Source organism: Anabas testudineus, chromosome 12 (assembly GCF_900324465.2).
Source record: "Anabas testudineus chromosome 12, fAnaTes1.2, whole genome shotgun sequence".
Lineage (NCBI taxonomy): Eukaryota > Metazoa > Chordata > Actinopteri > Anabantiformes > Anabantidae > Anabas > Anabas testudineus.
In genome coordinates, this window is record NC_046621.1 from 10,046,456 (window position 1) to 10,185,936 (window position 139,481).

Genomic DNA, 139,481 nt, shown 5'->3' on the forward strand with positions numbered 1-139,481 from the left:
AAGTTTGGTTCTTCGTCAGCTGGTGTTGTTCTGTCATCCTCCTGTTGATGGCGACACAATACAGCTAATGTAGGTTAAAAGCTTGATGAATACAGAATTACAGCATAGATCAAGGCACAGAAGCTTTTCTTATACATTTATAATCAAATATAAGAATATAACCGCATGTGACTCCTAAATCAAGCTATACATTGTTGATGCTCATCAGCAGTTAAGTAGTTCTAGCAGTTAATTTTGTTTGTATAGATGCAAGAATGATCAAATTTTTAAATAACCTTTAAATCAATGATTCTCAGCTCATAACTGAGTTACCTAAAATGAGCTAAAATGATAGTTAGTTTATTTATTAGTTTATTCTTTAAAATAAAAAACGCATCATATCTTTTTTTTTCTTCTTTTACCAATGCCACAGTTTTTGTCCTTCACCAATGTGCAACAAACCGTTGGAACACTACCTGTTTTGGCATTTACCCACTATTTCTATTTCCAACAGAAGAGTTTTGCACGTTTCAGTAATGAGTCCCTGCAGTTATAGAAAGTTGCTCCTTCATACTTAATATTGTGTGAGTAATAATAATTATTTGTCTTTTCAGAATAAGTCTTGGTCTCTCATACGTGCATTTTAAAAGCAATGTTTACTAGAAATGTTGACTCAGCTGGTTGTTTTGATCAATCTGATTTCCCAGTCTTCAGTTAAAAACTGCTCCAGAGAGTTTATTAAAACAGAACACTGCTTTTTTTACTTGTTGTTTGCGATTCTTTTAACTTCAGGGGACAAAACTTTCCTGCCTTCATGAGATCTTGATCAGCATGTTTACATGAGTGTCCTTGGCCCATGGAAGTAACTCCTCCCAGGAACAGTGTTGGGAATTAGATTAAAGTAGTGACTATCTGTTAGTATCTCACAGGATGTGAGGAATTCCAGAGAAACTTTTCTTTAATGCAGAGGAAAGTGACTGCATGAGAAGAAGGATGTCCTCTGCTTTTAGGAGACCCGCACTGTCCATGATGATGAAAGCCATTCAGCAAAATCACAGGTCAACCATCTACAGCAAACCTCCAAAGGAAAAGATCGGGCCAGTGGTAGGAATGTGTTTCTTTGTTAGTAATTGGAATGCACAGACAACATTGTGCAACCCTATTAAATCTTGAGATTAATTCACCTATGCTTAGCAAAAAGGTGCTAAATTACAACTTGTTTTAAAGATTAGACAGATAAACACAGTGCAGCAGAGTCAGTGTTGAGAAGTGTGTGCCGGCGATATTTGACTTAAACTCAAATGTGAGAGATTCAGGCAAAATGTTTGCCCTAGCCTGTGGGATGTTTTATTCATTTTCTTATCCATAAGTCAACGTGAAGGACTGGCCTTTGCAAAGGGATCCTATGGAACTGCAACATTGCAGCCATTGTTTATTACATTAAATCTGCTGGTCTGTTCTCAGAGACCTGCACAAGGACGTTCACAAACTCTGACTCAGGTTGGGAAGACGAGAGTGGACAGAGGGACAAAGGGAATATCGTGGCACTGATAGGAAGATATGATTGGTAGCAGCCATTTACTGTATATCACCCAATTAGTCAGTAAGATCAGGAGTCTCTATTGTGGACCAGGGGGTTTGTCTCTGATAGCAGAAGATATTTGGGATCCATACATCCATCCATCAATACAGTACTTTACAATACATATAAAATATAATTGTTTTTGCATTTGTTTTATTCTATTTCAAAGAACAAAACCTGATTTGTCTTTATGTTTTCATGCAGCAATCTCTCTTTGCCCTTTCTGTGTTTTCTGTGGCTCTCCTGGGCCCGGCTGGATGGATCATGTATCGCCTACCGTACTATCGAGAGAGATCACCTCCACAGCTCTAACTCCTGCAAGACATCTTCGTTTACACAGGCGTCCATGAAAAGTTCCCGCATGTGACACTGTTTAATTTGCAAAATACCAGAATGTAAAGTAAAACATTTGTTGGGTTTGAAGCATGATGAAGACTTTTATAAGATGTTTTATTTCCAAATAAAATTTTAATAATAAAATGTAATTGTAAGAAAAAAAAAAAGTCTTAAAATGTTCTTTGAACTTTGGGGAATGGTGTAAACAGTGTGAAAGAGGGGTCATTCAAGGAGGAGACTGCTGTGAGAGGTTCTCATCATCTGGAGATGTGATGGAAAACCTCCAATAGTTGTGTGAATCTGTTGATGCTCCAGATCCATAACTCTATTTATGTTTTAGAAGTCAAGGGACTGAATGTAAAAAAGGTTGCCTTTAAGCACAGTCTGAAAGAATGGTAAATAAGCATATTTATTTAAAAGGTGATTTAAAGATACTTTAATTTATAGCAGGTAACAGGGATTAATATTAAACCAACCACACTATACAAAATAGGAAGCACACACGTTTTATTGTCTTCGCGTTACAACCATCTGTTGCATGTTTAACCTTTAATATTTCGCAGACAGACAAAAAACACCAAGAAATATGGAGTTAAATGCACCTTATGTCCTTCCTCTAACCAGCTCAGAGAGGACTGAAAGGGTTGTTTGAATTCTTGAATGACAATTTGTCAAAGCCGGATCAGACCATTTGGAAAGGTGCGCTGTGGCAGAGGCAGTCTAAGTCAATATTCCTCTCCGCCATGACAGAACAAAAACCTTAAAATTAAAAAAACACACACACACAATATGTCCTCTGTTTAATTCTGTTAAAAGATCACGCACAAAAAAAACAAACAAAAAACAAAAAAAAAAGCAAATCCTCACAGGGAATAAATCCATCGAGCAGAGTGGTACAATCAAGCCGAGCCTGGGCTGTAAGAGGGGTATGTTCACTTTTTCACGACTGAGGGAAACACATCGCCGGGGAGGAGAAAAAAAAAAACACTAAAACAACTGACAGTGTTGGTTTTATGTTTCCCCGAGTGTCTGCGAAATGTCTACGAAGGCAGAGCAATGTAAGTACGGCTGCGTGTGTCTTCTGTCTTGTCATTGGGGTTGCTTTTTTTTTTTTTTATTATTATTATTTTTGGTTTGAACCGACAAAGCGAATCGAGGGAGCTGTCCTTGGTGATGAAACCGCGGTTACCAAGGCAGGTTGCAACACGTCCTCCTCACTGCGGAGGATGGCTGGAGGGCTCCGTGCACACGGGGAGCCGCTGCGCCTCCGTGGATTTCTCTGCGTGCTACAGAGGGGGGAAACATTTCCATTGCTAGATCGCACAGTCCTTGTGCTGTTTATTTATTAATTTATCTCATTATTAGTTAGTGTTATCTGTTTGATTGACGTGAGGTGCGTGCAAAAAAAAAAAAAAAAAAAGCGAGACGTAGCCCTGGTCTCAAGGTCGACCTGGCTGATTCTTTACTGAACAACATGGTGGCATCAGATTGATCATCTCTCCTTTCATCCGTGTGATTGCGTTTGAACAGGTGGAAATCAGTCTCCTCCTCCGTGGTACTGGACCATCTTCCAGTCAGCCACTGCTCGTTTTAAGTCTATAATGAACACACTGGCTGAAACTTGGGTATTGCTGATATTGCTTACTAGTCAACATATTTAATAATTCATTAAGCTAAGATGGTGAGTTAGAGTGTTGAAGAACACACTGACAGCTATCAAATCTCTGTCTTACAATTAAATAAAATGACATTGCTTAGTGCTTAGGTGCCAAAATGTTTGAAAAACAGAACAAATGTCCCTCAAACGAATACAGTAGCTTTGCTTTGCAGCCATTCGTACACTCAAAGGCTGCAGCTGTTAGTTTTATTTTGGGGTTTGTCATTTACAGGTCAGAGAGGAAGCTAAACACTACAGCCCAAAGTCACAGAAAATGGGTCAGCGATCATCCACTTCAACTTATTTTAACTCTTATTTAGCCAGGCAGAAAACAACCAATAGCACATCTACGTCCAAAACAGTGACCAAAGGGAGTAGTTCAACACCCTAGGCAGCGAGCACATGTCCCTCGGTGACATTTGTTAAAGGAAGAGTAAGCTCTCTCTCACAGTTTCCCAGCATGTCGTGGGACTTGAACTGCCAACCTTTTGTACATGAGCTTGTTTCTGTAAGCAATAGGTTACCGCCCCCTCTAGGGCTTTTTGTGACCTAGCTGCGATACCAAAAAGGTCACCTGGTGAAGGCCAGAGAGCCATGGGAACACAGATTCTTTGTTTAACTTGGAGCATCTGTGTTAAGTGTTTTGAAGTGTCTTATAGAGAGTTTGGCCATAAACAACAATGAAAACTTACTATATATGAGATTCATACATGTATTTACCCTTTTGCCTTATATGTGTGCTCAGATTATTGATTTGAATTCTTACTCTCTATGATAATCTCACTAGTGTTGACTTGCTTGTTACTCTGCTCTCTGTTTTGTCTAGTTGCCTCTAAGATACGATACTTGCAAGAGTATCACAACCGTGTGCAACACAATATTTACCCTGTGCCCTCCGGAACAGACATTGCAAACACACTGAAATACTTTTCCCAAACCCTGCTCAGGTAAGTACCCCGCTCTGGAGCCAACAGGTGAAGTAACAGACTGTAGTATGTTTGCTATTTAGCTGACTTCATGATCAGACAAGTTTACTTACAGTAGACACAATACTGAAAGAGATGACACTGGAGAGACTAAATGGCTTTTAGTGAATTTGCTGTGCCAAAAAGAAGTAAGGGAAGGTCCCAGAGTTAGTCCTGCTTTGCATATGGAGTTATGGTGTTGTGTTGAAGAAGCAGCAGGGACAGACCGCTCATTGATGTTTATTGATTCAGTGATCGGCAGCTTTCTTGGGGCAGCCTGTTGTGTCCTTTTTTGAGAGGCCAGCGGAGGGCAGCTCCTCTGGCTCTGCGGTTGCAGGGTCAGTCTGCTCCCCTGGGTGCTGTGAAAGCCAGAGGAAAGAACAGCATGCTATTTTCCTCCTCCAACACAGGTCAAGCAGGCAGCCATTTTAGACATGTCTAATTTCACTCTGTGTCATTTCTCCTTTATCCAGCTCAAAATACACTGAAGTGAAAGGACTTTTTTATGTCATCTTGTTGGCTCAGTCTTGCTGCCTGCTGGGTTCACAGAAAATAGAACTGTCTCAACTTATTAGCTAATTTATAAACATGTTGGGATTACCGGGGGCTGAACTTGAATGCCCCACTTTTATCATTATTATCAGCTTAGGGTGCAATCTATTTGAGATTGGCAGCTGGCCTCAATTCTACACGTACTATCTCCCAGCCCCATAAGGATTATTTCTCCACTAAGTGATGCTCAAAAAGTATCCTGGATACTTTTGCTTTGCTGAAGGGCTGTCCTGCACCAGCAGCTACCCTGCTTGATGTTTTAAACATGGCCTCCCATATGTGTTGAGCACAGAAGGAGCGTGACAGGGGCTGCAACTGTGGGGATCAGTGTTAATGCAAGTGACAATTTTGTCTCTGAGGGGCAATGTCGTCTGAGTGTGAATACAATCACCCGCTATGATGCCACTGTTAGCAGCAGTTTGATATTTTCCTGAAGCACAGCCTCTCAGCCTCTGATATGCTGAACAATTCATTGTACCCACTGTTAGAAAGGGACTGGTTTCCTCAGTGGGGACTCCAGGATGATCTATACACCTGTGTTTTCTGAAGCCTGAGGTGATTAAAAAACAGAAAAATAAAAATGTAAAAGGAGAGAGAGAGAGAGAGAGAACGTGGGAGTAATGAGCCTTGAAAAGTGGAGCAGGGATGTGTCATGTTCCTAGAAAGGAAAAGTAAAATGGCCCAAGGAGGTGTTTGCTGATTCACTGTTGGTTCAGCACAGGTCAGATGCAGGATAGAACACAGAGAAGGGTTAAGTTTGCAGTTTATTGAAAATTGTTTGTGGTTCTTAATAGATGACACATAGCTTTGTCATATTTCTCCAAGTCAGACTAAGCCCTCTTCATCAGTGAGCCATGCTGACTTCATGCCAGAGTGTATCATAGGAAAGACTACAGGGACTCAGTCAGTTTGTGTGTTTAGACAATACTTCAGATTTATTTTTTCTTTGCACACATGAAAACATGTTAGTTTGCTAGATCTTTTTCTTTCTAATTATCAATAATTATTAACACACACACACACACACACAGACAGTCGATGATTTAGTTTGACAGTGCAGGGTTTGACAGTCAATGTCTGTCATGTGTCTGTATCAGTGCATTTCTACATGTGTTTTATGTGTCGTATATGTTTGTAAATTTTGTGTCGTCTGTATATGTAGTATGTATGTGTGTGTGCACATATGAGTGTGTCCTTCTGCGTACACGTTCAACGTGTGTGTGTGTGTGTGTGTGTGTGAGCGTGTCTGATTATGTCTAAGTTCATTGTTCAAATTAATAACGATGTTTTCTATATGAGAAATGGGCAGTGAAAAAGTCATACTCTGAGATACAGTCTGTTTTTGTGCATCAGTCCTCGAGTTGAGTTCATGCTGTACGATGACACAGCTTTATGAATTAATCTACACTGACTAAAATCTTACAGAGTATTACTTTGAGGGGATAAGTCAGAAAATGTTAAACGCTACTGCTGATAAATTCAACATTACGTATCTGATGGTATGTTAAAAAAATCATAACGAAATCCCCTTTCTCACTTGCCCAGAATGCTGTAACTCTACCTTTTCAGCGACCTTTCAAAATAATTAATATAATAATAAAAAAAAACAATACATAAGCATTTCTAATCTGGGCTCTCATGATTAATCCCAATCATTTGTCTGATAGACCAGCTTAGCTCTTTAAAAATGTGCAGTGAAAAGAGCAATGCTCTCTGGCCACTCCTTCCCCCTCCTCCACCCTAGATGCTCCACACTCAACCCAACTAGTTTTTCCCTTTTGTTTTTCCTCTCCTAAAATTGAATATGTCCACCACCTTACCCAGGGGACAGCAAACACAATTGTCCATCCTGCATTAGCTCACAAACATAATGCTACCAGTCATCTCCCCCTGATACAACCTATTGCTTTGTCATTATAGTTTCTCCTCTACCGTAGATTAGTTCTTACATTTATTTTAGAAACCTGAATCCATATGCCTGTTGGATCTCATTATTTCTCCTGATGATACTGGTACAGTATCATAACCTATGCATACGGACATTATTTCTCTGGTGCAATAAACATGTGCTGTGACCTAGGAGCACTTGATCTAACCTCACACACATGTTTATTACTGGCTGAAGCATGTTTCAAAAGTGTCACCTCTGTATTTTCCTGAACCAATTTGGTGTCACTCCCATCCTTGACAGCCCCACTAAAGACAAGGAAATTTCATTTTAAAAATAAAAATTCACAGCTCATTGACCTTTTTGCATGGTAGCCACTGACCTTTCTGATTGGAAGATGGCAGCCATAGAGGGACAGTCATTTTCACTGTCCCTTTTTGGAGAAGTATGGGGTTGCCACTGAAAACATGCCATTTTTTATATTTTTGCTCCTTGTCACCAGATACGCATGAGATGCAGTGATCATTTGCAGTTTGTGCTCATGTTTTCTTTTTGTTTCCAAGTGCAAAGATAGACAAAATGAGATTAATTGAATTTAAATCACTCTGAAGATACAAAGCAGGGAAAAATTGCCCATGCCTTCAGTAATACAGTCAAATAGTGAGACACTGCATCCTATGTGGGGTTTATCTGGGTTTGTTTTTTTCTATTTACGCTGTCTCTGTAGTGCCATTTCAATGTAATGTGCTGTTTTTTTGTGTCTTTGTTGTCTCTTTTTTTCCCTTGTTCCCCTTCCCTACCCTCCCTCCCCTACCCTCCCGCCCCGGAGCAGCATTCTGTCCCGCACAGGCAGGAAGGAGAACCAGGAAGCTTCCAATTTGGCCGTGCCCATGACCATGTGTCTTTTTCCTGTGCCATTCCCACTCACCCCATCTCTAAGACCACAAGTCAGTTCCATCAACCCTACAGTTACTCGCTCCCTCCTTTACAGCGTTCTGCGCGATGCCCCATCAGACCGCGGGGGGCAGGGGCAGCAGAGTCGGGACGCTCAGCTCTCAGAGTACCCCTCTCTGGACTATCAGGGCCTCTATGTGACCCTCGTGACCCTGCTTGACCTGGTGCCCCTGCTGCAGCACGGTCAGCATGGTGAGTCAAGGCCCAGTGCACCACTGTTTATCATCATCATCCCTGAGCCGTCTGGCCTGCATGAAGCCACTGCTGCTTTTTTGGCCTCTTTTGTAACGGGAAGAGAGAAGTCCTGCTGAGGATCTTGAGGGATGCATGGGGTGATTGGGAGCACGCTGGATCCTGTCAACTTAATCGTTCATAAGCCATTGGATACACCAGACATAGGCCTTCTCTTCTGTGTATCATACTTGACTGCATGTTTGTTATGTAAAGTGGGAGAAATGTTTACTTATGTTGTCATGTGCAAATCTATGAGTTAAATGGAAAACTCACACAGGCAAATGCAATGTTTATGTATTATAATTTTTTTACATACTTAGAATGCATCTGAGAATGACTTTCCACACTGTTTTTCATGGGCTCAAGGCTGCATCACAGTCAGTGCTCTTACTTTTCATGAATATTTTACCACTGTTAAAAAAAGCTCAAAAGCATGAAAACCCATCTCCTTGACTTGATGTCTCTACTTTTCCTGAGTGCAAACTTTACTTCAGTGGCTTTTAAAGAAAGCTCACTGCCCTCAACAGTTCATATGTTCTCTTTTTCTCTGTTATATTGTTAAATGGCTGAAATTTCATGTAACTTTCACATCTGTGGCTGCATACAGTATGTGAATACTGTATGCACAGTTAATTGAATGAGTGTCTGTGTATCTCTCTTTTGTCTGTTTTGCCTTTTTCCTCTCTCATCAGATCTGGGACAGTCCATATTTTATACAACAACCTGCCTCCTGCCCTTTCTCAGTGATGATATTCTCAGCACTTTGCCCTATACTATGATCTCCACCTTAGCCACATTTCCCCCTTTCCTCCATAAAGACATCATTGAGTACCTGAGCACGTCTTTTCTTCCCATGGCTATACGTAAGTATGATCTATCACAACATTTCAGTATAAAACTCAACCTATTCTATAACTAAATCTATATTAAGTATAAAAAATAGCTTCTCTGAATTTAAGCTTTGACAATAACACAACACATTAAACAAAGCAATGCTTCAATCCCCACTATCACCTTTAAGAGAAGGAGAAATGATCTGTCAAGTTATTATTCTTAATTTTTGTCTTCCTTGCTAATTGTAGTGGGGTCCACTCGGAGGGAGGCAGGAGTCCCAGCCTATGTCAATCTGTCTGCCTCCTCTATGCTAATGATTGCAATGCAGTACACCTCAAATCCAGGTAAACCACAGTGCATGCATGAAAATATAGTGTAATTTACACTAAAATGTTATGAATCTGTGCTTATGCTGGTCTGTACTTCTTTCAGTGTATCACTGTCAGTTGTTGGAGTGTCTAATGAAGCACAAACAGGAAGTGTGGAAGGTATTTCTCCTCCTCCTTTTACATATATTATAGTAATATAATATGCTCTTGAACAATTTAAACACATATTTTGGGAAAGTGCACTTATTCACCTTTGTGTTATATAGAGTATAGAGTTATATATAGTCCTATATAATATAGATAGATTAAGTTAATAGTCTGTTAGTATTAGCTTCATATTTAGCACATAGAATTGATACTTCCAAATATGCCAAATACAGTGTCACTGCACGTGCCTTACTGTTCCTATTGTTATACTGTATACAGGACCTTCTTTATGTTATATCCTACGGCCCATCACAAGTAAAGCCTCCAGCTGTGCAGATGCTGTTTCATTACTGGCCCAACCTGAAGCCACCAGGAGCGATCAGTGAATATAGAGGGCTGCAGTACACAGGTCAGATGCAGTTAATGCCACATCTGCTACTTAACTTTACTTGAACACAAAAGGTCTAACCTCCCCCCACTTTTTAAAATGTCTTCTCCTTGTCTCTCTTCTGTGTCTTGTGTTTTCTGGATCAGCCTGGAACCCCATCCACTGTCAACATATAGAGTGCCACAACGCCATCAATAAACCTGCTGTCAAGGTCATTTCAGCCTTAAAAAAACTCTTAAACCTCTAGTCTTACATCAGCAGTACAGCTTTGATTGATGGATGCATAAAAACTCCCCTGATCACTTCATGTCTATGCTTTGTTACTTTAAGAGGATACATTAGCTGTGTACTATGTATTCAAAAGCTTCTTCCCCTGAGAACTTCATAGGGGATGCATGGTGTATGTGCCAGACTGCTTTTCCGAGTTCAACCATGCATGTCGGCTTGTTTGCTTTTGCGAGCCCCTCGGTAAATAAATCAGTGCATGCCCAGGCAGCTGTGCGAGTTGGGTAATGATATCAGCTCCTCTGCTCCTTTACACCAGCCTCTGCTGCTGCTGTTGCTCTGCTTTATCTGCGCTGCCTGCTTTTACTCAACTGTGCTCATAACTGACAAATAGAGTAGGAACAGGGCCACGGACAGGGGCCAGATTTCAATTATGAGCAGCATGGGGGGGTGTGTATGGAGGAAGACGGGGGCTTAATTGGAAGCTGTGACCCTTCGCAGCCCTTGAGGAAAGGGTGGCATCAAGTGAGCACAGTAAATTACAGTGCACCATCTGAACATTGAGGCCATGAGCATTGGGGTTTAACACAGGGCCAGGCACAGGTTGCAAGAGAGTGGAGAGCAGCATATGCACGCAGCCATCCACACAGAGACATGGGGAGACAGATATGCAAAGGTGTGATGTGATTTCTTAGGTAAGGCCATAATATATTAGCCCTAGAAAATGCAGTGTGAGAAAGACACATAGACAATGTATTACTTTATTCTGAAGGACTCAATAAAGGTGATTAAAGGCAAGACTCCAGTAGAAGGGTTTGATTAGTCATTTTACTTTGTCCTGAATAGAGAGTAGTTTAATTTGTTAGAGAGAGGAAGAGTGTTTAGTAAATACACTTTATCTCTCCAAACAGAGCATTATGCTGCTGCAGCTCTCACCTTGACTTCTTCCTCTGCATCTACACAGAACTGAAAACTGCAGTAAAGTCAAAAAGGCAAATGGATTATTTAAATTGATGGGGAGATATTTGTGCACTTTTGGTGATGCAAGGCAAAATGAATGTATGCATGTTTGTACATTACTTGTCTTGTATAAAAGTGAATCATATTGTTCACCTCCCCCTCGCACCCTGATCAGTTTTATACCTAAACGAACAGAAATGATTGCTTTGCCTTTTATTTCATGATGATACAAAGTCAAACTATTTATAGTCATGTTTGAGATAACATGTCAGTATCATGATCCTGCCTGTGTCATATTTGCAGATGTGTATAGATCCAACTCTTTCTGTTGCCCTGGGAGACAAGCCACCTCCTCTTTACATATGTGAAGAGTGCAGCCAGAGGATAGCAGGGTATGTGTTGTTTTGCTTCTTTTCTCAATCCCCTGTTCTCCTCGCTCCTTCAATAAGATGCCAGTCCACCTACTTCCTGTCTCATTATTCCTCCCCTTAACTCAGGGGGAAATCACATCGCCATGGTTACATAATTCCCTTGTGCTAATAATGAGATCATCATCACATAATCATGCAGCCACTTGTTTCTCTTTTCTCTAGTGTGTAGTATAAAATAACTATATGGTGGAGTTTTTTTAATATTGAGAGACGAGGGAAGTTGAAATTGCTGTGCATATGCAAAGTGGAGGTAAGCCCTCAACAATAAATCACATATTGTTCATATCTTTTTTTGACCTTTCAGAGACCATGCTGAATGGCTTGTTGATGTACTTCTTCCCCAAGGTGAGTGCTTGTAAACAAAAAGGTGTATGAGTTCGATCATACCTGTAATTCAGTTTATTGTTCTTTTCACAGATAAAGACATGCACACTAAATAGAGTCTTCAGATATTAAACTGATACTGAAATACTAAACATACTGTAAAGAAAATGTTTTGTATTGTAATATGCAGCAAAAGTCATAGAATTCAAACTATTTACCATTTTGCAAAATGGTTTGTGCTTTTTAACAGAAAAAAGGAAAAGTGTAGGTAGTGTGCTGTTTTTTAATATTATAAATTAATATCTTTATAAATAATAATTATGTTGTTACTGTTATGAATTGTATGTCATTTGTAAAAATGGCCTTTATCTTAAGTAGATTTTTTTTTTTAATTTTAAATGGCAATGTTATCTAATTTAAGATATTTGTTAAATGTCTTTGCAGCAGAAATATCTGCGATTTGTCAAAAGAAGGTAAGAAATTTGGCGTGCACGTGAGTACTGATGTCGTTGTCTACTTCCTCATTTAGCTCATAATATGCATACATTTTCATGACGCTGTTGGGGCGTGATGTTTGTTAACTTTTGTTGAATACACCGCCAAGGACGCAAGGCGTCCCTGCTGGTTTCCAGGGAGACACTGGAAACACTGAGTGTGCAATGATCTCAAGTGTTCCCATCAGGATGGCCAGCTGCCCGGTGTTGTCAGGGGAAACAGCTGGTCCCCATCCTTTGTCCAGCAGTTTATAATCTACACACCTCCTTTCCTGATCAGCCTTTGCCACGCCTTTTCCAGAAAGCTCTTGAAACTCCCACCTGAATTTACACCAGATCTGTCACTGTTAGCTAAGACAATACTTCTCATCTGAGAACAGTTATAAATATATCAGGATTCCCAAGATAGAACTGAAACAACAACATCAATACCATGATTCTTTTGCTGTTTAAAACTGGACAAGTGAATCAGAGAACTCACCATCAGAGAACAGATATGTTAATTCTTATGCTTCTCTGCTGCTATGATTTCTATTTTTAGACACCACGTGGACATAAAAAGACTTATTCTATCACAGCAAATGACAAATGCACATCAGAGATTGTGAGACTAGTTGCTTTGAGGCCTGGAGATATGTCTTATTTTTAGAGACTTGTCATAGGAGATCATTGGCTGATTTTCAGTGATTGTTGCACGTGTTTGTCATTTTGATGCCTGCTGCCAAGAATAGAAATCAGATGATTGCTCCTCCTCCTCCTCTTCTTCCTCTTTTCCCTTGTTTCTTTTTCTGGTCTCGTGTTGTACTGTAGAACTGTAGCTCTCATGTGAGGAGGGCTGTGGTCACCTGCTTCTCAGCCGGCTGCTGCGGGCGCCATGGCAACCGGCCTGTCCGCTACTGCAAGCGTTGCCATGTCAACCAGCACAGCAGTGAGGTGGGGGCTGCAGCGGAGACCCATCTTTACCAGACCTCGCCCCCTCCCATCAACACGCGGGAGTGTGGCGCCGAGGAGCTCGTGTGCACTGTGGAAGCTGTCATAAGGTAGATTCACAGTGCACAGTATCTTTAAAGCACAGCAGATTTGAAACACTCTCTAAATGATTAGTGATTGTGTGTTTTTTTAAGCTACTTTTAAATTGCCCCTTGGGGACAAATGATTTGAATTAAATTCAATATAACAGCCTATTATTCTGTGAAACATGTTTTCACATCAACATACTGCATGAAATTAGAGTTTATAATATATACATTTCTTATTTCTCTCCTCTGTCACTGTCAGTATATCTATCTAATGTCTCCTCTTTGCCTCTGTGCATCTTCTCATTGTCTTCTTGTCCGTCTAGCCTTCTCAAAGAGGCAGAAATTCATGCAGAGCAACGTGAGTTTGAGCTTAACAGGCGTCGTCAGATGGGCCTGTCCGCCTCCCACCATTCTTTGGACAACATTGAGTTTGATAACAAAGAGGATGACCAGCATGACCAGCGGCTCCTCAGCCAGTTTGGCATCTGGTTCTTGGTGGGTAATCACAAGCTGCTTTTGTGTCTGTGAATAACATGGGAGGGAGGGAGATAACAATGTGTGCAGTACATGGTGTGTTAACACTGTTTAGTTAGTGGTCACCTGACTGGTTTGTTTGTCTCTCCTACTTTTATTCACGTCTACAGGTGAGCCTGTGCACACCCAATGAGAACACACCCACAGAGAGTCTGGCTCGGCTGGTCAGCATGGTCTTCCAGTGGTTTCACTCCACCGCTTATATGATGGATGATGAGGTTGGAAGCCTGGTGGAGAAGCTAAAGCCTCAGTTTGTCACCAAATGGCTGAAGACAGTGTGCGAAGTGCGATTTGACGTCATGGTTATGTGTCTGCTGCCTAAACCTGTTGAATTTGCCAGGGTAAGGTCACGTCCCAGGCTAACAAAGCTGGTTGGTTAGGGAATGATGGAGGGTGTACAGGGTGAAAATGAAATTGAACATTATAACTCCAGCTAATGCACATCTAGAGTCCTGAAGCATGTTGCGCTGTGCAACAGGAAGATTATTCAATTATTCGGGCAGATCCCCAACTGACCTAACCAGTCGCATTTATCTTTTTCTAAGGTGGGAGGTTACTGGGACAAGTCATGTAGCACAGTGACCCAGCTGAAGGAGGGCCTGAACCGCATCCTGTGTCTGATACCTTACAATGTCATCAGTCAGCCACTGTGGGAGTGCTTTATGCCAGAATGGTTGGAGGCCATCCGCACTGAGGTGCCAGACAACCAGCTCAAAGAGTTTCGGGAAGTGCTCAGGTACATTCACCTCCCTAAAGTGTTTTTTAATTTTATTATTTATTGTTCATTTTGGGGCAGGAGAGAGGTATAGTAGTGACTGCTGTCGCCTCAAAGTTAGAAGGACCTGGGTTTGAATCTATCAGCATGTTGGTGGCTTATACTATACTGTAAACTCCACAGTGGACAAAGTAATGCATATCTGGATAATGAAGGCATAAACAAAACCATCAAAGGAGAAATGACAGACGTAGAAATAGAGCAGAGACAGTTTGACAATAATAAAACTCCAGAAATCATGTATCATGACATTAGAAGTAACAACAAGTATTTGAAGGACTCCTTTTTGCATTTGCCTGTCTGCATAACTGCATTTACATAAACATATGATTCTTTTCTGCCTTCTCCCTACAGCAAGATGTTTGATATTGAGCTGTGCCCGCTGCCTTTCTCCATGGAGGAAATGTTTGGCTTTATAAGCTGCAGATTCTCTGGCTACCCTGCTTCTGTGCAAGAGCAGGCTTTGCTGTGGCTACATGTAAGCATGAATGCTCACACACAGACAAACACGCTGTCTTGTGTCCACAACCTGCGGTTCTGTCCACAGTGAGTGTGAATTGAACAGGTTGTCACAGAGTGTGAGACTCTGGGCAGGAGCCCTGCTGAATATGGATCTGGGTCACAGAACAAGACTGAGAGAGATTGGGGGGATTTTGCCTTTTATCCCATATGAACTCACAGATTGCAGCCCTGCATGCGTGGATTAATTTCAAGTTTTCTGTCACAACCGTGATCAAGAGATTGTATTAATTTACCTTCAGTGAATAAGTCTCATCCAAATCAACAGACAGAGAAGTGCTAAGTTTGACTCTCTGCATGTTGTCCCTATGTGGTGTGTTTCATATGGTAGCATTTTCAGAATAGTTTAGAATCTATTTACCCAGATCACATACACATACACAGAAAACAACAACTGCACTGGTAGTTAAATTATCTATAGAATATTTGGCATTATATTGTCATACCTATGAAAATGCAAGCAAAACAATGTGCATTATAGGAAAAGTGATTCATGATTTTTGATTTTTGGTGAACTGACATTGTGTGTTATGTTTTGTAGGTGCTGTCAGAGCTGGACATTGTAGTTCCTCTTCAGCTGCTGATTGGGATGTTCTCTGATGGAGTAAACTCTTTGAAAGAACTGGCCAATCAGAAAAAGGCACGCGCCTCAGATCTGACTGGCAACACTGGGGCCCGCAGGGTAAGGAGGACCGCAGTGCCAGAAATTCTCCCGAAAATAAGCTATGTGACAGTTCAGTGCTTGTTTTCCTCCCTTCATTGCAGTGCAGTTGTCATGTTAACAAGACAGGTTTCATTGAAATCCTCGCCTGACAAGGTGTTAGCACACCTTTCTGATGCCTGTTTAGCATCAAGACGCACACGTTTCTGCACTGCTTGGCTCCTATTTCTACCATTCATTAGGGTGTGCTGTATGTTGTCATGGTAACTGCCAGTGTCTAAATTTAGCTCTCATAAAGGGTTTAATTGAGATTAACTGTAATGTTGATTTATCGTTGAGATTTATAGCCGAGCATCTTTGTACTCATGTCAGGTGGCAGTGACAGAAGAACAGTGGAGGCTTAGAAACTAGGGCATAGTGAGTTTGATTTGACTTCATATAGTGATGTGCTCTCTGCTCATAGGTGAGTGTGGTGTCTGATCCAGGACGCCGTGGGCAACACAACACGCTAAGCCCGTTCCCCAGCCCCTTCAGGAGCCCGTTCCGCAGCCCCCTGCGCTGCAGCCCTTTTAAAAACCTGGGTCACGCCACTGGGCACTGTGCCCTGGATCTCGACTGTGATGATGATGATATGAATCTTGGCTGCTTCATCCTCATGTTTGACCTCATCCTAAAGCAGGTGACCTTAATGCACCAAGCTGTGATAACATCTTTTTAAATAAAATATGGAAATATATATTTGTAAAAGGGACTAGTCTCTGATGTGCAGGGTTTTTTTCTAGGAATTTGGGAGCAGCAGAAAAATCTTAATACAATATGGATTACTAAAATTAAATGTGAACAACACTAATGCACCATCTTGCTCAGATGTGTTACTCAATATGCAACATAGTTTAAAGCTAATTATTTTTTGCTCATTTATTTAGAGAAAAGTACAAAATGCAGAGACAACAATGCCCACAGGTGGGATCTTGAGATTTGTATGCTGTGCTCCGGTTTTTGTTCTCTTGTTTTTACGGTCGTCTCCCCCACTGTCCCAGATGGAGCTCCAGGATGATGGTGTGATGCTGGGGTTAGACAGCAGCCTGGGGAAGGATATTGTGGGCATCGTCAACAATGTCTTCCAGGCCCCATGGGGTGGCTCACATACCTGCCAGAAGGATGAGAAGGCCCTAGAGTGCAGTTTGTGCCAATCCAGCATCCTGTGCTACCAGCTGGGCTGTGAGCTCCTGGAGAGGCTCACCCCCCGGGAAGAGATACGCCTGGTGGTGAGACATACACCATGAATTTGTGTGCACCAAATCTGAATAAACCCTGAGAATTAAGCAGATAAATCTTTGAAACAGATACCAAGCAGTAATCCAAAACATCACCTGCTGATGATGACATAAAGCAGGCTCATAAAAATATACTGTTAGCTGTAATACGACCTCTAATACGTTATCAAGTTCAGCTGAATAAGTGATAATGTTAAACACATGAAGGAGACAATTTGACAGTGTCTTGTTTCCCTTTGCAGGAACCAACAGATAGTTTGGAGGAAACTTTGCTCATGCCTCAACCAGATACCTCACTCGGTGTGGAGAATGGAAGTGAGGAAGGAGACAACCCAACTGGCACACACACTGACAATCCCAGCAACCACTCGCCCGATAATCCACGTGTGTATCACTTCAAATAAATATTGCACATACAAATCATTGACACTGTATGGTATGTACAAGTAACAACGTACACTTCCTTCTAGCCATGAAGAACAGCTCTGATAAGAAGTTCTCCTACCAGCAGCTTCCTGTGTCTTTGAAGCTCATATACACGATCCTGCAGGTACTTGTTTTGAATAACTGAGGCACAAACAGACAAACAAATTACAGAGGCAAATGTCTATTGTAATTTATTTGAGTATACATTGGGCTCACTGTGAATGACAAATAATTCTTACATTCAGGAAATGTCAAAGTTTGAGGAGCCTGACATCTTGTTCAACATGCTCAACTGCCTGAAGATCCTGTGTCTCCATGGAGAGTGTTTGTACTTTGCACGCAAGGATCACCCCCAGTTTCTGGCCTACATCCAGGAGAAGATGCTCATCCCATGGTGTGTGATGATGACTTAGAACACAGTAAAAAAATCATGCTATTGTAGAAATTATTTGTTTGCAATTAATTATTTTAATGTAGTCCATAACGTGATAGTAATTTATTTGCGTTTCAGTCTGTGGTCCATGTTGAAGTCAGAGTTTTGCCAGTTAGCCTCGCTGGCTGTACCTCAGCTCCTTCATGCCCTCTCTATGTCCCATGGAGCCGACATTTTCTGGAATCTAATCAACACAAATTTCAACCACAAAGACTGGAAAATACGTTTTGAAGCAGGTGAGAGATGGATGATTTGCTGCGATGTATAACCGTGATGCATCTGAATTAGCTCCTGTAAAAGGATTACACAGTATGATTATGGTCACATATACAGCTGTCATATAAACACCAGATGATCACAATCATCCTACGCAGTGTTTCACTTGAATGAATGAAACATTAACAAGTTTTTCCCAGTTTTCCCTATATATTACAGTTCCTAAACCACTGCCTGCCCACATCTCCTCCTATTGTTGCCATGGTTAAAGATTTTTCCTGCCTGGTGATTGGCAGAGAGAAGCTGTATGACCTTGAGACAAAGGCAGAGGGCAGGTCCCTTTGATTCGATGTATGGATGTAGGGACACAAGAGGGAAAATTAATTCATGGCATCCAAAACAATACAGTTAATATTTCTTAAAAGGTGTCAAACTACTTGTCCATTGTATTGGTCTATTTAAACAATTATAATCTGTAAAATAACTTACAGATCGTTATACTGATGGACTTTGTCATGATCATAAGTTCTAATAATGTTATCATATGCTCTGTGTAGTACTATTGAAACAGACAATTGTATGAATGTGGCTGTAAATCAAACAAAAAGTATTTCTTAAAGTCTAAATCTAACCAGCAGGTTCTCACTGGTGTCTTTACCTCTACACTGACACCTAGTGCCGAACATTAGACACTGTTCATCATATCATATTAGGTCAGACCTTAAGGATTTCTGCATAAAGCATCTATTTTAAGAGTAAAACCTAATTCATAATAATGTTACCTGTAGAAACAGAATGTGTTTTTTGTCATTCAACAAAGTGAACATGACAAAAACTTAAGTCCTATGAACCCATACACACTAATAAATAAGCTGTGAGATCATTTATGTACCCCTTAAAATTTTAATCATAACCATAACAAAAGTGATATATTATAACATATTTTTAAACACACTTTACATTATTTGGATTAAAAAAAAAATCACATTGACTCATATTAAAAAAAATATGTTGACAGCTAATTAAGTTGGTCTAATTACTTCATAGCTGGGTCTGTTTATGATATTGTGGTAATTATAGCAGGACATCTGACAGCTCAGTTGTGTCTCGTTAGTATTGTGCATTCTGTGTGTGTTGCTAATGTTTCTTTTTCACTCTGTATTCTTGTGAAAACCCTCAGTCGAGAAGGTGGCAGTGCTGTGTCGTTTCCTGGACATTGGCGCGGTGACAAAAAACCACTTGCTGAAGTATTCGCTGGCTCATGCGTTCTGCTGTTTCCTGGCCTCTGTGGAGGACGTCAATCCAGCTGTGGCCACCCGGGCCAGACTCCTGCTGGACACCATCAAGAGGCCGGCCCTGCAGGTGACGCGCTTGCACACAGTCGTCCCTTTTCTGAGAGCAAAAATTTGTTTGGCACATTTAGGAAATATAGATGCAGACAATGGGTCCAAGTATTCAAAAAGTTACCGTCAACATTAGTTTATTTACTAATTCTTATTTATCTGTAATTATGTCTGTGTTATTTTACGAACCTGTAGCTCAACACATGAACACAGGAAATAGTGATGGTTGCAAGATGATAAATACAAGAATTAACACAGTTTATGAGAATAAAAACATGCGTGTACCTGCATCTTCCACCATTGTTTATTTACACGCATGTGTTGTTTATCACACAGGGGTTGTGCCTGTGCATGGATTTCCAGTTTGACACTGTGGTGAGGGATCGACCAGTCATTCTCAGCAAACTGCTGCTGCTGCACTTCCTGAAGAAAGACATCCCTGCCCTTAGCTGGGAGTTTTTTGTCAACCGTTTTGAAACATTGTCTCTGGAGGCTCAGCTACACCTGGACTGCAACAAAGAGTTCCCTTTCCCTACTAGTATGTTTGCTCTATGTCCACATTCAGATTTTTAACAAATTTGTTGTAACAGTAACATCACAGCCTAATTTGGAGCATACCAGCTGCTCCACATTTAGTCTGTGACGTTTCTTTTTGACAGCCATCACAGCCGTACGAACCAACGTAGCCAACCTCAGCGACGCAGCAATGTGGAAGATCAGACGGGCTCGATTTGCCAGGAATCGGCAGAAGAGTGTGCGCTCCCTCCGTGACAGTGTGAGGGGAGGCCAGTCAGAGTCTAAACGGGCATTTTCACTCCCCGAGTCACTCAGCAACCGACTTCGTAAGTCGCACAGATCAATGTGAGCCCATGTTTGTGGTCAGACAGTGTTTGGAAATAGCTTTGTTTTAGTGTCTCATCAGATGCTCAACATGATAACACAGAGACAGAATCCATGAATGTATCTATATCACTCTAATTCCCATTTCTATTAAAAGAACAACCGGACATGTTCGGCATTACAGCGTAATGACCACTGACCATTTTTCTTTCTTGAGGGTGAAACCAGATGCTTCTCTCTTTGCAAATAGTGTTTGACCACAGTCTGGCCCCATTTCCTAATGTTTCTCTCCTCACTTGTTTGTTCCCAACATTCGTTTCACTCCAATGTCTGAGTAACACTGTGTTTAATAAATGAGGAACTCCCCTCTCATTCCCCACATGTCTCTGATTCTGCACAGAATGCTGTCTGAGTTTCTGGGAAATGTTACTTAATGACTTACTTAACTTTAATTCTTGATAACACTTGAATTTCACTGAATTTCCGAGCTATACAGTGTGGTTTGTGTGTGTGTGTGCATTTGTTTGTGCATGTGTTGAATGATGCTGAAGCTCAGACATGTGTCCTGTGCTACCTCCCCTCTATGTTCTCCTAAATTGTGTTCTCCATATGTGGTTTTTAGCTCTAAGGCTTACGAGGCAAGAGCACTCTGCCCCGACACTGGGAGATATGATAGAGAAAGTCCTGCCAGGTAAATAACAAACCAAATTTGAAATGTACAGTATTGTCTTAACGGTCCAATCATTTTGAAGGAGAAGTGCTACTATTACTTACTATCAATGCTTACATGTGTAAATATGAAACTGAATATGAAAAAGCAATGTTTGCTCTATGGTGACGCTCATTGTTTTTTCATATGACTAAAACAGAAAGCACTCGCTAACAGCAAGCAGGTCATTTTTTGTGTTTACCACTTGTACATGTATCCCATGAACATGCAGTGATCTACTGCATGATGATGTATCCAGCTCTCTTGACAGAGAAGTGGACAGGATGAGTTGACCCCCCCCACCTCTGTGTTGTTATACCCTCCGCTCCTCCTGCTTTTGCACCCTTCCCTCTCCTTGTCTTCTGCCCCGCCTGCAGCACGTTTCCTCCCGCACTTTAACCCTGACGCTTCAGCCCCTCTTGTAGGCCAGACCCCGTCTCCCGAGGACGACACCGTCATCAGAGACCTTCTCCCCGAGGACGCTGGGATAGATCACCAGACGGTTCACCAGCTGATCATGGTGCTCATGAAATTTATGGCCAAAGACCAAAGCAGCGCTGAGGCTGACATTGGTAGTGCCAAGGCTTTCAACACTGTTAAACGTCACCTGTATGTGCTGCTGGGCTACGACCAACAGGAGGGCTGCTTCATGATCGCACCTCAGAAGATGCGCACGTCCACTTGCTTCAACGCCTTCATCGCTGGCATTGCACAAGTAAATGACAAATATTCTTATTTGATATTGTTGATATTGTGATACTGTATGTTTGAGCTTAACTTTTAATATACCTGTATAACATACATGCTAATAATCTGCTGTGTCTTACAGGTGATGGACTACAATATTAGTTTGGGGAAGCAGCTGCTCCCTCTGGTGGTCCAGGTGCTGAAGTACTGCACATGTCCTCAGCTTAGACATTACTTCCAACAGCCCCCTCGATGCTCTCTCTGGGCCCTGAAGCCACACATCAGACAGATGTGGCTCAAAGCCCTGCTAGTTATTCTCTATAAGGTACTTGATGTATTAAAGCATGTGAGAAGAAATTCACCAGAAGTGTTTATTTGTTTGAATCACAAGAATATGCATTACACAGGTACATCCTAAACTTTTTCATAAATCATAAATCATTTTATATGATCCACAGTACCCGTATAGAGACATGGATGGCAGTAAAGTGGTCCTCCATCTGATCCACATTACCATCAACACACTGAATGCCCAGTATCACAGCTGTCGACCACACGCCACAGCAGGACCCCTCTACAGTGACAACTCCAATATGAGCCGCTATAGCGAGAAGGAAAAAGGTAAATGCTGATTGAAAATGAAAGGGTTTCAATCCTCTACACACTACTAAAAAGTCAGTGCTGATGTCCATTTTCTACATTTTTCTCCATTTCAGAAGAGGACAGTGTATTTGATGAGTCAGATGTTCATGACACACCGACTGGTGCTGCTAACAAGGAGTCACAGACCTTCTTTGCCCGCCTGAAGAGGATTGGTGGCAGCAAATCTGTGAAGTACCAGCCGGTAGAGCTGAATGCCAAGAAAAGTAAGAAACAGAGGCTTTTAGAGTTAAGTGTAGTATCACAGCATATCGATTGACTCCTTTTCAGCTCAACGCTTTTTTTTTTGTGGTTTCAGGACACTTGTTGTTTCCTGTAATTAAAGTGAGATTTTTCCTCTGTGCATTAGGTGAAATCGAGCTGTCGGAGTACCGTGAGGCCAGTGCACTCCAGGACAGCATTCTGCACTGTGTGAGGGAGGAAAGCACCCGCAAGAAGCGTCTGCAGGCCATGCACAAGCAGAAGTCTCTGGACATTTCAAACACAGACTCCATACTCTTCAATCTAGATGAACACAGACGCAAATCCTGCATTGATCGCTGTGACCTGCAGGCACCCCCGGTGATCTTGCCCCCGTCTTTGGCCACATCCCATGGTAGGCATCACGGTAAAGGATCCTCCGATGGCTCTTCAGTTCGGGTAGAGGGCGGCGATCCTGTGGACAGGCGAGGCTCCCGAGGTGGCCAGTCTGACATCTGCAAACCTGTCATCCCCGAGGTCCGATTAAGCTGCATGGAGACCTTTGAGGACAAGATGGACCAGGGCTCCCTTGTGGGATCAATTCAGGAAAAGGAAGACCAAGACCTTATTGACCTCTCCTCTGACTGCACGTCCATCCCAGAAAAACACTCCCTGCTATCCATGTCTGACAGCGACTCCTTGGTGTTTGAACCATTACCTCCTTTGAGGATTGTGGAGAGCGACGAGGAATTTGACCTTAACACCATCATAACCTCCAAGCTAAATGGGAGTCCAAAGGTCTCTGCTTCTCCTGCCAGCAGCAACACCCTAAGACTGTCTCCGGTGGTCCAGGTCAGTGTAGAGGACTGCTCGAGTGACAAAAACAACCAGTATGTTTTGGTGGAAGAGGGGCGGTCGAAGCAACACTTTGTGGAAAAGAGGCCAAACCGTGTGACTCCCAGCGCCTCTCTGGACCTTCCGGACCGGCAGGAAACTGTCTGCCATGAAAGCCCCATGACCCTAAAGCAGAAGAGAGACCTGCTGAGGAAAACCCCACATGTCCCTGATACCTCATTAGATGACACATCTGTGGCCCCAGAAGAGGTGAGAACTGGGATGGGACTTGGGATGAGTCCCTCCGATAGGACCATCTTCCTGAACATCCCGGAAGACAAAGCAGAGCCTCTTTCCTCACCAGAGAAAAGCAAGAGTAACAGCAATGATGAAGAAGAGGATGGTGATGACGAAGAGGATGATGACATGGGTGATGACGCAGACAGCGATCCCAAAGCTGACAACGCAGATGACAACGACGAGGCAGAGTTTAAAATCCAGATTGTTCCTCGACAGCGGAAACAGAGGAAGATCGCTGTCAGTGCGATCCAGAGGGAATACCTGGATATCTCGTTCAACACGTTTGACAAGCTGGGTGGGGAGCAGAGCACAGAAACCGGTAAGAGGGGCAGACAGATAAACGTGATTTAGCTGAATTTAAAGTAATCTTACAACATTTGTGAGGTTAATTTGATTTTGAAAGTTTGCAGCGTCTAGATTTGTATTGTCACACTGTGTACCAGGTAGATGTAGGCTTGACTACATCTGTTGGAATAATATGAAAATACACAGAATGTATTAAATCGTCGACAGCACACAATTAAAGTGTCCATTATTTGTAACCAGGAGTTAAAGTTGCTCTAATTGCTTTGAGCTAAAAATGCTTTCTGCAACACGTGTGACTAACTCGTGCTACACAGTCATTAGGTGTCCTGTATTTATCTTTGTGTTCACGTTTCCTCTTATGCAAAACACTCTCAAGTATCCTCAAGTAATTTAAGTACTTTAAATGTGAAATTTAGGTTAAAAAAAAAAACAAAACTGAAGAGCGAGGCAGAACTAGATTTTGTAAAATTTGTCTAATCGGCAAATTGTGAATCTCTCTCTGTGAACCATGAACTGGTGGAGAAGTTATGTTAATTATTAAGAAATCACAAAACTACATATAAAATTGAAATAAATTATGAATAAATACACTATAACTTTTAAAAACTACGTCTGATCGTAGACTTACTGAAGCATGATGTCATATAGTCTGACGCCAACTCCCTGACTTACTGAAGCATGATGTCATATAGTCTGACGCCAACTCCCTGACTTACTGAAGCATGATGTCATATAGTCTGACGCCAACTCCCTGACTTACTGAAGCATGATGTCATATAGTCTGACGCCAACTCCCTGTCAATTATTGACCCATATTGCCTTGCAGATCACAAAGCTCTGTCTACACTCGAAAAACCACGAGAATCTGCCTCAGCCCCGACCCTTGAAGCTGCTATGCCCGAAACTAGCCACCGCTCTTCAGTATCAAGTAAGAGCCAAATACATAGATTATCCATAATCTCATAATAAAACAAACTGCTGTGGTTGATATAAGAACAAGCACAGAGAAAATATCCATGCAGCGGTTAATGGATTTGTTTTCTAATTCATTTCACAGTAAAGAATTCACATGTTGATTTTTTTTTTAATGTAGATGTTGTTTTCTGTGTCTCACCTGTTTAGCTCAATATCGCCAAGTGAAGCGAGGCTCCCTCGGAGCTCTGACAATGAGCCAGCTAATGAAGAGACAGCTGGAGCATCAATCCAGCGCGCCGCACAACATCAGCACCTGGGAGACGGGTCAGTCATTTTAGACCTTCTTTTATTCCCTAATGAGCCTTTGAGGAGGTAAATTGACATAGCTATACGTGTACGGTAAGTGACACCTATTGACCATGGAAATCAAACTGGAAAAAAACACTAACTGACAAACTAATGCTGCTTTATTAAACTAAAATATAATACGTACTTTAATGTTTCCTCTCATCTTTCAAACCAGCGCAAACCCATGTATAACGAATGATATGTAGCCAAATCACTAATATCTGTCTTTTGTAGGTCCTACAAAAACCAGTCTGCTCTCTGCACCAAGCACAGTCAGCATGTTCGTCCCTGCCCCTGAGGAGTTTATAGATGAGCAGCCTACTACAATGTCTGACAGGTGAATCAAGCCACCATCAGCTACCAGTCCTGAAACATTTATTTTTCTGATTACAGCTGTGTAATCCGCTGTCATTTTGTGGGATTTTCCAGATGCCGGGACTGTGCAGCTGTGCTGGAGGAATACGACGAGGAGACTCTCAGTCTTGCGGTGGTGGTTCTTTCCATGTTCATCCACCTCAGCCCTGACTTGGCAGCACCGATGCTTCTTGACATCATGCAGTCTGTGGGCAGGTACGGCCTCTCTGCAATCCACATCCACACAGCACTTCACCGTTAAATGAAGTTTCGTAACTCACTCTCCAAACTCATGCATAATTCATCCCTGAGTCCTAATCCAGTGCTTTAACTTCTTTCAGGTTGGCATCAAGTGCCAATTTTTCTGGACAAGCTGAGAGGTATGAAACATTAAAGCCATCACAGCAATGAGCTCATATTCATCGTGTCTGTAGATGAGTTTAATAAGAGATGTGAAGTGTGACCACCTGTCCACATTCTTCCTCTGGTGTATTGCAGTATGTTGATCCCAGGGAATGTGGCAGGGGTAGCCAAGCAGTTCCTGCGCTGTATGTTTCACCAGCTGGCCCCTAATGGCATCTTTCCGCAGCTCTTCCAGAGTAACATCAAAGGTCTGCCCATACTGTACCACTCAATACAAAATTCAAACATCTATCTAAAGGGATTTGCTGCATGTCTAAGCTGCTCACATATTTATTTTCTTAACAGGTCCTCACTAGAAATACTATCACTTTCATTGTTTTTATGTTTTTCTTTATTTTCTTCCTATTTTTTTTTTTTTTTGCAGATGGAAGTTTCTTGCGAACACTAGCCTCTTCACTGATAGATTTCAATGAATTGAGTTCTGTTGCTGCCCTCAACATGCTGCTCGAGGTGGGTGTTTTTGGATCTGCGTTTTCGATCACTTAGCCAGCAGGAGGAGCTCTTGCCTAAGCTTTTGTGCATCCAGCTACATGTAGAGCACAAGCTTATCTAAATCTGTGTGTGATGTGGGCATTCATTCAAACCTCTTATTCCGCACCACTTATCCTGCACAGTGTCTTGTTGTTGTAAAGCAAAAGAAACACCAATAAAAAATGTACATATGTATGCACAAGTTCATTTGAGCTCCTGTAGCCCTAAAACCTGCAGTACGCTGTCACCATGAGCATTGGGATTGATCTGGACTGAATGATCAGCTAAAGTGAAATACCTTTGCTTGTAGAATTTCTTTATTTAAGCCAGTCGTGGTTTATATCTCTGTGCGCTCCAGGGCCTGAACAACAAGAAAAGTCTGCCAGCAGGGGGCACGATGCTGCACTGCCTGGACAACATTGCTACCTTCATGGAGGCTCTCCCCATGGACTCTCCCAGCAACCTGTGGACAACCATCTGCAACCAGTTCCAGACCTTCCTTACAAAACTGCCCTCTGTGCTTCCTCTGAAGGTAGATATCGACTCTTCCGTTCATTTAGTCATGGACTGATATGGTTTGATGCGATTATGGCGTGAGGAAAAAGCATCTAGCAGTGCCCTTGTCGGCCTCAATAGGACAGAGTATTAAAACTGTAATTGATTTGATGCTTTTGACCTTGGAGGTCAGTTTAACTATTTGACCATTAACCATCTATTACTGCAGACCACATTTAGAAACAAAGTCCGACCAGGGTAATGCACCATATAATATTTTCCAGTGTTTGGTTCTTGTAACACATCCAGACTTTCATATTTCACTGTTTTTGCAATGTGTGTTTTTTTAGTGCCCCCTGGATTCAAGCTTAAGGATTATAATTTGTCTATTAAAAATACCAACAACAAATGCTACCCGGGTAAGCTCAGAGAAAACCTTTTTTTTCACATACTTCTCTGAATTTTAGCCCTTAATATTTGACTTTTCTACTTCTTCCTCCATCCTGCAGAGCCTCCTTGAGCCTTTCTCCAAGCTGCTGAGTTTTGTGATCCAGTATGGCATGTTCAGTCTCTCCTACCTTGTAGAACTATGTGGACTGTGTTACAAAGCCTTCAATAAGGTATGCATGAGTATGTGAGTGCACAACATCTCTTTGTTTAAAAGGCATAGAGTGTCATGTAGGAATGAACATGCTCACATGCAGTATTTATACAGTGTTAAAAGAGTTTAACCTTTTAAACTAATATGCAGTGTTAAACATTTTTAGCTGCCGTTCAAAGGCCTCTCACACATCTCTCTTTCGGTGCTATACCTACTTCCCTGACACTCCAGTCAGCCAGAATTATGGCCATGTGTCACAGATGATTAAGTAGGCAATCAGCCAGTATTGATTAACATGATTAGTTGGTGTGCTGCGGCTGAGGATGTATGGTGTGTTTCTGAGTGGCTGTCTCAGACAGAGATGGAGCCAGGGCTGTCTGCACTGTTCGGACAGATGGATCCTCAGTCCTCCACCACTGTCAGCGCCGCATGCTTTATGTCTCCTGCAGTATTGATTTTCTACACCCCCTTTAACTCCTAACCGTATAATATCCGGTTTGTCTAAACCAAGAAGCACAATGAGCAATTGGTTTTGGAACCTGTCCTGTGCAGTTGTTTTATGGCGAGGTGAGTCTCCTGGGAAGCACAGGGAAGGTTTTTCAGCCAGTTTGGAAGTTAGCTTTTAAGGACACAAAGTCAGGCCTTCTAGACCTACTGAAGTTTGTCACACCATGCACCATTTGTCACAGCTCCTCTGCACTAAATGCCAAATGCGACTGGGCCCTCTAGCTTAAGAACAATCTATGATTAGCTATTTACCGAACGGACATGCTCCATTAAGTTTTAATTAAGAGTGCCGCGCACAGGTATGCACATTAACAAGCCGCACGGTAAGAAATGTCAGAGCAGCTCTGCATTTTGTGGGAGGGGGGGGAGCATGTGCTTGTGCCTAACATAAGAAAACATGACTGCATAACGAACAAGAGAGGCAAAGTGGAAGCCAGAAGATGACAGCGTGGTTTGTAAACAGGCAGCTGGGCTTTGTGTGGAAGGGATGAACAAAGAGAGCAGCCTGTCCTCAGGGAGGGAGAAGGCAGCCTGACAGCCTCATCTGAGCTGCATGGGACTCTGGGAGGAGAGATCTGGACTGGCCTAAATCTACTCCTCAGCTTCACTATTTTGTGTCTATTCTCTGTATTCCTGCTTCCCCTCCCCTGCGTGTCCTTCCCCCTCTATTCAGGCTAGAGAGTTTATGCTCTCCTCGCAGCATGAGTAAGGGAGAGTGGTAATAGAAAAAGGCAGTCTTGCTGCATCAGTACATTTATTTCACTCTCTATCTCCTCACATACAGGAGAGAGATAAGTTCTACATGTCCCGCATTGTGGTGTTAGAGCTCCTGCAGGCTCTCAAGTTCAAGTCTTCTCTGCCAGACACAAACTTGTTACTACTGGTCCAGGTAAAATACTGTCTTTTTTACCTTTAAGTCTACATAGATCAAATACATTTTATGCAAAATCTTGTACTAAAACCTGTGTTGTGGAATTTTTCAGTTTGTTTGTGCAGACATCGGTACACGGCTAGCAGAATCCACCATCATCCAAAAACACATGATCTCAACACTGCCAGGGGTAAGACTTTAGTCACTGAGTGTTTGGATCTTATTAAAATCAGCCTCGTAAAACAGCGGGAAATAAAGATAGACCCCAGTGTGATTGCTCTTAAAGGATGCACTGTTTTTGTTCTCAACAGTGCACGACAGCGGCTATGGAGTGCATGAGGCAATATATAAGTGAGCTCCTGGACTTCATTGCAGACATGCACACACTAACCAAACTTAAAGTAAGTCCTGTTCTGCAGTTCTGCCTCAACATTCATATCATCAGCATGACTTTACTCTTACTACAAATCTATTCTACAGAGCCATATGAAGGCTTGCTGTCAGCCGCTGCATGAAGACACTTTTGGAGGAAACCTTAAAGTGGGTTTGGCACAAGTCGCCGCCATGGAAATCAGCAAAGGAAATCACCGTGATAACAAAGCTGTGGTCCGGTATCTTCCCTGGCTTTATCATCCACCATCTACTATGCAACAAGGGTAAGAATGACAAACCAATGGAGAAGCTTCGTAGTAATGATTTAAAGCAGCGGCTCACCTGAATTACATGCTGTGAAACATATTGACTCACATATTACTGGATATCTGAGTGGATGGAATACAATATATGCCAGTAATAGAAAATATATTGTAGGCTGATGTGTAAATTTCAGTTTTTTTCTCTGCAGACCAAAGGAATTCATTGAATGTGTGTCCCACATACGTCAGCTGTCGTGGCTTCTTCTGGGATCCCTGACACACTGTGCCCTGCACCAGGGCTCCACCTCCTGCATGCCCATCCCTCTTGATGCTGGCTCCCACATTGCAGATCATCTTATTGTCATCCTCATTGGCTTCCCAGAACAGTCCAAGGTCTGGCAGAAAAGAAATCTAATAAATCCACGTAAGATGTGTAATGTCCGTAATTATCTCACAGTGGTTTTCTGTTTTGGTCTTCACGTGTGTTGCCAGACTTCTGTGCTGCACATGTGCTCTCTGTTCCACGCCTTCATGTTTGCCCAGCTGTGGACCATCTACTGTGAGCAGGCGGCTGCTGCTCCATCTCTGCAAAACCAGAACCAGACAGAGTTTTCTTCCAGTGCCATCCTCACTGGTCTGGAGTTTTGGAGTCGGGTTACACCCAGCATCCTGCAGCTCATGGCACACAATAAAGTGGTGAGTGTCCTGCATTGTCTTTTTCCAGCAGAGATCTGTCTTAGCTGGCTAAGGTGGGAATAAGGGTCAAGAAATATTAAGAGCGAAGTTTCATTTCTAGCCGTTACATCAATACATGCTTTACTTTTGGTGAGAAGCAATAACTGCAGTAGAGGAAATCAGAGGTTTGATATTGATTTCTTTCGCAGATGGTAGAGATGGTATGTCTTCATGTCATTAGTTTGATGGAGGCCTTGCAGGAGTGCAACTCAACCATCTTTGTCAAGGTTTGCTATAGCTGTAGTATTTATTCTATTTGAATAATGCATGATAACTGTAAGAAGCAGGCTAACACCACTTATCAATCTTTTAAATTCTCTTTAGCTAATTCCTATGTGGCTACCAATGATTCAGTCAAACCTTAAGGTAAGAATTTGAAAGGTTTTTATGCCATAATTATTACAAGCTAACCATAATAATAAAGTAAATAATAACTATCAACATAATGTTAAGCTTAAATCTTTCCTTCGTTAGCATCTGTCTGCAGGGTTGCAGCTGCGTCTCCAGGCCATCCAGAACAGGGTGAACCACCAGAGTCTGCAGGGCCAGACATCTGGAGCTCCTCCGTTTGCTTTGCGCAAATGGCTGCAGTGCACCCAGTTTAAGATGGCTCAGGTGGAAATTCAGTCATCTGAGGCCGCCTCACAGTTCTACCCCATGTGACCTGCGCGGTGATCACCTCGGGATCATCTGCGTCCTCAGACCTGCATGCATCTGCTCTAGCCGAAAAAAAGACGGGACTCCTATTTAAACTGATGGTGTGTGGGATTCATTTGGACTGAGTCATTTTTAGCATCTTTAGTATAAAACCTTTATATGTACAGTAAATCTATGCTATTTTAAAGTACTGGCAATGGATGTGATAATTAAAGGTTTGGTAGGCTTGTGTGGCATAATTAAATCAGGTGCCTGACTGTTGCATTCAACAGATTCAGAGTCACTAGACTAAGAGAATATCTATAGAGCCACGTAAGTGAGGGTCTGAAAGCAAATGCTTGTTGAATTGAAATATGCTCACTCATATTCATATTACTTTTTAAGTTGCTTGGTTACAAGCTGAATAATAAAAGTACGAGTTTTGCTAAATGTTGAGACACTCTTTGAATTTCAACCTCTTTAAAATTCAAATGTGACATTTACTGCCCTTTGATGTCCCGGCCGATGTGGAAAATGTCCAGTTTACCATAATGCAGGTGGCAGAGTGATAAAATCAGCTCTGTTGTTTACCCTGTTGGACGATAAACCTCAGGTGTCTCCGGGAAAATAACATGACATGCATTACCCAGCTCCCGTCTGAGATCCTTGTCAGGCTGTCAGTCATGGTGCCTTTCGCCATCAGAGCTCAGATCAATCAGAGGCCAATCTGACTTGCAGCAGCAGCTTCGTAACTCGATAAGGTGGAGCCAGACATTGGAAGTAAACAAGACTATTTCGGTTGTGCCCCCCTCCCCACCCCAAAGTGAAAAGCCCCCACCCTACCCCCTCCATCCCCCACTTCATTGGCAGTGGCGAAACAGATAGGCCCCCGTGTATACCAAGCAAACACAATTACCTTAGGCCTAATGTGGTTTGTTGTGATTAAGCATTGTTGTGAGGTCTAACTGCATTATCACGAAGCTCTTGTCTGAGAATAACAGATGACATGACAGCAGGGCTAGAAAGCCGAACAGCACATTAATCTTTGTTTTGATCTTCACTGCTGCAAGGGTTTTATTATCAAGCTTTAAGGTGAATTCAATCTGATGATGTAAATGCATTCTGCAAGAAGAAATTGGTTTATTGGGCAAAAATAAGCCAAATTTGATTTACATACATTTTTCAAACAATGTCCTTTTGGTCACTGCATGTGTAAGAGGACCCTAACTGAGAGGAGTGTGGCAGGTGAGTCACTAGTATAGTGAACACACACACACACACACACACACACACACACACACACATAGAGACAACTCTCACTTTACTTGTGAGGATGCCCATTGACAAAATGCTGTCCCCAGTCCCTTACCCTAAACCTAAAACCTACTATTAACCCTGACAATGCCCTTTGAGCACCAGCTAAAATGTCCTCACAAGAATAGTATTTAAACAAAATTTGTCCACACAAGAAAAAAAAAACAAAATACAAACTCACACACGCAAACACTCCCTGGCGACCCCCCAGCTAGCTGAATCAGGCTGCAGTGCCCCTTCTCATCAACCTCTAGCCTTGGCTCATCAAAGAGCCCTTTGCCTGCTGTGTGCGCCTCTGCGTATGAGTGTGTATTAAAGTGATGGTGTGTGCAGGTGTGTATGTGCATGTGTCCCCGCATGTGTGTGTGTGTGTGTGTGCATGTTTAATCAAGTCCTCCTTGCTCTGGGGTTGCATCTGTCAGCCACTGCCACCGTTGTGATCGTTTGAACTCGCAGCCCTTTTTGAAAGAACCCCTCATTAGCAGCAGCTTATGTAATCAGTGTCCCACAGGTATCCAGAACTTTCCCCGCCCCTGCCTGCCTGCTACCTCCTGGAGGACCATATGGGAGTGCTGACCTGATGAGCAGGCAGCTGGAGGTACTGAGGGTAATTAACACTGACCAAAGGCCTCTCAAAGCAGAGAGGGTGTGAGTGGGTCCTCAAAGATTGTGAAGGTCATCTTTGAAGGGACTGTGCGAGCTCTCATACTCACACATACACAGTGATGCACCAGCATATTGTACACCACAACTGTGTGTGTAAATAAGAGATATCGCTTGATTAAATAACAATAGAGAGGTACTCTAACACAGGCTGCAACAAATCCCACTAACCAGTTTTGTATGGAAGCAATTTAAAGCACCAACATTTTAAAGAATATGTGATCAGCGTTCTTCTTTACTCTATGAAAATACCTTGTGAGAGCCTCGTAAAGCTTGTTGAGACAGTGACAATCCCTGTTCCCCGCCTAGTGCTGTCACATTGCTTTTATGACAGTGAAATCCACAGCGCCCTGCCTGGACAATGCATAAATGTTTAAATTGCTCACAGTGTCCATTGGCATTACCATCAAGTGGCACATCTAAAGTAGAGAAGGAGAAGCACTCTGTGGTCCCTCATTCACATCATTATTCATTGGCATCCCTCTTCACTTGTTCTCCAGCAGCTTCAACAGTGCAAGTTTACTCACCTGGTGGCTTCACACTTCAAGTCTAATCTGCAAATTAAATACAAATATCTATGATTTAATGTGACAATGTCACCTAACAGACGTGTTTGTGACAATATATCCACCCGTGTACTTGCTTTAGCAACGGGAAACCCATCACACTCACACCAGTGTTTTCTGTGAGGTTGTTATTAATTGAGCCCAGACGCAGCACAATATGTGAGCTATGAGTTTTCTTGTTTGCGTCATTAAGCCCCATGGAGTGAGATACGCTTGATGATCGCTGTTCATTAAAGATGCACGGTGTGAGACAGACTGAGAGCATGTCCTCCAATCCAGAGGGAGGGCAAGGAGGCACGACCAGCACAGCTCTGTCCAAGACATGAATGGCACAGCGCAGACAGGACGGGCACAGGCTAAAAATAACAGTCTCATTTTTATCACCTTCACCTCAGATGGGCCAGTTTGTCTGCCACAACACAACAGATTTATATCTGTGCATATATCTCCTTAAACACAATAGTCTGTAGGTCTGTTGTTATGTACAGTTTTATTTACAACTGAAAAACTCAGCAATGAAATCAGCTTATGCACATCTTTCTATCTGTTTGGTATGATGCATAAATTGTGTATGTACTATTATTTGCCATATATACATTAATGGCTTGCTCCATCAACATGACAACATTGACATAATTCTAAATGGTAGCACATTGTTGAATTTTACTATGTATAAACATATGTTGTGTTACACTGTACATGAATTAACAGTCCAGAAGGCAGATATTTAAATATCAATATTTACATTCATGCATCCATCATTTCTCTCATATAGGTACATGGGGAGTATACTGTTAGCTAATACCTGTGCATGTTTAGATGCAAGCATGTTTTTTTTTTCTTCCAAATTTCCACAGTTTAGCCAATATCTATACTTAACTGAGAGTCACAGAGTACATCCCACTCTCACTGAGTACACTCATCTGCATGCACACTCACAGACAAACACGCACTCTAACACACACACACATGCGCGCATAGACACACGCAGATTTGATGTAAAAAAAAAAAAAGCAGAGCAGCGTTGAGTGATGCTCCAGTTCAGCTCAGTTGTGTTCTTCCAGGGGGGATGTGGAGGTTGCCTGTGACAGCAATGAGTCACACACATCCCTGCTCAGGCCATCCTCTGTGCAACCTGATATCTGGTTATTGGCTAAGTCTCCCGTCTCTCGCCAGTCACAAGGTCAGCCCTGGGCTCATGTCCCCTGTTTCTATAGTGATGGGCTAAGCCCTTTTTGACAGATAGAAAACGAAGATTGTCAAATTCAAACAAAACATGGCTGAAGGCATCTAACTGACCCCAAAACTCAAGAAGATTGGACCAGATGACCTGCGATAGCACGTTTAACTTGTTGGGGGGGCTCGCATTGAGTTACCAAATCAAAAATGGGGACTGGCATATGATGCAGCACAGACATAATGTTCAGAGAACACACATTCACATATCACATCTTAGAGACCCCTGACTTTTTAGCTGAGGACTCGAGGAAACGGAGAAACGCATAGCAAACACCCAGAGACAAAACGACGGATACCAAGCCTCTTTGCAGAGCAAGCACATTTTCTGCATCAGTGTCTCAACAAACTGACAGCAGGCTTAAAGCATCGGAACATCACAAATGAACTATATGATTTATAAATGATTGACTTAAAAAACAGAGCTATCAAGAAATAAAATGGATTCGTCAAGATGTCCAAAATGTATCAAGATGTGAGTAACTTACAAGACATTTTTTTTTCTTTTAAGTAGAAAAATAAATTCAAAAGTAGATAAGTAAATAAATAGAGAAAAATAAATACATGAATGACTGAAGTATCTTACATGTCTTCATTGGCATTTTTGGCATGGTAAAATAACCACAATGTCCCATGTTGATGTCATTGCTCCTCATTTTCTATGGATTTCTTTAAATTGCATAGTCAGATGAATCCACATCTTAGAGCCAGGAGCGACAGTAACATTATGCCTCTCACAAAGCATTTGTCTCAAAAATGGAGAACAAAAGATGGACAATGTGAGTATTGGATTATAAAAAAACGTTTGCATTCTCTGTAAAAACTGCATGCACGTTATTTATTGTGTGTGATGGGCTATCTTGTTTGGCCGCCCACGGGACTGCAGGGCTGCCGTATTGTCTCTTGTTCCTTTGCAGATGTCAACAGTGCGTGAGGTCTGGATCTGCGACAGACTGGCAGACAGTCCCTCTCCAGCCAGTAGCCAACCAGCCTGTCAGCAACACTTGCTGTTACTAAGAGAATGATGTTCAGCATGCTGTGCCACTTTTGACACCATGGGGTTTTGTGGATCTTTCTTTCCCTCCTTTCTGCTTTGATTTTTTTTTTCCTTCCATCTTTTACAGCTCCTTTTGAACTCAGCAGTGTCTTCAGTCTGGGCAATGTGCCAAGCAAAGAGGGAATGTTTACCTATTTGAAAACCTTGGGTAAAACCCTGTTGCATTTTGGGTGAGAAGGAATTGTTGTATTTGGGGGAAGGTGAGTTGGTAATAGTGACGTCTCTTCCTGCGTTAACCAGGAGACAGTCTATACCACAGTGTTGTTCGTACCGATGGACTTCTTGTTACGGATGCTCATGGCATATTCTCCACGACTCGTCCCGTTCTCTTCTTTTCTTAGTGGTTTCCTGCAAATAAACAATTTCACACAATGAGGATAAATTCCTTGACGAGAGAGATTTGAGGTTACATTTTCTCTCAGCTAAAGGCCACGTCATTAAACAGAGTTTCTAGACTGTTAACCTTTAAGCTGATTTGATTTCTTGGGCTGCTCTGGGTGGATACGCTGGTCTCACTGAATCTTTCTAATAAGCTCAGTGTTCAAAGGTCATTTTTACAAGAGAGAAAAATACGTTGCAACACAGGGGATAAGGTAATTACCTACCCTGACTGGTAGATCCAATCTTACCCCTAAGTAATGAGTATGTGTGTGGCTGTCAAAACAACTTGGGAATAACATCAATACATAATCCCCTGCTAAATTCATTCTCAAAACTGGTTGTGCTACACTGGGGCAAAATAAAGCTACAACACACAATCCCCTGTTTGCTACTGGTCTGTGAAGAGCAGGATCATTCAGTGTAGCCCTTTTCATGCACTCTTCATTGCCTCTGTGGTTATTATATTTGTCCAGTGTACTGTGGCTTTTGCAACAATCCCCCCCCCCCCCTCAGCTGCTCTTCCTTGCTTGGGGGTTATGTAACTCAGAGACAGATCTGAATACAGTTAGTACAGTCATTGTCTCACTCAACACTGTACAGTGCCTTCCCTGGCACAGAGGACCCTTGAGCGACATCTTAGCTCAGTGTCCCCTCTCCTCTGAAAGCCACAGCTGACCAGTCCAACTCTGACAAACAGTCATTCTCAGTCCAGTCCAGCACAACTCATTCCCTCTTCCCAGGCGTGGTGCTGAGAGGAAATCCTTACAGGGTGAAATGAGCTCAACCAGGACACAATACAATTCAATACAACAACCTAAAAAAAAAAAACTAAAAAAAAAAACCTACACTTCAGACTAAATATAAATAATTTCCTCAAATTAGTGCACGTGCATAACATTAGCCAACTCTGGACACATGTTCATGTCTAATGTAAAAACTTTAGGAGTCGTTGTGCTGCTGTACTAACATTTGAGCATATTTCAGGTACATTAAGTTACCGGTAATCAAAAAATGCACTGGTTAGTTTTATCTCAAGCAAGATCTTAAGCACTAAGACTAAACACTATGAGAGTTATAGCATTTATTGTATGTCAAACACACTGAATTACATTATTCACCTCTTGAATCATAATCACTTTACAACTGTAAAATATGTAAGATATAAATATGTCTTGCTGGTGTGTAGTAAATTTTCTATCAACACATTTCATTTTCATGCACATTTATTGTCAATTTATCATATTTATAGTGTCAGCTCAATTTGCCAGCTGTCTATTTTGCTTGCGCTTTAGCCAAACCTGAACACCGGTTTAACAAGCATGTTGTTGCTGTCAGGTTCCTATCTCGGCTGCTTTCAGTTGTCATTTGAGTGCTCTAACCCTCCACCTCCTGTGTTCATCAGAGATCCTCAGAAATCCCACTCAGCTTGACTCCATCCAATCTTTCAGTTGCAAAAAAACAAGAAAGAACTTTCATCTGTCACCAAAGTCACTCCTGGGATCTTTGCCAAGCTTTAAAAAGTTTTGCCTGAATGAAAACAGGCAAAACAATAAACAACCTCTATGGATTGCCATGAATTTTGAACGGTATTAAACTTCCCCCTGTCTTTCCTATATTACAGCTTTCAGCTGACAATAGAGACACACAACATGTCAACATCATCCTACTGTCATTATGAGTTGAGGATATTTTAATATGAGGAAGAAAAAGGGATAATTAATTCATGTACATGACAGATAACGAACACGGTGAATGTTACTAATCTGTTTTGCATCAGCGTGTTTGCATCGTCTTCGTGAGCATGTTAGCATGCTGACGTTAGTATTTATCTGAAAGCAACACTGTGTCTGAGAACAGCCTCACAGTGCTGCTAATACGGCTACAGACTCTTGTTACAACCATGCATCAATTATGTGAAAATGGGCACCTGGGCAGACAGAGGCTAATCCTCCTCCTAAGACCTTGAATTAAACCCAATTCCTTGTTGTCATGTCTTTTAAAATGTATTTTGCCCGTATTTCTGACGGTCATGTTTTTATTTATTTGTGGTCACAGAACAACTTTGAAATATTATGCCTATAGATGTCCCCTGACCTCTCCAAGCCTGTGACTGGTGGGCCTGCTCAATAATTTATAAAAATAAAAGTCATATAAAGATCTAATAATTAAGTTTCTTAATATATTGTAGCTGTCTTTGACATTGTATAATCTCAGATTGCAGGTGTTGTATGTGATATTTAGAAAAAAGTTAAAAGCAAAATATGAGGCTAAGATCTCCTATGGGACACTGTCAGCTGGAGGGGTCCTCTTAGGACACCAGGGATACACACTGGCCATGTAGGACAGATGCTGCTTGCTGTGTCCCTGTGGGACCCAGGGAAAGCCGGAGAAAGAAAACTGTCCAGCCCTGGAGTGGAAACACATTATGCTGCAGGGGAAGTGACTGGCTGATGCATCTGCAGCTAGGGGAGTTGGGATATTCCGAAGGTTTTCTCCCAGGGACTAATGGGATTGTTTACAGCCAGTCAGGGAATTCTTCTACTTTGAATAGAGAGTTGGATGAGGTCAGCACTCGTTCAGTGTTTTGCAACGGCCTTGCAACTCACTAAAAAAAATGTCTATATTTTTTACAGGTCCATTTTTTAATCTATTATCTAGAGAGTGCTTCAGCCCTCTCAGACTGACCACAATGCTTTGGGCCACCACATAGGGCAGAGCAATAGGGCCTCAAATCGACCTCAACCCAGGTCTTCAATAATAAATGCCATGCTGTTGACACATGGCAGGTGGCAACACAACACTTCACAGGTTAGATGAATATTTCATATCAAAGCTGTGCAATCACAGCGCGTAGTCCTGTTTGAAGTTTGGGGAATGGATCATGGTGAAATTGGGACATGTGTTGAGCTGTTTACAATTAATACAGCCATCTGGAAATTAGAGTAACATGATATGGTTTGAAGAGAAAATATTAAAAAAACAGACTGTAAAAATCTGTCATGGCTTTGGATAGTGGTGGAATCCTAAATTAGAAAATATAACAGAGGAGATTAATAATGAAAATCATTTAGAACTATTTGGCCTGACAAGTATTTGTGTCTGGTTGAGTATTTTGGATATACTCGCCCTTGGACAGGGCCAGCTGTGATGTATTATCAGTCCGTAACAAAGCTCCCAAAGCACTTTAAGTGAATGCAAAATGCATCTCGCGTCATTAGTCAGTTGGTCTGAGTTTTGTTTGTTTTAGCTTCTTGGATGGCTGACAGCCTGGACTGCAGCATCATGTCTTTGGCTTCAGATGGCACAGCAACACTGAAACGCAGCATGTGTCTCGTCTGAATCCTCTTCTCTATGCTTGCACACACCAGCCTCCCCAGTGCTGTGGACTCTGAATAGAATTGTTTGGAAGTGTTTTTTTCTTCCCAGCCCCCTTTGCTCCTGACAGATGACTGGCAGACAAAGATTATAAAACATAACAAAGGGCCAAGAGGGCTGGGACTCGCAGAGCTCGCGCCTCTGCTGCCTGCTGGAAATGAAAATCAGCTGGCCCTCGGCCCTTGGCCAGCTGATTTTCATTGGGAAAGCCCGAGCTCTGAGGGGCTGGAAGGGCTATATATAACTGACTGTGTTTTTCTCACTGAAAAACACTCGCTCACATTGTTATTGACTAAGCCGCTCAATTACTGGCTTTGCTTGCTTGGGTAGACAACATTTTATCTGTCCTTTTTTGCTGCGTTGTGTCCTTACCATCCCTCTCAGGAACGATGGATGATTAGAGCATCCATGACAAATGTTAAAGGAATCACATTTTTCCCTGACTGCTGTGCTATTGGCTGGTGACTAATGAATGTCTAATGAGGGCGGTCTGTCTGGACCTGTGTATTTTCCCCTTCTCATTCAGAATGGAGGGCAGCTCGGCGTGGCACAAAGTCTGCAGTCTAGAGCCCGCAAAGCTTGAGGACACGACCCGTTTGCATGTATAAAAGATGTGGTCTGTGACTGAATGACTGCGCAAATTAATTCATAAATAATGACTTGAGTTTGGGGCTGGAGCCCAACTTTCCTACCACTGCTGCATTAAAAAGGTGCCCCTTGGCTACACAGGGGGCTGGAGAATTGCCATAATGAATTCCTAAGCCAACCACCCATTACTTCCGCTGCCTGACTTTGCCTATTTGTTGTTTAAAGAAAGAAGAAATAGAGTTCTGCTGAGGAAAGCCATAATAAACCCAAAACATAATAAAGTATGATAGTAAATCTATTTACATACACATCAAAAACATTGAAGCGGCTCCTTTAGCATACACCTCGGTGGCTTTTCTCATATGGATGTATAAATATGTAAATATACCATGCATATGTAGAGATATGTATTGCTTTGTGTATGTGTATCTATGGGTGGGTGCTCACAAGTATTCTCTGCGTGCCTCTCTTTTGCATGTGCAGTCCTCTGCATGATTTGGACGTGTGTGTATGTGTTTGTTGAATGTCTGCCAACATTAAGTGGATGTCAGAGTGCATGTGTGACACCGTGCTCCATGAATGTCAGAGAGAGAACTGGGTCTGGGTTGTGCTGCAGGCTAAAACCTCACGCAGCCTTTTCTCTAATAAGCCAAATGGGGAAACAGTAGCAGTGCAAGAGTAGCCTCTTGGGATTCCTCTGCTTACCTCTTGCTTTCTCTTTCATGAATCTAGCTGCCAGCCTGAGATACTTTAGACACGTATTGAAATTAAAATCAACACAGAATAGTTCAGGTCATCATGCACCTCAACAAATTAATTTAGAGTATAGAATATTTCTGTTTAACTCAGTGTAGTGATCTTCTTCAGTGACAACCCATTCTATTATCTAACCTCTGACCTCAGTGTGACCCAGCAGGGTGATGACAGGGTCAACGCAGCCTCCTGTGTCACTCTAACATAAAGCTAGTCTCCCATGGGAGACTGTACTGCACATGATATGTGCACATGAAATTTTGAGTAGCCTGTCTGTGATAATTCCTATTTGATTTAGTCTGTTTGATAAAATATTGCTTTAGAGGAAGCTTTAACTGAGATAATACAGGAACTAGACAGAGAAGAAGAATGAGAAAAGTGGCTCCCAACCTCTTGATGGCTTTGTAGCAGATGATGATGGCTGAGAGGAGGAAGACAACTGAGGCACAGCCCACTGTTCCAAGCACTATAATGTCCATCTCCATCCACCATGGCCTCAACAAGGGCACTATGGGCTCTGCCACTTAGAAAGAGAGAGAGGAGGGGGCAAGAGGGGAGCAGTGTGGACATGCACATGTAATAGAGTTAACAAAATAAAATCAATCAGAAAACTCCACAACACACATAGTCATACAACACAATAACATGGAGGTGGTTTTTCTTTCTTGCTCTGAGTTGCGAATTAGGTACGTCCTTGCTCTATTGTAGGTCTTAGGTTCAATGTTCAAAGATATCCAACCCGACACCATGAATCATTTAAGGTCCCGTCAGCCTTTCTTACACCAGCACTCTTGTCTGCGCCAATTACTGTTGCAAAAACCTCCTGCTCTTTCTCCATTAGATCTGCAGAGTAAGACCACTCACCAGGAATGTTGTATAACATTATATGCATCAGCAACTTTGTATGTGTAATGCAAAACCTCTCTCCACTCTATGTGCAGTGTTTGATGCTCTCCAACCGTCTATAAATCAGTTTAGTCATGTCTATCTACGATATACACTGCCCTTCCAAAAAAAAAAAAAGTCACCACCTGTAAATAACTAAGCAAAGAGGTAAGAACCTCCCATTAGATACTTACTGCATGGATGATTATGTTTCAGATGGCAACAAGTTATTTAACCCTAACTGATGCAGTGAATAGCTTTTTTCTTGACCTGGTTTCTTAAACAACCAGGTCTGTCGTCGTGGAACAGAAGTTAATCTGTTTCAGAAGGGTCAACTTATTGGCATGAATCAAGTAAAGAAAACATCTAAGGAGTTTGATGAAACTACTAAAACTTATGGTGGAAGAAGGTCATGTTGTCTGATGAGTCCAGATTTACCCTGTTCCAGAGTGATGGGCGTTTCACGGTAAGAAGAGAGGCAGGTGAAGTGATGCACCCATCATGCATAGTGTCTACTGTACAAGCCTGTGGGGGCAGTGTTATGATCTGGGGTTGCTGCAGTTGGTCAGGTCCAGCAACGTTATGTTAAGAAAGAGGTCAGCTGACTACCTAAAATAAATGGGAATAAATGTTGTGACATTGCAGAAGCTTATGGAAAAGATGCAATGATGAATGAGCGCTGTAATAAAAGCTAAAGATGGTCTAACAAAATGTTAGAGCATGTGACTTTTTTTTGGATGGGCAGTGTATATACATGACATTGTTCCAATATCACGCTGCTGAGATAGTATACAGTACTACATATATTATAGCAAAGTAATAACTCCTGCATGAAGTGTTTTGTTGTGAATGAGAATAAAGGTTTGCACCATAGCAACCATTACGCCTTAGTAATGCTGAAGATTGTTTGGCAATACAGCACATTTCTGTGAAGCAAATAACAAGACCCAGCTCTTCTCGGTACAGCACAGTACGTCATAAGTCACTATAAATTTAAAAGCTTCTCTCAGCCAAACTTCCATTTTAATCCTGCGTTTTGTCAACGGCTGTGGGATTTAATTCAGTCAGTGGTTGGGATCTACTTCATTGTGATAAAGCACACTCCTTTGATGGGACTTTGGAAACCAGTTTTAGCACCCAGGCACTTCCTTACACTGCCAAATTCTTTAGACTTTTAGCAGATAGATAAGGTCTCAGTCATTGTCCTAGTTTTTATGCATACTCATTGCATTTTTAAAGACTAAAGTTTAAAGCAAAATTTCAGCTCTAACTGTTCTGCAAATTGGGCTGCTGAAGAAATATCACGATAATTATGCGCCTGTACAGATTAAATTGACAACTGAGGAAATAAACTCCCTTTAAGTGAATTATTCATGTCTCCACCCTCTGCAAACATTTCTGTGTAAAAGTTAAAAAGGAATAAAAAATTGGCCTGCTCATCATCAGATTTCTGCTTATGGAGGCACAAAATACTGTGGATGCAGAGCTTCATTTATGTGCAGGCTGTAATTGGGCATTCAAATCGCCACCTTAGCTGACAGTCAGATGGCCATGGCAGCATTTATGCAGTGACCTTGACAGTCAGACAGCAGTCAAGATAAGGTGAGTCAGGGGAAAAAGGAGATCCAGCTAACCTGACCAGACTGAAGACTGGAACCTTTCCACTGCTGTCTGCTAAGACTTTGAAGATTAAGTATTCCTTCAAGCTCGCATTATTAAGGGCTGAGGGTGAGTGATTCTAAAGAGGCACAGTAATGGCTCAGAATGGCTGCATCATCCGCAACACCTTTCCAAAATTTCAGCGCACTGTTCATTTTAATGTGTGAGACAACATACAAATCATATCAACGTTCAGCGAGCAGGCGGGTGATCAATGTTTGCCTATCTGTCTACGGTAAAGAGGGAGCGTTGAGGGAAAACCACTGCAACAGGCTCTAGATACACGTTTGTTGTATACAAGCTGTAGCACACACACCCTTATTGCCGCCAGCTCAACTTCAAAATGAAGCTGGAACTCCTGGGCTGCTTCATCAGCCCCTTATCTCTATCAAATTAAAGCTAATTTAATTAACTCATCTATGTTTTAATCAGGGGTCCTCCGGGGGAAACCCTACCACTGAACCACTGAGTTTGGCAGCCCAGCAGGCATGGATTTCACAGGCAGCTGGGTACTCCCCAAGGTCTGACCTGGTATAAATTAGTCCTGTGTTCAGTTGTCAACATCCTGCTGGCTCTATCACTTGCACAGACACACATGCAAAACTGCACACACTAATCTCAGGGGGCTGATGGCAAATGTTTCCTTTGTGCATAAAGGGAAACTCTTCACATCAAAACTGTTACTGCACACTACTCAGTTGCTTGACACCTGCGTCTGGCTAGGAATGAGATCCAACTGCGGAGTGAGAGCAGACAGAGTGAGACAGACAGACTTGGAGCAAGACAGGTGTGAAACCTGGGAGTGTGATCAGGGAGTTTTACCTGTGTTGCCCAGTAGCCGCGGGGGAGGTGGTGGGGGTGGTGGTGGAGGAAGGGGAGGGTACCTTCTACAGTGGCATGCCAGCTGGCACTGTTCACTAACTTTCTCCGCCACACTCCGTGAGCATGACCTCTGGAGTTCTCCCTTATGGTGAGCGAGAGAGAAAGAGAGATACATTGAAATGACTGAGGTGCTGTCCTTCAGTGCATTACTCACAAGTACCATCAGCAAAAACACTGTGCTGCACAAATGGAGATGCGTGAACACTCAGCAGCCTCTTAGTTAGTAGCACTGTGGATATCCTCTCAGCATTCTTTTCATATCAAAGCCCCAGTGTTGTTGTCACCGGGGCTGCTGTGTATGTAGTACATGCAGAATGGTATCACGTCTATGGCTGCAGCCTGCTCCCTGTAAGAAACCACCCACCAACAGAGTGGGCAGCAGGCTGCCCCGAGGAGTGTGTGTGGGTGGACTTGGAAACTCAAGCAGATCACATTACACATGAACCCTGGCAACACAGCCTGTGTGTGAACAACAGCTCACCACTATCTGTAGGCAGCAGCACGGGGCAGAGGTTAGAATACTCATCACTAGCATATGCCTGGTGCAGGGATCCTGGTGGGATAACTGAATATTGTTATAAAAACACAGTTGGCTACTCCATGTTCCCACTACAAGAGAGCTGAGTGTCTGTGCGTGGTTGTATGTGTACTTGTGCATAGCTATATTTCTCATGCCTTACTGGAAATTCTCCACATACATGTCTATCAGGTATGCCCTGGACTTATGACATCTCGTGTAAACACACAAACAATGCACTGCACTCAAGTTACTTGAAAAAATAATCACTTCCCCAGTTGTTTATCCATTAGTAAATCAAACTCCGGTTACATTAGTGTAACCTCTTCTCATGCGTAAACGGACAAGTGGCGCGCCCGAGCAGGATCCTTACCTGACACGAGAATAAAAACAGTGAGAAAAGGCAATGACCAAAGAAAAAAGGCCAAAAACTTAAAGTAAATGGCATTAGATCTTGGACCAGCATTCCTCTTGAGCTGTTCTCGAAGACACTAGGCAACGTTTCCAACAAATGAATGCAGTATGCATAGGCTTGAACTGTTTGGGAAATAACCATCCACCCTGTCCAGCTCGGCGGCGATATCTGTGACAGACGTCTCCAGAAATAGTTTATGCCACAATCATTTTCCTCTTGAAATCCCGTTGACGGTAGCATAGGACAGGCGAGCCGGTGGAATGAGTAGCAAATCTCGATAATTCACATTTCGAAAGTAGTTTTTGTCTTATTGGCACTCAGATAGCGACCTGAATCACGCCGCTACTCCGCGCAATGTGAGGGCGGTGGATGGCCCGTACCTTACATCCCTCCTCGGCTGCGAGCATGAGTGCAAATGGGCCACTCAAGCCATGGAAGTTGAAGAAAAAACGAGCAGAGAGTGATCCTCAGGAATATCGCGCGGCAGGACTCCTCATAACACGATCACATATCCCCTTAAACTTATCTAGGCTAAATAGTGGATGGGCGAGTCCGGAGGGCAGAGCTGAGGGTTAAACTGATGCATCCCTCTCTGTGCCAAAAGACAGCGGGCTGTTTTATACGGGAGCATCACCGCCGCGCACTTGATGCAGCGCTCACATCAGTTCATCCAACAGCAACGTGTGCTCAAACAAATTCCCCATCCGCTTCTCAAAAAGTCCCCCAAAAGGCACAGGGGTGAGGGAGATGTGTTTATGAAGGCGTGGGCAGTGTCAGCTGGGATCTGTTTCTTTTCTTTTGTGTTTTTTTTGCTTGTTTATGTTTATTTATTTTTTTTATTATAGTGGTCCAGGTGGAAAGTAGCCCACAATGCGTGGAGGCGAGTCCGTAAGGATGACGCGTACTAGACCGAATTAAAGTCAAGTGGAGAGAGAGGGAGAGAGAGTGCAAGACGCCTACCGACTGAAAACATTGCCATACCCATGTTTGATGTGCTGTGTGCTGCTAGAACACTCTGTGGTCCAATGTCCCGAAGTAGGCTGAGATAAACAATACTGATGTAACCTGGCATACCCTGCTGATGCTTAACGACAGAGACATTTGTCAAATATTCATAAGATATTTCTTTTTATATCTTGATTTATTCTTTTTGCTACCACATGAATGTAGTTTATAATAGATAAGATCTGCTTTAGGCCAGATTAGAAAGAATGAGTAGTTTTTAAGAGCAGAGTTGCATAATGTTGTTGGTGGTATTTACTCTGCACAGTTATGAAATTACCCCACTGCCCACAGTCAACGTGACATCCACGGTTTATTGGGATTAACTAAAACACTTGACTGACAGTGGGAAGAAAACCTTACTGCTTGAGTTGGTGGCATTAACAGCTCCCGGGGAATTGGAGCTAATACACACAAATCCATTTTTCAGTCTGAATGAAATGATGATTTGACACTAAACACATTATTTGATATAATTACAACTATAGAAACATATCAAGGAGCCCCAGTGCTGAAAGTATTAAAGGTGGGTAACTTAATTGATCAGATTCAATAACTGGCTGATTAATAGATGAGTCAGTCCACAGTAGATTGATTATCTTAGCAATTTTATTAGAAACAAACACAAGCAATGGTAAGTCCCATCAGTTGTGAGGGTGTTCAGGTTTCACTGCTTCATAGCATTGTGATCATTTTTCCACTATTATCTAAAATGTCATTGACCAAACTTTTAACCGTTTAACCAAGAAAGCAATTTACAAATTAATTATAAAGCACAATATGATCTGAATGATTCTGCCTCCTGTAACATCTTTCTACCTTTGTATTTGCATGTATCTTTGTTACGAGACACCATAACACCATCTCTGAAACTGTAAAGGGACCAGTTGTCAGGACAGTTTCTCCGCTCAGTGCACAAAGCTGCAGCACAACGTGTATGTCATTTTTACTGCTTATTGATGATTCATAAATCCACCATCGTAATTACTGCACCCACTACTTTGTCCCGAAGGTACTACTTGTGGTTTAAATAACTGAGATACACATATCCAAATAACACTATTAGCATCTGTTCCAACTATTCAAACTAACATGGATTAAGATCAGTGGATTCAGCTTCCATCTCTACAGCCTTTTGCTGCAGCTGAGCATTTATCCATCTTTTGCCTATTAAAAAGCTCTTCACAGACAGTAATGGGGTGAGCTCATGCACAAGAGCTGTGGATGACTTTTGGAGTGGAAAGTCCATAGTTGCTGTTAAGCTGCATTTGCACAGTACAATGCAGAGATTTGTCTGAGTTTTCAAGTATACAACAAGGCTGGATTTTGCATACAGTGTGCCCAGTGCTTCAGTCCATCCATCCTCTCCAACAGTCCCAGTATCGATTATCTGACGAGAGAAAAGCACTACATCCTCCTGGTTCCTTCCTGCTGCCTCACCTCATTCCAACAACCAGTAATCTCTCAGAACATACATCACAGCCATTTTAAACCCAGATAAGAGAAGCTCCTAATACAATTACCCTGGTCTTTCAGTGTTATTATTGTTGCCAAAAATCTTAATCAGCATCTCTGCAAGCAAACAGAGCCCCAAAATATTGTTTGCATCAAAAAGGAAAAAAAAAAAAAAAAAAAGATTGTAGAAGTAAATGAACTCAGCTTCCTCTACACTCTCTTTATCTCTACGTTAATGTAACTGTTCAGCTGGGCTGCATCACAGTGGAGGTAGATTGCCATCTAGAGGACAAGTCTGGAACAAAGCAGCATTATTATACACAATTAGTTAAAGTTGGGCTTTGCACATTAAACATATTTATATACACTGAGTCAGGGTATTGTATAACTTTCGTTATTATCTATTTGCTGTATGCTCATGTTATTATGTATCTGTATATAGCATTTTTGTTACATATTATCCATTAGACAACATCAACACAGGAGGATTAGACAGTTAATACATTCATCCCATTGTTGTCCATGTCCATATTGTCCTTAAATGTATCTAGATCCATGTAAAAGTGATTCATTTCTCTGAGTTGCTGTTGTATGTCTTAGGAAAAACAAAACGAAAGATTTCCATCACATACAACAGCAGACATTACTGATACATACGCACATTTGGTCCTGATTCCCATTTCATCTTTACTGTTTTGTAAACCCTAATGTGTTCTAATAGCCGCTCATTTTGATATACGGGTATGGGTCTGTGTGTCTGTTGGTGCTATTTGTACTGATGGTGCAGGCATTAAGTTCATAAATCTGGATTATAGAGGATTATAGAGTGGAAATGTAAATATAACAGAAGTTCCTCACACTGGCTAAATCTACTAAACATCTGAACTGATCAATAGGCGTCCCATCCACCTGTCTTGGCACGAGGACAGTGGTGCATTGTGGGATTTGTGGGTGCCACTATGCTTCCTCTCTCTCATTCTCCCTCTCTTCAAAAGCACATGAGTGGGGGTGGCAGGCCAGGGGAGGGGGCCCTATTGTTAACTGGCCTTTTCAGCTGGACAGAGAGGTGAAGGGAAGGAGAAGAGAGGGGGGACAATAGGGTCCCATTGGCTCCACAGAACAAGAGGGATGCACTGCTTAGAAAGATTGACCAGCCAGAGCATATATAGACCTGTGGGGCTCTCCAGACAATCACAAACGGAGTGAATGAGGCAATCAATCATGAAGAAATGCTCTGTAACCTTGATATAGATAGAACATGAAAAAAAAAAAGAGTGCAAGAGTGATTCAGGGTGCATGGCAGCCTACTGTATCTGAGGGCAGCAGAGTATACAAGCCTGAGGTGTTACTTACCAAACAGTTTCCTCGCATCTCATTCCACCGCTGCTGCAGTTCAATTGAACGATAGGTACTCTTTTCCACTTCAATAAGGGGATGAAGCTCAATTAGCATTTCACAAGTCCCCCTTTTCCTCTTCTATTGCAACCTTCCCCGCGGAGCCCATGCTTTCTCTCGGGATTGTCCTGTTTCGGGCCCTTGTTACCGTTGGCAGGGTGACAGTATTCGAGTGTGCAAACTTGTGCTATTGTCCGCGGGCCAGAGGGAGCCATGGAGACCCCATAATATGACACAGGAAAATGTTTGCTGATGGCAATTCTATGGGCTTTGTCCGACTCTTTCTCCTTCATGACGACTCGATTTAAGTCTCTAAATGTTTGACTACAAATGCAGGAGTGCTATCCAGCTCCTTTCCCTTTGTCCCGCGAGGTTTGAATGAGTAATTCAGCCTTTGTGTTGCTCGATTGAGGGGGCAAACAGAAAGACAAGATTCTTGAGCGTTCAAGCCCCTTTCCATGGTTATGCACTCTTTAGATCCCCCCCCCCCCCACACTCTCCAAATCCTACAGCTGACATCACTCTTGGGGAGGGCATGTTAAAAACTCAACTTTAACAGCCCCTGCAAAAAAAAGTTACAATGCATGCACATATCAGCACAATTTACACATTTTTGAAATTACAGGATGCAGACTGTGGGTTTTAGGAGATGTTTGGCCAATCATCATCTTGAAGGAGAAATATCGTATCCCCTCAGCGGCTTTTTCCAGATCTCCATGACAACAATTTGCAATGGTGAAGAATTCGATACCAGGGCGCTTGGAGGCTGATTGAGGCGCATTGTGAGGGGCCTGGGGTCGCTGATTGGTTCAAGAAAAGCACCATAACTACAAGGAGTTTATATTCATTCAACTTGTGTGCTCCTTCTGCAGCCTGGAGAGAAATCTGTGGTTGGACGGTAGCGTCGAAAGGGTCAGGACTCATCCAGCAGCGGTGGTTAAAATTTGTTTTCTTATTTCTCTTGAAGATGGACTACAAGTTCTAATATGGACTGATTTGATGAAGGTTCTGGCAAACATGGCGAATGCAGACAGTGAGGTCAAAACTCTGTTGAATTTTGTAAATTTGGCATCAAGCGACATAAAGGCTGCCTTGGATAAGTCAGCACCGTGCAGACGCTCTGTGGATCACAGGAAATATCTGCAGAAACAACTCAAGCGGTTCTCTCAGAAGTACTCCAGAGTCCCAAGATGCCACACGCACAGGTCAACAGAGTATGGATGTACCAAACCGGGGACGACTGCTCACCAAAGACTGAAGGGCGCAGAAAAGGTCAGTTCTGGTGCGCAAGATGTGGAGAATGCGGGGTGCGCAGTGGAGCAGGTGCCCATGAGGAAGCGCCAACTGCCAGCCTCATTTTGGGAGGAACCCAAGTTGACCCAAACTAAGAGGGAACACTCGCATTTTGGGTTCAAAAAGAGCCCGGCAGGCACATCTGAAGGTGACGGAATTGAAAAGAGGAGAAGGAGTTATGATGAAGATGCAAAAGTTACGCTCTCTGCGTCCGGTCGGCGCAGCTCTGCGGAAAAGGAGACGCTGAAATTGGACCTGACGTCTCACCACTGTGTGAGTGTGTGCGGCTGCTGTCCCTTCCAGTATCACGGACACCAACTCCTGCACAGTCACATTGTTGCCCCGCATCCTCCCTTGGGACTGTGGAGCAAAGCATCGGTAACTGAGACAGAGAGACCCGAGCATCCTTATGGACAGAAAATTCATGCACATGTTGTGGTCAAGCCCATACCGACTAAACCCACGGTCCAGTCACCCATCTTCAGTGTCTTTGGATTCATTTAATTACCCTGCTAATGAACCCGTCATACAGAGGAATGTAAATAGGACTAATTATTTTCATTTGCTTCACAGTCTCTTACTCTTTCAGTGTGTGAACATGAGACACTTCCTCAAGCACTTATTGAAATGGTTCATCTATTCTTGTCGTTTAAACCTAAGGGACTAAGTTGCACTCGGAGAATAACTTCATCAGCTTCAGTTTAAAACCAGTCTGATTCCATCAAGTATCTGAAATAGACAGTAAATTAAAAGGCTTTTCACTTTAAGAATAACTGTTCTTTTTTAAGTAACAGAAGTCATGCAAATGAATGAAAGCATCCTGTTATAGTTTCCCCTTTCAACTATGAGAATAGAATGTGGGACATAGTCTTTGTTAAAGTAATGTTTGATAGGCACATTTGAAGCAATGACTTTTATTTTTAAATAAATGGCTCAACTTCCCTCAAGAAATCCTTTGGGCATTAGATCATTTTTGTATTCACTCAAGGTTTCTATGAAAAATCTAAAAGATAGATAAAAAACCAAAAACGTACTGTCACATTACACATGTTATAAATAGACATTTTATACAGAAGAGAATCGCTTTGAGAAGACCATTTACAGACTCAAGGTACCAGGCACAACTAAAAAAGAACAAAAAATTATATTTTTAGCCACATCTCTGATGTATATATTGCTTAAAGTTCATCTAAAGTCAGTCAGTCAGGCTCAGGTATCTGATCAGTCTGTCTGGCAGAGGTAAGCTTATAAGAGATTTCAGTCTGTGTCTTCCCACTTCGCCACGGATCCTTAATCTGCAAAGGTGCAGCAGTGAACGAGGTGATGCTGTAGAAAGAAAAAGACAGAGACGATTGTCACTTGTTATTTCATGGCAGTGAATGCACGTGCAAGGAAGTGAAAGAGAATGAAAGAGTCATTTGCATCTAAAAAAATGTAAAGGATGTAACCGAGTGATAAGATTTTGTCTGTGTACTTACATGACTTCCTCTTGACAGCGATCCATTCTTCTCGATGGTCCAGTAGTTCAGTGAGCTTGCTGCACAGTTGAACATGACCAACATGTTCCAGCAGCAGGTCTATGATCGGTCCTGCCCATTTGCACATAACTGGTGTCGAGATCCACTCACAGAACTGAAGAAGAAAATCAGGAAGAAGCTAAATTACAGAGAAATGTCATACAAACTTGAGTTATTGAGTTGAGAGTATCGGTATGGTATTCATTTTCTGATTCTTCACACCTGTATTGGCCTTTCTGTTGGCTCACTGCAGTTTGAAGGAAGCATGCTGTCATTCTGTAAGATGTATCTATTGCTGCCAACAGTTCTTATGTGGGATCCCCCCGAAGCTGGGTGAGGGGCACTGCCGTACGTACAGTTAAAGCAGGAGAGGGCATCACAGCCATTGTCCAAGAGGCATTTAAGTAGAGGGAGATTGTTCATGCACAGCGCAATAACGGCAGGGAACGTAGAAGAGTATGATGGTATTCTAGTGTTGACATCGGCTCCTTTATCCAGCATTAAAGACACAGTGCTGACACAGCCTCGATGTACAGCCATCAGCAGAGGGCTGACCGGGTCCAGGGTTAAACTAGCACCAGCATTCAGTAACACCTCTGCTGTTTCGGTGCTTCCACTGGCAACAGCAAAGTAGAGGGCTGTTGCTCGTCCATCAGCGTGCTGGATGGTGTGACTGTGGGCGAGTGTGGCATTTACATCTGCACCTGTCTTGAGTAGCACAGCTGCCACAGTGTGTCTGTTGTGCTCAGCTGCCAGGTGGAGGGGGCTGATCCCACTGTGGCGGAGTCTGGCCCGACTCGTCACTGAGACAAGTAAGGACACAATCCTGAACACAGATTAGAGTTAGTAAGTTAGTTTAGTTTTTTAAAATCTGAATTTAAATCCTACAACTTTACCAGTGTTTTCTATTATAACAACACCTACTGACCTGATTATAGCATATTAACTTACTCATGGTGTCCATACTGAGCAGCAAAGTGCAGAGGCAGCAGTCCCGAATTAGTGGGTTTGTTGGCATCTGCGTGTTTAGCCAACAGTAAGGCCACAATTTGTTTATACCCATTTTTACTGGCCTCATGCAGGGCTGTGACTCCTTCACACGTCTGTATGTTCACATCTGCACCTAAAGAAAAATATTCCTCTATAAACAAACTCTTTGAATTTGACATCTGAAACATGAAAAATATTCTTTGCAGTGAAGTACCTTTGTCAACGAGGTAACACAGTGCCCTCATCTGTCCTTGCTGAGCAGCTACTGTGAGGGGTGTGATGCTGTAGGTGTTGGGTGGATTGATTGTGGCCCCGGCTCTTATTAGTATCTCACAGATCTCTGTGTTGTCCCTTGATACGGCCTCATGGAGGGCTGTCCAGCCCTGACCACACCGCTGATTCACAGTGGCACCGTAGGAAAGAATGAGGCTCAACATGTCCACGTTCTCCAACTCACAGGCTGCAGAAACAGACAAGAACCATTTCAACCCAATACCAGACCAACATACAGTTAGAACTATTATTTCTCCACAGTTCTGTTATACACAACTGATTTCACAGCTGTACCTTTATACAAAGGCGTTTCTTTGTTCTTGCTGCTGATGTCAGGGTCAGCGCCAGCCTCCAGAAGGCACCGCACGCATGACAAGTGTTTGCAAGACGCAGCAAGTAGCAAGGCCGTCTGCTCCTGCAATGTGCGCTTGTCCACTGAACCTGGATGGGCTGAAGCAGAGGATGTAAATATACACATTTAATATTTTTTAAAATGTTCAAACAATGCACCAAAACGTCTCTCCTGTCTAGTGTCACACTGAACTAAGAAAGTGAGCAAATGCCTTGCCGTGTCATACCCTTCAGTAGGGCTTTTAAGCATTCAGTCTGTCCACAGTAGGCAGCGTAATGCAAAGGTATCCATCCATCTTTGTTCTCCTTCAGCAGACTCTGAGGAGCAGATGTTGTCAGATCAATAACAACATCCACATCCCCTCTGCTGATGGCAAGGACCACTGGGCCAACACCCCTTGAAAAAAGAAAAAAATCTATTTAGTTGACTTACTCCTTGAAATGAAGTGTTAAATTTAAACAGACAGTGTTTGATATATTTAGTACTGATGAACCATATGTGTTAACTCTGGATGTATTTGGCTTTAATTAACCCTGATAAGCATCTTTACATTCAATCATATGTTACTGATTAAACCTGTCTGGCTCGTATTCGTCTGTATTCACACAGATGGATCAGATGGATCCTCACAACCACACACACACTGTAAACACATGCAGCCTCCGTGTCACACAGCGCACAACAATAGACTCACTCCGGCTCTGACGCTGCGTCGCTCTGTCCGTCTCCTCGCCTCCTATCTCCTCGCAGTCTCGACTGAACATTATTGCATTTAGCTCCAGCACTACGGAACTGAGATAAGTATTCGGAGTAGCTGAATTTCGTCATTACTGATGGTCAGATTTCACGGCAGCGTCTCTTACTGAGCGCGGCGGAGGCGGCGGAGCTGCGCGCGGCGCCGAGCTCAGCTGTGCTCGCTCTCAGATTATTTTGGGAGCGTGTTGTCAGGCGGCGGGGTGACGGCTTTATCCATATATGTCAAGAGACTCGGACATCCGCAGATAAGCCGCCCAGCACTGCAGATAATGCAGTCGAAGCCGAGACGTCTGTCTTTGCATGTAGCAGTTATGTCATTGGCCTCTTTCCAAATTAAACAATCAGGTAAGAAGCGCTGACCATGAAGTGTGTATACAGGAATATGCTTAGTGGTCCTGTATTGGATATGTCAGGGACTAATCAAATGGATAAAGTATTCAGAAGCAAAGATGTTAGAAAATAAATGCCAATTCACAGACCATCATAGATGTTCAGGTTAACCTATAACACTCATTTTTGGTTCGGCTGCCTATTCTGTGTACTACAACATGATTCCTGTCTCTTTAAGGCAAATCACCCAAAGGCTGGTTTGTTCCTGTAGAATCATAATCATCTAACTCACACAAATATTCATGTCCATGACTTCTGAGACTTCTGTTTTTTTAGATTCAAAGTGCCTCACATTGGTTTGTAACTTACTTGCAAACTCAGTAATTTATGTTTAACTACAGTTTTAGTTAGTGATCAGGTTAAGAAGAGAGGCAGGTGAAGTGATGCACCCATCGTGCCTAGTGTCTACTGTACAAGCCTGTGGGGGCAGTGCTATGATCTGGGGCTGCTGCAGTTGGTCAGGTCTAGGTTCAGCAATGTTATGTGCCCAAAGAATGAGGTCAGCTGACTACCTAAATATAGCCTACTGAATGAACAGGTTATTACATCGTTTTTGTTTTTTTCTCCCTGATGACACGGGTATATTCCAAGATGACAATACCAGGATTCATTGAGCTCAACTTGTGAAAGAGTGGCTCAGGGAGCATGGCACATTTCACACATGGACTGTCCACCACAGAGTCCAAACCTTAACCCTATTGAGAATCTTTGGGATGTGCTGGAGAAGACTTTAAGCAGCGGTCCGACTCTCCCATCATCAAAACAAGATCTTGGTGAAAAATGAATGCAATTCTAGACGTGAATAAATGTCGAGACATTGCACGCTTATTGAAACAATGCCACAGTGAATGCGTGCTGTAATTAATGCTAAAGCCAAGAGGAGCTGCTGCACAATAACCCTAACAAACAACATGCAATACATTTTAGGGCAAAGGCACATTTCCTTAGTAGTAGTTACTGCTTTCATTATGTGTGGGTTTTGGAGGTTTAGGTATAAAATTAGCATATTAGAGTAAAATAACAAACGATAAAGGCATACTCTACATTTCAATTCAATTCAATTCATTTTTTCACCTCCTAAGTGATTCATATGTGGTGACACTTTTTCTTACCTGAGCAAGTTTTCTGCTGTGTGGGTTGAAGTGTGGAGACTCAAAGAGTAGAGAGCCAGCCTGTCTTTGATATCATTGTTTAGCCTCTGGTAAAGAGACCTGGGTCTGCTGACTGCAAGCATCACAGGAGATTTGTTGTCAACTCAGAGGACCTGGACATCCAACAGTGTGCTGTAGTCTTCCTTACAGAAGCAGGATGAAGCTGTTGATCCAGATCATAAGAATAAAAATCAGTAGTAAAAACATTTCAGCAACTATAAAAACTGATTTGCAAACTACATTAAACAAAGGACAGAACATCAGCAAAACTACAGCAGTACAAACACAAAATGTTAAGTCATACTGCATGAATTAAAGTCAAAGCCAATTTGAGAACTGAAATCTGCACGGGAGAGCAGCAGTTCAGGCAAGGAGGATAGATGCCTTTTAAGGGCATGTTCAACTGTGTTTGGGTCCATTCTGCTGCTGTAGAGGCAACACTGAGGTTATGTGCAGTGTTACTGTGAGTAACTGTGAAGGAATTAGATTAACACATGTAACTGCCGTTATTCTTTATTTGCTCAACTTTGATTAAATACACACAAAACAGAGTTCTCTAAAGCTTCAGACATAATTAAAATACTTTGACTCACCATGCGACAGTGTTTCTCATCCTCACTCACAGGAGGTGTTTTACGAATGGTTTCATCCAAGGTGGATTCTGTTGCTGTGACATGATTACGTGTGAAAGCACGCTTTAAGAGCACAAAACAATGACAGGAGGTTTTAGTTTCGCAATCAGTTCTTCGGAAGTGTTTGTGCAAAATGCTTCCTGCATTTAAACTCAAAGTGGCCTCTGGTTTTACGTGGTAAAGAATTGGTACTGCAGGAACTACGCTAGTTATGAGGATGTTTCAAAATATCTGTGAAATATGCATCATTCTTTTATTGCAGGTAAAAGACTAGTAATCACCTACAACACATAAAACTGTTTGCTATCAACTTACCAACTGTTTTCTTATCTGTTTAACCCAGCAGCCCTTTCTTATCTGTTTAACACAGCAGTGCTGTTTGACTTATTCACAGTGTGAGGATCAAATGCTATATTATGGGCAGAATGTAACACTAGAAGGCTGTTTTCACATTAATCTCCACAATGAGAAACATTTTGCTGTGCTTACATCAAATCTGATTTTAAGAGCCATACGTAAGAACACATTTTTTGTGACATCACAAACAGCTGGAAAACCAGTTGTGGTTGAACTTACACAAGTGTGATGTGGAAACTTAGAACTTCCACATACCAAAAATGAACCCAACTCGTCTCCGTAACAGGAAACATCCTCACAGAATAATTTTAAGCTTTTTCCTCCAAGGCAATTGAATTTATTTTGTCCAACATTGTCCAACAGTATGTGACTAAAGATTAAAGGAGCCAGAATGTAATACATTTAATGTGAGATTAAAATTGTGATTTGCTATTTGAACTTTTTAAATAATAAATAAAGAACTCACTTTACTGAAAATTACCAGCACATTTAAAAATACTTTTCAGTGCAGGCTAATGATTTTCATTTTTAATATCATTGCATGCCAGTGGGGAAGAATCTTGTCATGCAACATTGCGTTCATTAAAAAAATATTTAAATGATGTTATCAGTTTTATCTGTGACATCACCAAGTGTTAAGATTTGCTAAACACACAACAATCAGCATACAGCAGATATTTGTTTCACAATCACTTCTTTAGAAGTGTTTATAAAAAGCTCTTCCTGCATTTATCTGTATTTATATATGTCAATATAAGAAAGCAAGTCTCTTATCTCTTTATCTGTTACATGGTCAACTGAGTTTTTTTGGTTATTCTAAGCTGATTTAAAATGTATCCAGAGTAGTTGTCATATCAACAAGTCATTAACCCAAAGCTGCAAAAGGCCAGACTTACTGAGAATTAGGTGGAACATTTTAGGGTTGGCAAAAGTGACCCACTCCTTAAATTATAAAAATATTATCATCAAAAGTTATCATTGCCATTTAATACTATCATACATTCACATCTTAAACAAAATAACAAAAACAAATAAACAAACAAACAAACAACAACAAAAACAATCCAGATGATGTCAGCAAAAAGACAAAAGCCTAACTCAACTAAAGGATTGGGTCTATAAAATGACCAATGTGACATTAAAATGGGAATGTTATTTGAATAATAAAACTCAACTTGCTTTAAATCGCATATACACATAAAGATACTTTAAGCTTAGGATACAATTTGCAAGCCTATGGTGAGAAAGATCACCAATCGTGTACCAACATCATTTGTGATTTAAACACATCTAGGTCTACGAGAAATATTTAATTGAACATTAATAAAAGTGTCAACGGGAAACAAAATAATCCTCCTTCCGTGCTCCGTTCAACTTGGACCACGGTTCCCAGGATTTTGGTCTGAGTGGGTGCTCTCTCTCGGACTTCTAACGATCTAATGTCTTGCGGAAGTGCTTTACCGACAGTTGCCATGACAACGGCAGAAACGATAACTGCGCATTCTCCGTTGTCTTCCCGTCGGTTTCCAGGCAACAGCTACACAAATCCAGGAAAACACCCGGAAAAGACCCTCGATCGTGGAAAAACTGCAGAGAGGACTCGAATATATTCACAAAAAGATGACTTCTTCTGTTCCTTTCTTGGAGAACACCGACTCTCTGAAACTCAAGGTGGAAAACAGAATAAGAAACATTTTTGTAACACAGTCGGAACACACCAGGTAGGTCGAGGCAGCATGTCAACTTCCCCTCTCTCTACACCATCTCAGAAGTGTTTTGATTAAATGGTACTGATACTGTCTGAAATTTCTTCTTAGACACAAGGAGGAGCAAAATGTCAATCACATTCCCGTTATAACAGAGGTAACTTAACACTGAATAATCTGTAAGCATGTGATATATAATAATTCAACTATTTTTGAACCTGTGCACTATATTGCTGCTTGTAAATATTGACTTGAGTTATTAAGCTTAAAAAATAAACATTTCCCATTTGGTTTCTCTTTCTCGTAACTTTTGAGTTCAATTTAAGTTATGTCTGCTTGATTATTTCAGCATGGTTGAATAGCTTTAGTGTTTATTCGCCTGAATGCTTTCGTTACTTATTGACAGACCTCTAGCAGGATCCTTGAGGCAGGAGTGAACACTTTGCAAAAGACCCTTGTACTAAAGAAACAGGCTGAGGTGGATGAGGTGGACAAACAGCTCGCACTCAAACGGCAAGAGTTCAAGAGTTGCGTGGAAGCTCTAACTCAGAAAAGGTCTGAACTGGAAATAAAACACCAGCAGGTGAATTGACGCCTTGAAGTGTGTTCCTAGATCTGCTTTAATATAAGCGTAATATGAGAGTAACAATGGAGTAACTAGATATATGTCTTAACAAAGTTGCCCTTGGTGTTTGTATTTTGATCCAGACTAAAGAGAGGGCAACGAAATTTGAAAAGTTTGTGGCTGAAAATGAAATGAAGCGGCAGCGAGCGCTGAAGAAGTATGAGGCCGCACGGGAGCAGAACATTTTGAAGCAGAGGGAGATAGAAGATCTGACCGAACAGCTAAAACAACTGCGAACTAGGTGAGAACTGTAAACCAAAGCCTTGACGTTGGACTATCACTCATTAAATCACTTTTTATATCTCATCTTTACCTTATCTCAATTCACAGACAGCAAGCCTTAAAGCACAGAATAGCTAAATACAAAATCTATGAGGACTACTTGATGAAAACACTAAACTATCTCCCCAGCAGTAAGTCCGAAACTGACTTTTAATATCCATATCTTTTTATACTACTGAGTTATTTACACACTAGATGCAAGATGGACCAAAATGCACACATCGTTTTTAGGTTACTTTGATAATGGCTCAGAATCGTTGGTTTTGCCGATCATTCGGCGCCATGAGACCCTCTCCATCACCAACAAGGAGCTGCTGCAGCGTTTGGGGCGTCTGGAAGAGGAGGTGGAGCAGGATCAACAACAACTGCAGAGCATGAAACAGGAGCACAGTATTAAAAAACTGGTCAGATATAGCCTATATAGCCTACATTGCAGCTACTCAGCATTTCTTCTTCATTAGTGCTTCTATGAAAAACTTACTAGTCTTCTAATATTTTTTGCAGATGGCCAACAAAGACTTATCTGAACTTCAGAGTGAGTTAGAAACCCTCAAGGAGAAAAACAAACAGGAAGAGGTTAACCTACTGATGGAGCAAGGCCTATCCAGGGAGAAGGTGACCTTTCAAGATTATCAGATGGAAAAGGCACAGTCGTAGTTTTAGAAAGAAATTCAACCATTCAAAATCATTTCTGCCTCATCGCTTAGGTTGAAGAAGTGGGAAGATTGCTTATGGCCATCAGTAACCTAGCAGAGCAGTGTTATCTGCCAGCATATGGACCTCTAGAAAACATGAATATCTTGACAATGATGGACATGGTGAAGGTAACATATTTGCAAAATAATTGGTTACTGTATGGTTAGTGTAGTATATCATTTATGTTCCTTTACCCACTTGTATGATTACAGGAATCTATTCTGGACAAGGCAGACACAGAGAGAAGAGCAAGGAGGCTGATGCAGTCAGGGTCTGCACTGACAAACAGGACAGCTTTAACCGACATAAGATGGAGGGGTTCAAGGAAAAGCATTGACAGTAAAACACAAATGAAAAGTAAAGTCGGCAGAAAGAGTGACAGAGTTGAGAGTTGAAATTTTATTTCAAATTGATTTATTTTGGGCATTCATTATTTTTTTTATCTTTGCGTGAGAGATTCTCAAACTTGGGACACTGTGGTTACGTGATCATTATAGCCATCTGGCTGTCAGGGACTTCCTGGAAGTTACTTTTTGTTTAACAGCTGAGAAAACAACAGCTGATGATGAAGACTATGAGATGAGAAACAAGCTTGTGAACAACCCTTGTGTTGACGCCTTATGCCAACATTTAAATGTGGTTGGACTCTTACAGTTTTGATTTTGTGTGACAGTTTCAGTGTTAAACACTTTTAATGCTATGCACTAAAATTTGCACTTTTTTTATAGATTGCAAAATTGAAGTTAACAGTGGTATTTTTACCCGACCTTTCAAAATATGTATCTCTGTAACGTAATCTTTCTTGCAATTTAAATAAAGGCTCACAATGAAATATATACTGAGTTTAAAAATAGCAGCAATAATAATTGATTTGCAATTTAGAAGTCATCATTGATGAACAAGAGCAGTCCATTATGTTACACTGAACTTTAATTAACAAAGCCTGAGCTTCACTGTGTTTTAAGGACTGATAAGAGGTGATTTTCTGCATTTGAGAGGAAAATATGAACTGTAGATAGGCTGCTTGTTTCTTTAGGAATTAGAGATTTTAAATACAGCTATGCATTAGTCATGGTTTTACAGGTTTCTGTTTAGATAATGTTTAGATGAATTAAAGGTTTTCTAGGGCCATGGCTGCACTAAACCAACCCTGTACTGTCCCTTTAACTAAAACACGTGGTACCTGCAAACATCCGGTTTTACAGAAACTAACTGCAACAATTGCAGCACGACTTGACGCACGGAGCTTTGCTAAACTGTAGTTCTGTTTTTTTTTTTTTTTTTTAACTACAGTGTTTCCAGGTTGTCGAAATACAAAGCTATGTCATGCGGTATGTTCGCGTTTTAAGCTGCTGTTAAGTTTCGCAGACAGTGAAACCGCTTTTTTCCCCTCCGGACAGATGGCTGATTGTATTGTTTCATGCAAAGAGGACATTTCATCGCTGTTCCCCGAACAAACATCTGATGCCAAACATAAAGTAGGTGTTTAGCTCCTGCCTCTTATCCGAACGGGGCTGCCACATTAATAACGGGACCTGTTGTCATTTGTTAGGATTTAAGCAGCCAGTTCTCCTCCGTGAGAAAAGTGCTCGGAGACGGGAACTGTTTCTACAGAGCACTGTGCTTCGCACACTTGGAGTCAGTCCTGCACAATGCTAGAGCTTTGCAGAGGTCAGTGTTATCATTACTGCCATTTCCCCATACGACCCCCAAATTAAGTCCCCAAAACAAACAAAAACAGTGCAACAGTGTTGATGATTATAATTAATTAGATTATAAAGCAGATTAAGTAGATGTTGTTTCATTGCTTTCAGTTTCAGATTGAAAGACAAAATAATTCAAAGCAGCAAGGTTTTATCGTCAGCGGGATTTGATGAGAGTTCCTTCAAGCATCATCTCAACACAGTAAATAATGCACTTCCTTCCACACTCACCATGACTGTATGTGACAACTAAGTTACTGAACCACACATTGTATTGAGAAGTTTCATCTTTACAAGAACAAGGGAACAAAAGTACTTCAGCAGTATGTGAATGTGTTGTTTAGCTCTTAAAGGTTGTAGATGTTGTGGAGCAGAGTCAGGCGGAGGAGCAGGAAGACACTCTACTCAGGCTCTTCAATGAACAGATGACCTCTGACAGCGTGGTGCAGTATCTCAGGCTGCTCACGTCTGCACACCTGCAAAACCATGCAGACTTCTTCTGCAACTTTGTGGAGGCACCCAATCTGCAAATGTACTGTCAGCAGGTTAGTAAGAATGTGCTGCTGTCATCTAGTGAGAAAAGGTAATCATATATTAATACCCAGGCTATTGATCATTGGTACAACAGGGTACCATGCACGTATTTATAAGACACTATGGGGTTTCACCATGGATGCGAGGTTTTCTGTCTTTATCAAAACAAAACTATGAGGTTAAATAATGTCTACATTCTCTTAATTTAGGAAGTGGAAACCATGGCGATGGAGTGCGATCATGTGGACATCCTGGCTCTATCACAGGCTCTGGACATTTGCATCCACGTAGTTTCTATGGAGGGAGATGAACAGCAGTTGACTCACCACATCATTCCAGAGGGTGATGAACCCTCGCTGCACCTACTCTACCAAACGTCACATTATAACATTCTCTACCCACGACCTCAACAGTGACCAGTGGTCCACCAGGACTCGGCTCATCTCAGAAATACTGACTCTGGTTGAATGAAATGCCAACTGGGCCTTGAGACACTAATGAAACCAGATTTTTATAAAGTCTTGCTGTTTACAGTGACAGAACAACATTCCAGAAAACATTTATTACACATTGTGCAATAAGTATTTAACTGTAATTAACATGTAAAAATTATATTCATGTAACCAAACATTACATAAATTCTATCATCAATGGCCTTTTTAAATACACATTTCCATGAACGTGTCGCTGCAGCTACTGCTTCCCTTTCTTTTGCTTCAGTTTCTTCCCCTGTGGTGGAACACTTTTGTTTGACTTCTGCACCTTCTTCAGTTTTGTAATACTGGTTAAGGCACTTTCCATCCCTGCACGAGGCAAGTGTGGCAGAGAGAGCTTTCCCATTTGAGTGGGGTACTTTGTCTTTATCACATTCTTGAACACAGGCCTGGAGATCAAATGCTTCAAATGCTTTTTCATTCCCTTAACCATCTTCTGCTGCTCTCTGTCACCTTCCTCATCCCTTGCTCTGCCTGTGGACATAACAAGGCATAATCAGTTGTCCGTTGCTGAAAACCTTTAAACAAAATAAACTTGTAATGAGTGGTTATGTTGGTCCTACCAAGTAAAAGATCGTCATCCAGGTCAACCTCCAGGGCCTCTGCTGCTTGTCTGAACCAGGAGTTGTGCTGCTTCTCTCTGCTGTTATGGAACTCGATCTTTTCTATGTTCCTGGCCAAGTTTACCCGCTCCTGTGTAGGGACACACTCAACTATAAACAATCAAATATAATCTCTTAAACTTCACCTGGATGCAGGACCCATTGCCAGTAGATCTTACCTTGATTGCTTCCATGCATTTGGTCTCTATGGGGAACATGGGAATCTCCTCATCCTTTCCCAGAGTCTTGTAAATCTTTCTGAAGTTCATCATGTCATCTGGGCCAATTAGCAGCAAACTGAGACCCTCTTTTGTGGCTCTTGCTGTTCTGCCACTCCGATGAACATAAGTCTCAGATGTCCTAGGAACCTGATGTTCACAAGAGCACATTAAATATAATCACATCAGACACGAGGACAGCTTCTATTACACTACTGTAATCAACAGACTAATTATTTTTTGAACAAAAGGAAAAGTGTACAGTGATGTTTTTTTTTTTAGACAAATAAAAAATTAATGTACCATCCACAGTACAAGCTCATTAAAACACACCTCTCTCTTCTGTATTGTACAGAATGTAGCTCCTAGGTAATTTCCATGTGCATTACATACAGTTAAGTCAATGTGCTGAACTTAAAGAGAGCATCCAAAAGCATACCTGATAGTGAATAACATGCTGAACATTGGGGATATCCAGACCTCTGGCTGCCACGTCGGTAGTCAACAGAACACAGCTGTGAATATAATTTAAAAATTCAAGTGTCAAGCAGAGAGTTCATGTTGGAGCACAACATTTGAGGAAATGCTCAAAAACTAACAATTTTGCAGTCAAGCCATCTTAAAAATTGCCAAACTATAAGATTTTTTTGACTAATCACTACTAAAGAGTAAGATTGTGAAATTACTCACTGAGGTGTTAGTTATTACAATAACTGTTTTCAAAACTTTTAATAAACCAGGCCTTGTTGGCCAAGAACACACATGCCACAACATGATTGAAAACTGAGTGCACTGTCACTCACGTTTAAAAGTGTATTGCATAATTACATATTCTGTAAATATGCATTAAATATGTTCCAAAGGATGAAACTTGTATAGAAAACATATCCAAACATTCTGTGCACATCAAGCAAAACTCCTAAGTCTTCTATTGGATCAATATCAACTTAGAGCAAACACCTCAAGACTGCTACTCCAAGTGTGTGCAAGACTCACCTCTCCCTCTCAGCAAACCTTTCCAGGTTTTTGAGGCGTTGTTTCTGGTGCATGTTGGCATGTAGAGGCAATGGTGCACAGTCCAGTATAACAAGCAGGGAGTTCAGTCTCTTGATACAATCTATGCTGTTGGCAAACACCATGGTTCGCCCAGGATACTGCATCAAGAAGTAATAAAGGTAGAAGTCTTTCTCTTCTTTCTGACAGTGGATCTGTGTCTCAGTCAGGGTCTCCACTGTTGCCTCCTTCCTAGTAAGGTCAATAATTTTAGGTTTGGATTTAATCCCCACTTTCTCCATGAGAATTTCCAGCTTATTTCTCTGGTCCACATTCTTCTTCTTCTTCTGTAGGAGGCGTGTAGGCAGGCTGTGAACCATGGTCAGTGTGGCAGAGAAGACAAAGGTTTGCCTCATGGGATTGAAATGTATGGTGTTCAGCATCTCCAGCAGATTCTCCAGCTCTGCAAAGTGGCCTCTTTCTACCATGCGATCAGCTTCATCAATGACCAGACACCTGCAGAGTAACAGACGAGTTGTTAAAGTGGCCACAGTATGCTTAATTCAGAGTTTATATTTAATTCTGGGGTTTTACAGATACAAGGTTAAATGATTGTCATATTAAAAAAAAAGTGCAAACACATGTTATGTCTATGCAACAGCTCCTCTGGTCTTTATACTAAAATAGTTTGTTCCCTGGTTCGTGCCCAGATTCAACCTGGCACACATCCTACTGCTTTATGACTTCTGGTGGCATTAAAGATGACAAAACATTTGTGTTTTACAAAATTCTGTTGTCCCAGCTCACAAACACATCACAAACTAATTCTCTCAGTTACAGCAATTTGTGTTCTACAGGTGTGGTGATGTTTTCCACATTAATGATAATTTACATTCATACTATTTGTTTATTTGAAGAGACTGTACAGCTAAGCACAGTCACACATCACCAATAGATGCAGTATACATGGGCATCCAGCAAAAAGCTACTTTGATTTGATGATAGTTACCTGTCTAATACTAGAAATTAACCATATAGTCACTGTAAAAAGTAGGTGTCACTGTAACTTACCGGAGCTGTCTGAGATTAAGCAGATGTGGATGCTTCTCCTTTATCAAGTCCCACAGACGTCCTGGAGTAGCAATAATGATTTCTGGCCTGCGCTTTAGCATCCTTCTTTGTTTCTGTTGTGCCATTCCACCCACCACAATAGCTGTTTTGATATCTGTGTAAGTAACAGTAACATATTCAGTAAGTTGACAAGTATAACATTTGGGGATGTATGTCATATGCTATATGACTAATAAGGATTTACCTGTGAATTTTGCCACAGCATCAATATGGTGTTTGACCTGAACAGCCAGCTCTCTGGTGGGAGTGAGAACTAGTCCAAGCAAAGGCTGTCTCTGCCCACCAATGTGTTTTTCTTCTGCTTCAGCTGCAGGGTCGAAGTCAAACTCTGCATTTTCAATTACTTGAACACATCCAAGACCATCACCTTTATTGATCTCTTCAGCATCACACTCATCACCTTGACTGGCACTTTCATCTGAGTCACAATGATCCTGATCTCTACCTTCATCCTCTTCTTCCTCTGCCTCCATGTTGTCCTCTTGGTCGTCTTCTGTTGCGGTTTCAACTGACATTGTGGGCTTATCCTCAGCTGGTAAATACAAACTCTCCACCTTCACAGTTGGTTCAGTGCCATCAGCAGGCTTTTCTGAGCCATTTTTCCACTCGAGGATGGTGTGGATCATCGGAATACCAAAGGCCAATGTCTTACCACTTCCTATAATGACAGTGCTCACATTAGCTTCACTTGTAGTAATTTAGAAACAGACTGTTGAACACTTGCAAGAACAGAAATGTTTAACTCACCTGTCTCAGCTGCCCCCAGTATATCCATACGATCTCTGATGGCTGGAGGCAATGTCAGGGCTTGAATCGGCGTGGGTGAGCCGAATCCGAGGCTGCTCAGTGCCTTTAACACCAGTGAGGGAACAAACAGGTTCTTCCATGCGCTCACATCAGTATTTTTGTCATCTGAACCAGAAAGTGCTCTATTCGTCCAATTCTTCACCTGCTTTTTTTGGGGTTTTGTTGCTTTGTCTTGAGGTATTTTTTCTGTTTCTACAGCCTGAAGTTCTGATGAAGGTTTGGGGTCTGGTTGTTTCTCTGTGACTGAATCATTTTCTATTTGCTGCTTTTGTTTCTTCTTGTTCTTTTTGTTGCTTTTCTTTGCACTTGTCGTCTGAACCTCTTCTTTAGAGGTATTAGCTGCTTCTTTTGAAGCCTCTTCCTTACTTGTTTGATCTTCTTCATCCTCCCTGGCAGCCAGATCCTTCTGTGTCACTTCTGTAGAGATGTCTTGTTGGGTTGATTCCTCTGCGGACTGTTTCTTATTTTTCTTCTTCTTCTTCTTCTTGGCTTTTTTCTTGGCTGGTTCAGCTGTCTTCTCTCCATCTTGACCGTCCACATCTCCCTTCACCTCACCTTCCTCTCTCTCGCTGGCTGTTCTCTTCGTCGCTTTTCTCTTTTCCCTTTTCAGGGCTTTTGCTGCTTTGGCTGCAGCCTTTTCAGAGTCCACCAGACGGTAATTTGTCAGCTCCTCAAAACAGACCAGACCCTCCATGCCCTCTTCGGAGAAGAGACTGGGATCAAGCTCTACAGCTTTCCATGAGCCTTTCACGTGGATGCCCCGTTTGGTTGATTTCTGCATCCTGGACGACTGACGCTTGTTTTTCGGCTTCATCTTCTTTGTCTTCATCTTTTTCTACTAACTGATAAACTATCCGCCAATGTGTCGAAGTGCTTCACAGTGAACAGTTGACTAAAAGCTGCGTGCGGACAGATCCAACTATAACACGTTAATCGTAGAAATCAATTTCTTTAATACTTTCTAGCAAACTGTACAGTAATAAGCGTCCTACCGTGACTTACGATGCCTTCTTGAAATCTTAAAATACTATTACAACTGATGTCAACCACGCATCACACGAGGGCGCAGCCATGACAGTGTCGATCACGTGGTTTGAAAAAACTTTATTTGCCTGTCGACTAAGAGCAGCTGTGCTGCTATTGGTTGAGGAACTTCCTGTAGTGTTTATTCATAATTAATAAACTACTTTCTGACTTTATGATGAGCCATAAAGTCGTGTTAAGACATTCATGATTGTAATAATAGAATAGACATAGCAATTGACTAATAAAGGGCAATAAAAAAAATGTAAATAATAAATATTTTTCTGTAATCCATAAAGTCTGCAGCAGTTCATGTAAATAAACAAATGAAATCATTTTTCCAGCAATTCTGAGGTGACGTGATCCAGTTTCATGCTAGAGGGTGATGTGCACCAAGGTAAGTGTGTCTGTATGTTTGTAAAGCAGCCACATGATAAACCAAAAGGGCAACCTTGTGTTCCTATTCATGGCTGATCTGTAAGTGGTCAGTAAATGAAAAATGGCCTTACCGGACAGTGCTACTTGTGTAAACAAGAATTGCAAGGCCGTGCCCATTTCCCAGATTAATCAGAGGCGCCCCTCCCAACATTAAATAACCCTATGTGGGTCACTTTTCCCCACTTTTTATGCCACAGCTATCTCAAATGTTCTCTGCAGATATTTTTTAAAGTTTTAAAAAATAAACCAGAAGAAAAAGTGAAACAGATGTTGGAACTTTTCGACATTTTATCCAGTTCCAACAAAAAATGTGTAAATATTTACTGTCTTTATATATACAGGCCAAGGCCCCAGCTGAGAAGCTGAGCAAAGCTTTTAGCAAAACTGTCTTTTAGTTGTCATCATTTCTAGAAAGGTAAAAATAAAATACGAGAAGTTTAGATGGTCTAATATCCACAATAGGTGAAAGTGTTTACAGTATCTACCAGAAAGATGATTGGTATACTATGTGTTATTATTATCATTAATAATTGTAAATTTAAAAAAGCCAAAATTAGCTTTGTACTGATAGATGCCACTTTTTGAAATTTGAGCCACTGCCCCCTATAGATTCAATTACTGCTGTTTAATTTATGCACCAAATATTATCTCTTTTACACACATCAGTATTAGAGAGTGGGAAAAATGTGAGACTGAATCAATTCTAGGGAAACGTCCATTAATGTAAAGCCTTAATTAATATAGAACATAGAATCAGACATTAAAACATTTTTTTTCTATTGTCTGGAACAAGCTCTGTGTCACATACAATTATATTAGTGCTTTTAATCAATGGTGGGGTCAATCACTCGGCCCATGAACAGCAGACAGTTGGTTTCTTCATGGTATATGAAGAAGAAAAATGGTCTGTTGACCATGAAGGTCCTAGGTAAGGAATATGGAGTAATTCCAGTTGTTGTGGCAGCTGCTGCAGTGGTTCCTGTCTCATCCACTTCAATCACAGCCTTGTGCAGCACCTGTGATTTTACAATTTACATAAAGTTAATCGTTTGGAAATTGCAATTATGTTGGTACAGCATGGTGTCATTGAAAACTAACCTCTGACACTTTGATGCCTTTGCCCTTACTCAGCCTTGTCAAATTTGCTGAATTACTGAAGATACCGGCCATGCCCATGTCTGGCAAAAGGTTGTGCAGGGAATACGACTGCTCCATCTTGAATTTGGGCATGCTGACTTCCACTTTGCTACGAACAAAGACATTATAGGCTCACTTGTTGTGTTATATTTAACATAATGTATGACTTTTGAAGATTCACATTTTTTATTGCTGGATGGTCCTCACAGCACCTTTCTAGAGAAGTGCTTCACACTTACCTTTTGTGCAACTGTCTGACCCATCTGAGGAAGCTCTGAGCAGTGATCTCCTCATCAATTGCAGTGTAGTCCGTGCCTTTGGTGGGCAGCAGGATGAGCATGGCGACACCTTCCTGATATGGTAGCTTCAGCACATTTGCGCTAAGAGATGAATCTTCCATCATGTAGAACTTATCCTCTTGAACCATCATCTGTACTTGGACAATATTATAGTTGTCAATGTAGAAAGATGCTCTTTGAGTATAATTGGAGTTGAAAGGCATCTGCCAGGCCCCTGTGGATTATATAACAATATTAAATTATATAAACGCATTAAAACATGTGTGGGAGTCAGTGCCATGACGAGAGACCCAAGAGTTTTAAATCTTACTAGAGAGACTCAACTTACCCTGGAAGAATATTGTGTTCATTAAAATGAGCTCAGTCATTGCATCCAGGCTGGAAATCATCTCAGTCACTTTGTCCTTGGTCTTGTGCTTTATGTACTTATTAATGAACTTGATACTCGCTTTTGTGTCTGCAAAGTCTACAGTTTTGATGTCAGCATAAAAAAACCTCTTGATTTGGTCCTCAAATGTCTTCTCTACCACAAAATGCTGGTGCATAAAGAGAGCCATGCCTTGGTCCAGTTTCAGTGACCCATTCCGTGTGATGTTATTGTGAAGGAGTTGAAAGAGTTTTGGGATAAGTTCTGGCTGGTCAGCTCTGTCCAGCTGCTTCAGGTTCAGTCCCATGAGTAATTCCTCACGCGTGTCACCGTCAGAAGCCATTACAAGTGCAGCAAAACTGGTCGAGATGGTCAGAGGTGAGAAAAAGATGTTCTTGTCATGGGAACTGGCTATCTGTCTGTAAAGGTTCATGGCAAAGTCCATATTTTTGAAAGAAAGATCTGAGATGGTGCCACTTGGAAGTTGTGCTTGGTGGATGGGAGTGAAGATGCACAAGGACGTTAGGGTGAAAATAAACACCTTGTTCATTTTCTGTAGCATCATTAAATGTTTGGGAAGGTTCGGGTGTACGACCTGAAACACACAGACAAACAGAGTTTGTCAAAAGAGTTTAAAAACACTTCATATCTTAAATTAATTAATATTTTGCCATCAACACCACTATAATAAATTAAAAATCAAAATGCAATAGAGCTGAACGAAATAAATGCTCCCACAGTTAACTGTCATACGTACCTTTCAGCTTAGGCAACGTTATGTCTGAAAGACCCATTTATTATTTGGGGAAACAAAGTGCAAGTGTGCTTTGAGTGTTACATATTAACCAGGAGACACTGCCTTGTTGTGTCAGAGCTGTTTTTGTACATTTACTGCCTCTTTTCCAGGCATGATGTCACAAGAACATCAATAACTGCGCATTAACAACATTACGACAAATAAATGAGACACGACAAACCTTAGGAGGACTGAATGTCTCTTTAATCCTGGAAGATGAACTAATACATTAAATGAAAGGATGTGTTGTGGCAAGAGGAAATATCACAGAAATGATGAATTAGTGGTTACGTTAAGAATGCAGTGAGTGAAGTCAATGTAATGATAAAAAAACTACTAACACTTTCCACTCTTACACAAGTGATTTAAATAGAAAAAAAGAAAACAATAATAAAATCATGGAATCTTCCTAAAAGTTGTCCAGCACAAGAAGTCAAACTTTACATGACATCTAATACCTTTGTGGAGGAATTAAGATATATCCATGCTAAACAGTCACCGGTTATGAAAAAAGTAATAAATGTAAACACAGTTTTTAATGCTGTAACATGGTCTTAATGCTCATTAATGTTGTGTGAGATCCAGCTTTTGGTTTTCAGGACTGAAAATAAACTAAAAAGAATAGACTTTAAATTAGTCATGGTCAAAATTTGGATGAAATAAAAATACAGTGAACTCTTCAAATGTATGTAAGGTGACACATATTGTATGTTTTGTTTCTTTCTTTGGATTTTTTACTATACAAATTATGAGGTTAAATAACAGTCACCCTTCATTCTTAATGTTTTATGCTTGTTTCTGAAGGTCACCCATCAGCCACTAGCTCCTATACCTTTACAATTTGCTCAGTGTAAAAGAACAATTTATGTGTACAACATTTCTCTGAGTAATATTGGAATACAGCATAACTCAAATCAGTGCAATTAAAACTTAAGAGTTCCAGGGGCTGTGACATATGAGTGTAAAACTGTTTGTAAAGGGGCATCAAAGGCAGAATTATAATTTTAACAGTCTTTATAATAAATACCCTACACCTTTCATGACAAATACTAATGAAGATGAAGTCATATACAAGGTGGGCTGGTTGGACATATCAGACTATTTTTGGTTTAAAATGACCTCAAAAAACAAACAAAAAAACTAACAAAAAAACATTTTGATGTAGTATCATTGTGTTTACAGATTGCTTATTTGTTCCCTATTACAGGTTTGAGTTTTTGTGGACAAGATATGAAAAATATGCATCAGTCAAAATTGCCCAAAATGGACATAACACCATAAAATTAAGAGACTGTGAGCTGTGTAATCTTATATTTCGTTACACCTACTTATTCACTTAAAGGTAACAAAGCCACAACATCGAAAATATGTTGTTGTCTAAAACCCTTGGGAGTTCGCTCCTGTGACGTTCACAAGTTAGATGAATGATAATGTCAGAATGACCCACACATGTTGGTGCTGCTGGCTAAAAGACATTTCAGGACATTGCAACAAGAAATTATATCAAAATTACACGGGTGTTCTGTGGTGTGTGAATTACATCTGTCATACATATGTCTTACAAACCTAAGTCTGATACGAAGTTACAATGTTCTGTCATATCACTGTCACATCTGTCTATCAAGCTTTTATGTGTGGTCTGAACATTTGTCTCCTATAAGTGTCATGGATCTCAGTATGTTTTTACCCCCAGACAAGTAAACACACCCTGTGTGAGCTCAAGATTCTTTTCCATCACTTCCAGAGAAAAAACAGGAATAAAAACTGTATACAATAGAAATAGAAGGCGCCATGGTACAAAGGCAATTGCAAACTTGAATAAACTGCATCATGAGTTCTGTGGTCACCCTTTTCCAGCCTCAGTGCCTCGCCGAGTTAGATGAGACTAACTGCTGCCTTTTCTTTTGTCATTGTTCTCTTCTCTATAGCTTGTCAGCGAACTAACCAGGGGAAACATGTCAGCCTTCTGACTGTCCTTATGTTCGCATGTGCAAAAGGTTAGAGGAAGGAGCAAAGCTACCCCTGTATGGGGCTGCAAATCCAGGCAGCTGGTAAACAATACAGGTAAAGCTTTCACAACCTCACTGGCTTGGCTTCTGTTGTTGGTCCTCGTCAGAGCCAGTGTTTACTGATCCTAGAACAGACAAGGGAGCAGAAATCAGAACCTTTTCTATTTTTGGAAACAAATTTATAATCAAATTAATTGAATGATCATTACATTTACTATATATTACAATTTGAATGTGCTCACCCGAACCACCTGTTAATTTTGTGTCTGGTTGTTGAGGAATGTTCGGCTGAGCCTGTTGCTGCTGCCTAAATGACCAACACCAAAAATCAATGGATTCATTTTCCACAAATTCAACAGGGGTAGATGAAATGTCATAAATAATTCAAACAGCTTTCATATAAATACAGCAACATAAACTATTGCTTTAAAATACCACAGCTAATGGTCTCTATAATATTTTTAATGACCACACATTTACACATTTGATCATAAATTTCACAAAGCAGTGCTTGCTGCAGAACTATTTAATTGGATTGCTAGTAAGTGTTAACAGTATTGCCCAGCCATTTACAGGAGGTTAGCGGACATGCAATTGAATCTACCGATCAAAGTAGGCTTGTCTCCTCCTCCGGAGCTCCTCAGCAGTGAGTGTCTCATTCTGGCCTTCTTTTTGTCCTCCTGCACTACCTGCTGCTTGACTTCCTGGTTTCACATCTCCTACTTCATACTCTGAAGACTGGTTACTCATGACTGCACCTAAAAAAAAAATCAAACAGATGCTATTACTGTGAATTTTGAATAAAGATTTGTAAAAACCAGGCAGAAGAATAACTGACTGACTGACATTTACATTTAGTTAAGGCAGACGCTTTTATCCAAAGCCACTTATAAGGTACAAGGCAAAGGCAACCCCTGTACAAGGGCAGCAATGTTACCTCTACACTATCTAGCCGTTTGACCAATCAAGAAAACCTTTTGCTCGCTTACCTTGCATGCTGAGCTGTATAGCCCTGCGAAGATCAGCTTCTTCATCTTCTACATCTATGTCCTGTCTGCTGAGTGCCAGGGCTCTCTTCAGCTCTTCATCTTCATCCACAATCTCATCCTCCACACCAAAGCCCATCTCAGTTTGGCTCAGAGCTGCTGACCTACTGCTCATAGCACAAATCTTCAGTTGCAACAGGTAAGTCAAAAGTTTATTTTAAACAAAAGTATAAAATATATTATAAAATATGAAATTGAGACACGCCCTTGTAAGTACGTTGTGTAGCTGTCCAAATTGTACAGTCTACAAATGCAGAACATACCCTGCACTTGTCTGGGCCTCATCCTCTCCGATGAGCCTGGGTCGATGCTGCTGCTGCACTCTCATAATTCCAAGAATTTGCTCTGCTTCACACTCTGGGAGGTTTCCTCGGACCACAAATATGGAATAACCTGCACAAATACAACTTTTATAATCTTTCTGTATTGCTCTGTCTGAACATACTGTAAATAAATGCAATTTAAGTCACTTTTTGCATACCTTCTTGTTGTAATTGTGCAAGGAAAAGGGCCAGATAAGTATCTGATATCAACTCTGGGCCGGTCAGCAGTGAATTCAAGTTAAACCACTTCAATGAAAAAAAGCAAACAAACAGTACTTTAGTAAAAATAAAGCTGTATTATAATTGCTTACGAGGACAAGTATTTCATACCTGTTGACCAAGTTTGCGTATAGTAAACCAGTGTTCCTTGTAGTTGCAAATGAAAGCTTTCTCATTTCTGAAACAAAAACAGGAACTGCTATCACCCTCAACTTAAACTGCAGAGTATTCAAGTGAATTGAGGTAATGAGGTCGCACAATAAAGTCTTGAAGAAACTTTACATTGGATTTATCATGAGGCTCTGGTACTCCCGGCTGTTGAAGAGGATTAGCTCCAAGCCCCACACTCTCAGAGCATTGCTAATAACCTAGAGCAATTCAGTGACAAAAAAAGGAGAATTAATAATACTGACTCACAATAGTTCTTGATCTGCTATTAAGTAACGCCAAGAAGTGATTCTCACAAACTCACTTGAATAGAAAAAAACCCACTGTCATCCATGTTCCCAGATGGTTGCTAAAAACACATTTACAGCACCTAAAGTTAGAAACTCTTGATGGCATATAAATAGCTGCACTAAGATTCACCTTCTATGTCACCTCACCTGTAAGAAGGTCCTGTACTCCTCACTAGCCATTCCTCCCTCAGCCATTCTCATTCTCTCCTCTTCATCAAGCTGATGTGCAATAGAGGACAGATCCACTGGAGTAAAATACTCACCCTGAAGCAGGTTGTTGAGGCAGTGCTGGGCGCATAGAGAGCCCTCTTGCTACAAACACAGTTATTAGTTATCGATAAGACACATAACGGCTTTAGCTAATATGAAAACATTTGTCTTTCACATGTCCCACGACAAGAGTCATACGTAAAGCTACACACAGCTAGCTTACGTAAACAACAGACAAACCAAGTGTTATTACTTCTTTATAAGACGGGATAGCTATGGAAAGCCACTTCGTTTACTCACTTAACAAAAATATCACGCTTATGGCTGGCATTGAGATTTCTTCGTTGTTACTCTTAGCTGCAAAGAAACTTCTCATAATCTCTGACTAGCAGGTGCAATTAGCATTTTAGCTGTTGGACAACAATACTGACAAACACCATCACAAATCTCCTAACACCGACCAGACAACAACGGTGAAGACATCGCCGCCATAAGGTGAAAGGCTTTCTGATTAAACACGACAATCAGCTGGTGGATAAATGTTTTAAGTTAAACGTTTTAACTTACTTTCTCATGAAATATGGAATCCATATTCAGCTTTCTGTCAAACATTCAACTCTGACCTCTCTCCCCGCTGCATTCATCACCATGAAGAGAATCGACAAACGCGACCAGCGCCCTCTGGTGGCTTGGACCCCACATGGCGCTGTCTCCATTCAAATCTCCATAGACAGATTCTTAAATTGATGCCAGCTTTGTCAATAACACTGACAATACAGAACAAGGTAACTATACTACACACTGACACATCTTTACTAGTTCAAATGTGTATGTTATATCACAGCGGTTGACAGAAATGTTGTGTGGCCCGGTAGTTGGCAAATTAAAATAAAGAACCCATAGGCTCCCACCAGAGGGCGAGTTAGGCAGGAGGTTTTGTTCACGAAATTTTCATTTTGACCAGAGCCAGAACTAAAAATAAGAAATTACTAATAGGAAAATCAAGTGCCCCATTTAATTAACAGACTAAGTCAGGTAGGTGACAGTTGTAGGTTACCTGCACTTACATCACTTACACTTTCTGAACATATAGATAAACTAAGAAATTCATACGAGGAGACTGATTATGTTAAAAAATATACTGACGCCTCAAAAACAGTTAAAAATAGGGTGAACGTTCTATTTTCCCAGAGTTAGAGGTAAATTAGTAAAGTAACAATGAGTTATCAGTGTTTACTGGATAAGAATTAGTTATTCTATTATGTTTATTTGACATCAAACCAATAAAAACTTTGGTAAGTTCTGATTCTAGTAGTGCAATGATAAGTATTAATAATATATGCCGTCTGCATATGAAACTGCGTCTGACTAAGAATGGAAATAAAAAATTTGAAGAATTAGAAGTTCCACTAGATCTTAAAAGAAGGATGAGATTTAATAATAATAATAATTATTATTATTACATTAGATCTTAAAAGAAGGATGAGATTTGGATATAAGCGTTTGAATAGCACACTAAGGTCATTGGTAAAAATGCAACTGGAGGGTGGGAGTATTGTGAAAAATAGGAAATAGTAGAATATGTAAGTATACACTAATGTCCTCAGTATCTACAGAAAACTAGTACTCAAAGGTAAAACAGTGAAAGATCACGTTATAATAATTGAGTTTAAGGAAAATATGTAATTGATTTGGGGTCAGATTTGTGTTCACATTTTTAGGGAAACAACGGACTCAGTTGAAACAGGTCCATGAGGTGGGTGCGCCTGTGATTTTACAATTCAGTAGGTGGCGCTATTGCACATAAGTTGTTCGCCAACTGCCAAATAAAAAACAGGGAAGAAGAAGGAGGAAAAGACGACAGCTCCTCCTTTACGGCAAATTGAATATGGCGGAGAGTGAGAAATCCCCAGACGGACTGGAGCTCAGCAAGGTATGCTTGTCAGACATTTAACGTAGCTGACAGTTGTCACTGAGACACTAAAGTACAGTGGGTTAGTTCCTTTGCACTACGTGGTTTGACCAGGCAGTGAAAAGATTTCTCGGTGACCATGCTAGCAGTCGTAGTTAGCTGCTGTGTTAGCTAACAGCTACTAAATGATGGAGACTAGCTAACTATACTATTTATTGCTCACCGCCAGTGTCTTCTGCTGGTTGTCTGATAAGTGGTTGTAGACAAAACAGTTGCGCAAAAAAATGGTAGCTGTCTCCGCAGTGTGTTAATCTTCATCCTTAGTTTGCTCGTCGCTTATTCAAATTAGACTTCGGAAATTTGTAGCACCATGTCTCCATTTTTCGGACCTCTTGTCAGTCAGGAACCATTGTCCAAAGTCATTGTGGAAATGAAAATACCTTACTTGGATGTCATCTTCTTCCTCTTGCTATCAACCGCTTGAATAAATAAATAAAGAAATAAACACATTATATTTATTTTCCACCCAACCATTCAAGCACCTCTTTAGCAGAGACAGAAAAACAAAATGCTCCAAATGTAGTAAAAATTGTTTATATAACTTAAAACAGCTACATATTTCCGCCTATTTCATATACTACATAATATAATATACACATAATACTTCTATTTGTACATAGGCATTTGGGTGGACTAGCAGTAAAAACTAGTATATAAAGGTGCTGCTTTTCATTGGACTGCAAGGAAGTGTCAGTGTGACAAAATGTCAGTAATTCATCCGAGATAACAAGGAATCTTTCTGACATATTCCTCACTAATAACTTAAATTTGCAACAAAAAATATATACTACTTCATATATTTTATTAAATGTCATTGAACTGCAATTATATACTTAATAAGAAATTCTGTATTTCTAAAGGTAAATGTGCTTTATTGTAATTATAAATTATATTAAGTATTCTTGTTTTATATCTAATAGATTTGATTATGTCTTATAAAATGGAGATGGATATGAGGTGTTGCAAAACAAATTATTCTCTTTTCTTTCATCCTGCAGGAATGGCTGGAGGCTGCAGACAGCAGGGTGGAGGTCCTGCGCTACCTGAAGGAGCAGGTGCCTCGCATCTTTTGCTTGAAGAAAGAGTTCAGTCCTCAGGAGGAAGAGGAGCTCATGCAAAGTCGAATCCTCCAACCTCTGGAGTTCTTCCTGTTTGGAGAAAATCCTCAGGAGGGTCTGCAAAAGCTCCAACAGGGCAGCACCTCTTCCCAGCTCTGTGGACGTGTCTTTAAAGAAGGAGAAACTGTCTACTCCTGCAGGTAAGATCTTCTGTTTATTTATTTTAGAACTAAAACGAATTTAGAATAGAAAACATATTTGTACAGGAGAATTATTGAGTAAAGATCAAAGATATTGATAAATTATTGAGGACTATTGGTGATAGATAGATATAGATTTTAGTTCTACATAGATAATGACAACACATGTCAACACCACAATATTTAGTTTAATTGTTAAACACGAATAGCTAATAAATATACTCTCTCAGGTTTCTGCATGGGACAGTTCTTCAGTGGACCTTAATGTCTCAAAAACTATTGTCTCACTCACATAGATTAGCTTTTAGAATGTCTTACATACATATGGTATGGCAAAATATTGCTGAATAACCTGACAGTTACATAACATGTATATAATTTTAATAAAAAAAACAAAACACAACAAACGTGTATTTGTAATATACTATATGAAATGTTTGTGTTTGCCATTGTCTAAAACAAATCTTGATACTATAGATTATATAATGTACACTCAAAACAAATGTAAATCACATTTACACTGTGGATGTCTACATTGAAGTAAAAAAGGTGTTAATTTTGGAGAGTTTACCGTGTAGTTCAGTTTGTACAATAACCTGTAATACTTGTAAGGAATGAATTGTCTTCTATTTATTGCAGGGATTGTGCAATAGATCCCACTTGTGTCCTATGCATGGACTGCTTCCAGGACAGTGTGCACAAAAGCCATCGCTACAAGGTTGGTGTCCACATAAATATCTTAACATTTTTAATCAAATTCAGATTAAGCTTTTTTTATTTGAGAATATGAATCCGTCACAGTTGATTCCCCTTGGATTATTGGTGAATTTCTGTTGTGAGATTTGCATCTCTATATGAGCTCACAGATACTAAAGCATCCCTATCTTTACTGTGCCTTGCCACTAGTTATTGTAATTCACTCCTGTACACTGTGTGTTGTATATTAAAAAACACTATAAATTAGGTATATATTGAGTATACTGACATCTGTGATTGATGTCCTTTTGTGCTGGACTAACAGTGTTTCATGCTAATGTATTATTATATTATATTATATTATATTATATTATATTATATTATATTATATTATATTATATTATATTATATTATATTATATTATATTATAATGTAACAGCTATCCAGATGTGACTGTGTGCCCTTTGTGACATACAGTATGTACTGTTTTATCCCAGATGCATGCGTCATCAGGCGGGGGCTTCTGTGATTGTGGAGATGTAGAAGCCTGGAAGATCGGTCCCTGTTGCTCCAAACATGACACAGGGGCAGCCACTGCCATGGTAACGGTGAGTTACATAATAGAGCGGAAAGAGGGATGTAGGAGGGGCATACTTGTCCCACTCTGTCAGTGAACCCCAGAATGCTTATTTTCCCATCTTAATCCTGGATGCTGCTCTCTTGGCAGTGACTTTAGCTCCGGAAACGAGAAAGAAAAGCAATTTGTTGAGTTGCTCTAATTGAGAAAATGTATAACTACGTTAAGAGATTGTGAGGTTGAGTGCAAATTAGCTGGTGGAAAACTTGTTGGTGAGGCTGACTGAGAGCAGCATTTTTACAATTGCTAACATCCTTCTGTACTGTGCAGGGATGTTTTCTGTTTACAGCTTATCTTGCCAAAGTGCTACTGGAACACACTGTGTTGATTTGTTGTTCAGCAGTTTGTCTGGCTTTTCTTTGCTGATCAGAGTGTTTGTGCTTTACTCTGATAAGATCCTGCTCAGAGGCTTTGAGCAGACATGCAGCTTGATGGCTCTGTGCCTTTTTCCGTAAACAGCAGGTGTTTCTATTAAGAGCCATTGCTGGTCCCAGTCTGACAAGCTGCTTTGTGGTTTCTACACTGATTGGAACCTGCACTTTACAACCAGTGACACATTACTTCAACAACAGTTTCTCTACAGTGAATATGAATCTCCTTCATGCTGTTTCAGACCTCTTGTCGTTTAGATTGTGATAGATTCCAGTGTTAGCTTCACACAGTGGTATGACGTTGAGATTCGTATAAATACACAGACTGACTGTTTGGTTTGTGTGTTAAATGTCAAACAATGGTATGAAATATGTAGCTGCTCTGTTGAATCTTTGCTCTCTGGGGACTGGATTTTTAAAGCTACCAGACCAGTTGCACAAAACATTCAGACCAGTTCCTTGTCACTTTATAGAGATGCTGTTGGTGACACAGGAAACAGGGATTAGAAAAGGTTATTACAACAATTTATTTTTATGTCATATTGGCTTCAGTTTCTGAAAAGTTGCATATTTGGAGTGAATATTTGTTTTCTTTTCAACATGTTGGAAAGTTACTGTAGTAGGCAAAAAGACACTTTTAGAAAAAACACTACACATAGAATAATGAATTGAATTACTCCAGGTTCACTATCAATGTTGCAAACACTTAAGTTTGCTGTAACAAAATGTGTATGCAGTGTTTTAGGTAAAGGTCAAAAAGGAGCATTTCAAGTACTTGTAGTAGTAGGACACCTTGCTGACTTTTGAATTTATTTTAATTTTTGGCAGGATGAGTGTGTTTTGGAGCCTGAGCTATATGAACGAGCAGAGAAGCTGTTCCGGATACTGCTGCTCTATGTCACTGATTTCTTGGTTTGGGAGGAGAGCTCTAATCTGCCAGATGAACTCCAGCCCCGGTATGACTTGTTTGATCACACATCAAAATTCAAAACACTCAATTTAACCTTGACAGTGTATTTCTTCATCCACGCAGACAAAAAGAACCTGCATACTTCTGTGTACTGTACAATGATGAGCATCACTCGTACGACCATGTGATCTACACCCTGCAGCGTTCTGTTAACTGTGATCAAGCTGAAGCACAGACACACACAGCACTTATTGACAAGGAGGTACAGATTACTTTCCTTTACATTACTGTTAAAGGGATTGTTTTAGGATGTTATGATATGGATATATACAATAACTGTTGCACAGGGTCGGCGTGCAGTAAAGAGAGGATCACTTCGTTCATGCCAGCAGGCAAGAGATCTCATCAGGGTAAATACCAGCCACTGGATCCTAACCTGATAACACTATTGTTTAGTTTTACCTGTCTCAGTGTAACTCTAATGCTGCCACTGCTGTGTTGCAGTCCAACTCTGAGCACATTTCACTGCAGCCGCTACGTGTGGAGATCCTTCACGCAGCAGTAATGGCTCATCAGACCTTTGCTCTGCGTCTCGGCTCCTGGTTCCAAAAGATCATAAGTTACTCAGGTGCTGCCATTGCTGCTATCATACCACATACACCAACTCACCATAGTACACAGCCCATAAAATCAAGGCAATACTTAATCATTAGATGTTGGTTTACACTGACTGTTGTTTTGTCATTTTATTCTGAACATGTTTCACAGTGTACATTGTAAAGATTTTTAACTTGAATAATTTGTTCACAAAGATGTGCGATTTAAATATTCTCCTAATTTCTTTGAGCAGCGTACATGCACTCAGTTGGCAGTTTATTAAATAAAAGTAATACATTCTAAAATAGCAATCTTACAGTAAATTCTCCTGGAAATGGAAGGAGGATTTTTATGAAGGTGATTTTGTTTAATGCCACCTTCACGGAAGTAGGATTCATTGATCACATTAGACTCTATTAGTTTACTAAAACAAACAAAACAAAAAATCAATCGAGTAATATATCTAAACCTAGCCTCTTACTTCTACATATACAGTTGTATGACATGGGACTGAGACCTTTTGTATTTCTTGTGCAGTTGGCTTCAGGCAGGCCTTCTGCCAGGTGGCATTAGAGACTAACATAGATGGTCATCCATGCCTCATCAGCAGACTTATGCTACACGATGCCAGGATGTACAAAGGCAAGTTAATTTTCATGGAAATATCATCTTAATTGTTAAATGTCTTAATTGGCTTCTCTAACATGACTTTTTTCTGTTTTCTGAAGGAGCTCGCAAGATCGTGCATGAACTGATTTTCAGTAGCATGCTAATGGACACAGAATTCAAAAGGCTTTTTGCAATTGAATTTACTAAGGTAAAGAAAGGAGTGTTTTTGTTTTTTGTTAGTCTTATCATTTTGGTTTAAATTAAACAATTGATCCATTTTGTCTTCAGCACTATAAACAGCTACAGAAGGACTTCATCAATGATGACCATGAGAGGAGTATATCCATCACTGCTCTGTCTGTTCAGATCTTCACTGTTCCTACTTTGGTAAATGTTGTTTCCCGTAGTAACATCTATGTATGTGCTGTGTCATGGTAGTGTAAGTATGGTATATTGCTAATATTTGTGATAAGATTATGTTGGCAGTACCATAACATCCACCTCTATCCTCATATTCCCGGTGCTCCTGTAGGCCAGACAGCTGATCGAAGAGTGCAATGTCATTAAGGTAATAGTTGATACAGTGATGGATTTGCTGCGTGAACATCTGGATGATAACAATCGCTTCTTCTTCCTGGGCTACAACTCAGACAAGTTTACACGCATTCAGGTCATCTTCCACGACCTCAGGTAGTCGAACAGCCAACAAATGTAACACAACGTTTTTTCCTGACTTTTTTTTATCTCTATCTGAGGATCTAACTTGTCTCTTTTAGGTATATTCTGATCAGTAAGCCCTCAGTATGGACGGAAGAGCTGCGGGGACAGTTCCTAGAGGGCTTGAAAGTCTTTCTTGGATTTCTTAAATGCATGCAGGTAATAATTATCTGAACCCTGATTTATTCTTGGATAGAAAGTAGTAGCAGTATGTAATTACACTCTGCTGAATCAGCATATGATAACTTGACTAACCAGATTCTAAATGGTTTCTTTTTCTTCACCACCTTATCAGGGTATGGAGGAGGTGAAGCGCCAGTTTGGTCAACACATTGCAGTAGAGCCAGAATGGGAAGCTGGCTTTTCTCTTCAGATGCAGCTCCGTCACATTCTGGCTATGTTTCAAGACTGGTGTTCCTCTGATGTAAATTACTGTTTAATACATTTTTCACCACCGACTAGCAAGTAAAAAATTTGTTTTATGTTATATTGTACTTAATAATTGCTTATGTCTCCTCCTTTAGAATGAGATCTTGCTTCTTGCATTTAAAGAATGCCACAAAGTTCTGAGGGAGTGCAATAACCAGGCTTTTCAAAGAGAGCCCACTGACTACTACATGTGCAAGCAAATCCTCAATGTTCGTCCATACAAAGTGTCTCAGGAGCCGGTCAGCATACATCTGCCAATCTCCAGGCTACTGGCTGGTATGTGAACCAATATTAAGGCTGTCAGTGAGATATTAGTAATACGCTTTTTTTTTGTTCTGTGAATTTACCTTTTTCTCCATTTCAATCCCTAGGCCTGTATGTACTTCTGTGTCGAACAGGGGCAGTAGAACATCTGGATGATCCAGTAAGTGAGGAATCTATTATCTATTGTCTAGTACTGTTTAGTAAACTACTGCTATTGGTAGCTTAGTAAACAAATAAATTGTGAGTAATACAGTATCTCTCGTATTATTAAGTCAGTAGTTATAATTGCCACTGCTGGCATCTGAGAAAAATGTTTTTTCCCTGTTCATTGCAGGAGCTTTATGACTACACCCAGCTGGCAGAGCATCCTCTGCGCTGTGTTGTGCTGGCTGCACAAGTCTCAGCTGAAATGTGGAGGAGAAACGGGCTATCATTAGTCAGCCAGGTAAGTGTCTGTGATGTTCAAGACATTTTTTTCTGTATGCCCCCAGTTATTATTTCTTGAATGATTAAATACTAAATAAATGAATTGCTACTCATTTGATCAGGTCTACTACTATCAGGATGTGAAATGCAGGGACGAGATGTACGATAAGGACGTTGTCATGCTTCAGGTTGTTGTCAGTTGGAAAAATTGATCACATACTGTTACTATTTAAATTTGGCATTTACACTGTGACAAATGACCCTGCCCATTAATTGTTTACAGATAGCTGCTTCCAAAATGGACCCCAATCACTTCCTCATGCTGATCTTGTTGAGATTTGAGCTCTTTGATTATTTTAATGGAAGTTGTTCAACCAAAGACCAGGTATGCCACCAATAATCAACAATTGCTCAAGGTGAAACTTCCAACACATCCAAATACATCCAAATAATTAAATACAACTCTGGTTGCAGGATGAATTAATACAGCGGAATCGCTTGACAGAAGAGATGCTCTACCTCCTTATAATCATTATTGGTACAAACTTACAAAGTTATTAAAAGTTAAATTAAATAAAATATGGATGACACTCTGACCAGTGCTCTGTGTTCAGGTGAGCGCTACGTCCCTGGGATCAGCCATGTGACGAAAGAGGACGTGACCATGCGGGAGGTTGTCCATCTGCTGTGCATTGAGCCCATGGCTCACAGTAGCCTGGTTAAAGGCCTCCCAGAGAATGTAAGACTTATAACACCGCATCCCTACATTTTAAAATTAATCTTTAGTACAGGAGAACTGTTAACAGTGTGTTACAAATGTTTTCCTTGTAGGAAAGCCATGAAACAGGCTTGGAATCAGTAATTGCCAAAGTCGCCACCTTCAAGTATGTAAAAAATCTGTGGAAAGTCTTGTCACTAATGCTGAAATATATTTTCAAATGGTTTAATCAATCTATTCTTCCTCTGTTTTCAGGAAACCAGGAGTATCAGGACATGGATTATATGAAGTAAAAAAAGAGCGCCTGGTGGAATTTAACCCGTTCTTCTACCATTATTCAAGATCACAGCATAGCAAGGTAACAAAATGTCACTACACTACTTTTACATGGATTTGACACAGTTTCTGTTGGTCTCTGAGTTTAGTCTTATTTTTCACTTGTTGTAGGCAGAAGAGTCTCAGAAGAAGAGGAGGACACAGGAGGGAAGTGATAAAGGTAACAACGTCTGTGCGGATGTAACAATCTCCTGTACTCTGATCAGGACTCAGCCTTACTAACGTTTCTTTTGTTTGTGTTTTTGCTCAGCTCTTCGTCCTCCAATTCCTCCAGCTTTCTGCCCAGCTTTCTCAAACATAGTGCGTCTGTTGTGCTGTGACATTATGGTCCACATCTTGAGACGTATCTTTCAGAGAGCTGCAGAAGATCGGGCGACTCATTGGACAGAAGCCATGATCCAGCGTGTACACATTACATTTCTTTCTTTCCTTGCGCTGCCTTAACGCTTGTTTCTTAAATAAGATAAAATAAAAATCCTGCCTTTGCTTCACAGGCTGTACACCTGATTGGTCAGGCATTGCTTGAAGAGAAAACACAGCTTGAAGACAGCACAGTTGAGGAAGTGACCTTTGATTTCAGCCTCAAGGCTCGTAGTGAGTGCAATCCTGTCACCTTTTTTTTTAATTACTTCATTATTACATTCTTCTTTGGATGTACTTTAGTTTAAATATCCCTTCGTCTCTTCCAGGAATTGGTTCAGAACATGGCAAGTCAGTATTCCACTTGTTGTCCAAGATTAAAGCTATCCCTTCCCTTGAAGCTCAAAAAGACATGGTCAAATGGGTTCTGCAGGTAAGATGTTCTGAGAGGTGATCTTGTTATTCATTTTAAACGGAAGACAATAATCTTATTATTAATAATAATAATGACGACAATAACATAGACAGAAACTTAACAGTGGTGGTGGCATGTCTTCAGATTCAGTGTTGTGGGAGTGGCCTATTAGCATATTGAAATAATAAAACTGTGATGAAACATTTTATATTAATGTTTTTCTTCCAGATGTTTGAGATTGTTAAGTGCCTTAGAGAGAAGTCTAGTCCGGCAGCATCGATGAGTGTGGAAACCACCAAGCCTGAGGAGGTAAAAAAAAAAAAAAACAATAATTATTTTACCTACCACAACCACCTGTCAGACAATTATTCAAGTTCTGTTTTAATTTTACTTTCCAGAGTGCTCAGGACAAAGAGAAAGCTGAGAGAAAAAGGAAGGCAGAGGCCGCCAAGCTTCATCGGCAGAAGATTATGGCCCAAATGTCAGCGATGCAGAAGAACTTCATTGAGTCAAACAAGATGCTGTATGACAATATGCCAGAAAGCGGAACACAGGGGGAACCTGTTATGTCTACTGATATAACTGATAGGTGAGCCCAGCTGATCCAGAAACACCACAGGTGTGTTTTTCCCCTGACTTCAGGTAAAATCAATTCTAGTTTGGGTTGTGTTTTGTTGCTCTAGTTGTGCCATGGAGCAGAGGGAACTGTGTGTAGCTGTTGGACCCCAGCGAGGCTCCACCCCAGCTGAGAAGGAGGTGCTTACTTGCATTCTTTGCCAGGAGGAGCAGGAAGTGCTGACTCAGGCTCCAGCCATGGTACTGACTGCGTGTGTCCAGAGATCTACAGTGCTGACACAGTGCAGAGGAAAGATACCAACCTACAAGGAAGATGGTCCGTTTTTATTCAATGAATTTCTCATTTGACTTGTGGCAGTTGCAGTTTTATGGGTCATAATCAGACTCAGACTCCTTTGACTGATATGTGTGTTGTGTCTATACCTTAAATGGACAGGGACAACATATCCCCTGTTCATGCCTCCTGAACTGGCAGTGGGGACCCACACTGGCAGCTGTGGACATGTCATGCATGCCACGTGTTGGCAGAAGTGAGTACAAGCACAAATGTACAAAAATTAGATATTGGCAGATGTATGCTCAATTAAATATTATTCTGAAAGTAGCTGTCTTATACTATGTGTAGTCTAAAAGAAGCCACAAATTAACATTTATCATTGTCTGTGCATTTTTCAGATATTTTGAGGCAGTCCAGAATACGACCAGGAACCGGCTCCATGCAGAGTTGATTGTTGACCTAGAGAATGGAGAATATCTGTGTCCCCTGTGCAAGTCTCTGTGCAATACTGTTATCCCTCTCATCCCATTGGAACCAATAATGTTTAACTAGTAAGTCCAATTTAGCCTCTTAAAGTCAGTCGATATGCAGATGATTAGGAGTTATTTCAATATTTGTCTGCTATGTGCAGTGAAAATGCAGAGATAATTGGACAGCATTTGACTCTGCCTCGCTGGATTCAGATCCTCTGTGCCAGGATTAAAGGACTGAAGTCAGTCACTCAGGATAATGGTAAGAAGAGATACTGAATGTAATTGCATTTCTTTGGAAGGATGAAGAGCAATAATGTGGGAAAACGCACTGCTTTCTGCAGCTTTGCTGTGTGTTTTCATTTCTTTTTCTTACAGGCTCAATTGTATAAAACCGATCTACCAATGGAAATATGTATAAATATTTAAATGAGTGTGAACTCAACACAACTTTGCAGTGATTGTCTGAATTTGATGGGTGGCATTCATTTTCATACATAGATAAATGGTTTTGGTTGCTGCTCTGTAATTTGTCTGCCAGTCAGTTCTACTTTGGTAGTGGCTCATTCATACTTCATTAAATGTCAATTCATTAAATGTCATTCTTTGTCATGTGACAGTTGATTGACATGAGATAATTGATGTTTTTCTCTGTGAGATTGCAACACAGATGGCAATAGTAGTAGCACTGATGGGGACATGGCACTGTGTGGAGAGGGCGAGCCAGACTTTAGATCTATTCTCAGCTATGGAGTACAAGAACCGTGGGTGAAACTGTCAGCTCTTTCACAATTACTCAAATATCTGTATTTTCCTTAGTTCAGCAGTCTAAATTCTTTGCTTCTTGTTTTAAGGAGAAAATTCTCAGACAGCATAACAGAGATGCTGCTTGTGTGCGCCACCACAGTCCACAGGGTGGGACTGCAGACAGCACCCAATGAGCTGTGTCCACATGTGCCCCTTATGGCCTGGAACACATGTGCCTTTAATATTCAGGCCATAGGTAAGTCCTGATATTTTGGCATCTCTTTGTCTTCTCATTTTCTAGTTACTAAACTTACTTAGTTCTGAAAATACCGATTTGTATGTCTTGACAGAAAACATATTGCAGGAAGAGGACAAGCCGCTGTTTGGCTCCTTACAAAACAGACAGGTTTGATACCACATACTAATTAGCATACTATTGTCACTTATTATGCGCATGGTCTGGGATTAATAATGTTAGATACCTGTATTTAAAAATCTTTCTTTATTTTAGCTTGCAGGTCTTAAGGCAATAGTTCAGTTTTCAGGAGCTCAGAGGCTTAAGAGCTCTCAGGCTGTCATTCAGAGGCACTTCACAGACATGTTTGGGGGTACGTGGTCATCTTAGCATACTCAGTAGATCATATTATGTATTGTATATTTATATATATGTCTTATATATTTATCAGTTGGTTATGACTTTATAATTGCTGGTCTCTCCACAGTCCTGCTACCAGTTGTGAGCAGAAAAAACACCCCATGTCTTCTGGAGGTGGACTTTGTTCATCTTCTGGTGGGTCTCCCTGAAAGGGAACAGATTTTCTTTCTTCCAGTTCTCATTTTTAAGTACTTTATTTCACTTTCATTTAATCACTTTCATTTAATCATAATACAGCAATTTAATCATTCTTTTGAAATAATACAACTATATGTTTATTTACTATGTATGCATTCTCTAAGAAATGAAAGTTGATAAAGAACGCTGATGGTGAAGTGTGTGATTTAAAATGGTGTGTGCATGTGCATGTTTTGTCAGGTGGGGTTGGTGTTGTCTATACCTTCACTGTATCAGGAGGAGGCTGTGGACTTGGGGCCATCTGCTGTCAGCTCTGCCTACAACCACTTGCACATATTGCACCTGGTCACCATGGCTCATATGCTGCAAGTTCTCCTCTCTTCTACAGGTGCAGTGAAAACCCCAACCATACAAATTGTCTAGCAGTGCTGTACCATTTACTTACCCTACAGTGTTATATATGATATATTATAAGGATGATAGTAATAATTATAATTGTTGTTTCTGCATAGACTTTCCTGCAGTGGCAAGTGGAGAGGAGACAGAAGAGGCAAAAGCAGCAGCAGAACTGTACACTACAGTGTCACAACACACTGGAAGGTTTCTCATCATCCTGTTACTTATTTGCTAAAACATATGAACCGAATTTTCCAAATCTGATCTTTGTGAATAAAAAAAAATCATAAAAGAAGAGATTTCTGAACGACCTAAATTTGTTGGTTGTTCTTTGGCTTTCTTATCAGTCTGATTCCAGATGTGTCTGGAAGTTCTGTAGCAGAAAGGGTGAAGAGGGGAATTCAACCTTTTCTGCGCTGTGCTGCACTCTTTTTCAACTGCCTTACAGGAGTACAACCTCCAGAAGAACTTTTCAGTGCTTCTGGTAGGTGAAACTGAAGTATTATGTCATTATTATGTGCAGTATGTGATGTTTGATGAAGCCAGGCTGATGTTTTGATCTGTTACAGTTGGCGCTGAAGGACACTTTGAGGCACTATGCAGTTACTTGGCATTACCCTCCAATGTGTTCCAGCTCTTCCAGGAGCACAGAGACACTGTTGCTCCGCTGCTGCTGAAGTAGGTGATAAACACAAAGGCAAGGTCAATATATTTCATGATTGTTTTGTATTTACTGAGGAGGTGTTTTTCTTCTTCAGTTACTGTGGGAATCCAGCTATAACCAAAGTCTTGAAAGGCAAAACCCATATAGTCAGGTAGACGTTGTATCACAAAATCACCACTTTTATTTTGTAGTAAAAAAAAAAAACTCTTTATAATTGATGAATTAACTCTTTCTCCAGATACCCCAGGAGAAGGAATCGTTTAATCGATCTTCCTGAGGATTACAGTGTTCTCCTCAATCAAGCCAGCCATTTTCAGTGAGTAGGAAATTGAAGTCAGATATAATTCACCATCTCCTGGTGGAACATTTTCTGTAGATATTCAGTTCTCTTTGTCCACAGGTGTCCCAAGTCTACAGATGATGAGAGGAAGCACCCGACGCTGTGCCTGTTCTGTGGGGCCATGTTGTGCTCTCAGAGTTCCTGCTGTCTCAGCCAGCTGGATGGAGAAGATGTGGGAGCTTGCACTGCCCACGCAGCAACCTGTGGTGCTGGGGTGGGCATGTTCCTCAGGTGGGTCAAGATTGAATTTTTTTTAAAGTTCTTTTTTTGCCTTTGAATTTTGTTTACTTTCTTTTTTTATTGCTTGAAAGTATTTATCAGTTATCTGATGAAAGTAAAATTTTATTTTAACAGGATAAGAGAGTGTGAAATTGTGTTGATGGCTGGTAAAACTCGAGGAAGCACATACCCTGCTCCTTACCTGGATGACTATGGGGAGACTGATCCTCACCTTGGGTAAGAGTCTCCTAAAGCTCCTTTTCCAGTTGCTCACAAACATAATTAACTTAGACTTAGGTGGAGGATCATAATATTGTACCACAGTAAGAAAAACAATAAAAACAAACTAATCTGTTCGTAAGGTAAACTTAAATTTATGGTCATGAGGTAGATACCTTATTTAAAGGGTTTGTAATACTGCATGTAATTGCATTTCTTTAATATGCTGCTAATTACTCTAGTATCAGCTAGAACCAGAGAGATGAGATAAACGGAAGTTAAAATTAAGTGAAGTTGCCCTTTAGCAAAGTGATTTTTGTATTACCGCGTTACCTCAAACAGATCTTCTTCTGTTTTTATATCCAGAAGGGGCAATCCATTGCATCTTTGCCCAGAGCGCTACAGGAAGCTGAACCAGCTGTGGCAGCAGCACTGTATCCTGGAAGAAATTGCTCGCAGCCTGGAAGTGGTCAATGTCATGTTTGCCTTTGAGTGGCAGATGTTGTGATGACTGCTCAAGCTGTGGTGGCTGTGGAATAAAGAGCACAGCCATGGAGCACTGTCAGCTCCAGTACTCCCATGGTGCGCATGCACGTACACACATACATACAGACGAAGCAAACAACCCATCAATAATCAAGGGAGGCCTGAGCAGCCCATCCCTCCCTGCTGGTTTCCAGAGAGGTGGGACAGTCGAGGAGTATGAATAACGCAGGGTGGTGGATAATAAGCAAACCCAAGTCGCCTTGTTTTAATTTGACTGTCTGCTGTGAGAATGAGTTTCTCCTAGAGTAATGTTATTTGCAAAGAGGCTCATTCTAATAAAGACCACCATCAGATACACACTATTATGTTTCTGTTATCACTTTATGTATTTGATTTATGTTCTCAGTAACGCTGTGAATCTTCTGCAAAATCTGCGTTTTGTTTTAGAAATTTTTTGTGTTAAAATATTGAATTATACGGTTTTGGAGGAGGCAATCAATAGGAAATGTTTGGCTGTGATCACATGGCCCACATTTGTTTTTTCCTAGGTTTTGCTTATGTACCGTAGATGGTCCAAATCATGGAACCATAGCTTACTTTCACTTTTACTCATAGATTGACTAAACTGACTATAAATACTGTATATTGTATACATTCTAACCAATGTCATGTTAAAAAGTAGAAGTAATCTAAGTAATCTAAGAGAAGTAAACGGTAACCTGCTTCCATAATCACCATATTAGCTTTCAGCCCTTGTTCTGATCTTTAGGTCTTCACTGACCTTAAAAATCATTGAGTGAATTATTTGATATTTCCACTATGCTAAATGATATGAGGTGACATTTTACAATAAACCCATTAGGCCAAACTGATTATACGGAATAAACTGATTAAATATTTACTTTATGGTTGTAAACATCAAAACATATTGAAGGGACCAACATTAATGAATAGAGTCACATATAGAAACACAGAATTTATTCACTTAAAAGTTTAGTTAAAAAAGCTATTGCTATTCTAAAAGTTATGTATTTAAAAAAGAAATGTACATTTTATTGAAAAACAAATCGAAGGCAGATCGATGTCTTTTCCAGTTGTCACTTTCATTATTTCAGATTTTTCAAGAAAATGTGTGAAAATATCCTTTCTTTTTATTGGCTGTTTAACAGAACTATCTGGCTTCCAGGCTGTGGAAATAAAGACACTAGCCTATCTAGAGATGGACTGTTCCTGTGCTCTGAATAAATCTAATCACAGTAGTTTCTCATATCCAAAGTGCAGGTAGTGACAGGGTAAAAGAAGAATTGATTTGTATTGCATGATTTCTGTCTGGGTATGTGTTTTTAATTAATGTAAAAATAGGAGCATACTGTAGTCACTACACATTTTACTATCCTTATAACTTTGTTTGCTAATACTGTATATTTGAAGTACAAATATACTATAAGTGCTCTGCTAAAGACAGAAATGATTCTAAACGCCCAGAATTATACTGTTCCTTACATGGTCCTTTAAACTTCAGGCCAGATCAACATGTGTCTTGGTGTGTGGAATATAATTTACCACCTGACATACTTCATATGTCTTAAACTAGTTTGACTTCACACATTCAGGTAGGTGTACTAGAAAGTACCTGTTTTGTAGGTGTGTAATCTTAACTTGGCTTCATTTAACAATAATTTATTTTAAGTTTATTTTGATACAGGCAGATATGTATGAAACCGCTTTGCACACCTGATGCAAAATTACAGTTATTTATGGTATTTACAGTGCATCAACAAAAAAGAACATATGCATGGAAAGATTTTGACTGATTTATGACAAAATGAGAAGATTTCTCTGTAGTTTTTGGGACTCACTCATTTAAATTAGTCTAGATGAAGGTCCTTACTGTCTTTTAGTGATGGTCATCACTGAGGACTGAGAAAGGTCAGCTGGTGTCGGGTATTTGCTTCGGTGGTACATTGTCTGGTCCATAATGTGCTCTGGAAGTGGAGGGCACATTAATGTTGGGGTCTCCGTTGTTGGCTGTGTCTATCTGATTGCTCTTGCCAAGGCTCTTGATGATGTTCAGATTAGTGCGCGCCGTTTCCATGAAGCTGTTTTCAAGCAGCCAGCCTTCGGACTCAGAGTTGGGGTCACCCTGCCTGAGCACGTTTTCCAGGGAGGTCTGGAGGTAACGAACTCCTGTCAGGACTGAGAGCTGAGACGAGACACAGAGATCCACATTAGTTAGAGGATTACACACACAAAAAAAAAACACGAACAAGTTGTGTTTCCTCACCTCAAACAGCCAAGTGATGAGGACTGTAAGGCCAATGGACTGCATGATGTGTGTGTAGTACTCCAGCAGCGCGTGGCGGCAGCCTTTCATCCACAGGTTTTGTTCCTCTGTCTGGTGCTCGTAGTTGAAGTGGGCAGAGTTGTTTGTGATTTGCTGTTGGATGCATGGTCGGGGGGAGTTCACGTTGCAGCAGCTGAAGGGAACGGCGTCCATCAGGTACTTCCCCTCCACATTACTTCTAAATCGACTAGAGAACATGGAAAAGAGGGAGAGGTACCAGCATCATTTTTGTGCTACTACATAAGAAAGCTTTAATTTTCTCATAAGAATGAAAACAATAGTTGATGTGAAACATACAAGACACCAATCCTGTCACTGTTGTCACTGTTTCAGACCCTAGTTTTCCCAAAGATTCACTTGGTACACTTAATTACACTTAGATGTATGTAAGTTATAAGTTTGTACTTACTCCAAAACCTCTTTTTGTGACATATCCAGATATCGATTGCTGACCCACTGGATTTGAAACCAGTCTTTATAGCCATTGTTGCCACAGCATCTGAACTCTATCTGCAGCATATCCACTGTGCGCTTCAGGAAACATCTTCCTGGCATATCTGTGTCTTTGTAGAACCTCACAGCCTGTGTCAGCCCCAGGTTCAGCGACTCCTCCAGCTCTCCATGCGTGGTGTAACACATAAGAGCACCCACGAGCACACAGAAGGTAAAGAAGAACGTGCACATAATGTAGGGCAGCATGATCAGCTTCCAGCGCAGGAACTTGGTGGTGTCCACGCAGTCGTAGCAGATCTTCCCGCCCAGGAAATTGATGGCACAGGCTATGAGGCCCACAGCTATCAGCATGTTGGGCACATACTGGACGTCCCTCTCAGCCATCAGTTCACCTCGCTTGTTGATCTCCACCTTGAGGAAGAGCCCCAAGCTGAACAGGATGATCCCCGTTACCACTGAGATCCAGTTTAAGATCCACAGCACCTGGGCCAGCTTGTCCCTCTTGGTCTTGGTAAACTTCACTCTCAAGACCGCCATTGTATCGATGCCCCTTCTCAGTTTTTCTTTTAGGTATAGTGGGGATTAAAGGTGGGGCACAGGTTATCCTGCACGGGAGGTGGGGAACCAAGGGAAGGGGGATTGGTTGAACAGTTCCCTGCAGATCGTCTCATAAGCAGCTTAGTCTTGTAGCCATGATTGATATTGTGTGGACTCTGCATTATGGTTATACTGTAGCTGCTCACAGCTCTGAGACTACAGTGGTGAGGGCATAAAAGAAATATTTGTCAATGACAATTCTTCTACAATAGGAATTGAAAACACTGTAAAGACAAAATGCAATCATGTGTTATTGCTGTATGCAAATAAGAGACAGACTGCAAAAAGAAAAGACAAGAAAAATGCAATTTGGTAACTTTTAAAACCAGTCCTCCTGTTTTTTCTGCCCCTAAAATAAAACATAGGAAACAGCTGACACTGTAAAACAATCCTCCACTTTACTTCGCCTTACCTTGGTCAGCATTGTGCTCCTGATTTTTGTTTCTTTTCATGCCAACATCCTCAGATATAGTCCAGAGAGAGACTCAGGTGTTTGTAGTGACACAGATAGTACGGAGGTAGTAGCAGCATCAGACTGACACTAGTAACCAAGTCCTGACCCTCCTCCTAATCCCCTTTAATCATTAATCAGCCCTGGGCCCTACGAGGGATTTGGACCCACCTTCTGCCACCTACACAAATCTGACTGTCCTGAGACTGTGAATGTAATAGCCACTGTGTTTGATCTTGTGTGTGCTTTCATTTCAGTTGAAAGTAAAAGCAGTAAAGAAAATCCTAAGAATAGAAATGACTTATGTGAAAAGTGAGATTTTACAGGTACTAAGCGAAAGCGTCAAATGCCTGAAAGATTAAAGCTGCAGAGAGCTGAGTGGTTTCATTTTCATCTTCTGCATCGTCTCACCCCTGCTGGTCTCACCCATTCTGTTTCCAAGTTTCAAATCGGCATACACGTGAACATAAATATACGCTCACGGCTAAACTGAGAATCAGCCAACAAAATGTTAACTGAGAGTGAGATTAGTGGATTAACATGTACCAAAGTAGCTTGTGTAAGAAGAGAACGTTACCGTAGCCACGGGGCCAGTCAGCAAATCCACAAGGCGGACGGAGAACACACTCACTGCTGCACAGACCAAGAGTGAAGTTTACCTCAGCTACAGTACTGTGGATAATTACACCACTGCCCCATGTAAGTACTGAGACTCTGATAAATATTTCTAAGGAGATTCCTCAATATGATGACTTCTCAATTCATGCTTTAATCTGTTCCTGCACAAACCATTGATCTAATTATGAAAGCACACCTAAAAGAGTCTATGCTTAGGTGCATGAGTTATTTAACCTCTCACTGAGATGAACATTAGCTATGGTTAAAACACCTCTAGTTTAAACAGTATTTAAAGTAAATTATATCATGTTGTTGGACTGATGAAGGGTCATCTAATCTAATAACTATTTGTTTTCTTTTGCTGTAATGAACTGTATCAGCTGTGAGTAAGATTTCTGAGTAACGATACCTCGATCCTGCCATCTGAGCCCACTTGTCCTGGTGTTGACCCCACAGTCTGAGATTGGAGAGACAAGCATCATGTTGGACACAGAGGCCCAGTGGTCTGAAGCTTTGGCCAGCAATAAGATAAGAGTTGTCATCCGCTGGCTAAGGAAGTTTACAGATGAAGGTACGTTAGTATTATTAGTTTGCATGTAAAACTATGCTGCCAAAAGATTTAGCTGTGAATTCTGTGTTGACTAATACTCTGATACAAGGTGAAGGTGACATGGAGAAAATCCTACAGACCTTCAGCTGCTGGGTGCAGAGGACGTCAGAGTTTGCCAAAAAGGAGTTATTAACTCTATGTAAGGAAATATTCCTACATCAACTGTGTTTAAATGTTTGAAATTAAAGGTGGAAACTAAGGATGTTTCAGTCTTTTGTCTTATTCCAACAGGCTTTAGTCGCTGTCAGGGCCTGTGGATGTTCTTGGACCGCAGCTCTTTCTCGAGAGTGCACATGCTGTTGCAGAGACTGAGGAACCTGCTCACCTTGACCCAATGGGCGAGGAAGCAGTTCAACTCAGTCCATCTCTGGCATGGTACAACATGATGATTTAAGGGGTCAACGTAATCTTTCTCGACAGGTCTACTAGAATAAAAATTGTATGTACATTTTAATATCTTTGTTTAGGGGTGGAGATCCCGTGTGTGGTCTGCAGGGACACAACTGGCTCCTCAGATGCGAGACTTGGCTGCTGGAATCGAGAGCACAGAGCTTTAAAGCAACATATCTGGCTGGGAAATCTGGTTCAGTGGTGGGGCATCATGGGACTACTGCCCAAGCACCCTGGTACAGATACCACACACAGCTTTATACAAACATGATGACGTGCTACTATACCTTTTAAATCCTCTCTGTTCTGTTGTTGCTGCCAGAGCCCCATGAAATGAAGCGTATCTCTCAGATGTGGAAAGAAATAGTTAACAGCCATCGGAAAGCTTGTCTTGAGAAACCTGGGTAATTCTGATCATCTGACTTGTTTCTGAGCATTTCTGAGTGATTCCATTTTGTTTTCTTCTGTTGATTTTTCTCTTTCATGCAATTGATCCTTTTCTGTTTCCCTGCATTTGGAAAGATGGAGCTCCTTCATTCAGGGTATGGTGACTCACCTAGACAAACGGCATGGCTGCATTTGGACCTTTGAAGACTGCACGGACAAGTGCTATCCTCCTCCTAATCTGCAAGCGTTGCTAAAGCTTGTTCTGGTGCCTCATATCGACAACATGTCAGTCCAGGCAATAGTATCCATCCAGATACAGCATGAACAAAACCTCCTGTGTAGACAGCCCAGTATGTGTTTTGAGTCTATTTTACTACAGGTTATATCGTCCTTAACCTATATGTTGCAGATAATGTACTTTATCCTGGATGTGGCAAATTTCCTGCAGTGCAAAGATGACCTTCTCCAGTCTTTTGTCCATGCCTTCACTATTCCTTCCAGCTTTTCCCAGCAGATTAGGGCCTTCTGGATGCTTGACCATGGACATATCAAGGTATACAAGAAACCAGGAGAAATGGAGTAAGCAAATGCTCCACTCCACTGTATGAATTGCCTACATCACCTGTTAAAGGGACTATATTTCATGCCCTATCTAGGCCTCTGTAGAGCTGTTACTGAGCCCCAGGACTGCTGCTCCTTGGCTCTCCTGGCAGCATCGTTGCATCATTCGCTGTCTTCTGACAACACAGCAGCCTCTGTTGGCTTTAAGGTACCTCCGCTGGACCAGACCTATTATAGAGTGCACTGAGGATGCCAAGCTTTGTGCAGAGGTACTACTTCAAAACAGGTACTAGTACACTGATGGCTAGTTGTATGTTTAATTGATAATTGACTTATTATTTTAATGTATGTTGTCAAAAACAAAATCTCCACACACACATAAATACAACTGTTTAGAGAGAATCACCTGAGATAGAAACAATGTGAATTAATAAATACAATGTGCATGGCTGACAATATCTTTGGCCTCCAGTTGTGTTTCTGAAGCCTGGACTGTGCTGAAGAGATGCCACACAGACAATGAAGACATGGTCATGTACTTCTTTCTTTGTTGTAATGGATTTGGTCTGAATTCAGCAGCTTACAAGTACATTCCTGCAGAATACAATGTGGGTGAATCTCTTGCAATACAGCAAAACATTTGTTCCAAGCATTGCAGCGATGGAAAAAAATATTTTGCTCTCTTTTTCTCAGTTTGAAGGAGGCAGCGTGAATGCAGAGACTACAGGATTACAGTGGTCACTGATGAAAAACAGTAAATCTAAGAATATATTACAAGAAAATACCATACATAAATAAAATAACTATATTTAAATATGAGCTTTTGTTTCAACAGAGTGTTTAGCAGGAATACCACCCTGTCCCCTGTCTGCCAAACTGTATCAGGCTCAAAAGCAGAACACTGTGTCCCCAGAGGAACTTGTCAGGCTAGTCAGAGAGGCTGTGATGGAAGTGAGGCCACAGCCCAAGATAAGGTACTGCCGTTGTTCACTGGATGTAGTTTATGAATTACAAAAGGTTATGTATATGTTCAGTAGCCTAAAGAACCCAGAAGCTCATTTTTTAAGTTCTTTATTCCAGTGTGGTTGTGTGGCCAGAGCACACGGACAGAAAATCGAACAGCAGAGAGATGTTTCTGTCGACCCAGGCTCTGTGTCGTGTCACACCCAGCCCCGTCCCAATGAACATGATTGAAGAAACAGAAGAAACAGCACACACAGATGAACTGGAAGAGGAACAGCCTGCTCTTTATAATGTATATGTTTTCTTTGTCCCTGCTGCTAACCACAGTAATACTGTACTGTAGATATGTTATCTTTTGAAATTAAAACCCACGGCCTCAACATCTGTTCTTGTGCCAGCAGCAACCTAAATCACCGGAGCACCTTTCTTCAAATGAGGATCTGAGCTCTATCTCCTCCTTTACATCGGCCTCCTCCTTGCCATTGTTGAGACACTGCTATCATTATGTTTATGAGAGCACACTGACTCTGAAGAGGATCTCTTCTCTCCTCACTGATGGAGAATACCAGAGCATGGACGATGAAGAAGGAGGTGAGAGTAGAACCCCGTCATCAGTCAACATCTTGCCAGATTGCCCTGAACTGATGCTGACACCAGATGGCACCACACACCCCATTTCCCTTAGTAACTTGAACAAAGACATTTTGGAGGAGCCGGTGCTTTCTGCTGAGGGTAAGCTGTGTGTTGGATTTTATTTGCACACTATTTGCATCGAGAGACCGTCAAGAGCTAAAGAGATACTTCCTCTTTTTCCTGGAAGGGGAATATGGCGACACAGGTGTGTCTTCAAGCCAGGATATACTCAGTGTTGATAAAGTTTTAGGACCAAACATGAGTGAAACGCTTCCTCTGAATGAGAGGTCAGAGGTCTCATATCATATAATCTTTACACCAACATGTACAACAAAATGTAGTGCTGCACAGTAAATTACAGCTGAGTAATATTTGCATCCTACAGTTTCTGGGTGAATTGCCCCCTCTCTAATGACGTGCCCTCCATGTGTGAGCCCCAGGTGGAGAGGCACAGCTCGGTCCCATCTGAGCATGGTACGAGAATTCAGCAACAATGACAAAAATACAGTGGAGATGTGTTGTCTACAGAATGCTCAATGCCACTGAATGAACTGTAATCTGCAGGGAAAGTTACTTGCTGTAAAGAAGTGCGGCTCCCAAATGTCACTGACCAATGGAGCACTGCGTTGTCACTAGAAGACCAATCACATCACATCCATCCCAGTTGTAGTTCAAGTGAAACAGCCGCATCTGACTGTTTTCTGGAAGAGGAAACTCAACAGGTAAGCAATATACCGTATCTTTTTTTTGACACAGTACATACCTTAGGTTGATTAGTTTGGTATATGTTTGCCAAATTGGCCTCCTTATATCCATAATATCTAATTTTGTGCATTTTCCGTCCTCAGAAAGAGTTTAAGCAAGCAAAATCATTGGGATGCTTCACTCGAGACCTCAATGGCACCCTGTCTGAAACCACTCAGAACCTACTGGCTGACCCTCACCAGAACCTTTTGTTAGAGGAACCTACAGTCGCTGGTTCAAGGGTCTTCGAAGGAATTGGTAACCAGACTACCTCCCACCTCACCCCTACACACAGCTGTACCTGCCCTAGACAGCCTCTTTTTTTACCCCACCACTGAGAACCATGTGTCCAGAGCACCTCAGCCTGTCAAAGTGGAAAGTTGGTAGGAACCAGGCATTGAGACTCAGAGAGCTTCTAGTATTCTTTTGCTTGCTGCAGGACCAGGAACAAATTTAGGATGTTTCTTATATTTGCAAATGACCAGTAACAGTAACAGTGACAGTAATGCCCACATAACAGCATTTGTAACCATGTGGTGTACAGAGCTTATGAGACATTTGCTACCAGTTGCTTATTGAAATCTGTAGCTTCCAAAAAGATTGTGTGTTTAGAAATGACAGCAACAAAAAGCTGAATAGTCTTTGTGTGTGTGTTGGGTAGCAATAATTTATGTCAGAGGTCCTGCTGTCCACTGCAGGGTGCAGGGTGCAGGATGCAAGTACATGTACCAAAAGTGGACAGTCTTAGCTGCTGGGAAAGGGTGACAGAGGACAAAACAGAGTGTCAAAGATTGATTCTGCTAACCTTGCTGCACTACTCATCAATTAAATCATCATGTTTCTATGGGGGTTGCTTGGTTGTGCTGATCACCACTGGGACTCAGGGATCTATGGCCTAATGCCCTTCGCTCATGACCCAACCTTGTCACAGGGAAAGGGTTAAAGGTGTAGCAGTAGTGCAGTCTTACATAAAAGTAAAAGAACAGGTAGAGCAGGCTGTTTTCCAGATAATCATCCCGTGTGATATTTTCCGTTTGTGAGATGTTAACTCTCGTTTTTCATTCACAGATAACAAGAAGCCTTCTTTTGCACAAAGTCAGCTGTATTGCTTGGACCTTACTGCAAAGCAAAAGGAAGACAACAGGGACGACAAACAGGTACTTTGGTCTAGGTGATTTATACTGTACATCAAAGATGTGTGCGTGTATTTATCATACTGGAAGGTAGCAAAAGCCAGTGCGGTCAGTAGGGGTCACTGTAGTTTCAGCCCAGAAGCTTGACAGTATCTCTGATCTGGATGATCTCATTTTTGGTCCCCGAGGATTTAGCATCATCATAAGCCAGCAGGTGCCCTCTTTAGTGCCCTTCATCCCTTTTTCGCCTGTCCTCCAGCATTAACATCATTGCTTTTAAGAACTCTACGATGATGTCATTTTCCACATATGAATTAGTATAAAAAAGGGGAATTGTATCTTAAAGTACAAACTGATTAAATACCAAAGAATGCAGGTAGAATTAATGTGCCAGAAGTAGGACATCTGACACTGGTGTAGTCATATTTTATACTGCATAATTTGATTACTTTCTTGTTCATTGACCTGCACATTACACTGCTTCGTAAGCACTGTAACATCATTGCCAGGATATGATCAGGTAATTGTTTTACTGAGATTTTACTGGATAATTGCTTAATTGGGATGCAGTCACTAATTGTTTTGTTCAGAACTGGGGACCATATGGAGCGTGGCAGGTGAAATGTAGTTAGACCATGTCAATTTATGATGATTACACTCTAAGCCTGTTTAGCCTTTACTGTACAGTGTGTGTTTCAATCTGTTTTGGTTGTACAGTAGTGTAGTGATGGTATGACATTCATTACCCTGCAGTCTCAGCGTGGGTGTTTCCAGGGGACTGGCTAGTAGGAGGTGCTGTTAGTGTTATCTAATTGTTCATCCAGATCAGGACTGATACCGCGTAGGTTTTGCTTAATTGCCAGATAGAGAGATACTAACGTGTCAAAATGGCTGATCAAACTATCATCTATTTAGTTCCACCATTATAAGAAGATCAAGATACTAAACATAGTTATTAGTGTAAATTTTCCTCTCGTCCCACATGACCTCATGCATGACTGTTTATGATGATTGTGGTGGCACCATTACAAATGAGATATTCACTCTGTGTACAAACAAAGTCATCAATCCACTCATAGAAGCTCACAAGGAGATCATGCCCATGAAATATGATCAACTTTACTGTCTTTATGAAAATACCAATATTTGTACACAGAGAGGCAGGGAGTTGCGTTATGTTGCATGTTGAAACATTCAGGATTCAAGGGGAGATGAATGGCCTCTATTAAGAGCATTTAATCAGTAGCCGGCCCAGTGCTCCCAGTCTCCTGCACCCCCTGGGGAAAGATTAATGGGTACAGGATATTTCATCAGGCCATCCACATCACTACCCAGGATATGAGGCTGTAATTGTGTCTGTTTTTGTTTTGTGTTGCAGGCAGACAAAGACAAGCTCGCAGGTTGGAGTAGCTTGGGAAGGACTTCACAAGGTGCCATAAGAAGTGGGAGAACGCGATTAAGGAAAGGCAAACGAGTGAAGAAAGCATGAAGATGTGACAATTACAACACGGAGAGCTGAACTGAATGAGAAATATATCAATATATTATCAGAAATGTCAACATTGATTGTGAATGTTATCCCAAAATTAACTAAAGGTGATATTACAGGCTTTATGGCCAGAAAGACTTTTTACCTTGACGTGGGTCATGTCACCTTCCTAATCAGTCAACTGGTCAGATTTTTCTGACAGCCAACCTTTCCCACCCACTGATATTGTCCTGCCACCCCCTTTTTCCTCCACTGTAACATCACATGTGTCACTCAATAATAAATCTCTCAGGAATTATTGATGAAAGCTGAATTATTAAATATTTTGCTAAGATAAACATCAGTAAAAAATAGATAAAACATTGTGTGCATTTATCATTTGGTTAACATTACAAGGAGCCATGTTGCTCCATTTGAAGCATCACTGCACCACATTTAAAATGAACCACGTCCTTGAAATTAGAGATCTTCGCTGGTTTTCTCCTCTGTTTCCTTTGCTGCTGTTGCATCTCATGAAAAATGGATGACCTCCCGAAGCTTTCTGCTGCCCATCGCTCCACATATTTGCACAGAGCCCAGGGATTGCATTTGGGTTAGCATCCTTCTCCTCCTTCTCTTCTTCTCTTTGTGGCTCGTTGTGGGGGTGAATAACTTAACACATATTTCAACTTGACACACTTCTGCTCTGGGTTTCCCTTGGGTGGTCAGTTCATGAGCCCACACATGCTGTATTATTTAAAAGTGGGCTTTGGTGTTCTCAGTACGTGTATCTGTGTGTAATCTTGTGTTTGTGTAAAAGGGGAATGCCTTATGGAGTTGTTGGGCCTTTCCCAGTGACCTTGCAGGTGCAGCACCTCTGATACCAGATGACAACATGAACATGTTAGGATTAGGATTCCCTTCCTGTTTTTACCCCTTTTTACTGTTCTATGCTTTGATTTTGCTTCTAGAAAAAGCAGAAAATCCAGTTTTACTAGCAAGACAATAATGTATCATAAGAGAAACCGAAAAGCAATTTATTATAGGAAATAGTTATCTACACAATTTTGATCACAAGGACTGTGATCAAAATGAAGAAAATGACCTGATGATGCTGAAATCCAAACTGACTCTAAATGAAACCAACTTTCAGACCAATACCACACACACACACACACATTCACACAAGTGTAATAACTCAAGCTAATCTGAGAGCCGATAACATCATGGAAATCAGAGTGCCGTGGTGCAGCAAAATGAAACATAAATCATGTGACAGGGAGAGGATGCGAAATACTGCAGTTTCAGTGACGGGTACAAATAGCCGACTGATGCGGAGGTCTTGTATAAATACTCTTCATATAATGTGGGATATTTATCAAAGGCAAATGGCTAGATTATTAATATGTGAGGTAAAATAATTCAGTGGGAGCCTTTTTTAAAAAGCTTTTCACTTCAGTGTTTCACCTTTATATTCAGTCAACATTCACAAAGAAGGATTTTAAAAGTTCTAATCAGCTTTTCGAAATCATCAACAGCATTTTTCTATCCTTATCTTCTGCAGCTGTTCCTATATCTGCACCTTGGACATCGAGGCCAATAGAAACTAGGGTACAGACCATGCAGTAAGTTGATGATGGCAGGAGGTGCCTCGCCCACTGGAGGGCACTGTGAACAGAACTGACTTTAAGTGGCCAAGGAAGGGAAAAGACACCTTGGCCAGCTCACCAGATGGGCTCACTGAAGCATGTCAGATGGTTTCGACAGCTACCTGCCCTTCTTTAAGGACTGTCACTATCTATAAACAAACCATTACTCTAATTTGTGAGCATGCAGCCCTATGTGAGTACAAACCATGTGTATGTGTGTACGAGGCTGTGATATCTATAAGTATTATCCAGGTTAATGAACCTTTTAAACCCCTGTAACAACTCAGTCAAATCTGCAGAACTGTCTCATGTTTTTAGAAATGTTTCATTAAATAATATACAAAACATATTATTTCCATTTGCTGGAATGGTGCAGTTATAAATGCAGGATGATTATTTTTCAAAATAAACATCCTGCAAAGAAAGTACACCTGTGAAATAAGATGGGGAAAACTGTGTGCAGAGGTTAAATACCCTAATTAACAGCAAAATACTTAAGCTGTTGCAAATGGGAACACCAGTGAAGAGGAATACCTCCGACGTGGATGTAGATAAGATGGAGAGCCCCGAAGGCCTCTGACTTCTCATTAACTTGCGGCAGAGCGCGTCGTCTGATGCTGCGCCTCTGCTCATCACTGCCTCCACTGCGCAGCCGCAGTTTCTCCAGGACGCAGAGAGCAAAAGAGGGAGACAGAAAAATGGCCCTCGATAATTTAATTTTCGCCCAGTGCATCCTTTATTTTTTAGCCTTCGTGTTCGGTTTCATCGCCGTGGTGCCTCTATCTGAAAACACAGAAGATTTCGGGGGGAAATGTCTGCTGTTCACGCGTGGTATGTGGCAAAATGAGAACATCACTGTGTCGAAGCAACGCTTCATTGTGGAGGAGTGGGGACCGGAGTCCTCCTGCAGCTTCATCACTTTTGTCGGGATAGCGTCCCTCATCCTGTCCGCCGTGCAGGCGTGGAGGCTGCTGTTCTTTCTGTGCAAAGGACACGACGAGTGAGTGACACAGCACTCAACACAATTCAATGCCAGTACAACGACAAGCTCAGTGTAAATGTTTTTCTTCTGTCCATCTCCCACGCCCTCATGTGCGCTAGAATCAGACTGTATATAGAGGCGGTGAGATAACGCATATTAGAATAAACCTTAGAATAAAGGGTGTTAAAACGACAAGTCAATGTCATCCTCCATTGCAAAGATGGAGGGAACAGACTTGTGTTGCCTTTAAAAAATCCAAATCACATACTGTCATATTTTATGTTGTGACATCACTCCAGTCTGTGTCAGGATTTCCATGTGTGTCTATAAAAGGTACTTTTATTTTATGCATGTTTCAGATAAACAAAGCATAGATGAGACAGTTTTTCTGTTTCCCCGCAGCTCCATCTTCAATGCCTTCCTCAACCTGCTGATCAGCTCCCTGGTGGTGTTCACCGTCTTCCTGTCCAGCACCATCGTCAGTGTGGGTTTCAACCTGTGGTGTGATGCCATCACTGAGGGAGGGACCATGCCCAGCAGGTGAGAGAGGCACGCAGAAACTGTAACAGAGAATTTCAGAAAACAGTGTCAAACACTTCATGAAACTCTTCTTGCATTTGTTAGCTGTGAGGACCTGCAGGACACTGATCTAGAGCTTGGACTGGACAACTCTGCTTTTTATGACCAGTTCGCTATAGCTCAGGTACATTTTTTTATTTTGGTATCATCTCAGTTGTTGAACCACATCCTGAATCTCTGTCATATTTATAATCATGTCCCTGTTTCAGTTTGGCCTATGGGCTTCTTGGCTCACCTGGCTCGGCATCGCAGTGATGGCCTTCCTGAAGGTCTACCACAACTACAGACAAGAGGACCTGCTGGACAGCCTGATCCACGAGAAAGACCTGCTGCTCGGCCGCTCCTCACGCCGCAGCTCTGACCTCAAGACCGGCCTGATCTAGAAACTACAGGATGCACAAACACACACGCTCATTCACATTCTACCATAAAGTCATCTCGCCTGCCATGAGAAACACCAATGTTTGCCTACGTAGACAATCAAATCAATTGGCTTTCGCTCCCATTGACCGCAGACTGAATGAAACGAAAGGTTTTCTCTTCACCAAAAAACACAAAACTACTAATGGTTGTTAACCCTTGAAGAGGATTAAGGTTATTTCTCCACTGTGTACATTCCTCTTGAAGACGAACAACCATAACCAAACGTTAGATAGTATTAAAAGCACTTAATGGAAATGTACACAAATTTTCTTAGCTCATGAATTTCTCTTAAGTGACACAGTATTAATGACTTGGACAGACTGGATGATGGATCATGTTGTCTTTGTAAAACTTCTGCATGGACCTAATGCATGACAAATTAATAGGGTGGTGGTTAATAGACGTAAAGGGACGCTTTTCTTTTCTTACTTTTGTTTTATACTTCAATAAATGTGTTCCTTCAGGCCTTTTTTTTATTTTTCTGGTAGGAAGCGCATTGGGCCTTGGTGAAGTCAGAATCCTTTGCATGCTGCAGCAAAGTAACATGACATGCTTTTCCAGTGTATTCGCTCTTTTATCAACAGTTACAAAAGGCATTTTATCAAAATGACATATTATAGTTAGGACATTTATATAATGGGCTGGCAGTCCAAAAATGCTTTTAGCGATTGTGTGAGGTCAAAAATCCCATCTTGTGCCATCCAGTAACTCAGGCTTCTCCTTCACACTTTGTAGGCTACAAACCAATATACTGTATTACTGTGAATAGACACACAAGTGTACCTGCATGCATTTCTCTCCCTTTTGCATTCACATCACACACTCACTTAGTGTCAGAGGTCACAGGAAGAAAGCAAGTCATCCGCTTGACTTTGATAGGCAATGACAGTTTTATTCAAAACAATTTGAAATCATAAAACAGTAGGAACTAAGAAAGCCCTCCATAAAGGCACTTCTTTCAAAGTGACCATAAATGTTTGGACAGCCGTGAAATGCAGCTTCTAAGCTAAATGTGCATATACAGGACATGAGTTCACTGGCTATTGTTTTATTGCTAATGACAATTTAGTTTGACAGTACAGAGTTGAGTATATCTTTCTTCTCTACAGGTGATAGCCCGATATTGCTTTAACATTCAAATGTGTGATCTCCAAAATATGACGCTTTTCCTTTGAGTTCCCTGAAACCTGTTAAATAAAGAATATTGTTTTACTGGAAACGGTGTGATGTTTATTATTGCTTTTAGTGAGAGGGCTGTGGGATGCGCATCACTGTGCCCTTGTATGATCCTATAATCCGTTTGTGTGGCGGTTTGGCTGTTTGAATTGTGTTGATTGCCTGATTTGATAAAATGCACAGTATTTGAATGTACTGTAATTCTGTTTGGCCTCATAACAGTAATGAACAGAAAGGAGTTCATCCTCATTCTCTGTGCATTGCTAGTATTTGCTGAGTCCACACCCATCCACACACTTGAAGAGCGTTTGACATCACAATTCCAACCTGAATATATTACTGTTTTTTTTTTTTTTTATAGAAATGTGACACGTAACAAAAAGTTTAAAAATTCTAAATGACTGAAAGTTGGATATTTGTGTAGATGCAGATATACAGTATAGAAGAATAAATATTTTGGATAAAGGATATTTTGTGGGATTCAAGCAGTTATAAAGAGAAACACTGTTAAAAGCATTAGCGTTCGTTCAGTTTGAGTATAGATAATGTTGTGCTGCGAATCTTCTTGTCAGTGGAACTAGAAATCAGCTGACAGTCTGTAAAGAGAGAGGTGTGTTTCATCTGTCCCTCAACCTGTGAAGCCCTGTGTTTTCCTTCTCACGGACCATTATCAAATAGTTAACACATTTGTGCTTCCATCCTCCTGCTTTCGAATGTGTGCTGTGCCAATCAAAGCTGTTCCCCAAGCATTTCTACATTCATTTCTGTGCAAATACAAGGCTGAATACTGTGATAGTCCTTAGTATATTGAACCATATATACACATTCAGTGTGCAATATCTGATGTACACAAATTATGTACTGTAACAAAATAAATATTTGCATTCCATGGAGACATTCGCTCATAAAATAGACTGTGACATGAACTGAAAAATCACATTCATGGTGATTAGGTATATGTTATATGTGTGCATCAACATTGCAGATGTGCAAAATGTCATCACAGCTAAAACAAAGAGTGGCAAGCCCACCACCGTAGTACATATATACATAAAGACGTGGAAGCTACATATTTCTGGGGCTAAACATGTTTTCCTTTTTCTCTTAATAGTGGTTTAACACCACAGACTGTGTACAGAGCCAAATGGCTGAGGTGTTTGTAGGCCTGGGCACCTTCAAAGATAGGAAAAAGAGGGGTATGAAAAAAAAGGCTCCATGTCTCCATCTCTGGTTGGTATCTGTCATTGCATGGTCAGCCATATCCAGCAGCCCCACAGGAGCTGTTTCATGTGCAGCAGGTAGACAGCCAAAGCAGCCTCGAGCTCCTCGCACACTCGCTGTGGTCGCCGGCGGTCTGTGCAATACATGGCCACACCCAGGAATGACATCAGCAGGAAGAGGCAAGTGAACAGGGCGAGGTGAGGGCGGGACGGTGTCGTCTCATAGGCTGTACTCAAAACAAAACAAAAATAAACCATTTTTTTCACAGGTTTGATTTGTAAATGAGTTTGTGTATCACTCACATACACAAACCTCTTGCTGGGTTGGCAAGATGAGAGCAGGATTTCTTGTGACTGCTACGTGAATGAAGTGGAAGTGGAGCTTTGTCATGCAAAGTGTGTTTTTTGTCTTTAAACCAAAGTTATAAAGGCTGTGACAGTGAGAAGGCTTGGCAGTCAACAAAGTTAAAGTGACGTTTTACTTCCAGTTTGTAACTAAAAACTAACCCCAATAATTTTTCCTTGATGCTTTTCCACACATAATGAGATCAGGTGGGCTCCTTCACAATAATAATAAGTGCAGTGCGGTTGCAAATTAACACAGTGATTCTGGATATTTCCAGATAGACTTACCACCTAAACAGTCACAGTAAGGAATGTCTGTGAAGTAGTCAGAAAGAGGCCAGTCAGTCAATAGGAGCCAAACTCTGTGAAGTACAGCCGCTACAAACCAGCTGTTGGTTTGGACTCCACTATCACTTTGCATGCATAATAAATTTAGAAGAGTAATCTCTTGTTTGGATGTCTCTGGGCATTACATTATTTTAATAATCTACAAAGGTCAACAGTTAATATTAAAATCCAGGGGTACTTGGATGAATTTTGTTCTTTCTCTTTTTCTTTCTAGCATGTCCAAGGTATACAGTATGTTGTAACATACAAACGGCCTAAATTTTATAGACTGCAGAAAACATTGGTGACATGAAATACAGAGACTGGTTTGGTCAAGGTGTTGAAGCACCAGGGGGCAGCATGCTCTCTCTGACTAAACAAAAACATCTGACCGTCTGTGAGTGAGCAGGCTCAGCTGCAAATTTATGATTTCTTACCATGTACTGTGGTCTCTGGCTCCCTGAATCGAACCCTCCGCTCCCCTTTCCGTCTGTGGTTGGGCTCTGGGTCTGAACCGTAGTTGGAGCTTGGCCTCTTTAGAATCGAGGTGGGGACTTTGCCATTGGTTATCTGCATTAGACATATTTCACAATGAGTATACTCACTGCAAGCTCCTTTTCAACAACCAGCAGGGAGGCACTATATTTTTTTTACATGCAAGCTGCTTATATCCAGAGTAAAACACTGCTGAGGATGCCTGCAGATGTTGTCTCCCCACCTTAAGTTTCAATATGTCCTCCTGTTGGTGGTGGCTGTCCTTTCTGTGACGAACATCTGAGTGTTTCTCCCGGTGGGAATGATGAAGACAGTTGACGGTGTCTCTGATGGATTCCGCAGCAGCGAAGCGTTTGGACAGTGCAGAGACACACTGGCCAAGGGAGTCTAGAAAGAGCACCATGACCAGATAGTATGAGTAATGATCTTATCCTGCCTCACACTGGTGTGCACATTCTGCTCTGAAGACACACAATGGGGTGAAGTTCAACATACAAAATGACACATGCAAATAAGAAGAAGCAAAGACTTCTGCGTTAACTCTGTCAGCACCAGGTAGAGCTTAGACAGATCAAATTACAAACACTGATGCACAGACAAGTCAAAGTCAATATACTGTAGTTCAGCTTGTTTCTTCAACTATCTTTGCATTAAAAACTTCAAAGCTATTTACTATTGTGGTTATATTATTATTATTAAATGTCATTTTAATTGTTCTCAGTACAGTTGTCTCACCAGTGTGGTTGGTACAAAACATTTCAGCCTTCTCTGATGAATCAATCTGCCTGACCAATATGTGACTTAACCATTTAATGGTTATGTTCTCTGTATGCCTCTGTTGAAGCATCTTATTGTGGATGAAATACTGTGTGCGTGACAAAAAAACAAAGTGCACCAGCTACAACCGTCCTTTGACTGTTCACTATTCCACAAAGTGTGAGCTGTATAACAAGGAATGCTGTTAATGTTTGTCTTTATATGATTTGTGCACCTGACTTCATGTAGCTGGTTGTGTTCAGCAACTCTGCCTCTGAAAGCTGACTCAACAACAAGACTGGTTTCTGTGTGCTGCTTTTTTCCACCACAGCAGTCAGACTTTAGCGTTGGGCAGTGAGTGGTGCTTCCTCTAAATGCAAACCCAGCATACTCACTGTGTCCTCAAACTGTCATGAAGATACTTTTCTTTGTTCCTCTGCACAAAACCACTCCTGTGTCCAACATGACTGCGAATGTTTATTAATTTAACATTTTCTCGGGCTGACATGATTTAAAGGCTAGCTCAAGTGCTTCAAACCACAACCACATGGTGTTGTGTGCTCGCTGAAGCAGATGCCATAACTTGTTCTTGAAATTAACATCACTGCTCAGGTACTATTCTGCCTCATCAGACAGAGCGGTCTCTACTCTCATGCTTCACAGAGTGTTAACAGTGTTCAGCTGCAAACGGCTGAGAGAGAGGTGTCCTCCGTCAGTGTTTCTACTGTCTGTTAATCTTTTTACAGTCATCATTTCGCCTGTGTGTCACTGATCTCAGTTTCATGTTTACCTGAATATTCAGTCTTGCCAATCTCAGCATAGACAGTGGCCATAAGCTCCAGGCTTCTGGCTGTAATTGGGTGGTCGTTGCCAAAGGCCCTCTGGTGGATCTTTGTAGCCTGAAGAATGCAGAGACATGAATCTAGAGCTTATACAAACAAGCTGTAAAATGTTTGGTTTATTCTGAAGGAGAAAGCGAAGGGATTGGTGTAAATGACATACCTTACCACTGTATTCTAATGCAAGATGAGGCCTGAAAGGAAAATGGCAACATTAAACGAAAGCACAAATATTTTACCACTGTGGAAAAAAAGCAGCCTATCAGATAAAATATATCTTCACATTCTTTTTCCACTTGGAACCATAAATAGATGAAATATTTCCAGATGATAACAATGCCTGACCTTAATCAAATGCACTGGCATGTGCCGCACTGTCAGGTGAACGTATCAGTTTCAATGTTTGGATCAAAGCAGCATGACAAATCTAAACAAGCGTGTGCTGTGATTGGACACAGACAGCAGGGCTGCAGTGCTTAGATGCCTTATGAAGGAAGTGGAAACCTTCTATTTGTGCCAGCAGTGACTGTCCCTGTCTATTCTCCAGGGTGAATTACAGAAGGCATGGCGCTTACAGGTTGGTTTACTGACTCGTGCCCTTCCACCATTCTTCCGCTTAGTGCTAAGCTAGGTGAACACGATGTGGTACGATGAAGATCTGCCAGCTGCTCTCTACTCATATCTGCTCTGGAAAGCCGGCCAAGGACAGTCATCGTCCTCACACTCTCACGTGTGCCTATAGATGTAGAGCAAGCTCTGTTTAGTGTGACAGATGTCAGCTTCGCTGTTCCAAACCCACACTTCCGTTCAATTAGTAATTGCCAAGTGTCAGTTTGCACTACTTTACAATACAAGGGCCTTCTCAGGAGACATCTGAGGGACAAAGACAGAAACCCCTTTTTTCCAGCCCAAAGGACGTCCTATGACATATTGCTGAGAGATTTAGGAAGTATTCCAACTCTCTGTATGGTTTATAGTAGTGATATGTGATATATAAATGTGTATTTATATTAATATATATATATACACACATATATGTATATCTATATATCGATATATTATATATTACACATTTTATAGTATAGTATGTCTTTGAAAGAAAAGATCAAAGAGTAGAATCAGATTCCTGCTTGTCCTTATTTAGCCAGAAACCCAAGCCTCTGGGTACAGTCATGTACAATCAGTACCATCTCATTTAAGTTTAACTACTATGTATGTCCCTTGCATTAATGAAGCACTGAGACCTGCCCTCCACTGAGCAAACCTTCCACCCTCTGTCACCCTCTCTGGCAATCAGGTTAAATGGCCTAATCCAAACAATGACAACACAGGGACAGAAAATAGGTGCATGCTGCGGCCTAACAAAGTACCCCTGCAACAGGAGACACCGGATCCAGTTAAGGTGTTCCTTCTGTAACACTCACGTAGAGTGCGGTGTCTCTTTTCTCTACATCTACAGGGAAATTCAACTCTGGCTGAAAAGACTCGGAGCTGTAGTTTATCCAGTTCTAAAAATTTCCACTCCAGAAAGGGAAATGTGTGGACGTGCAAGTGGACATGGATATGCTCACATTTTTTGTCTTTAACCAAAAAAGATTTCATACTAGGTGAAAGGGCAAGAACAATACTGACTGTCATTACAAATCATTTAAACAAGACACAAATGTTAATACACGTAAAGCTAAAGATGCAGATGCTTGATGGTAAGAATTTATAACTGTGTAATAAATATAGCCTAGCACACCAACCCCTTTAATTTCAGTAAGGTATTTATCACGAGAAAACCATAGTCTGGACTGTGCAAAAAAAAAGAAACTATCATTTTTGCTTTGTTACCTACTGTTTGCTCATGATGCAGAGCTGGGCCAGCCGCTCGAGGTGCTGAGCCTGGGAGGCCTGCTCCGAAAGCTCCTCTGGGGTCGTCCATCCTGCTGAGCCCAGTGTAGCCTCCTCCTGAGGCCCTGTTACACAAACACAGGGCATGGAATCACAGCCAGCCTGCGAACAAACCACGCTCTCTTCCTATGTATCTGTCTCTTCTAACTGTCCTTTGCTCTCTTTACCTCTCTACTATTGAACGAGTTTGAAAATAAAGCCGGGGGCAGCTGGCTATTAGTCTGTCTGGCACTGCTGCAGACTTAAACCCTGAACAGCCTGGAGTCAACTGAGGACTAGGGACAAGAGAACAGAGATAAGGACAGGAGAGAGTGGATAAGGCAGTCAAACAACACCACGCCCTCTGGAACAGTGAGACACAAGTACGCACACAGTGACAAACCACAAACATACTGTGGGTGCTCTATGTACACACCACAATACAACATTAGAAGTGGAAATAGGTTTGCCGTTTAATCCAAGGCACAAACAAGTGCAAATAAATCCTTTTAACAGGTACAGTAAAGACTTGTTTGTATTACAAAAACCACAAAATGACAATCATATCAGAGTGAAACTGAAGGAGGGGTGCATTTGGAATAAACACTCCAGAGAGGAAGAAAGCATGCAAGCCTTGGCCACGGTGCCAGCTCTGCTCGTGGAGAAGTCCAGCATTCAATCTGAGTAAGTGCTGAATCAGGGATCTCACTTCTATAGCGACACACAGCTCCTAATGAGATGAGTTGTGCAAAGTGTGGCCATTTGTCTTATGCTATGTCTGTCCCTGATCTCCAACGCTGCTCCTATGCTACACTGCGCTGCTGCCTCAGCAGCAGACAGAGCGGAAGAGGCAGATGTCTGGAGTAGCGCAGCAGCCAGTGATGAATGAACGGTGAATGCCTGCTTAAGGCTCCACCAGGTATATTGTCAACAAAGATGGAATTGGGTAAGATGGGACATTACGTCATTTCATACTTACTTAATGAGTCAACAAAATAAATGATGTTGAGAAACACACTGTATCGTAATTTCATAATCATTTGCAGGTAACAGGTTGTAAACTAGCTGCCTAATAGAAAGATGCTCTATCAGCTACTAAACAGCTTGTGTGTATCTGGTGCTTTCCTGACAACGTCACAATATATAAAAATAAAATCCACGCAGTTTTGCATCTTGACCATTGCTACAGTCGAAAAGGAAAACAACTAATAATTTCCTATAACAATATTTTTGTACAAATTAGGGAGAAAATAGAGACTAATAGATACTAAGATGGCTCTGGGTAAACCCAAGTAAAAATTAATTTACAACTAATTTACATACATAACGACCACTGTCTTTGATTCTGACCTAAACTACATTTAGAGATACTATACATGCACATATACCACCAGAAGTATATTCATCAATAGCATAACGTCACATATACTTGCCTGTGCTCCCCTGAAGAGCTGTGAGCTCGATCAGTGCCACCTCGTAAAACATTTTTTCAGCCTGGATGAACTGGAGAGCTTTTCCATCTGTTTATATGGGTGAAGGATCAGTATCGGTTTTCAACTGGATTAGTCAGTTGTCAGAGTTAAAAACAGTCCTATTGCCCAGCTCAACATTGCTTTTTGTTTATTTTTAAAACCTCCAGAGAATGACCCATGCAGACAATTACAATGTGCAGTAATTCAGAGCACAGTGTTTGTATTTTGCAACCCAGGTTTCAACAGCCAGTAACTGGTCATTATTTTTGAGCTGTTATTGACCATTACTTTTGTGTTTGTTTCAAGTTGAGCATTTCGGACACAAAACAAGTTGGCTGGATTGTACAAAATAGTTGTATCTGATTACAGCTCATATTTCACATCACATCTATTTGAAAAACTGGTTTTAATTTTCAGTTTGCTGTTTTGTATGGACTGCTTTTGTTTCCATCAAAAGAGTCTCTATTAAAAGCATCCTAAAAATAGATCGTGCTCACATTATTAAAACCACTCTCGGTGCTTGTGTGTCCATCCCACAGTAAAATGACACCACTGATGCTTGTCAGGTAAATTTAAAGACCAATGGGATGGAATATTCTTAAAATAAACACAGCCCTGCCTGTAAAAAATGTCCTACTTAACATCTGATCTCTCACGTGGAAACAATATAAATTCCATATTTTACTTTCCATCACATCAGGTGACACTATTAGTATTACAATATACTTACAGATCAGACATAGAACTAAATGTCTACAACCTTTAGTTGTAAAGAAGAACAGTTTATTTCCACTCTCAAAAAATAGTAAAGCTTGTTACTGGAAACAACAACAGCTGGTTTCCTCATTTTGTCAACAAGATAATATTATCAGATGTGCACACTATTGACATTGACCATTTGAATTCAAATGTATGGACTATAAGGGATGGATGCTAAAAAGCCATTAGTGGATGTACATCTGAATTATTTATGGTACAGCAACCTGCCATGAACATTACCATTACTCACAATATCATAAATGGATTTTGATGTTCTTAAGAGACGTTGAAGGCGGATTAGAAATTCACTACACCTGGGACAGCAGGAAACTGGCAGTGGGGAACAAGGTGAGTATAAGGTGGATCGTCTAGGAGGGAGAATCGGGGAACAGCCTTCATTAAAGGTCAGAGCACTACTTCTCTCTGCTATTTTTAGCCTGGCTGGACCACAACAATGGCCACAACAGGAACCTCACACAACCCCTCTCCAGGGAATGGGCTCCACTCTACACACATAAACACGCCTCCAATGAACTGATAACTGGACTGCACTCAGAAATTCGACAAGAACTTGCATTAACACTGGCACCTTCAAAGGCTGATCACATGTGCTGCAAAAGTCTGTCTAGGGTGCACCGAATTAACCTCAGAGAGTCACTATCAACTGCAGGCAGCAGGAATCAAGGCCTGTTGAAAATGTATACTACTCCTAGTGTTAGAGGCTCAGTGTAAATAGCTACATATGCAGTGTAAATATGAAAATACGGGAAAGCCAAATTACTATCTTGAGATGCCACTTTATTTGAGATAAGGTCAATTTGTCAAGGTCAGTATACTTTCCAAGAAACATCATGTACCAATAAACATTCAACAGCAAATAGAGCTTCTGGCTTATGGACAAAGGTCACATGTCACATATGCACATGTGCATATTCCCAGTTCTGATAACAAAGTATGAAGCTGCTACTGCCATTTACACTGTCAATTGCACCTTCGTCTGTATATTTCTGTAACCCAGTATACCCAGATGAAATAAAGTGACTTTGAATATGTAAACTCACGGTTGTTTACTAGTCATCGATTTGGTTGGACTCAGAGACGACATGTGACTCTGCACTGCATGTTCTTCTTGACATAAACATTTGTGTGGTGTCGCTAAGTTCCCACATCCTGCTCCCAGTTTGAGCATGATGACCTCTCACCTCCCTCCCTAGAGGACCATTGCACCACACAACAGCAAGACTGTTTTGCACCTAAGCTATGATACTCATAAGAACTACAGACAATTTAGGCATTTTATGGACATTTAAAGATTTTTAAACCACAAGTATATTATCGCTATACACATGAGACTATATTCCTGCTGTATTACTATTTAATACTGACTTACAGTATTAAACAATGCAACATGTGATAACATTTTAATGTCTGTACTGTTGCACTACAAGTACAGTTATTTACCCACCACACATGACGTCGCAGTTTGACCTAACTTGACACATTACCGTAATGATCTTATGTAATATTGTCAAAAGATTTAACCCTGTCATGCTGGATTGAACGTCTTAAGCAGCTAACTTTTCATGCTGAAAGGAGCCACGTCTGCTGCTTATTGATGAAGCTCAGCACAGCAAATCGACCTATTTTGGAAAATGGGCAGTGAGGAGTAGAGCCTTTCTGAGGTAGATAACCTGAGCTGGCAAGTTAAGTGTTGAAGTGTCTCAGTGACAGGGAGAGGAGCCATGGAGGTAATATATCCTGAAACATAACACCTTTCTATTATCTCCATGTCCTATACTGCTATGCTTTATAGAGACAGTGAAGTGGCGATGCACAGGCTAGTGAGTGCAGATACAGGTTAATTAGTGCTCTCCCACTCTGTTGTGCAGAGATAAGAGGCTACAAATCCTCTTAAGAGACAGACACACAGCCTGAGCTACACACAAAACATGTGGCATTCTGGGACAAATGTGTTATTATGAACTTGCCTACAGACATCCACTCATCCCTCTGAGTTTACACCACTCTCTATAAAGACTCTATATCCTCCATTGTGCTGGAATTTACCATGCCTGCCTCCACTGACAACCCATTACATGTTGAAATCATAGATATAGAAAGCTACATTTACAGTTAGCTGCTTGCCTTAGGGACAGTGAAAGTAAAATTATGTGAGATGGGGAGACTTTTGTCATGAAAGGATACAATTCTTTTCAGTGATGAACAGTTCTGCAATCTGTAAGGCACAGAGACAAAACCAGGGGACATGGTTAAATATTCACATTTATGTGTGCACATGATGTCATGGGTTGTCAAAACAAGTAATCCTACTCTTCTCACAGCGGTACTGGTCTGGTCAACATCATGCCATGCGTTCCAAAGTTCTGGAGTAAAGGCTATGTTTGGACATCAGGGACATTCCTTCAGGCGCTACTGGATGAAATAAAAATTGTAGCCCTGCCTTTATAGGAGGGTCTTGTAAACCATGCGAGCATGTAATCTGCTCAGACTTTGGCCTGGTTACTAGTAAAATATAGTTTACACATAATAGTAAAGACATTAACTGGAAACTACAGTATGTATGTAGATTAACACTGTGACAACATCTTAGCCGTGAAGTCCTGCTGAAATGAAAATGATCTGACTGAGAGTCAACACATACAAGATGAACTGTGCTGTCTGATTTGACATTGGTGTTAGAGATATCAAGGTTGGACATGTCCTGTGTGCTGTGTTGTGTGATAATGTCTGATGCTCTGGAGCTGCAGTGATGCAAATGTGTCTGTACGGTTGTGCAAATACATGATAGAACAGAGTCTGAATGCATGTACATGCATGTTCATTATGTGTATGTAAGGCAGAGAAAGGTAGAGAAAAGCACACAGATGTGCCCAGTTCTCATCTGGCTCACCTGGTGTAGACAGTTGGGCAGAGAGGTGAAACTCTGCACATGGGTCAGTCCCAGCAGGCAGCTGAGGAAGCAGTGGAGGGCGGCCTGGTACTCCCCCTGCTGCTGGAGCTGCTGTCCCAGCTCAAATAGGCCCTCCCTCCCCCCGTTCAGCATCCCCAGTCCCAGCCAGAGCCAGCACTGCCTCCCATCAGAGCTCCACTGGCCGAGTACAAGCGTTCCTCACTCCTCCACTCCACTGAAGCACCACAAGTAGAAAAAAAAAAACACACCAGCCCCACACACAGTGAAGATTTAAAAAAACACAGCTGTTCACATAAAGGCAGACAATACAGAACGGTGCCAGAGGTGGGGTGAGCAGCACTTCCTCTCAGTCTCGTATGTGCACAGTAAGTCAAGGACAGGTGGTAAGGAGCAGGCTGAGGGAGCTCCGGCGACACACAGAGAAGAGATCCATTCTCCTCCCTCCTCCCAGGCTGCACCAGGAAAGGAGGACAGAGGAAGTCGGAGAGTATTTGATGCTTGAGTGGCAGAGCTCTGGGCCAATCCCTTCTCTGCTCACGTACAGTAGCTCCACCAGTGTGTGTTCAGCACATTGGTTCTTTCTCCACTCCTAGAACATGGAAGACAGACACATGTTTTCATGATGAAAAGCAAATATGATGTGCACATCCTCTGTTGCTATATGTATGACTAAATTAAATATACGAAAATATTTAAATTGAATATGCTATGATGCATCAGCAGAGCACTGAATTGTGAATTGTGCACCTATAGTATGTTAGAGAGTTATTTTAAGTCCTTATGACTTATAAATGAGGAGTGCATCAGTATATGTATGCACTAACAAGCAAACAGAAAAAATGCTGTGTGCACATATTTCAAAGAGAGATAAAGCTTTTGTAAGATTCTCTAAAGCAATTCAGACAGAGTATGTAAACACAAGGTCATTAAGAAGAGTCACTGTGCTGTATAAGACAGCGGGAAAGCACTGCCCACTATCCAAACAAGGAGAACAAATATTTATTCACCAGGAGTGCCTCCTCTGGATGTTTGCTGATTTCCCTTTACACTCTGCTAATCAACATTAATGTTAGGCCAATCTCTGCCTGTGGGAAGGGAGAGTTAGAACAGAAGGAGAGATACCGCCTCAGCACAACATCCACTGATGATTCAGAAGAGCAGGAATAGGTCTTGACTTTGAGAGCAGCACTCTACCCCGTGCTCACTCCACTCACAGACAAATGCACGATGGCTGCAGGAAATGAACGGGATGAGAAATAGCAAGTGGGCAGAGCCAGTCCCCATTAGTGTCCGATTCACCTAGCCAAGCAGGATGGGATTGTAATGGTTGTGATCGGCAGAGAATGGGGGATCAGAGCGCATTAAACTTGCACTGGCGGGTCAGACTCTGTGAAACTGTGAACACTGCCTGTTTTGGACTAACACCATCTAGAACAGCCGTGAGGCTTGATTAAGTAGATGCAGGCCACTCTATCCCCTCCATCCACACGATAGGGAACACAGGCAGGTGATTGTGCTCACTTTACTGTGGCGTCAATAGAGTTGAGTCAGGATTCAGCAACAAAGTGAGCAAGGCTTTTAATGTGATTGAGTCAGAGGGACCCTGGCTGACTCTCAAGGTTCAGTCGTAATTGAAAAAGAGTGGGCTCTGTCTTCTTATTGCAGGGCAGTCGAGCTAAAAAGACACACTTCAGCTGTGAGGAGGTTGCACTGGATGTTCCTGTCTTCATGTTAACCAATATCAATAATTGACAATAACCATGCAACAGCAAGCCCACCCAGAGAGGACTGTAACTCTTTTGATCTGAAAATGTGCAAAACTCATCATCAAACTATTATAGCACAAATATATTAGATATGATTACAATAGAAATATGGGTTTTTAGGCAGTCACTGCACTTGTAAAGAAGGGCTGATAGCTGAAAATAGAGTATTTGCTCACCCTCCACCTTTTTGAAGGTAATTTATCCTTTATTTGATCATCACTCTGTGCTAAAATCACAATCTATAAATTCTGCTTGGTCCAAGGATCACATTTGAATTTTTGTGTTTCTGTTCTCATGCCCCTGGAAAATTGAGCTGCCTCCACACAAGACATTATCACAATTCACACTGGAAAAACTGTAAATGATAAACATTAGTGAAGGCTGATTTCTGTTTAATGGTGTGTTCACTTACACTGTCACACTGTCACGGCAAACTGGGACACTTCAAATTAAAGCAACCATCATTAATGTCATCAGTCACTGTGCAGTGCTTTTTCTAGGGCAAGTCAAAATGACTGTTACAATGGCTGCAGACTTGCATATAGAGTTTGGAGAATTGTTCAGCAATGGGGAAGATTCGCATTTTATCAGCCGCCTGGTTTTCTAACGTTATAATAAAGTCTGGAGGATTGACTTATCTGACATGCTGACACTGGCATTTGCTCGCATCCAGCTCCAAACACGTTTTTGCATGTATGCTGGCAATCATTTTGACAAAGATTCTGACTGACGTTCAATGTTCTACAGTGCAAGAATGGAAATTTACCTGTAATCGGAATATTGATTGCCTGTCTTGCTGAGTTGGACGACAAATACATCAGTATGATCAGTAAACACCGTCTACGGCAGCTGTTCTCAGGGAAGCCAACACACCGGACTAATGTGAATGAATACTGAGCAGGCCCTGCAACAGAATCCAACGTAGAATTAAACAGTTTCTTTCACAGATATAAATCTAACATGAACTTATCATTGCAGTGATAACATTAGTGCTCTATTCAATTAGTGCTCACATGTTGTGTAATCTACATTTACAGTGTTATACCTTGATTTGATCTTGTGTCAGTGTAAATAACACAAAATACCTCCATCACATAAGTAGAAAAAAAGTAAAAACTAGAAAAAAATGGCAAAATCTCATACATAAGTCCTACATGTTTACCATTTAAGATTGTCCAGCAGGTTTACAGAGAAACACTGATTCTCTTGCATCGCCGTGTCATCTCTCAACACTGCGCATGGCCCTACATCAGCATATACTATTTATATTCCCTGTATTGTGAGAATACAGTCACTCTATGCAACTTTGCTGTAGGCTAGAGGCCTCTGGTATGGAATATTTCACTATGTGTGACTGACAGCGCCTAAGTCCCCAGCTACAGTGTGCCAGTGCTGATGATGTGAGGAGAAAATTAAGTACTCAGTTTGCACCATGGTGATTTTTCAGGACTGCAGGAACACTTACTGACGTGGAGATCTGTTAAAAACACATCTGTAAAAACACTAATCCCGACGTTGTGGCACATGGTGTTTGGTGTATTTCTACCGATGCAGCTGCATACCTCTAAGATTCAGGACCTAGCAGTTTAATAGGCTTGGCCCTGAGAACCCTAGCTACTGAAAGGGAGTTTATGACCTTCATGTAATCAGCAGTAAATGCTGCCACCATCTGTCTCTTTTTTACTCAATTATCTGACCCAGTGACTTTTACTGACAAACACTGTCCAGGTAAACACGGTAAAGTAAATTCCCCAGCTAAGGTTATGACACATCTATGCATCACACTTTTTATCGTTTTTTGTTGGTCAACTCTCATTCCGGCAGTGCTTTGAACGCAATCCACTGTCCATCAGCTGTGAGTAATACATTATTACAAAACAGATTACAGTTACAGTTGTGAAAGTGTCATTATGTAGTTATTTCTAGTTCATTACTGTATCATTGTAAAAGGATCACACAGTAAACACCACACACTTGATATAACTAACACTGTACAGCTAGAGCTTTATGACCTAAAAGGTTCTGCTGAAAACAACCATTTGGGTTTGGGTTTTAAGGTTATTTCTGCCATGAAGTATTAAAATCAATTCATTAATAACTGTTGATTAAAGGGATTCACAGGGGATTCATACAGGTTTATTATGCTCTGATCCACTATTGCACCCCCTAGTGGACATTCCAAGGATCTTAAATGGACTAAGACACTGTAAACCCCTGTTTCGACAAATCTTTGCAAATTAAATTATGCCCTTTTTGTCTTTATGTTTAAAAAAACTTTTGTACTGCATAAAAAAGATGTGATTCTTGGTAATATTTGATTCATTACAATAGCATGATGTTGTCAAGATGCCACAAAAGAAGGCAAAAATAGAACCTTAAAACACTCATAACATTTATGAACATCTTTGCTCCTTCTGAGAGTAAAGGGTTATCTTTTTTAAAAGAGAGTCTGGATTTTTTTCTGTGCAAACTTGTTTAATTCTTGCTTTTTGCTTTGTTCAGCTCTGTTTAATCCTTATGAATGATGTTATCCCAGGTGTAGGGAGCAGTGACACAGTCGCTTACTTACCCTGACTGGGATATCATGACGATAACAGTCACAGGATTCCTGCCTGGTCTAAACCAATACACCCAATCACTTTACAGTGCATGGCCATTCTGCACAGGAAGTCCATCAAGCCCCTGGGCTTTTTTTGTCTCCTACTGCTCACTGGATGAAAGGAGATAATGAGAAATCGAGAGGTCCCATTGAAGCATCACAGATAAAGTGCATTAACAAATTCACTTTGTAGAACATTTGTGCGAAAATATAAGGTAAATACATTCAAACTATTGGCAGCAGATCAGCTGCGATGCAGTTGCATCTGCTACACATGAGGTTGCCATGCCAACTGGTATCAGTCTAGTCACAGTTAGTTCAAGCTGTGAAACAGGTCACTGGGTTAATGTCTAGGAGGAATTCAAACTAGACCACACAAACCCCTCCAATAAGGTTTGAGTGTTAACAAGACACCCACAGCCTTACTGGCCTTGTTGCTGCTCATCATTTCATCATTTTTATTCCCACTCTTCCAGTGTAATCATGTAGGTGTGGGGTGCCTAATCAAAGCTGTTGGATTTGGTTGGTTTCTCACCTTATGGTTGGCTTTGTGGAAAAATAATAAATCTGGGGGAGGTTTTAAAACAACAATGAGCTCAGGACAAACTAGTAGCTTTAGTTGCCACCTTTGTCCAATAGGAGTCTAAATAGAGAGACAACGAACACTCACAACAGAACCACTGTGAGACACTGTGTTAAAATGATTATAATTATTGGAAAACTGCTGTTTTTCAAAAAAAGTGCATATATGCAAATGGTGAAAGAGTTTTGGAAAACAATTGCAAATCATAAGAGTAACATTGTGCTCTGAAAGAGCAATCATTGAAACACTTACTGCAGTGGGACTGTGGGACTAACAATATAATCAGTGTGAGAATGTACTGTGTACAGCCCCCCTTGTTTGTTTTTTTCATAAGCCCAAACAAAATAAATGTGTACATTAGTTTGATAGAGCATTTCAATGTTAACATGCTAATTTCAAACTATAAGTGCTTAAACACATCCCTGCAGATGTATACTATATAAATGTTGTCTTATAAAATACCTTGTCAAAATGTGTTTGCAGCAAACCTGTTCTACTGCTGCACGTTTAAATCTGATAAACTGAAGCTCTTTAAAGGATCCATTTCATCTTCACATTTATTGCATGCTGGCAAAATGCTAATTTGCTGTATATTACATTGCAGATCAGAGATGCAGTATCTGATTCACCAACACTATCAGGCAAAGCAGCACTCTGATAACAACTCGTGCTTCTTAATGTAACGCTGAGGGACCCTTAATTTGATCTGTTCCTTCTGTGTGACTTCATATCATCAAAAACAGACACAAACACCAGTGAAATGCCAATGAAGAAATTAAAGGTTAAGCATTCCCGCATTCAGAGTCCCACTGGCATAACCATGACTGTATGTTACTGTTGCCTCAGGAGTAGCTATGGTCAGTGCTACGGTCAATCAACCACTGATGTGGGCTTCAGAGACAGATATCTCACTTTATGACAACTCAATGAAGAGGGGTGGGTTATTGTGGAAGGGCAGTGAAGGCCAGTGTCCAACAGAGACTGGCCACACAGTAAATGTTTATGTGTCATTATTCACCCTCCAAGGGAAGCTCTTTACTTCTACTGTCAAATTCCTTTTTATTATGGCCCATTCACAGCCTTGATAAGAGGCTTTTAAATGCAATTGAGTGGAAAATTTGGTCGTTTTGTTTTTGATGGTGAATTGTCGCTACTGTACCTACTTAATCCTGGGAATTTCCAGCCATTTTACATTTCAGTGGGTTAGAGATAGTCAGGGAAATTGGCTCATCGTTCAATAGAGCTGTGAGATATCTGCTAATGACATTTCCATTAACAACAGGACATAATATGTTTATAGATTCCTGTTTTTGTGGGCCTCTAATTTCTCCCTCTGCAACACAGTTTCTAACAGTTTTGTGGGCATGAGGAGGGAGGACTCGATAGATTGACCATACAGTGGAGCTATACACAGTAAATTGTGCTGACAAAGCACGGAAAGGTGGCTGATGTAGAAAACTACATCTTACAGTGGCTCACAACACATTCAAAACTTAATTAAGGCGTAAATTATGATTGCATGGCAGTAACGTGCATTCTGGGAAGTAAGTAACCTGACATACTGTACTCTTGAACTCTGCATTCGCTTAGATGATGATAAAGGTACAATGAGGTAAACTGATTAGACACATGTTCTAATTATACGGAGGGACAAGAGGAAAATGGTTAATTAAAGCTACTGAGGCCAGATTTCCTGTTTCTGTGTTACATCCCAGTTTTCAGCTGTTCTGGTGTTTAACACGCAACTCCAGCTACAAGATGTCCATTAATTGCCGTTTAATTGAATTAAATTCTATATGAGCTGGTCTGCCTAGCGAGTGCAATTGGATTTGTGAGGCCCTGATGATGTGCTTGTCTCATCACGGAGCTTTTAGAGTTTTTGATGTGAGAGAATATGTTGTTGGGACTTGTGGCTATTAAGACAACTGATGATCTCTGGATCTTCGACCATGCAACAGTTTAACAGTTTAAAATGCTTTATCAACCCTAAGATATATACTTCCCTTTGTGACTTGACTATATGTCTGCATTGCATTCTAATGCTGATAGTTATATTTAGTTTAATAAATAGGAAACTAAACCACGTGGCCATGTTTTTAACAAATTCTGCCTGCCCTGTGATGCCCACACCTGCCCTGTGATGATTACACCATAGTAATTACGTTGGTCACCAGAAGTCAAGAGCTACTGCTCCATGAACTGTTTATTTACGGAGTCATCAACCTCTGGACAATTTCATCATGGGAAATAAACAACCAGGGTCACGTCCTTCACCAGTGAAATATACGTCAACTCGTCTGTGAGGCACCATGTTAATAAAACACTCTGGCACAGAGACATAAAACTCAAACATTAGCTGCACGCTCACACGGGGTTTAGACTTAGCCCCAGTTTAACAACCTCAAATCAGAGTAAAATAGAAAAGTTTGTGCTGTCATTTCAGTGCATCTAATTAACAGAATACAGCAGGGATAGCCGCTCTGACGTGATCTGGATTGTAGTTTAACAGTAAGAGCTGAAAATCTCAGCTCAGCGCATTTCATATATAATGAGCTTAAGCTTGACAACAAAGAAAAGGATTTATTTAAATGCAGAAGTCTGAAAGATGATCCTAGAGTGGAAAAAGAATCCAATAAATGGTCTGACAATTGCAAATTATGCATTTGACCCTTATAATTACATGGTGTGAAGCTAAAAGTGGAAAAACCACGATTTCTTCAGAGTAATGTTACTGGGTAAGCACCAGAGCAACATTGTGATACTGGTTTGAAAATTCTTCTTTCCCACCCTTCGCCTTTGCCACCTGCTTCACATGTGTTGTAGGATTTGATGCATGAATCAAGAGATGGATTAAAATACAATTGGTGCAAAATTGCTCTTCTGCGAAATGAATCAGGGCGTTGATTCATGAGAACGACGGGCATGATCGGCATGCCAATTTATAGCACATCCCGTCCTTTTGTGCAAACAATCGACCTGAATCTCAGCCTCGCTCTCCCATCTGCACAAACACACCTTTTTTAAAAATGGTGTTTTAACTGTTTTCATCTGGCTGTGAGACCCATAAAGCATGTCCGCCGAGGACGCTGTGTGGGGGCTGGGAGCTCTCATGGGAAATCTAGTAGTTTGTTTGGCGCGAAACAGGAGGCGTAAACAAATGGAAGGCGGTGGAGGATTTACAGCTTCCTGATGCACTCATCTCCATGGTGGGACAATCCCACCTGCTCAGTCATGGCTCATTCTGACAGACTGCAAAAGGGCAGTTGGAGAAACTAACCTGATGCTCGTGTGACTGTCAGGATGCACTGGAACTCTTTTGTCATACAGTGCTGAAGTAAAATTTACTAAGACTAAGAATTAACTTTCGTGCAATAAATCCAACTGACGGGGGTCGGTAACAGCAGGTGGTGGATTTGTGTCTGCTATAAAGTTTAAAATAAGCAGACACAACACACCCAGAGTTGGTTGTATGTTTGGAGACATTCTTCACAGTTAAATAGTTGGTTGGGCTTTTTGTTCAGTTAGCAGTAATTTGGAGTTAATGCAGCTCATGTACTGTAATATATTGCTGTTTCTATTTTTATTTTTTTACTCTTTGTCTGCTGTTGTCTTGGTAATAACAAGTGTATCTTTCACAAAGAAAAAATTGCAATCACTGATTAAAGATTGATTTCTTTTTATTGCTGCAACCTAGTAGGTCAGCATTTACTCTGCTGAGCCCACTGGGACATTAATTACATATCACATATGAAACAAAACATCAAACAATGTGACTGCATACTGCATAATATGCATTATGTTGCACATTTCATTAGTATGCAATCACTGATGCATTTATTTTTTTATTGCAGGTTCCCCTGACTATAAAGTTAGGCTATTGTATTACATCTAAGACAGTGTTTTACTGTGAGCTAATAAAAGGCAAAATTCATCTGCAAACGCCTGACAGTTTTGCCTCCAGGAGAAATGCAATAGGCATATTGTAAAAATCCATGATAATTATCTTGCAATATTGGTTTTATTACTGGAGGATGTAGCCCAACCACATGCTGCTTTCTGGTATAATTTAAATGCTTTGCAGCCATATCATGCAGGGAGGATTATACCAATGAAGCAAATACACAAAACCAACAACGGACCAGTTTAGACTTACTGTGTAGGGTATTGTTTACTGTACAGTGAGGCATGAACTCACTGTAAACAATAACTTCAATGTTATTGTAATTTCAGATGACGTGTTATCTTCTAACAATGTGGTGGTTACCTTCTTTCCCTACAATTACCCACTTACTGAATTACTGTAAATTGGCCATAGCCTTGAAAAGCCACTGTTAACATTGTATGTGCTGTCACAATAAATTCTCATGGCCTAAAGCAGGATTATAGTGGGTTTCCTTTGCAAATCTCCTCACAAGTTCAATTCACAACAGTGTACCACAACACATACTGTGTATGCTGTAATGAAATGTTAAAGCACACTGTTTGTTGCTAAGTGATATATTCACTAACTATATGCATTTTGGCTAAGTTACCTCTTTTTTTATGTATTTCCCTAAAGTTCAGTCTGACACATTTGGGTCATAGGTTATAGGTTATAAAAAATGGTATAGGTCACAGCCATGCTTCGCAAAGCTGTACTCACAGTATGTACAGGCGACCTTTTCACAAACGTGATCCCAAATACAATGCTGTTTATTAACACTAAGAAAACACAGTGGTTCTGTTGGGAAATTCAGAGCAATATGAGTCATTAATATACATTTTTATGTAATTGGTTCTGTGACATTTTACTCGAAGTGAAAACTTTTACCTGGTGACAAATGCAAAGCCATCACTAAACCCAACCTAAGCACCATGAATAGCATCCGTACTCTGGCTGTCAGTATACTGTAGCTAAAATCATTAGGTTTCTGCAGAGTTAAAATAAACTATATTTCATATCATAACAGTGGATGTAGTTTCTAGTAGGAATCCAATAAGCTTACAAAAACCACACAGTGATCCATTTATGATCTAGTATCCTACCTCTTTAAACAAGATTTATTGGGACTGAGACATCTTGTCCACAATTTGTGTCAAGTGTTTCTCACTTGATTTATTCTTTGTCTTGTATTGCTGATGCATTACAAGGTGCAATCATCACTGTGGCAGCACGGGGGATCACTAACACCAAACATTCATCTTCCAAGTCAGTTCAGAAGCATGGGGGGTTTATCATGCCTCTTACCTGATTACGTCTTTGTGAGAAGAGAAAAGACCCAACAGTCTCAGCAAGAGCTGCTCTAACTAAGGTTGTGTATAACCCTAAAAGAAGGCTCAGCTATTAACCTCCTCCAATTCATTAAGTAGGTCTGACAATGAAAGAATATTTAACTTGTACATAGTCATTGAGTTTCTGTGTGTGAAGCTGCATTTCTGATTTGACAACTGTTCTATTCAGTTTTTACCTCATGACTTACAATGATGTTTTAAATTCAATACTGTGGGAATTGGAAGGGTAAATCTCGTGGAGTGTATGCAGCACAGTGTGGCCCTCCATCTGGCTAAAAGCAGTCCGACAGTGCTATTCACGATGGCATTAGGCTTGTCATAATTGCATCCACCGTCTGAGGTCACAGAAGGCCAGCAAGTATTGCGCTGAATGTATATTACTGATGGAACCATGTGGAGCGAGAGTAACCCATTACTACAAATCCCAGACAAGAGTGAAAAATGAAATGGCTTTTCAAAAAAAAAACAAAAAAAAAAAAACTGGGCTGCTGTAACACTTTGGTGCTACATCGCTGTAGAGTAACTGTGTCAGTTGAAGCAGGGGGAGTTGGTGAGGAAGTGGGCAGTTCAACAGGCTCTGGAAAGATGGAATGATGAGAGCAAGGTGTAATTTCCTGGGAGTCCCCCAGAGAATCCCAGCCCCTGGATGGGAATTGTCACAAATTGCAGATGCACTGCAGCCCACACACACACACACACACACGGGACCAGATCTGTGTCTTGCACCTTTTTACTGAGGGAGTAATTGGCTCCAGATGCTGTTGGGAAGAAATGGGGCAAATAAAACAAATCTAATTGCAAATAAGTTACCTGGTGAGTTCAGTTAGATATTCTCCTTCTGAGCCTTTAAAGCAGGAAAAAGTAAGACAAAGGGGAAGAAAGTAGACCTACTGTGAAACACCTGCCTCACCTGTTGGGTTAATTGGATTTTCTGACATCTACATAATGCTGGTATTTTTAAATAATACAAATATTTTCCAGGCCTGAAGAGGGCAGACGAGTATTCTTTAACAGATAGAGGGTGACAGACTTCAAATCCACTGTGTGATTTCCAAAAATAACAACAGGCGTTTGTTAATTTGTACAACACTAACACACACTAATAACGTCAGACAGGGCACTTTAGCATTTATATTTATTTAAATATTTTTTAGGGCCACAGACGCATAATTTATATTTATAAATCATTCATTAATTAACAGAAGCACCTCTATTCAAACGTATTGGACTGACAAACATATTGGATTCATTAGTTCTACCAATGTAACAGTGACAATAGCATGATAACTGCCCCACAGGCAACAGCAATCGGTAGAAATAGAAGTGTATTTCTCTGTGACATGAGCTATAAAAGGCATCCATCCAAAGAAGCCCATGTGTGTAAAGACAAAGTGGCACATGGAGAGCAGAGAAAAACACCTGTCTTCTTATCTTTACGATGCTGCAGTGGTGGCGCTTTTCATGGCTGAGGATTTTACACCAACATGAATTTCCCTTATTCATATCCTTTTGTTTGCTGCTCAACCGACTTAATGTCTGCTACTGAGCAGTAACCATTTACGGATACATGTGGCGCAACGTTTGAATATGCAGGGAGGGAACTCATTACTAATTAAATGTCCGGAATAATAAAATCTGATAGTGGTTCAATTCATGATGATTTTCATGCTATGGAAATAGAAAATGCCACAAGTTTATTGTGATGGCTGCAGCCTTTGTATGCACAAAAGGGAGCAATTAAACAGAAAGATTTTCTGCAAGCTATAGAAACTATAGATTTAGTTGATAATAAAGAGTCTAATAAGGCAGCTGGACATTTCCAGAAATTATACTGGTCCTTTCATTACATATATGCTGAAAACTGCAAAAACAGAAACCAGTTATTAGAAAATGATTCTCCCTTAAACTCAGAGAGACACGCTACTTAACTTACAAAGTGGTCCTTTTGGAGGAAATTAGGTTATTATGGAAACAATATGGTGTAATTTCTAGTGTAGTAATAGGACAGAAATAAACAGTTTTTCCTCTGTAATCACATTTATGTACTGTTAAACCCAGTGGTGTGGGGTAGAAGGATGTCATTACTATGTGGTCAACAGATCCATTGCTCTGTGCAGTAATAGTGCATAAAATTCTACTGCAATCATCCCTCTTAGTACAGTAATGTTGCAATGTCTTTGAGAAACAATGGGATGACTCACACAAGATGATATGTCTTCGGCTTCTGCAGTGAGATCTGCTCGTCTCAGACAAAATAATGACACTGGATGCCTTTCCATCCTGGAAATGAAAATTAATCAGAGCAAAAGATAAACGCTTGACAAGCACTACAGTCAATCCTTCAGTTTAACTGCCAGAGAATTCACTACTGGACAAATGAAAGTGGGCTGTTTGAAAGAGGGGAATAGCCTTATTGTGCAAGGAGGTGGCATTGAGAGGGCTGCGCAGTTTAATGTGTTTGTGCTGTCAGAGAGAAAGGAGCCGTATATGTGTTTAGAGAAAATGGGCTTTGAAAACACAAGCGATGTCAGCTTCAGCCTTTCCTCGGAGAGGGCGGATGTGACCGAATAAACTGCCCCCGCTCTGAAGTTTGTTGCCCTTCATTCTGAGGAGGTCCATTGCATTATTCACACAGGCTCAGTGAGTTTGCACTGTGCTGCTTGGCAATGATGGAGCAACTTATAATCTGTAAGTAAGTCTAGCATCAGCATTTCACAGCAGACGTGTTTCTGTCTCCTGGGCTGCTGACCTAATCACTGGAGTTAGCAATGAGAGGACTAATCCATCAAGGTGACAACAGCAATTTCTCCATGCCCAGCTCCTTCACAACACATCTCTACATTCACGTGGCCTCATTTAGCGGGACATCAAAATCTAAACTCGAGTCACAATGAGCATTCGCTTCGTTTGTCTTTTGTTATAAGACAAAGCTTCATAGTGGAGGTCTTGGGTCTTTTCACAGTCACGGGCCTCTAAAAGTTACAGTGTGCCTTTTTGTAATCAGATCACATTTCCTGTGTGAGGTCCTGAAGGCTCCACTAATCTCATTACAATCCCCCACGTGGAGGAGCAGCAGTCGAGAAGCCTCTCACACACCATGCCTGCTCACACAACAGAGCTCTGCATGCTCATATAATCAGGTGATACGCCTATCATTGATTTTCAGCCATAAAACTTAGAATAGGACCGGGAAGTAGATTGAGGCGGGGAGTTAGACATGGAGGGAAAAAAAAAAATCACAAATGGGATGTGGAGACAATCTATGAGGAAATGAAAATGTGCATGGCAATGCAAAACCCACGACTCACTCTGTCTGCGATTATCTGCATATCCCCGGACAGCAGCAGTCAGTATTGAAAAGTAACAAAGACAAGGGAATCCTTCAAATCATCTTCAGAAATTCTTTAATTTAAAAATCTTATTTATAAACTGATGGCCAAATATTCATGATGAACTGATAATCTGACAGAATTTGGATCTAACTGCATTATTTTATTGAAGTAATTTATGAGGTGCTTCATCCAAGGAGATTCAAATTGTAGGCCTGCATAATGGCATATAGAGGAATGAGAAGCAAAGATTGATTGATCATTAATTCTCTGTCACTGTCTCTGGTGTTGTATTGTTGATTGGAGGGTAGACACACACAGAAGGTCTGTGGGACAATAGCAGGATTAATAGGGAGTTCGTAGCTGATATGAGGTTCAAACAGACATCGAACTAGATCCCTCCCCCAAGCAAGGGCTCTATGACAGGCATTAAAAATAATTAGAAAAGACAAAACAGCCAGGCTTCAAATGAACCCTCCTTAAATCCAACACACGTCCCCTTGCGAGCAGCACTGAAGCTGTTCAATTATGATTATCATGATTAGAACTGATATAGTCCTTCAAACGTCATTAAAACTGTATCAGTTCCATATTCTTTACAGAAATTAGATTCAAACCACAGTTGGTTTAAAGAAGAATGTATCCTGTATTAGTTATTCAAATAAACCACTGACTTTTAAGGATTTGTATATTTAATTTGCTTAAACAAATGCAAATAACAATGCTGAATGTTTTGTTTACTTCTTGTTTTCTATTTGCATTTCTCTCCACCAAAACAAACAATCTATTGTGCTGAAATTACATGATGACTAAACTATGAATTATGGCCAAGATGTTTGAAATGACTAAACTGCACACTTGTTGCATACTTATCCAATTAACTTTCAGAATTAAGAGCAGTGTAAGGGCACTAATAGATTTTTCAAATCCTGTAGCTACAAGATATGAAAACTGAATACTAAATAAGCTGGTAAAATCAATTGCATGTTGCTGAAATGAGACCTGGCTTTTGTAATTTCACAGTAGAGCACTCCATGAAAAACAAAAAGGAGAGTAAGTAGAGACGCTGGGCTTAGGGAAGTGATTTGTGCGACTCTCACGGCCGTATGATTTATAGGCTGTTGGGGAGTGTTAGAGTTACATGTCCAGTGGATAGCCGCTTCATATTTCCATGAAGCCTTCTTTCGGATCCCGTATTGGGTATGAATGTCAGTGACATCCATCTGCTCTGCTCTGGGGACGACCTGGATACTGCCAGAAGCTCAGTAGATCCCTGTTTAAGTCTCGTACCTCAGGCGCAAGGAGAATGGGCGGGGTGGAATCCAGAAAGAGCTCCTTTTTCCAGTGCTGGTCCCAAAAGAAGGGATGTATTGAAACAGGCAAGCTGCAGACCGCCTCAGATAATTAAAAGTGAGGTATAAATCAGTGTGTAAGCAGTAACCACACAAGCTCCTGCCAACTCCCCACAACGATCATAAATCTGGAGGAAAACAAAGCTTCAGCAGTAACAAAGGCTCTGCAATCCCCCCTGATCTTGGGTTGGATATGCATTTTATTGAAACCACATTTCCCTTCTATTGCTGAAATAATACATCTGTAATACTGAAGACATAGGTTTATGATTAAATCAATTTAAATAGATGAAGGAGCAGCAAAGACTGAAGACAGTTTTTTCACTGAAGTCAAGAGTGTGGATTAAGATTAAGTTTGAATGCTGCTTAATCTCCTTAGCCAGTGCTAGACATTTTATATAGAAGAAGACCTTTACAAAGGAGAATATGATACCTCTTAACTTGACACTTTGACAATATCTAGTGAAAGCTGAATGGAGCCGTGTTAGTGTTGGATTTGTATGAGGTGGGAAGGTAAAAGCAGAACAACACATCTCACACTATATTGATTTGTGAAAAAAAAAATGTGAAAAGTGTGAGACATGAAAAGACATTATTGATCCCTACTGAAAGCATGCTGATTAAAGTCTGGCCAGAGAAGGGGGGATGCTAATGGTTCACCAATGAATGCATCCTGATAAGGTCAATATGAGGCATGAAGATGCACTTTATATTAAGAAATAAAGAAAAAGGACTACATCCACAGATTGGATTTAATTTGCCTGCAAACAGCCAGTGAAACATGCACAAAAACAATCTCTTTAAGTCACCACACCCAAGATGTGATTTCAGAGCATGGAAGATGATATCACGAGCACATAAAATAAGCTTACAGCTTCTTTGTTCTTTAATTTTACAGTCTTGCTGAAAGAGACTCAATGACAAGAGCCTGCAGGTCAGGATCAAAGCTGGTCGTGTGCGCAGAGCATTCAACTGTACAAAACTATATTGTATTCCCGTGGACTTTATCAGGCTTGTATGAAAGAAGTGACTCCCTTCATTCTTTGATGCAATGAAATCAAATGTGAAAATGTGATGAAATGGAGTTACAGGGGTAAGGAAAAGTATGTGAACCTTTTAGTTTTCTGCATTCATTTGTCATAAAATGTTGATGATCTGATCATCATCTAAATCTAAACAAATGCAATGTGCCTAAAATAATAACCCCCCTTAGCAGCAATAACCTTAACCAGGTGCCTTCTGTTACTGTGGATCAGGCCCATCAGGCTCATCGTTCAGGAGGAATTTCAGCCCGTTCTTTCTGCAGAACTGCTTTAGCTCTGTCGTACTCTTTGTACATCTCGTGTGTGGCTCTTTTCAAGTACAGTAGTTCCATAGCATCTCTATTGGGTTGAGGTCTGGGCTCTTCCACTATACTTTACAGTTGGGATGATGTTTTCATGATGATATGCAGTGACCTTTTAATACCAAATGTAGCGTTGTGGGTTCTTTTGAAATAGTTCAATCTTAGTTTCGTCAGTCTCAGTCCACAAAACACTTTGCCAATACTGCTGTGGAGTGTCAATGTGCTCTTTGCCAAACTTCAGTCATTCAGCAATGTTCTGTTTAATAAGCAACAGCTTCCTTTGTGGTGTCCTGCCATAGACACCCTGCTATTTCAATATTTTACCTACTGTAGACTCATGAACACAGATGTTTCCACTAGCAAAAGATTTTTATGTTTGTTCTCAATAAAGACATTGACATTAGGGTGATATTAGTTTAGGCACACTGTATTTGTTAATACTCTTGACTTAGTTGAAGATCAGATCACATTTTATGACAAATTAATGCAAAAAAACATGGATTTCTAAAAGGTTTACATACTTTTTCTTGCCACTGTATAAAAAAAAATATGGTAAGAATTACTGACTGGAAAACAAGGACTATTAATAAGTGTCTGAAGCTTCTGAAAAAATGCCATTATAAATTCCTTTGAAAGCCTGTTTTAATAAGCATCCTGTTATAGTCTTTAGGATATAAAACATCTAATCAGATCCATTATTTTATAAAGCTAGGTTTTATTAGAGCTAAATAGAGAAAAATACATTAAAAACACCTCGTCTAAGGCCACTGGGCACTAGAGCAGAGATGGATTATAGCATGTCTGAGCTATCAGAACAAATATGTTGTGTACTTATCCTTCTACTAATCTGCAGGGATCAAAGCTTGTTACTGAGATTACCTGCTAATCAGCACAAGTGAATCCAGCAGACAATGATATTACTCTCTGGTTGTGTGTGTGTGTTCAACCCACCCCACACCCCTCCTCTCCCATGTGATCAATAAGGTTGTAAGCGTGCGTTTAAATCAAGCTGCTCTCAGTTCCTGGGTAAACATCCATGTGAGTTGGAAAGACAGCTTGAGTATAGTCTGTGTTTTCTCAGTCAGGCCCCCGATTTTAAACAATAATGACTTTTTAATGTGGACCTGTGATTACATTGTCATGGTGAAATACTGGTAATCTTGACTGCATTGGAAATGAGGACCTAAACGTGACTTACTACACCAGTATAGATTACAGCAGAGGGCCAGGTGAGGCAATCTTCATAAATTCAAATCTAATCTCAAGAGAGCAAGCTGTGTCAGCCAGTGCAGAAGGACTTTGCTGTGGGGAGGCAGGGCCACGGGAGACAAAGCCAAAGTCGTAAAGAAAGAGCTCAATTCCCATAATTTGAAAAGATACAAAACATTCAAGATCCAGAACCAACACACAGGTAACATAGCTAACATAAAGACTGGAAACGAGGAAAACATAGATCTGCCTACTTTCACCTGTAAAACTCAACAATAACTCAACAATTTATTCTGTGTAGAAAGAGTTGGACACTCATCTCTTTGTTCCGGAAACTGACATTGTTAAAATCAAGGTTTTGAGTTCACATGTTCACTTCCAAAAAGTCAAAGGTTAAATATGAATTTCTGTTGAAGAAATGTGCACTGTGCATACCGATACTTGTTGCACTACTCTTTAGACAAATGCCAGTATTAATCTCTGTTCAGAAATTGTCCTACCATGCGTTATTTCTTTGTTTAGGACACATGCCAATCATATTTTATTCCTCCATGAAGTGGTGACACAATAGTGTCAGTAAGGTGACAAATCACAGGACTGTGGTTGGAGCAAAGCAGGGTATCCATCAGCCCCTTGTCAGAGGCTGCTGCCCCGGTTTATCTATTCTGTGCCTGCAACTACAAGTGATCACAGTTTGATGGCTCAAGCCACGCTCCTCATAGGGCCATTTCTTATCCAAGTCACAATGCTGTCATTGACGTTTGAGCCATAGAGCCTGTGGGGCACCATGGTGATGATAGCACAGTTCCTATTAGCAGCGAGCATTCTGACACCTTGACAGGATTCTTATCATTATATCGACAGCATCAATATCTCACGCCTTCAACTACAAATCAGAGAAGAACTACCTACCCTGTAGTATACGTACTGCTCTCATTGTAGCGTAAATTCTCAGTATTCTGCACTGTAAGGAAAGTAGGGCGACAGTACAGAGACGTTGGTCAGCAATCTTTGTTACTTTTGAAAAGAGTCACACTATAGTTTTTTAAACCAGTATAACATATTTTCTAAAATATTAAACTATTGCTTTAATGGTGCAAAACTGTCTTGAGATGCTGCTGAAAAACACAAGGGTGAAATTGATGAATCATTTCATATGACATCATTTATTTGACAATTCCCATCATGAAGCTCTTTACATGGGTGTTCAGAATAGAACAGAAAGAAATCCATAGTTCAAGCAGCTGTTGCCCCAGATAACTCAGTATTCTTGAATACTAAGAGAGGATGACAGAGATGAAAAGAGAAAAGAGTACATTCTAGTAGTCTCGAGATTTGTCCCTGTTAATTTAATGCCCCATATGAAGATGTCACATTTAAGCAGTCGTACTTATAAAGTTATAGCAAAAGCCTTAAAAATACTATAACCTCTTGGAACAGCTTACTTGGCTGTTGCTGCTAAAAATACATATCCGTTATAATTTACCATTTTCTCCACTGATGCATCATAGATTAGCCTCTGCTAACCGACAAATCATTTACTGGCCTTGCTACCTGAGATGCATCAGCAGTCAGAGAGCGAAAAATGCATTTACCAACCTGTAAATTCTAATATAATAACTTGACCTCCCTGATGGTCTATTTCAGTGGCTCCAGCAGGTGATGGACATGTAGGAAATGAAAATAGTTGGGTGATTTTTTGGCACTTTCATTTGCCTCTGATCTGCGTGACATATATTTCTGTGTCTCTTCACTTCATTACAGTGGCGCAGTAAAAGGTCAGAGCCCCTGAACGTGCCACAGAGCTGGCAGAATAATTAGAGGCCCTGGTGAAAACCTGCAGCAACGGCTTTCATGGCTCAATGCGCTCTTCCTGTGTTCTCCCCATGCAAACAAATGCATTTGCATTTCATTCCCACCATGCCACTGCACCTTGGACAGAAATCACAAAACAAAACTGATTATTCAAGGATGAAATACAGCATTATTGTGAGTGCACATTTATACAGTTAAGACAAAGGAGATATTGGAAAGTCATTAAAATAGGTCTGGTAATAAATGAATCTGGGACTTTAACACATCCTTTGTTCAGAATTACACCTAAAGTGTTCCCTCTATCCCTGTTAAGGTATACTGGAGGAAAGCATTTTGAGAATAGAGAAAAGGGAATAAAGAGCAGTTGAGTGAAAATGCATCTCGTCTCAATCCCTGAAGCACTTGCAAGCAGCCATTATCCTTCTTGTGTATGATTCTCTGATGCCTCATATGCTCTAGTAAAGTGCTCCTCTCATTAAAAAACAATGTGATATCTCCAATTTCTAATTAAATAGGACATTATCTCAAAGACAAGCTGGAGTGGAATGAGGCCCTCAAACGAGTTATGAAAAAGACGAGCTGCTCAAAGCCTATACTTATGTTGATCTCAACGGTGTCTTCGTACTCAGCTGGTATTCAGGGATAAAGCGGCATTATTACACAGCTAATCTCTCTAAGAGAATAGTTATGTTTTTTTTTCCAAATCTACTGGTAATTTGTGCTACTTTGCAAAATATAAAACCCATGTGGTTTGAGGCATTTGATGGAAAAATGAGTGTGGTTTAAACAGTCCTTTGTTTTCTCTCTGCACTTCAAATGGTTTTAATCTTTACCCAGTGTTATCTATGCATTTATAAAGCTCAAGTCATACTTTACACATTGTAAAAATAGGTTCAATAGCAGCAAAATAGCCTGTCATCTTTGCCTCGGGTCAGATAAGGCCAAATAATATGGAGGAAAGAGGCACAAAGTAGCTGCACTGTAGCAAAATTGATTATAGGTGAACAAAAACATGCGATCACTGGAAATACCAAGAAAAGCTGCAGCGTTTACTGCAGGTTCTCTCCCACATCATGTGCTGTTCTTATCTATTATTGATTTAATTTGTTTGTGTGTGTGTCGGCCAGTCCACACAGGGATCTCAATGACGTCAACCTGCTGTACTCAAAGAGTGCGCAGTTCCTTTTTTTCCAGGACAACGCTCAAACACAGCATAACCCATGACAGCTAGAGCGGCTCACTGGCCTGAATAATTCTGGGAACACTAAGTGTTTTGCTGTCAGCTCACAGCACATGCATAAAACATGATGACGGTTTCCTGTGTGGGAGTGTCTAGGCACAAGAAATGAGCAGTAATGGGTTAAATACCAGTTTGGGCATACAGCGGCTCCTTTAGAAAGAATGCATGTAACAGATGTTTATGGGTGCCTTAAACTCACAGAAACTGTTTAGGAAGAAATGAATTTCTTGCAAGTGATATGACTTCCTTTGGCAACATATGGCATATAGTGCTTGCCATACACGCTGTAAAACTACAGTATAATAACATGAAATGGTGCTATCTAGCATGCATGAGTGCTTTGATACTCTATAAAAAGAACAAGTACCCTAGAAGGCACCTTTCCTGTTGCATTGCCATGGGGCCATCACTGGCATCACACTTCCTGGCCGGTGTGCCATTCATGTAGAGATGACAAGGACACAGCCCAGATGACTTCCTCCAGCACCAGAGCTGCCTAGACCTGATAAAGACATAATTACACAGCTCCATTTATCTCTCAGGGTCAACCCCATCTCTACCTGATGATAGCAGGAACTCTCGTGCACCAAACCTGAGTTCAATTTTAGATAACATTGTCTCCGTCGTTTCATTCACCAGCTCACTTACTGTAGCTGTGTATTGAAATGAACCTGAAAATAATGTGCTAGGTGACAGGGGAGTCATATTGTCAGACTGGCTAACCTGAAGAAGCACACAAGAGCTCAATGGTATTTTTATACGTTTACCAAAAATCTAGTATAAATTTGTTTTATTTTCATTGCAACTGAAGAAAAAGGTGTGGAGTAAAATATCAGTTACTGTAGTATCAGAAAACAAAATGTATTTTTACAGCTTCCAATTAAGTATTTTTTACACTGAAACAATTAAAAAAACATTTTATAATTTATT

General features: G+C 41.0%; 13 protein-coding genes across 22 annotated transcripts; 6 read left to right on the plus strand and 7 right to left on the minus strand.

The window, feature by feature from the left end:
* Window positions 1–2,814: 2,814 nt before the first annotated feature.
* Window positions 2,815–31,393, plus strand: LOC113159814 (protein unc-79 homolog). Of its 6 annotated transcripts, none has more exons than XM_026356742.1 (51): window positions 2,815–2,955; window positions 4,381–4,501; window positions 7,792–8,105; window positions 8,840–9,010; window positions 9,230–9,325; window positions 9,414–9,469; window positions 9,737–9,866; window positions 9,992–10,056; window positions 11,334–11,422; window positions 11,766–11,806; window positions 12,230–12,258; window positions 13,090–13,319; window positions 13,622–13,793; window positions 13,943–14,173; window positions 14,378–14,568; window positions 14,962–15,085; window positions 15,668–15,808; window positions 16,251–16,466; window positions 16,828–17,055; window positions 17,307–17,448; window positions 17,535–17,614; window positions 17,736–17,884; window positions 18,002–18,159; window positions 19,320–19,501; window positions 19,819–20,020; window positions 20,142–20,324; window positions 20,945–21,013; window positions 21,457–21,746; window positions 21,861–22,043; window positions 22,177–22,339; window positions 22,435–22,584; window positions 22,728–24,011; window positions 24,825–24,926; window positions 25,121–25,237; window positions 25,496–25,598; window positions 25,691–25,831; window positions 25,957–25,995; window positions 26,114–26,226; window positions 26,403–26,488; window positions 26,868–27,041; window positions 27,355–27,423; window positions 27,514–27,624; window positions 28,897–29,001; window positions 29,096–29,173; window positions 29,295–29,384; window positions 29,464–29,639; window positions 29,828–30,011; window positions 30,111–30,314; window positions 30,503–30,580; window positions 30,678–30,719; window positions 30,828–31,016. In XM_026356742.1, exons 1-51 carry the CDS (start codon window positions 2,934–2,936, stop codon window positions 31,014–31,016), a joined length of 8,103 nt encoding a protein of 2,700 aa, XP_026212527.1. In that variant the 5' UTR covers window positions 2,815–2,933. The 6 variants fall into 6 exon arrangements, with proteins under 6 accessions (XP_026212527.1, XP_026212526.1, XP_026212531.1 ...); XM_026356741.1 differs by having other exon boundaries at window positions 12,233–12,258; window positions 21,409–21,746; XM_026356746.1 differs by having other exon boundaries at window positions 7,951–8,105; window positions 21,409–21,746.
* A 2,675-nt stretch (window positions 31,394–34,068) lies between these two features.
* prima1 (proline rich membrane anchor 1) lies at window positions 34,069–45,856 on the minus strand. The gene is made up of 4 exons (XM_026353969.1): window positions 45,239–45,856; window positions 44,289–44,430; window positions 41,313–41,445; window positions 34,069–36,173 (listed from the first exon to the last, which is right to left on the minus strand). Exons 1-4 carry the CDS (start codon window positions 45,518–45,520, stop codon window positions 36,074–36,076), a joined length of 657 nt encoding a protein of 218 aa, XP_026209754.1. The 5' UTR covers window positions 45,521–45,856; the 3' UTR covers window positions 34,069–36,073.
* A 4,118-nt stretch (window positions 45,857–49,974) lies between these two features.
* LOC113158030 (protein FAM181A) lies at window positions 49,975–51,447 on the plus strand. Its single transcript, XM_026353691.1, has one exon. It carries the CDS (start codon window positions 50,132–50,134, stop codon window positions 50,927–50,929), a length of 798 nt encoding a protein of 265 aa, XP_026209476.1. The 5' UTR covers window positions 49,975–50,131; the 3' UTR covers window positions 50,930–51,447.
* On the minus strand, window positions 51,351–56,583 carry LOC113158029 (ankyrin repeat and SOCS box protein 2-like). 3 transcript variants are annotated; one of them, XM_026353688.1, is made up of 9 exons: window positions 56,448–56,583; window positions 55,816–56,017; window positions 53,784–53,953; window positions 53,500–53,655; window positions 53,147–53,392; window positions 52,894–53,065; window positions 52,165–52,768; window positions 51,904–52,057; window positions 51,352–51,751 (listed from the first exon to the last, which is right to left on the minus strand). In XM_026353688.1, exons 2-9 carry the CDS (start codon window positions 55,935–55,937, stop codon window positions 51,621–51,623), a joined length of 1,755 nt encoding a protein of 584 aa, XP_026209473.1. In that variant the 5' UTR covers window positions 55,938–56,017; window positions 56,448–56,583; the 3' UTR covers window positions 51,352–51,620. The 3 variants fall into 3 exon arrangements, with proteins under 3 accessions (XP_026209472.1, XP_026209473.1, XP_026209474.1); XM_026353687.1 differs by lacking the exons at window positions 55,816–56,017; window positions 56,448–56,583 and adding an exon at window positions 54,252–55,080 and having other exon boundaries at window positions 51,351–51,751; XM_026353689.1 differs by lacking the exon at window positions 56,448–56,583 and having other exon boundaries at window positions 55,816–56,174.
* Window positions 56,584–58,376: 1,793 nt separating this feature from the next.
* On the plus strand, window positions 58,377–60,971 carry si:ch1073-416d2.4 (coiled-coil domain-containing protein 42 homolog). Its single transcript, XM_026355792.1, has 9 exons — window positions 58,377–58,564; window positions 58,661–58,706; window positions 58,956–59,132; window positions 59,258–59,415; window positions 59,505–59,587; window positions 59,688–59,860; window positions 59,961–60,071; window positions 60,164–60,280; window positions 60,365–60,971. Exons 1-9 carry the CDS (start codon window positions 58,464–58,466, stop codon window positions 60,545–60,547), a joined length of 1,149 nt encoding a protein of 382 aa, XP_026211577.1. The 5' UTR covers window positions 58,377–58,463; the 3' UTR covers window positions 60,548–60,971.
* A 389-nt stretch (window positions 60,972–61,360) lies between these two features.
* LOC113158476 (ubiquitin thioesterase OTUB2) lies at window positions 61,361–62,834 on the plus strand. Its single transcript, XM_026354399.1, has 5 exons — window positions 61,361–61,630; window positions 61,705–61,823; window positions 61,967–62,057; window positions 62,200–62,400; window positions 62,599–62,834. Exons 1-5 carry the CDS (start codon window positions 61,553–61,555, stop codon window positions 62,803–62,805), a joined length of 696 nt encoding a protein of 231 aa, XP_026210184.1. The 5' UTR covers window positions 61,361–61,552; the 3' UTR covers window positions 62,806–62,834.
* A 227-nt stretch (window positions 62,835–63,061) lies between these two features.
* On the minus strand, window positions 63,062–67,719 carry ddx24 (DEAD (Asp-Glu-Ala-Asp) box helicase 24). Of its 2 annotated transcripts, none has more exons than XM_026354394.1 (9): window positions 67,627–67,719; window positions 66,575–67,553; window positions 66,012–66,485; window positions 65,768–65,921; window positions 64,700–65,212; window positions 64,143–64,218; window positions 63,665–63,853; window positions 63,447–63,576; window positions 63,062–63,357 (listed from the first exon to the last, which is right to left on the minus strand). In XM_026354394.1, exons 2-9 carry the CDS (start codon window positions 67,461–67,463, stop codon window positions 63,083–63,085), a joined length of 2,700 nt encoding a protein of 899 aa, XP_026210179.1. In that variant the 5' UTR covers window positions 67,464–67,553; window positions 67,627–67,719; the 3' UTR covers window positions 63,062–63,082. The 2 variants fall into 2 exon arrangements, with proteins under 2 accessions (XP_026210179.1, XP_026210181.1); XM_026354396.1 differs by having other exon boundaries at window positions 66,575–67,533; window positions 67,627–67,707.
* Window positions 67,720–68,688: 969 nt separating this feature from the next.
* Window positions 68,689–70,702, minus strand: si:ch1073-416d2.3 (protein Z-dependent protease inhibitor). The gene is made up of 5 exons (XM_026354397.1): window positions 70,656–70,702; window positions 69,860–70,493; window positions 69,472–69,745; window positions 69,194–69,341; window positions 68,689–69,111 (listed from the first exon to the last, which is right to left on the minus strand). The coding sequence occupies exons 2-5, from the start codon at window positions 70,461–70,463 to the stop codon at window positions 68,920–68,922; spliced, it is 1,218 nt and encodes a 405-aa protein (XP_026210182.1). The 5' UTR covers window positions 70,464–70,493; window positions 70,656–70,702; the 3' UTR covers window positions 68,689–68,919.
* A 1,288-nt stretch (window positions 70,703–71,990) lies between these two features.
* Window positions 71,991–75,590, minus strand: atxn3 (ataxin 3). Its single transcript, XM_026354398.1, has 11 exons — window positions 75,527–75,590; window positions 74,897–75,061; window positions 74,764–74,808; window positions 74,574–74,659; window positions 74,403–74,469; window positions 74,231–74,318; window positions 74,013–74,142; window positions 73,693–73,856; window positions 73,308–73,461; window positions 72,946–73,010; window positions 71,991–72,828 (listed from the first exon to the last, which is right to left on the minus strand). Exons 1-11 carry the CDS (start codon window positions 75,569–75,571, stop codon window positions 72,776–72,778), a joined length of 1,062 nt encoding a protein of 353 aa, XP_026210183.1. The 5' UTR covers window positions 75,572–75,590; the 3' UTR covers window positions 71,991–72,775.
* A 1,215-nt stretch (window positions 75,591–76,805) lies between these two features.
* ubr1 (ubiquitin protein ligase E3 component n-recognin 1) lies at window positions 76,806–91,223 on the plus strand. The gene is made up of 47 exons (XM_026355014.1): window positions 76,806–76,892; window positions 77,930–78,189; window positions 78,829–78,907; window positions 79,383–79,493; window positions 80,722–80,849; window positions 80,927–81,065; window positions 81,151–81,213; window positions 81,308–81,431; window positions 81,938–82,042; window positions 82,129–82,217; window positions 82,298–82,396; window positions 82,542–82,699; window positions 82,786–82,885; window positions 83,022–83,150; window positions 83,251–83,431; window positions 83,527–83,579; window positions 83,754–83,864; window positions 83,968–84,033; window positions 84,129–84,230; window positions 84,320–84,383; window positions 84,460–84,584; window positions 84,677–84,729; window positions 84,819–84,921; window positions 85,011–85,059; window positions 85,150–85,304; window positions 85,394–85,493; window positions 85,589–85,692; window positions 85,903–85,983; window positions 86,073–86,263; window positions 86,358–86,566; window positions 86,687–86,780; window positions 86,926–87,078; window positions 87,159–87,259; window positions 87,656–87,761; window positions 87,852–88,000; window positions 88,095–88,150; window positions 88,256–88,352; window positions 88,467–88,534; window positions 88,778–88,925; window positions 89,050–89,137; window positions 89,281–89,417; window positions 89,503–89,611; window positions 89,692–89,748; window positions 89,836–89,913; window positions 89,998–90,168; window positions 90,292–90,393; window positions 90,742–91,223. Exons 1-47 carry the CDS (start codon window positions 76,848–76,850, stop codon window positions 90,881–90,883), a joined length of 5,232 nt encoding a protein of 1,743 aa, XP_026210799.1. The 5' UTR covers window positions 76,806–76,847; the 3' UTR covers window positions 90,884–91,223.
* A 1,568-nt stretch (window positions 91,224–92,791) lies between these two features.
* Window positions 92,792–94,195, minus strand: LOC113159441 (photoreceptor outer segment membrane glycoprotein 2-like). Its single transcript, XM_026356116.1, has 3 exons — window positions 93,615–94,195; window positions 93,146–93,392; window positions 92,792–93,064 (listed from the first exon to the last, which is right to left on the minus strand). The coding sequence occupies exons 1-3, from the start codon at window positions 94,193–94,195 to the stop codon at window positions 92,792–92,794; spliced, it is 1,101 nt and encodes a 366-aa protein (XP_026211901.1).
* Window positions 94,196–104,515: 10,320 nt separating this feature from the next.
* LOC113159159 (transmembrane protein 179) lies at window positions 104,516–106,582 on the plus strand. The gene is made up of 4 exons (XM_026355705.1): window positions 104,516–104,862; window positions 105,247–105,384; window positions 105,469–105,547; window positions 105,633–106,582. The coding sequence occupies exons 1-4, from the start codon at window positions 104,561–104,563 to the stop codon at window positions 105,804–105,806; spliced, it is 693 nt and encodes a 230-aa protein (XP_026211490.1). The 5' UTR covers window positions 104,516–104,560; the 3' UTR covers window positions 105,807–106,582.
* Window positions 106,583–106,712: 130 nt separating this feature from the next.
* On the minus strand, window positions 106,713–118,487 carry c12h14orf180 (chromosome 12 C14orf180 homolog). 2 transcript variants are annotated; one of them, XM_026355703.1, is made up of 9 exons: window positions 118,022–118,487; window positions 117,316–117,346; window positions 114,313–114,399; window positions 112,845–112,965; window positions 111,168–111,198; window positions 110,956–111,064; window positions 109,633–109,796; window positions 109,352–109,484; window positions 106,713–108,469 (listed from the first exon to the last, which is right to left on the minus strand). In XM_026355703.1, exons 1-9 carry the CDS (start codon window positions 118,172–118,174, stop codon window positions 108,264–108,266), a joined length of 1,035 nt encoding a protein of 344 aa, XP_026211488.1. In that variant the 5' UTR covers window positions 118,175–118,487; the 3' UTR covers window positions 106,713–108,263. The 2 variants fall into 2 exon arrangements, with proteins under 2 accessions (XP_026211488.1, XP_026211489.1); XM_026355704.1 differs by lacking the exon at window positions 106,713–108,469 and adding an exon at window positions 108,480–108,902.
* Between the last annotated feature and the right edge of the window lie 20,994 nt (window positions 118,488–139,481).

Excerpts from the sequence above, each read along its gene's own strand:
- LOC113159814 (XM_026356740.1), top strand. The coding sequence starts at position 2,934 with ATGTCTACGAAGGCAGAGCAAT. Across the intron at positions 13,320-13,621 it reads ACTGTGGAAGCTGTCATAAG|CCTTCTCAAAGAGGCAGAAA; the intron begins GTAGATTCACAG and ends TTGTCCGTCTAG. Across the intron at positions 29,640-29,827 it reads CCATCTACTATGCAACAAGG|ACCAAAGGAATTCATTGAAT; the intron begins GTAAGAATGACA and ends TTTTCTCTGCAG.
- prima1 (XM_026353969.1), bottom strand. The coding sequence starts at position 45,520 with ATGCTACCGTCAACGGGATTTCAAGAGGAAAATGATTGTGGCATAAAC. Across the intron at positions 41,446-44,288 it reads GCGGCTACTGGGCAACACAG|TGGCAGAGCCCATAGTGCCC; the intron begins GTAAAACTCCCT and ends TCTCTTTCTAAG. Across the intron at positions 36,174-41,312 it reads TGCTACAAAGCCATCAAGAG|GAAACCACTAAGAAAAGAAG; the intron begins GTTGGGAGCCAC and ends GTTTATTTGCAG.
- LOC113158030 (XM_026353691.1), top strand. The coding sequence starts at position 50,132 with ATGAAGGTTCTGGCAAACATGGCGAATGCAGACAGTGAGGTCAAAACT.
- LOC113158029 (XM_026353687.1), bottom strand. The coding sequence starts at position 54,385 with ATGACGAAATTCAGCTACTCCGAATACTTATCTCAGTTCCGTAGTGCT. Across the intron at positions 53,954-54,251 it reads GACGCAGCGTCAGAGCCGGA|GGGTGTTGGCCCAGTGGTCC; the intron begins GTGAGTCTATTG and ends TCTTTTTTCAAG. Across the intron at positions 52,769-52,893 it reads GCTCAGTATGGACACCATGA|GATTGTGTCCTTACTTGTCT; the intron begins GTAAGTTAATAT and ends ATCTGTGTTCAG.
- si:ch1073-416d2.4 (XM_026355792.1), top strand. The coding sequence starts at position 58,464 with ATGACTTCTTCTGTTCCTTTCTTGGAGAACACCGACTCTCTGAAACTC. Across the intron at positions 59,133-59,257 it reads TGGAAATAAAACACCAGCAG|ACTAAAGAGAGGGCAACGAA; the intron begins GTGAATTGACGC and ends ATTTTGATCCAG. Across the intron at positions 59,588-59,687 it reads ACTAAACTATCTCCCCAGCA|GTTACTTTGATAATGGCTCA; the intron begins GTAAGTCCGAAA and ends CATCGTTTTTAG.
- LOC113158476 (XM_026354399.1), top strand. The coding sequence starts at position 61,553 with ATGGCTGATTGTATTGTTTCATGCAAAGAGGACATTTCATCGCTGTTC. Across the intron at positions 61,824-61,966 it reads AATGCTAGAGCTTTGCAGAG|TTTCAGATTGAAAGACAAAA; the intron begins GTCAGTGTTATC and ends CATTGCTTTCAG. Across the intron at positions 62,058-62,199 it reads TCAAGCATCATCTCAACACA|CTCTTAAAGGTTGTAGATGT; the intron begins GTAAATAATGCA and ends TGTGTTGTTTAG.
- ddx24 (XM_026354394.1), bottom strand. The coding sequence starts at position 67,463 with ATGAAGACAAAGAAGATGAAGCCGAAAAACAAGCGTCAGTCGTCCAGG. Across the intron at positions 65,922-66,011 it reads TGCTGTGGCAAAATTCACAG|ATATCAAAACAGCTATTGTG; the intron begins GTAAATCCTTAT and ends TTACTTACACAG. Across the intron at positions 63,854-64,142 it reads AGCATGTTATTCACTATCAG|GTTCCTAGGACATCTGAGAC; the intron begins GTATGCTTTTGG and ends TGTGAACATCAG.
- si:ch1073-416d2.3 (XM_026354397.1), bottom strand. The coding sequence starts at position 70,463 with ATGATGCTACAGAAAATGAACAAGGTGTTTATTTTCACCCTAACGTCC. Across the intron at positions 69,342-69,471 it reads GTCAGACAGTTGCACAAAAG|CAAAGTGGAAGTCAGCATGC; the intron begins GTAAGTGTGAAG and ends CTTTGTTCGTAG. Across the intron at positions 69,112-69,193 it reads AAGGCATCAAAGTGTCAGAG|GTGCTGCACAAGGCTGTGAT; the intron begins GTTAGTTTTCAA and ends GTAAAATCACAG.
- atxn3 (XM_026354398.1), bottom strand. The coding sequence starts at position 75,571 with ATGTTTGACAGAAAGCTGAATATGGATTCCATATTTCATGAGAAA. Across the intron at positions 74,809-74,896 it reads AGTACAGGACCTTCTTACAG|CAACCATCTGGGAACATGGA; the intron begins GTGAGGTGACAT and ends ATGTGTTTTTAG. Across the intron at positions 74,470-74,573 it reads AGCCTCATGATAAATCCAAT|AAATGAGAAAGCTTTCATTT; the intron begins GTAAAGTTTCTT and ends TTTTTGTTTCAG.
- ubr1 (XM_026355014.1), top strand. The coding sequence starts at position 76,848 with ATGGCGGAGAGTGAGAAATCCCCAGACGGACTGGAGCTCAGCAAG. Across the intron at positions 82,043-82,128 it reads CGATGCCAGGATGTACAAAG|GAGCTCGCAAGATCGTGCAT; the intron begins GCAAGTTAATTT and ends TGTTTTCTGAAG. Across the intron at positions 84,034-84,128 it reads AGGACGTTGTCATGCTTCAG|ATAGCTGCTTCCAAAATGGA; the intron begins GTTGTTGTCAGT and ends AATTGTTTACAG.
- LOC113159441 (XM_026356116.1), bottom strand. The coding sequence starts at position 94,195 with ATGGCGGTCTTGAGAGTGAAGTTTACCAAGACCAAGAGGGACAAGCTG. Across the intron at positions 93,393-93,614 it reads TCACAAAAAGAGGTTTTGGA|TCGATTTAGAAGTAATGTGG; the intron begins GTAAGTACAAAC and ends CATGTTCTCTAG. Across the intron at positions 93,065-93,145 it reads TCATCACTTGGCTGTTTGAG|CTCTCAGTCCTGACAGGAGT; the intron begins GTGAGGAAACAC and ends GTCTCGTCTCAG.
- LOC113159159 (XM_026355705.1), top strand. The coding sequence starts at position 104,561 with ATGGCCCTCGATAATTTAATTTTCGCCCAGTGCATCCTTTATTTTTTA. Across the intron at positions 105,385-105,468 it reads GGAGGGACCATGCCCAGCAG|CTGTGAGGACCTGCAGGACA; the intron begins GTGAGAGAGGCA and ends TGCATTTGTTAG. Across the intron at positions 105,548-105,632 it reads ACCAGTTCGCTATAGCTCAG|TTTGGCCTATGGGCTTCTTG; the intron begins GTACATTTTTTT and ends TCCCTGTTTCAG.
- c12h14orf180 (XM_026355703.1), bottom strand. The coding sequence starts at position 118,174 with ATGCTGAACGGGGGGAGGGAGGGCCTATTTGAGCTGGGACAGCAGCTC. Across the intron at positions 111,199-112,844 it reads CTCTGCATCATGAGCAAACA|GCCTCATCTTGCATTAGAAT; the intron begins GTAGGTAACAAA and ends TTTTCCTTTCAG. Across the intron at positions 108,470-109,351 it reads GCCAGAGACCACAGTACATG|CCTATGAGACGACACCGTCC; the intron begins GTAAGAAATCAT and ends TTTTGAGTACAG.